This window comes from Cynocephalus volans, chromosome 8, assembly GCF_027409185.1.
Source record: "Cynocephalus volans isolate mCynVol1 chromosome 8, mCynVol1.pri, whole genome shotgun sequence".
Lineage (NCBI taxonomy): Eukaryota > Metazoa > Chordata > Mammalia > Dermoptera > Cynocephalidae > Cynocephalus > Cynocephalus volans.
This window is the reverse complement of record NC_084467.1, coordinates 153,248,401-153,392,579: the sequence shown is the minus strand read 5'-3', so window position 1 is coordinate 153,392,579 and position 144,179 is coordinate 153,248,401. Positions and strand designations below refer to the sequence as shown.

The following is a 144,179-nucleotide window of genomic DNA, read 5'->3' as shown; positions in this document are numbered from 1 at the left end:
TTTAAATGGAGAAGGGAGTAGACAGAGATCAAGAGGACGAAGGACAGCTTCCGTGAAAATGGTAAATGGAGACAGACCCTGGTTGTACGTGCATCAGAGAGGACAAACTTGGAGGAAGCAGGTGGTCACAGTTGGCTGAGATGGCAACGACACCCAAGGGGAGTCTTTACATACCCTGGGCTAAGTAATTTATGGCAAGTGAAGGGATTGTTCAAAGAACTTAGACATATAAGGAAATTTGAGTTTCTGGAGGACACACTGAAAGTTTAGAGAGGCTAAGGAAGAGTGTGGAATCGGGTCATTTAACAGCATGAATAGATACATGTCAGGAAAAAGGGCCAGGTGATGAGAAATGACCTGGGAAACTTGGACTTTTTGTGATGCTTGAGATAAATAAACAAGGTTATTCAGCATTATAATCCTAGACCTGATTCATATGTTAGTGGATAATGAGTTCTCATCCTTATATGGGACTAGACTCTTAGGCAGTCTGCCGTGTGGTTGAAATTGCTGGTGAGGAAGGATGGGGCATTTAGGATCTCTCAGGAAATATGGCCAGCTCTGCTGACAGTAATTTTGAAACAAGATGGAGGTCTTGGATATGGCTTTACAAAGAGTGAATGAAAATAAAGTATGTGTGTGTGTGTTTGTGGGTGTATGTGTTTCTCTTTGCTCAACAAACACATTTTGTGCACTCTTTATGTGCTGAAATCAGTGTTAAGTGCTAGAGATATACATAATAATGAGGAAAACTGACCTACTTCCTTTTATTTTAGAAATATTTATCTTTAACATGGCCTAGACAGATTTTAAGATCTACCTATATGTTAACATCCCCAAATAATAAGTTATCTGTTAAAAATGCTGCACTATCAAATTTATTTTCATTTTAAATTAATCTTGGAAAATATAATCACAAAATAACATCTGATAATTTTCAATCTGTGGATATCAGATCTGGATTTTAAAAGTTTCTGGCAGTCATTTAGTTTCCCACCAAATTGTATACATTTGAATAAAACCAATATCTTAATAAAGTGTGTGAGATGTTAAGCTTCATGCTTATGATTTCTCTTAGCACTATGTTTCTATACAAAATCTCTGCAAATCAGAAATCCTGTTGGATAAAAAGAATGAAATCCTGATTTTGATTTATAAATAAAAAGACATTCATTTGACTTTCCTGTTGCTCCTGTGAGAAAGCTAATTCAACAGTTTAAATATCCTCTTCAGGGATCTAATTCTTAATAAATTGATTTAAGAAATTTTGTATTTGACATGAAACCATTACAAAGAAACAAGATTGCTTAATTTAGGCAGCTTTAATTGCCTTTATGATTATTATTTCCAAAAAGCATTCCAAAATATTAATCTTAAACAATTGGCTCCTTGAAAAATAACAAAATGCTTCTTTGAGTCTTTACATCAGGCTTGCAAGGGTATTTGGAGTTGAATGAAGACTGAAATTCATTGTCCTAATTACAAGAATTGATTCACACCCACAACAATACATAAAAAGGGATATAATGATTTGTTTTTAAATAACTAAAAGTTACTTTCTTCTTCACAGACCCTGAACAATTTCTACAGCAGTCTAATACCTCATTATTATTGAGAAGTAAAATATTTAAAAATAACTAAAGAGTAAACCTGATCATTCATAAATTTAAATTTGTCATCAAATTTTGGCCAAGCGAAAAATAATTAAATAAATGCATTTTATAATTTTATTTTATTTTATTTTTCTAAATGGCAAAGAACTGGAGTATTCAACATGTCAGACTTACACAGAAAGGATACAGGAGACATTTGTTGTAATTGGATGCGATCCAGACCACAATGACCTCAATTGAAATTGAAAAATTCACAGGAGACTGATTACAGAAGTGGGAAGCTAAAGATATGAAAATTACACTTGATAGACATGACACAATTTTAGCTAAGAATAAGGAGAGTACTAAAAGCTATAAAAAAAAAAAAAAGTAAAGTGATGGCCTAGCAAACAAGCAAGGAGCATGCTGCATCCAGGGCTTTTTCTGAAAAGATGGGTTTCTTTATTGTATGGAAAACTATATTATTAGCATTGCCTCAATTTAATTCCTCACTGAAGATCAATGTTATATAATACTACAAAGTGTAGAACTTTCAAAATATCTGAAAATGACTTTACTAATTAAAATTCAGGCAAATGAGATTTAAGAACTCTATTTGGAAAACTACATAGTTGAATACTAATGAGGGAGGAACATGAAAGAATTTATGTTCACAAGTTCACAAGTTAGCACTATTTGCAATTGTCAATGTTATATATTCTCAAATATTTATGATTTGGAAGTGAGTTTTATTTTAGGCTGTTAACTCCTTGAAGGCAATAGCAAAATCTTACTAATGTTTTTAACAACCCCTCCCCAAGCATCACTGTTGATTCTTTTTTCGCCTAGAGCAACGACTCTTCCACCTCTTCCTCTTGACCTTTAAATGTGTAAGTGCTTGTGAGCTCAGAACTTGGTCCAGAGCCCTTCTGTATTTGTTCTCTCTTTCCAGATGATCTCATTCTGTCTCATGGATTTTAATGCTCTCTATAATCTGAATACTTCCAACTCAGGTCTCCAGCCCTAACCTCTGTCATGTTAAAGACAATGGTATACAACAGCTGATTTAATGTCTTCACATGGAAGTCAAATAGATATCTCACTGTTGACATTACCAACACAGAATCAGATTTTTTCTTCATCCCCAAACCTGCTAGTCCCCAAGATTTCCTCTTTTCAGTAAATGGCACTATCATCCAAACACCTGAGGTAAAAACTAGACGTCATCCTTGAGACCGCTCTTTTTCTCACATCCCAAGGACTATTATTCATTAGTATGTCATATCAGCTCTACCTGCAAAAACTGTATGTAAAATTCAAATTCTCACCATCTCTTTCTAGCCCAGTTCTCCTTGTAATACAGTGTGGATCACTGGTCTCTGAGTGGAAATTCAATAAATTTGTTTATCCCTAGGGATCAAAGTATCGCCCTAAAGGCCTGCAAGTTGAAACTTTGTCATATTCAATTTATTACAAGAAGCATTTACTCAGCAGCTAAGTGCTAGGGACTGTGAAAATAAAATGAATGATGAAATAGTCATTTTAATTTTGTATTTACCAAACACATAACATTTTTTATAGGCAGGCACTGTCTGAAACACTTTACAACTATTAATTACTTTAATTCTCATAGTGACCCCCTAAGGAACATGCTATCACTGCCCAAATTAAATTTTACATATAGGGAAATTAAGGCTCAAAGAGATTAAAGGAATTACTCAAAGATACACAGCTGATAAGCACCAGAACCAAGATTTGGACCTGAGAGGCTGGGCTCCAGCTTCCATGCAATTCACCTTGTGCTATGCTTGAACACATAAGCCCATGGGGGAATTACAAGACCAATTTCAGCACGTGGCGTGTGTTAGAATGAAGTTGTGACCATGATACTCAAGTTTTTTAGAGTCAGTAAGATTTCTAATTTAGGACATGTGAAAAGACAGTCGATGAAGAGGAAACAGCATTGAAAAAATCTCAGCAATGGGAAACAGCATTTTTATTAGCACCAAGTTTGACTTGGCAAAGGGCACACGATTCATTTACTCCTTTAAAATGTGTTTATTGAGTACCTACTGTAGAAAAAGCCCTGTTCTAGGCACTAGGGATACAAGATACATTAGGTTCCTATTTTCTTAGAGTTTAGATTCCACAGGGAGGAGAAAGAAATTAATCAATTAGGCAAATACATTCAGATGCTGATGAGCGCTATGAGGAAAACAGAATGTGGTGAGAGTGACTTGAAGCCAGGAGGTCTCTCTGTTAAACTGGAACTTGATTGGAGGCCAGGACGGTAAGAAGGAACCAGCCATGCCCAAGTCTGAGGGAAGAGCACTACTGCGAAAAGGGAAGAGCTATTTCAAAGACTGTAAGGCAGGAATAAAATGGACTTGTTCCAGGATTGCAATGAATGCCATGTGCCTGAGGACAATGGACCAAGGACAGAATGGTTCAAGATGAAGTCTGAGAGTGGGCAGGATCCATATACTGCAGAGACTTACATACCATGGTTTTCAGTTGCCTCTAAATATTATAAGAAACCCTTGCAGGTCTGGAACATGAAAGTGACATTATCTGTTTTATGCTTTGAAACTTAGGTAAAGCTGCAGCTTATGACAAAATTTATTTATGTGAAGTCTTTACTATGAATCCACCGTGGCTCTGAGCCACATGTCTTCTTTATTCAGGATCCACACTGAAAGAGAAAACCCTGTCTAGGACATTCTAGTTAAGTGGCAAAGGAAAAAGAGCAATGGCACAACCATGTGATGCAATTAAAGCTTCCACTCCGAGGTGACATACATCCATACATCACTTTTATTCACATCCTAATAGCCAAAGCAGGTCATGAGGCCATGTCTAAAGAGTGGGGTGAGAAAGTATAATCCTCTGCAGGGAGGGGCAATGAATAATTTGAAGCAATAAAACAATCATTCTGGTTGCTGTGAAGAATATTAGGAGCTAAAAGAAGACGGTTAGTTGGAGACTTAGATTGGAAGCAGTGAGCCCAGTTAGAAGTCCATGAGACCAAAGATGAACATGGCTTGGCTGAGAGCGAGAGCCCAGGAAAGAGAGAGAAGCAGACAGATGGGGAATATGTGGTGAAGACCTCGCTGATAGGTTTTGATGATAGATTAAATGAAGGTAGAGAAGTGAGGAAAAGAAAAGAATGAAGGATGACTCCTATGCCTTTAACAGGAAAAGTTCGGGCTGTTCTTGGCTTTTGATATTTAGCACCATCTGAGCAGTAATGAAATCTTTTCATGTGAATGTGGCTACTCGTGATATCTTGTCAGCATTTTCACAATTTGATTTCCTTTCCCATTTCCAGCAATAACAGATAACACACATATCAAAATTACCCAGATCTTTCATAATAATTAGGAAAGGGATAAATATTTTAGGATAAAAGAAAGGGAGGAGGTTATCATGATGTATTTCTGTTTAATTCATGACTAAGGAAATAAAGGACTCTAACGGGGTCTACCTCTGTAGAACACACAAAGAGAAATAGTAACAAAGATGACTTATTTTCAGATCCCCATCATTTACACTGGATATACAGAACAGCTTACTACTGTCCCCTCCCCCAAGTTAGACTGAAACTCTCCTACACTACCAGACACATATATTTTCAAAGGTTGAAAAGCAATAATAGAGTCATTGTTGGAAAAGATGTAGTAAAAAGATACTTTCACATAATCCTGTAAGAAACATAAGCCTATTCAATATTCTGGAATATAACATGGCAATACAAATCAATGGTTGTCATATTGGTCAATTTTTTGCCGCTTATAACAGAATACCCGGGTAATTTATATAGAAAAGGGGTTTATTTCTTACAGTTGTGGAGGCTTGGAAGTCCAGTGTCAAGGAGACACATGTGCTGAGGGGCTTCTTTGTGGAGACTCTTCACAGAGTCCGGAGGTGGTGCAGAGTATCACACAGCAAGGGCTAAGCAAGAGTGCATTTCCACATGCTTTCTTCCTCTCCTTATAAAGCCCTCAATCCACTCCCTGATAACACATTAAACCATTAGCCCATTAATTTATGAATGGATTAATTTATGAATGAATTGCCGGATTAAATCCATTCATGGGTTAAGAGTCCTCAGGATCCAATTGTTACCAGCAGCCAGTGCCTGGTGGGCTGGAAGTCCTGGGTTCTTGCTTTGCGTTAATGAAGAATCATAAACCAAACCACAGTTAAAAGTTAAGCTTTATTGCAAGAAACGAACGAAGAGTTTAAGGAAAGGGGGAAAAGGAAAGTGCTCTGCTCTGTGCTGGAACGGCCTGATCCTAGGCGAGATGGGACCAGGGCCAAACTCCGAGGGGAGAGTGGCCCCATGGGTGGTTGCCTGTAACCTTTTATCTACTAGTTTTGCATAGACATAACCTTGCTTGACTGGCATCTTGATTGACATTTGAGGGTTACCTCCTTTTTTCTTTATTCCACATGTCCTTGCCCACAATGCATGCTGAAAGCCCACAAGGTGGGTTAAAACTGCAATGTTAATTTTATTATAATGAAATTATAATGTAGCAAAAGTCACTGCTAGGTTAAGCTACTACCTGCTGCACATGCTCCCAATGGTGGGAAGTCTGTACTAACGGCCTGTGGTCAAAACGCCGGAGTCTATTCTGTTCTTCAACTGCATTTTAACCACAACCCCTCAAGTGGGTGTTTCTTGAGGCGGGTTCGGGCTGTCTGATGGTAGGTGGCTGTGAGCTACCGACTTGTAATTTTCCATTTCTTTCTCTCTCTCTCTCCTCTTACCTGCTCATGTCTGACTAACTACCTAACACGGTCACCTCCCAGAGGCCTCACTATGATACCATAACGGGGATTAAGTTCCAACATGAGCTTTGGAAGGAACAAACGTTCAACCCAAAGAAGTTGTGAAATGTGTCATGTAGTTTATCCAATGGTATCTATTCCTAGAAATCTATCCTGGAGAAATAAATTTTGAACAAGGTTTTACAATAAAGGTGCTTCTTGTAGCATTATAATAATAAATATAAGATTCAAATGATGTCCAATAATAAGGTAGCTGTGATATGGGATATTATTTAGTCATTTACATGGTCATTATATTAAGAAAAATATTTTAACATAACATTAATTTAAAATGACAGTTTATATGAGCATATTGGATGAACAGTATGATCTCAACTATATAAATTATTAATAATAAAATTCATACACAAATCACTAGAATGAAAACACCAAAAGAATATTAAGGTGTGATCTTTACAGTAAAAACATGTAACGAAAGTGTCCACATCTACATTAGATTTTACAATCACTTCCCCATCTATGTTCATATCTAAGCCACATCTGTGTCTAAAATTATAAAGTATTGTTTTTTTCATTTCTGAGAAGAATGTCATTGGAATTTTGATGGGAATTGTATTGAATCTGAAGATCATTTTGGATAGTGTGGACATTTTCACAATGTTGTTTCTTCCAATCCAAGAGCATGCAATATCTTTCCATCTTCTTCTGTCCTCTTTAATTTATCTCAACAGCAGTTTGTAGTTCTCATCATAGAGATTTTTCAAATCCTTGGTTAACTTTTTTCCGAGTTACTTTATTTTTGGGGGACTATTATAAATGGGTTTGCTTTTTTATTTCTTTTTCTGCTTTTTAAAAATTTCATTGTTGGTGTATACAAATTCTACCAATTTTTGCATGTTGATTTTGTATCTTGCAAATTTGCTGAAATCACTTATAAACTCTAAAAGTTTTTTGGTAGAGTCTTTAAGCTGCTCTATACATAGGATAATATCATCTCCAAACAGGGACAATTTAATGTCATCTCAGAAATGGAAAAAACAATTCTAACATAGAAACATAATAACAAAGGACCGTGAATAGCCAAAGCAATCCTGAGCAAAAGAAGTAAAGCTGGAGGCATAAAACAACTTGAATTTAAACTATACTACAAAGCTATAGTAACCAAAACAGCATGGTACTGGCATAAAAACAAACACACAGACCAATGGAATAAAATAAAGAATCCAGAAATAAGCCCATACACCTACAGCCATCTGATCTTTGACAAAGGCACCAAGAATACACACTGGGAAAGAGATTGCCTCTTCAGTAAACGGTGCTGGGAAAATTGAATATTCATATGTAGAAGAATGAAACTAGACCTATACCTCTTTCTATATACCAAAATCAACTCAAAATGGATTAAAAAAATTAAATATACATCCCAAAACAATAAAACTTCTTAAAGGAAACATAGGGCAAAAACTTTGGGAAGTAAGATTGGGCATAGGCTTTATGAATATGACCCCAAAAGTACAGGCAACCAAAGGGAAAATAAACAGGATTATATCAAACTAAAAAAATTCTACACAGCAAAAGAAACAACAGAGCAAAAAGAACACCAACACAGTGGGAGAAAATATTTGCAAATTATACATCTGACAAGAGATTAACATTCAGGATATACGAGGAACTCAAACAACTTTACAGCAAAAGAACAAATAACCAAATTGAAAAATGGGCAAAGGAGCTAAATAGGTGTTTCTCAAAGGGAGATGTATGAATGCCCAACAGACACATGCAAAAATGCTCAAAAATCACTCAGCATTCAGGAAATGCAAATCAAAACCACTATGAGATACTATGTCACTCCACTTAGGATGGCTAACATCCAAAAGACTGAGAATGATAAACGCCGAGGATATGAAGAAAAAAGAACCCTCCTGTACTGTTGGTGGGACTGCAAAATGGTGCAGCCTTTATGGGAAATGGTATGGAGGTTCCTCAAACAGTTAGAGATAGATCTATCATAGGACCCATCTATCCCTCTGCTGGGTATATACCCAAAGGAATGGAAATCATCATGCTGAAGGGATACCTGTACTCCCATGTTTACTGCAGTACTATTTACAATAGCAAAGAGTTGGAACCAGCCTAAATTCCCATCATCAGATGAGTGGATAAGGAAAATGTGGTATAACTACACAATGGAATACTACTCTGCTGGAAAAAACAATGAAATACTACCTTTTGCAGCAACATGGATGGACTTAGAGAAAATTATATTAAGTGAAATGAGCCAGACACAGAAAGAGAAATACTGCATGTTCTCACTTATTTGTGGGAGCTAATAAAAATAAATAAATAAATAAATATGCAAACAAGTAAAGCAGTTGGAGAAGTCACAACAATCACAATAATTTCTTGAACTTGTTAAGATAAGTGAAGAGATATGATGTTGATGGGCAGGGAGAGAGAAGGGGGAAAAGAGGAATTGGTAAAGGGACAGGAAAATCAACGATATTGTATATTGATAAATTAAAATATAAATAAATAAATAAATAAGTAAGTAAGTAAGTAATTAAGTAAATAAGTAAGTAAATAAATAAATAAATAACTTATAAAGTAGATCAGAGTGCAATTTCTAGACCCAGGCTGCTGGTGATCAAATACTTACTTATTCTTTACTGCATGATGTTGGGTTAGTTATTTAGACTCTTTGTGTCTCAGATTACACATTTGTAAATCTAGGAATAGTAATAAAATCTCCGTATACAGTTGTTGTGTTAATTAAACTCATACAAGTAGATCACTTAGAGGAGAGGGTCACATAGTAAATGCTCATCAAATGTTAGTTATAATCTCACATATATTACTAACAATGGGTGGATTTTGTAAAAACATCTGGGCTAAAATACAAAAAGTTGTACTAGAGAAATTATAGAACCCTTAATTACTTTTTTATTTATATTTATTTTCCACATTTTCTAAAATGAGCAAATATTATTTTATTAATTGTAAATAGGAAAATTGTTTTTAAAGAGGTCCAAGTGAAAGCTAAGACTACATGTCAGAATATGTTCAGTCTTCAGCTTGAATACATAGGTCATATTCCAAGAACTCAGTTGAATATGGACATATAATGATATACTGCAAGAAAAATGTCAAACAAGTTGGAGATAGTAAGCATCCTCCAGATCACAGAAAGAGCACATTTCCATTTTAATTCTATTCTATAGCAGAGCTTATTTATAAATATTGGTATATTCCATTCACCTGATGTATTAGTCTGCCTGGGCTGCCATAATGGAATTCTAGACTGGGTGGCTTAAACAACAAAAACTTATTTCTCACAGTTCTAGAAGCTGGGAAGTCCAAGATCAAGGAGCTGGCGAGGTAGGTTTCATTCTGAGGCTTCTTCTCTTGGCTTGTAGACAACTGCCATCACCCTATGTGCTCACATGCAGGTGCTTCTTTATGCAGTGCAGGGGTGGAGAGGGGATTGTCAAAGTTTCTCTGATGTCCTTTCTTATCAGGACACTAACCCCATCCTGCAGTACCCACCTTCATGACCTTCTCTAACAATAATTACCTCCCAAAGAACACTTCTTCAAATATTATCACATTGTGAATAAGGACTTCAATATACAGATGGGGGGTGGGGGACAGAGATGTAAGGGGAGAGACATAAACATCTATTCTTTAACATCTGAGAAGTGCAAGAAGAATTTTATACAAACCTCATTTTTGGTGTCAAACTCATAATTTGATTAGATTGGCAGAACTTTCAATCTCAGTCATTTTCTTTTATACTGAGATTTATGCCTCAGTTTCTAAGATTATTTGTCAAAGCACTAAGGTCATGGCCACTTATGATGGGCTTTCTGTTTATAAAATGTACATACGAGACATCTACCTTACCTTGTCACATGCCCCATGCAGGTCTAATGGTTCTCTGCCATCTTCGGGCCATACTTGGGAAATGGGAATATTTTGCAAGAGTACCTATGGATAAATCAGACAGACATGCCCAATAATCATTCCCGTTCAGGGTGTTTCTGATCCCTCATGGTATTGCTCTTCCCTGGGGGCTGTTGGGACCCACAGACCTGTCTCTTCCTCCCCTTTTGCAAAGCCTAAAATCTCTCCCAAATACCTCTCCAAAGTATGATGTCTACTCTATGAATTCATTCCCTTCTACCTCTCAAATATTTCTAAGGTGAGATTTTGGAGGCAAAGGATACATTTCTCTTTTCTGTCATGCCACATACTCTCCCCTAAGGGTATCAGCTCAGGAGACACTGCCAGCTAAAAGAAGTAGATAAAAAATTTAAAACGTAGGAAGAAAAAAAATAAATATAAATTAACATCTCAAATAGAGAAATCACATGTTTTCTATTCGATTTAGCAATAAGGAAATCATTGGTACTTCAGTGAGAGGTGTTTCAGTGGAATGACCATGCTGGAAGTCAGAACACAGTTGGTAGAGATGTGAGTGAGGCAAAACAAAATGGAAACATCGAGGAGACTGAAGAAATACGGCTAGCAAGAGAAAGAAATATAGACTGCTAAATAAAGGAAAATAAGATGTTCATTGAAAAAATATTTTTAAAGTGGAACAAAACTATGCTGTTTATCAACATAGACAATATATTTTCTACGTAAAAGAGTCACACCTCATGTAACTTGTACAACTGTTAAAACAGTTGTCTTTTTTGCCACAATAGGAAAGAATATTCTAATTTGTATTGTCATGAATATATCTTGGGAAAGAATCATTCTCTATGGCAACATGAAATTGATTTTTTTCAGAAGAGAATCAGCCTTTCTAGTAAAAAGTAATGGACAAAAAATAAACCAACTATCTAGTTGCCTCTTCTAAGAAATTGTTTCTCTAAGGAAGAAGCAGTGTCTCACCTTCTTTTGTAATCCACACAGAGTTGATAACTTTTTTAATCCACAAAGAATTAATTAGATATCTGGAGAGATTACCTAAACTTCCTTCCCATGAATCCGTCTATGATATGTTACAATTACTTTCTTCACTGTCGTTAAATTTATTCCTTTCTCCCAAGACTCTAAACTTCTGCTGAAAATACTGTTTTGCTGTGGGGAAACTAAACTTTGTCAAGCTTATAACAAACTAAAGTGTATCACTGTCCCATGATTTTGGCAACTTTGTAATTGTGAGAAATTTTAAGGAACATGGTGCGTTTCATAATTCATAGTTTTGCCTCTATGAAAGTCACCAATTCTCTTGTAAATTAAATTTATTTAATAAATGGAGATAAGGGGATATAGTTTTAAAACAGACTTTTTAAAAATCCATATGTCATAAAACCTCTTTCTAAAACTGATACATTTTAATAAAATTTAGTACTAAGACTAGTAGGACTTTATTTTATATGCTTAAACTCAACATGTGAGAGTAACAGTTTAAACATTTTAAACAAGTAACATTGAATGATACACAATACAATTGATACAAGAGTCAATACAATTGACTTTTTGTGATAAGTTGAAAATATGATAAGATAAATCTATTATCTTCTGGTACTACTAATACTCTAATTTTAAGATGAGAGGTAATACGTTTTACAATAAAAAGAAATTGTTATGAGCAGAATAAAAAGCAACAGGTGAATTTATTAATATTCACTGACACATGGTGAGATATCAAAAATCCAATATGAAGCCTTCACAAAGTGGTCTTCAGAAAATGGTCTTGTGAAAGGGGATCCGTTTAAGTAAAAATCGATGTGCCGAATTGGTCTGTTCCTTCTAGATTGTTATAACTGTAAAAGTGGAGGATTTCCCTCAGTTGCAATACCTTGACTTGACGTTACCTTAGGAAAATTTTACATGGGGAAAAATGGAATCAGTTGAGAGAAAAACCAAACCCATGCTGTAGAATAAAGTAGAGTAAAGAATAAACATTAGCAAATATAGATACAGTAAACCTTAGTGTATATTTGTATAGAGAGAGATGCAGGGATAGATACGTGCTTAGTCAACAGAGATTGAGCAAGAGTGCACTCAGCTCACTGGTTACCAAGTCACTTTTAAAATTTTTCCTCAGTGTTCTTTATCTTTCATTCGTTGTGATTAACACCTCCAAAAGGCAGGCTTGACTGAAATTTAAATCTATGCATTTTCCTGCTTATTAGCATTTTGTCCTAGATGAGTAGGAGGATGAGCGAACGCATAATTAAAAGGAGTTTCTCCATGATCTCCACTCTGAATCATTACCAGTATTTGTTATGCCTGCTTTTCATTAATATGAAAGCAAACAATTACTAGAAACTTCTAATAAACGTATCTGTTCAGTAAACAAATAACCGTTAACAAACAGGTAGTTTGTGTTTACTCTTATTTCTAGGTAAACATTATCCCTGATCTCATTTTTCTCTTAAGGTTCAGTAATTCCACCTAACTCTAGTTATATTTTAATACTATCCAAACAGCCAGTCACTGCATAGAAAAGCCAGTCCCATTCACTAGAAGTGAGTTAAAACAACAGAGATGCTATGACCTAGATAAAATTTTGCACCACCGGCTTGATTTTGTATTCATGTAGCACTGGAAATCCAAGATTAAGTTACCTGAATGCCTATCTCAATCCCACATCTGATTCACCAATCTCCTCTAGACACTGCCTATATTTTCCAAAATGAATAACATACATTAAAAAAAATAATAATAAAAGTTGTTCTGATTCTTAATGTATGCTGCAGAAATCATCCCTTCTTGCTTTCTTGGTGACCTTAATGAACTAAAATCCCATCTAGGTTTTGAAGTGGTAATCTTGCACATTGCATGTTCTTTCTTGCTTGCCTAGAACAGAGGCATGCCCTTCCTAATTTAAGAATACCCCTCTTTGTCCGTATCCTCTTTTCCTTACTTTTACCACAAATTTCTAAAATTGTAGACTTTACCCGATGAATATATTTATTAATGAAGTTTGTTTTAATGTTCAACTTTATCTATAGAAATTAATTTCTATAAATGGTTTTTGATAAACAGGACATATTTAACATTTAACTCATAAGAAAACTGAGCCTTGAGATGGTTGTAAATTTTCTACGCCCATTACAAGTAACTACACTGACAAAGTCAAGCTAGACCATAGCTCTGGAATTCTGTGCATATCATTCATTTATTTGAAGTTCTCAGATTAGTGGTTACTCTAAGAAGTTTATAGTTTCCCTGAAACTTAATCATAAAATATAAATTTAAGAAATTGAGAAAAAATTTAAAGTCACTTTGTTTCACTCGCTTCTTTCACTGCCAAACTTTTAAATTGAATAATTCATACCAGCTACCCCCATTTCTCACAGTCCCCATTTCTTAGTGCTCTGTAATTCAGTATTCCAATACTGAATAATCTACTCTAATAATCTACTCTCACAACAGCCATTAAGGCTCCATTGATCGTCTCCTTTCCAAAACTAAAAGCTTTTCTTTGCTCATTCATCCTAACCTCTGTGCAGTGTTTAATACATTTAGTGTTTTTGAAAATTTTTCTTTCTTTGGCTTTCATGAGACTTTTATATTAACTTTCTTCCTATACTGTCAGTCACCACCTCTCTTACTCCATTTGTCTCTTATATTCCTCAAACATGAATGCACTGCAAGGCTGTTTTCAACCATGTCTCTGTCTACATCTCTTCTTTAGAGATCACAACAAATTTTTCAGCTTCACCTTTATCTCTACTCACGTGACATATCAGTGTATGCAAACGTACATGTATCCATACGCTTATGCATCTGTAGGCATGCATGTTCATATATACACGCACATATATTCTCACATATGCAAGATGCATATATATACTATTTATGTTACTTGTGGGTATGTGAAGATTTGTGTGTGTGCTCATACAGACAGAATAATAGATGAGTAAATATAACTCTGATGTCTCTTCTGAGCCCAATTATCAAATAACCTACTATATATACTTATCTTAATGCTCTATCACTCCAAACACAATGTATTTAAAATGAAATCCATTTTAATTTTCCTCTTGTGGAACTGCCTCATGTCTGTCATCTTTTAGTTTAACTTAACTCATCTTTTTTTTTCCCCATAATACAGCCAATTATTTCATAACAGTACTCCCTTTTTTGCCACATTCTAATCTAGGTCTTTATAAACCTATGCCAGCTGTGCTTACAACTTCTAAAAGGACTGGTTGTCTACAATCTTGTTAGTGGGCATTTTAATTTCTCCCTACTCCTAGGTAAAATATGATATTTAGGGTACTCCAAAAATAATATAAGATAAATATTACATATTATTTAGGCAAACAGAATTTGAAGGAGTCAGTTTTCTTCGCTACTCAAACTCCAAACTTCTGGAAGTTCTTCACCTCCTTACAGAAGCTGAAGTAGCAGGCGATTTCTGTTCATTTGTCTCCACTGGGCTCTGTCCCGTGCTCACTAAGGCAGGAATAGTGTTCTTTAGCTTCTGCATTGCCTTAGTTGTGGGCATAAAATGCAGGCTGTTAAAAACAAGATTTTCTGCAATATCTAAAATATATGTAGGTGGATGTTTGGATCATTGAACATTCTGAAATTAACTGCTCAAACATTAATACTTAATGGAGAAAAAAAGGAACAAAAAATAAGACATTTTATATGCATAGCAAATTCTTCTCCAAGAGTCTGACATTTTTTTTCTCTTCCTCATCACTGTAACTTATGAAGAGTCACTGCCTCCTGCATGGGGACATTTTACATTAATTTGTGAGTAATAATCACATTATCTGTGACTAATATATTAACATCATTAATTTTGGTAATGGCCCATCTACAAACATATCACAAATTGCTTTTTTTTCATTTTAATTGATATTCAAAATTATGTGAAAGTGAAAACAAAAACATATGGCTTAACTAAAAGCTCTCATTTTTTATATTAGAGGGGATTAAACTCTGGTGAGGTGACTTTAACTACCTATACTCTGTAGACTTAGCAGGAAAAAGGGAAATAATAATAATAACAATATGTTAACTAGAGAAATATTGTAACTGTGATTAAATACTGTCTCACATTTCATTTAGACTTCCATACAATTAATTGACTTCCACATTACCATTGTAAGGATTGATATAATGATCACACTGAAAAAAAGTAGCAAAATGAAGATATCTCCTTTAAAGTTTGTCTTAAGTTATAACTAGGTAGTAGAAGGAAAATCATTATTGGATGGAAAAACTTATTCAGTATGAACTGACCTACTTGAGAAACTTCAGGGAATTTAATCTCTAGTGTCTCCTTTTAGTTTTTCTAATTGTTTCCCCTATATTGAATTAATTTAAAGACACTACAGAGGATACCCAACATAAATTATCATTATTATTACTGGATGTCCTTCCCAATTTTAAATCTCTTTTTCTCCCATCTTTTCTTGTTCGCCTTCGTTTCTTTGGGTATATATGAGAACGAAAACTGTATAACCATATAGTGAGGTCATCACTGTCACAGGCAACGTGCGCAAGATTCTGGAAAAAAATTTAAATATCTAATTCCTTTCTTTACATAGGCTAAAGAAATTGATCTAATCTCTTTTTTAGAGATAAACCAGGTTTGTTGGGAATCATCACCAAGCCCCAACTCCATGGACAAGAGAACCCACTTAAGCAATCATTAAATGGAATATCAAGAATATACATCAAGAATTATCTGTATAATAATAAAAAAATTGTTTATTGGATTAGGCAAATGGTATGTAAACCTTTATCTAAAACATCCACCTGCTTCAAGGGCTCTTCATCCCAAGGAATATTAACTGAAATGTTTTACAGATAGAGTCCTTATCAAATGGAAACTTGATTAATTCAGATAAATATATAATTCATTTTTATATGTACAATAAAAAGTTCATATTTTCTATCAAATCTATACATGATTTTGTAGTTCATGTAGCATTATTACAATACGGGTAAGTATTAAATGAGAAAAAGGAACTATAATTGAATGTAGATTGCAAGAAATGAAGGGTAAAAGGCAAATGATGTTCAGTATATAAACAGATACTAACAGGAGATGTTTACCTAATTTTATCTAGGCAATACTGCTTGAAATTAAAACTTTAATAAATGTAATTACTAGTGCACAAGCAAAAGAATATTAAGTCTGGATATAATTTTTCATTCAAGGTTTTAAATCTGCTCCTTTTTTTATTCTGCTATATAGTCAAGAAAAATATCAATTCATACATCATTGTTATTACAATATGTTTTTATGTAGTTAAAAACTCAATCTACATGCATAAAATATTACAGAATAATTAGAGAAGCAACTTATAAATGCTCAAATGTACTAAATATAACGTACACTGAAGAAATTTAATTACAATCCTTTGCCTACTTGCTATTCTATTATAAATGGAAAAAAAATGTTGCTTATAAAATATTAAGATTCCATTATCGTCTACTACAAAGCCATGAATTTCTATATTTAAAATAAAGTCTATTTCTAAAATCATGTCAGCACTTATTCAGCATCAAAAGTAGAAGATATTTCAAGATATTTCAAGTTATTTGAAGTTGTTGTCATTCTTGACCCATTTTAGAAATAACACATATAGGCCTCAAGAGAAAGGATTGCTTTCAAATAAAAGGATATCAACCTGATGTGTGAAAATAAATATTTTTGTATGGTATATGAGAATAGTTCAACAAAACACAAAATAAATATGCATTAGTATTCAAAGGCATTTAATCACAGAGTATATCATAATTTCCTACAGAATTGAAACCACTTATAGAATGGAAAGTCTTACACCTGATATTTAAATACGGCTTTACAATCTGTATCTACCACACAATTAGCATTTAGTGCTATGATTTTGTCCATAGGGAGCAGCATTGTTGACTCAATACTTTCTGAAATTCATCTACAATTTCTTCTCATGTAGGTTCTTTATAACATGTCCTAACCCGTTGATATTCAATCTTTAGGAATTTTTGATAATGCATATATGTTTTTTAAGTTTTATTTTGTCGATATACATTGTGGCTGATTATTGCTCCCCATCACCAAAACCTCCCTCCCTTCTCCCTCCCTCCCTCCCCCCCAACAGTGTCCTTTCTGTTTGCTTGTCATATCAACTTCAAGTAGTTGTGGTTGTTATATCTTCTCCCCCCCCCCCCCCGGTTTTGTGTGTGTGTGTGTGTGTGTGTGTGTGTGTGTGTGTGTGTGAATTTATATATTAATTTTTAGCTCCCACCAATAAGTGAGAACATGTGGTATTTCTCTTTCTGTGCCTGACTTGTTTCACTTAATATAATTCTCTCAAGGTCCATCCATGTTGTTGCAAATGGCAGTATTTCATTCATTTTTATAGCTGAGTAGTATTCCATTGTGTAGAGCTTATCTGTACAAAGCCAGAATACCTAGAAAACAACGGTACGGTAAAGCTGTCAGGTTCCCTCTCCTGTTCAGGCATTTGAATGTCCTGAAGCTCAGTGTACTGTGAAGCAAACTGAATACCATGTAAGAATGCAGGTGAAAAGTTTACTCAGTTGTTTAGGTTTTTCATCAACATGATCTATATTACTCTGTAGTGACCTGTAATGAAGTTAATCACAAGTACACTATTTTATAATACTGAAAACAATTTTACAAATATTATTTTGCTAAAATTAACTGTTATTGTATTGACTTCTCATTAAGATTAAGTCAGATACAACCTTTGCTTTTCAAAATATGCTTAAATAGCATCTTTTTAAGGCTGTAAGATATGAGGTAGTGCTTCATGATACTAAGTCTGTATGCTTTATTAATAATAATAGCAAACATTTACCTATCACTTAGTGGTTTGTCATTTTTCTAAAAGCCCTACAAATATTAACTTCTTCAACCTTTACAAACCTTATAGTTGTTATTTTACAAATGAAGAAACAGGCACATGAAAATAAGTATTTTGCCCAACCTCACATACCTAGTATGTGACAGAGCGAGGATTCAAACCCACATTATCTAACTCCAGGATATATATTTTTAGATTATTATGCTATCATGCTTTACCTACAATATTATTGTCTTAGTGTTTTAGAGATATTGAATTTTAAATTAAGTGGGCTAGTGTATGTGAAAATGTCTACCCCCTAGTAGGCATTGAAGTCCATTTTCTTCGTTTCCGTCCAGGGCTTCACATCCACTTTCACGGTGGAATGCACGTTCCCATTTTCATCTGCAGTCCTCTCTTCCATCATGATCCATGTACAGCAGCTTTCCCAGAGGTGGGTTCAATCCAAAATTTAGCTCCGAATAAGTATGGCAGTAGAGAGCCTTCAATTTTTGCTGAAAACTTGGCTCCAAGTCAGTTTCCATTCACATGAAGAAGAATCACAGGCAAAGATTTATCACAAATCATCTTCATCACTAAGTAATCAAACCTGGATATAATTTCTCCATGCACTTTATGAATAGCAGATTTAAATTTAATTTTTATTAAGGTAAAATCAGATCTCTTTTTTCATTTTAAAAAAATTAACAAAATACTAAGGACCTACCAGAGAAGGAGAAAATTTGATCACGACTCCAGGATTAAAAGTGGTTATCTTATCTTCAAAAGAAGAAGATTCCTGGCTCTTGACAGTATTTTAAAATTGACAAGGGAGAGATGGAGCATGAAAGACAAAATGGGCAATAGGAGGTATTGGTAAATTAGACACCAAGGTTACTCATTCTACACTATGTAGGGCATAGCAGAGATTGGTACTTTGGTAGGATAAAATATGGTATTCCATGGGGCATTTTCCCCCGTACTTGTTAAACAAATCTCAATAATGTTAATAACTGCTGATAATTTATTTTCATGAAGACATTTTTTAAATAGAAAATTTGAGATAGGGTACAAGGACTCACAAAGTATCTTTTCTAATATTTAAAACACCAGTGATTTACTGACCTATTTATCTTTATCCTCTGCAATAGCCACTGGCTTTTCAAGGAGAATCAATTACCATTTCCGTATTTCTTTTCAATTGACTCTGACCTTCTATGCTTGGAGATCCCCTCCAATAGCAAGCAGTCTTTCTGGATGTTTCAGCATCTTAGTCCCTGGATAACCACGGTTTTTATTTTTAAATCTTCCTTTCAGCAATTCCACAGCACTAAAGTTAATGGCTTGCTAAACCCTTGAATACCATTAAAAGCAGGAGTTTGCACATTTGTCTTTTAACTTTGTGTCTGTTCTACTTTCCATTCTTCTTTAAACAGTTGTTCTTCTATAAAGGCTCAGTGGGGAGCTGTTCCCCACAGGCTCAATCAAGTGTTCACATCCACCAGTCTCTCTACCAGCAAATTCAATATATTTATGTGGACAAAATTAGGTCCTTGGAAACGTGGTGAGTTCTCAATTTATTTAATGGCAAGACAAAAAATGAACACACCAAAAAGACTAAACAGACCCTTGTATTTCCAATCTTACAAATATAACAACCATCAGATATTTCTTAATAAATTATTCTTAAATAATCAAACTTTGCAGTTCCATAAATAAGTAGTAAACTTCAAGATATACCTTTCATACAAAAAATAAAAATAAAAATGGTGTCTGTCATCTTTGTACCTCTGCCTTTCTTTTGAAACAAATATAGAAAAATAACAAATGTGGGCTGGCCCCGTGGCGCACTCGGGAGAGTGCGGCGCTTGGGAGTGCAGCGGCGCTCCCGCCGCGGGTTCGGATCCTATATAGGAATGGCCAGTGCACTCACTGGCTGAGCGCGGTGTGGGTGACACCAAGCCAAGGGTTGCGATCCCCTTACTGGTCACAAAAAAAAAAGAGACAAAAACGAAAAATAACAAATGTTCTGTATTAAAATATTTAAATGTAACAAGCTTACATAAATTTCTGATGATACTAACTGTAAGTCATTCAAATTCAAGAAAGAGGAGTATTTCCTACACCAGGTAAATACTAAACTAATATATGGGAAATATTTTTTCATAAAATATCAGCACTACTGATAACCAACCAATAAAGAATTTAGTGTTACATGTAAATTTTCCAAACTTTCAACTACTTACATTTGAAGGAGTGTGTGTAAACTATAGCATACCCAAATATACACACAAGACTGTGTTAGGAATTCCTAACACAGTAAGAAAAAAATATTGGAACACACACACATATAAAGATTAAAAATAAGAAATGAGTATACTACCGCAGAACCTCAAATTCAATTAAAATTAGTGGACTACAGAAGGTAGTGAAACATAGTTAATGTTATTATTATAAAGAGAATCTGGTTATTGTCAATGAATCTCACAGCAACATAGTTTCAGTTGGACCCAAAATTGAGTTAATGAGAGTTTTTAAAACAAATATCATGTTATTTTCCAGGATATCTTATCTTCTTTTGATAATTGGATGCACAATTAATGAAACCAATTCAAGTTCAGAATGTGCAGTACTAAGAATAAATTGTAAAAAACTATTCATCTCATCAGTCTTGATATAAAATCACTTAACATAGGAAAAGGCCAAATCAAGACTGTTCCATTTGCTCTAAGAATGAGTTAATCACTTTAAAAAATGGCAGAGGGGTAGACTTGGATCAAAGGGAAGAGGGAACACATAATAAATCTCAAATGTGATTCATCAAAGGATTTGATTCTAGAGTCACTGCTTTATTAAATTTTGCCTACCTTCTCTATATTTCTAAATAGAAAACAAACATGAGGTAATACCTGACCCCAAGTTTCATCACAACAATTGTCACTGATAATGTTATCTTAAGAGTTTGGGACCTTAATATAATTTTATTTATTACTTCTAATTTTGGTTCTTTACTAAAAATTTTTTTTAACAATATGTTATTTTACCAATATGTTTCAGTGTCTAATAACTAAAATATGCCACCTAATGGTTGGTGGATATCACTTGATTAAATCAGAAAAAGTAGGAATAAAATTAAAACTCATTCCCAGTGTTTATGTAGAACAGGGTAGTTTAAAGTGCATTATCACCACTCTATGCATTAGAGAGAAATACGTCAATAACATAGTTGTAAGTAATGGTATCTTCAACCGTCAGTCTGACCTATTCGTCATAACTAAAAATCCCTGATGGTGAAGATGAAGCTTGGATCTGTAATGATGTTCGAATTCTCTATTTACTGTTACCCAAATTCAGACAGTTCCAAATAGCCAAGCAGCTAGTATGGTGTAATGAAATTTTATATATTTTTAAATGTGCTACAACTGTTTAACTATAGTACCACACTTTATCTTACACCAAAATATATAACTCCCAACATACCATCTATATGAAGCAATAAAGGGTAGCAAGTCAAATCAAACAAATTTTTTCAAAAGTACATTTAAATACTAGGAACAATTTGTTCTAGGAACAATGAACTTCTTTTTCAGAGTTCATGAAAGGCCACTGAAGGAAGCAAGCCCAAGGCTAACCAGAAGTTGACTTGGGTTCTCCTTTCACTGTGGTTTATATAGCATTTTGAATAAGACCTTGTTTAAGGTATAAAAAGGGCTTCTATTGCTTGAAGAAAATCCTCTGCATTACATCTCAACTGCTATCGTTGCCTTTGCAAAGACTTAAGAGACGACAGGATAAAGCAAAGACTAGCCAACTAGAATAATAACTGGATCCAGAAAGTATTGAAGATAAAAAGTTCAAGAGCACACGCCAACTCAGAATTTCCTGAATAAATGGTGAATTTAGGCATCTACTCATCATGTAATCTCATTCTTACTTTTACCATAATTCGTCTTGTCTGACTAAAATATGAGACATACACATTTAAGAGCACGCTTGCATATAAGAGCACGCTTGCATATTAAGAGGTTGTTTGCTTCTCCTGTCAATGAATGAGAGAGGACTGGTACTCTGTATCTTTGAAATATATTCTTACCAGCATCTGTTAAAATGGGATCAAGTATAACCCATTTATGATATTATATCTAAATGTAATTTGTTGATATTTTCTAGCTATGATTATAAAAGTCTCCAGCCTACTTAATTCTCCAACATTAAAATTGGAGATTTGTGGTTTCAATTTGGCAAGACTTTTCTCTTCTAAAATAATATAACTGCATGTCTAATTTCTATCATGAGCCGTGTAGGAAGAAAGTGCTGCTGTACTCTGTGTTCTACTAAATCACAATGTTTGTACTCTCAGGATTACCGGCATTATCATAATTATCCCAACCAAAAAGTATTTGAAAATATTCATCCACTTAAAAAAACACTTGTGTATACTTATATATTCTAAAATATCCTATTAGCTTGTGGTAAATATTACTCAAACCACAAAGTTATATTTTCACCTGAAGAATTGCTTTTGAAATTGAAAAAAACGATACTTCATGCTTCTATTATTTGCTTTGGATTTCTGTAGCAAATGCTTTGTGTGAATGAAAAACATTTTCACCCTGAATGATTTTTAACTTCACATTATGAAACAACAGAACAGAATAAGCAAGTTTTAAAGAAGACAAGCTAGACACCTAACCAACTGAGTTTTCTCCAGATCACAAAGTCTTCTCATGATTATAGACATTAGGGCTGCCAGGCTGGCGATATTCCAACTTGGGTAATGGTGTTCAGCGTACCTAAATTTCCCATGTGGTTTTGTTTAACTATGGTAGACTTTCTTCGCTGTCCTAGACCGCTGTTGTGATTTTCTATACCAGAAACAGCTGCTGTGTTCACTGACGGGAAAAGTAAAAACTGAGCAAACATATATTCGTGTATCAAATGTTATGGAATCCATCTATAAAAAAGAAAAACTTCTTAGCAGACATAAATATTTGAAATAATTACAGTCATATCTCAAAGGAGATTTTAGATATAATTGTTTTAGATGTCAAAATTACAAAAAGTATATCAAACAGTATTTCTTTTTCTTTTTATTATTCAGACTATATCTTCTCTCAAGTATTGCATAGATTCTCTTAAGATTAAGGATAAAATAAACTTCTTGAAAATGTAATCCAGAAAATATCAAAATAAGCAAACTTTGAAATAAAAAGTAGAATTTAACAAGTGCATAAGAAGTAATATATAAATTGATGGGCAATTCTGCATAATAATTGTATTTATAAATCAATAATCTGAATTAATTTTAAAAAGGTAAATTTAAATTAATCCAACAAAATTGCTTACTAGGTAAAAATTCAGTAGAAGATTGAATTTAGGAAAATAATAAGATCATTAAAGAACATTCTGTCTCTCAATAGTGTTCAACCCTTTACCCCAACACACAGACGTAAACACACACATGTAGACACACAACATACACATACACACACACACATGCATACACATACAAACACACACATTAACATCCATCAAAAAAATGATCACAGCTCTAATTACAATAGCCAAGACATGGAACCAACCTAAATGTCCATCAATGGATGACTGGATAAGGAAAACATAGTATATATACACACCTGTTCAACTTCCCTTGTCTTTTTAGATTTGATTGTTTTCTTCTCTTATTTTTGGATCTTATTGTTATTTCAATGGTGTTTTCAAAGAGAAGAGAGGTTTACTACTGTTGACTCCCCATCTTTAGATTATGGTTTGCTCTTAAAATTATAAATTCATACATGGAAATATCTTGAGAATATCAGGGTATTGGCCAAACTCTACACATTCTAAGCATTTTAAAGTGTCCAACTATTAGATAATTACAAACAAATTAGTAGCAGTCATGTAAACAATAATATTAATATTTTAAAAATAGCAATGGTCATAAAGAATGCAAGTTTAGAGAGCATGGAGGATCTATCCCTCCATCAAAACAGTGATTGAGCTGACAAAAACTATCAGACTCAACTTATTTAGAACACTAGAATCTTATAACAACCAGCAATCAGTTGAGTGCTTAATAAAGACAGAAGCTGCTAAATGTTGATGAGAAAACGTTGTGGCATTTTGCTTACCTACTGACCATTCCCCATTACCTAGTTGAAGGCAGCCATGAAGATGGTACCTCATGTTCCTTGCGAAGCTTTCTGGTGTCAAAAGAGGGAATACAGACCTTGTTCTCAATGAATTATTACTGTGCATTTTGACCTGTCTGGTAGCTCCCTGGGAAATTTGCTCAGAGGATTGGTTTTTTGTTTGTTTCTTTTTTGATAAACAGAGATTTTTATTTTATTTTAATTTGCGATTAGAAAACCACATATTCTTAAAAGCAATTGTATCGCTATCTCAATTTTCTAGAGCCATTGTTTTAAAAATGTAGTACTTTTTTCCTATAAGGTATATATTTTATGTTTCTTTTTCTTTTTATTTATTTATTTTCTTTATGCTAATCTAATATTTTCTTTTTATTGAAACATAATTCATTGTACATATCTGTGGGGTACAGCACTGAATATCAATACCTGTGTGCAATATGTAATGCTCAGAATAGGATAATAACTATATTTATCATTGTGCAATATAATCATTTTTTGTAGCCCATTACCAAGTTCTCGCCCCTACCCCCTGCCCCCATTCTTTGGTGGTCTCAGTTCTATTCTTTACTTTTGAAACTTCAACAAATGATTGTGGTGGTTGTATCTTTCTTTCTTATTATTTCCCACTCTCAGCTATTGTAAACAGATCTGCGATAAATATGAGAATGCAGATATCCCTTCGACATGATGATTTCCATTCTTTTGAGAATACATCCAGCAGTGAAATTTCTGGATTGAATGGCAGTTCTATTTGTAGTTGTTTGAAGAAGTTCCGTACTGTTTTCCATAATGGCTGCACTAATTTTTTATATATAAAAATATATAAATTATATAAAATTTACATAAAAAATATATAATTTATATATTTTATGGTATCTCAAGGTGGTTTTGATTTGCATTTCCCTGATGCTTAGTGAATGCTGAGCATTTTTCATATGTGTATTGGCCATTTGTATATCTTCCTTTGAGAAATGCTTATTTAGCTCCTTTGCCCATATTTAAATTAGGCTCCTTGCTTTTTCACTGTTAAGATGTTCAAGTTCCTTGTATATTCTGGATATTAATCCCTTGTCAGATGTATAGTTTGCAAATATTTTCTTCCATTCTGTATGTAGGTAGTCTTTTTGCTCTGTTAATTATGTCTTTTGCAGTGCAGAAGATTTTTGGTTTGATATAATCCCATTTGCTTATTTTTTCATTTGTTGCCTGGGCTTTTAGGGTCATATTCACAAACTCTTTGCCCAGTCCTACTTCCTGAAGTGTTTCCCCTGTGTTTTCTTTTAGGACTTTTAACGTTTCAGATCTCATATGTAAGTCTTTAATCCAATTTGAGTTGATTTTGCTGTAAGGTGAAAGGTATGTGTCTATTTTCATTTTTCCACACAGTTTACCCAGCAACATTTATTGAAGAGGGTGTCTTTTCCCCAATGTATGTTCTTGGAGCCTTTGTGGAAGATCAATTGGTTGTAAGTATGTGGGTTGATTGCTGGGTTAAGTATTCTGTTCCAATGGGCTGAGTGTCTGTTTTTATGCCAATACCATGCTGTTTTGATTACTATAGCTTTGTAGTATAATTTGAGGTCAGGTAGTGGAAAACCTCTGCTTTACTTTTTCTTTTTCCTTGCTCAGTAATGCTTTGGCTATTCAGGATCTTTTGTTGTTCAATATGAATGTTAGGATTGTTTTCTCTACTTCTGTGAAGAATGTCATTGGTATTTTGATGGGGATTGCATTGAATCTGTAGATTGCTTTGGGTCGAATGGACATTTTCACAAAGTTAATTATTTGAAAGCAAGAGCATGAAATGTCTTTCCATCTTTTTGAGTCCTTTTTAATTTCTTTCAACAGTGATTTTTAGTTCTCATTTTAGCAATCTTTTATCTACTTGATTAAATTGATTCCTAGGTATTTCATTTTTTGCTGTTGTTGCTGTTGACTATTGTAAATGCACTTTCTTTCTTGATTTTTTTTCCTGCTAGTTTGTTATTGAAGTATTCAAATGCTCCTGATTTTCATATATTGATTAGATATCCTGAAACTTTACTGAAATCATTTATCAGCTCTAAGAATTTTTTGGTAGGCTTTTCTACATATAGCATCATGCCATCTGCAAACAGGGTCAATTTGACTTCATCTTTTCCAATCTGGATGTCCTTTTTTACATTCTCTTCTCTGATTGCTTTGGCTAGTATGTCCAATATGATGTTGAATAGTAGTGGTGAGAGTGGGCATCCTTGTCTTCTTCTCATTCTTAGGGTAAAAGCTTTAAGCTTTTCCCCATTCAGGATGATATTGGCAGTGGGTCTGTCATATACAGTATTCATTGTCTTAAGACAATTTCTTTCTATACGTAATTTGCTGAGAGTTTTATCATGGAGCAAGGTTGAATTTTGTCAAGTGCTTTTTCTGCATCTATTGAGATAATCATATGGTTTTTGTCCTTGCTTTTGTTGATGTGGTGTATCACATTTATTGACTTGCATATGTTGAAACATCCTTGCAATCCTGGAATGAATCTCACTTATTGTGGTGTATAATCTTTTGATGTGTTGCTGTATTCTGTTTGCTAATATTTTACTGAGGATTTTTGTGTCTATATTCTTCAAAGATATTGGCCTATATTCTTTATTTTTTGTTGTAGCTTATCTTGTTTTGGTTTCAGGGTTATGCAGGCCTCATAGAATGAATTTGGGAGAACGGCTTCTGTTTCAGCTTTTTGGAGTAGTTCGAAGAGAATTAGTATTAATTCCTCTTTAAACATTTGGTAGAATTCAGCAGTAAAGCCATCCATTCATGGGCTTATCATTGTTGGGAGACTGCTGATTACTGCTTCAATCTCATTGCTTATAATGGTCTGATCAGGTTTTCTGTTTCTTCTTGGTTCAGTGTTCGTGGTTTGTATGTATCCAAATTTAACCATATCTTCTAGGTTTTCAAATTTTCTCACATACAGTTGTTTATAATAGCCTTTAATGATTCTTCATATTTTCTGTGGAATTGGTTGTACTGTCTTCTTTTTCATTTCTGATTTTTGTTGTTTAGGTCTTCTCTCTTCTTCTTTTTTTTTTTTTTTTTTTTTCCTTTTGTTAACCTAGCTAAAATTAGTTTGGCTCTTTCATTTATCTTTTCCAAAAACCAACGTTTTGTTTCATTGATCTTTTGTATCATTTTTGGGGTCTCTTTTTCATTAGGTTCCACTCTGACCTTAATTATTTTCTTTCTGTCTACTAATTTGGGGAATGGATTGCTCTTGTTTTTCTAGCTCTTTGAGGTGCATCATTAGATTGTTTATTTGAAATCCCTCCATTCTTTTAATTCAAGGGTTTATTGCAATAAATTTCCCTCTTAGCACTACTTTTGCAGTATCCCACAGGTTTTGGTATGATGACTCCTTATTGTTATGAGTTTCAAGAAATATTTTGATTACCCATTTAATTTATTCTTGGACATATAAGTCATCCAGGAGCCTGTTTTATTTCCATATATTTGTATAGTTTCTAGAGTTTAACTTGTTATTGATTTCTAGTTTTAATTCATTGCGTTCTGAAAAGATATTCGAAATGATTTAAATTTTTAAAATATTTTTGAGACTTGGTTTGTGACCTAACATGTGGCCTCTCCTGGGGAATATTTCATGTGCTGATGAGAATGTATATTCTATAGTTCTTGGATGAAATGTTCTGTAGATATTTGCCAGGTCCAATTGTTCTAAATTGTGTAATTTAAATCCTGTGTTTCTCTGTTGATTTGTTCCCTAGATGATCTGTCCAATGCTGAGAGAGGGGTGTTCAGGTCTCCATCTCCAACGTTAGGTTCACATGTATATATGACTGTTGTGTCTTCTTGCTGTAAAGATCCCTTTAGCATTATATAGTGTCCTTCTTTATCTCTTTTATGGTTTTTAGTTTAAAGTCTATTTTATCCTATATAAGAATAGCTACTCCTACTTGGTGTGATATATCTTTTTCCATTCCTTCAGTATTAGTCTTTACAAGTGAGGTGAATCTCTTGAAGACAGCATATAGTTAGGCCTAGCTTTTTAATCCAATCAGTCAGTCTGTGTCTTTTGGGTGGGGAATTCAATCCATTCACATTTGGGATTGTTGTTGTTGTTGTTGTTATTATTATTATTATTATTATTATTATTATTATTATTATTATTATTATTATTATCGTTATTATTATTATTATTTGGGGTTATTATTGAAATGCATTTTTGTTCGGATGTTTTAAATATCTTTTTGTCCTTTCTTCCCCGTTTATTGTTTTCTTGAAGTTTGTTGGTTTTTTCAAGTGGTAAGATGTAGTTTCTTTCTTTCTTGTTTGCATTTTTATTCTACAAGTGGGTTTTGTTTTTTTCTTATTTATTCATAGTAGTGATTTTTGTTTTTCAGATTCTAGATGCAGGACTCCCTTGAGGATTTCTTGCAGGCTGGTTGTGTGTTGGTGGACTCCCAGTTTTGTTTATCAGGAAAATACATTATTTCTCCCTCATTTCTGAAGAAAAGCTTTGCTGGGTACAGTATTCTGGGCTGACAGTTTTTTCTTTCAGTATTTTGAATATATCATCCCATTTCTTTCTAGCCTGTAGAGGTGTTTTTTTTTTTTTTTTTTTTTTGACAAGTCTGCTGTTTGTCCAATGGGGGCTTCCTTACAGATGATTTGGTGCTTCTCTCTTGATGCTTTTAGGATATTCTCTTTGTCTTTGAGCTTTGCCAGTTTTAGTATAATGCGTCTTGGAGAGGATCTTTTTGGACTGAATCTGTTTGGGTATCTTTGAGCCTCCTGGAGCTGAAGGACTGTGTCTCTTCCTATACTTGGGGTGCTTTCCATTATTATTTCATTGAATATGTTCTCAATTTCTTTTCCTTTCTCCTTTCCTTCCAGAATACCCGTGATTTGAATGTTTGTGTACTTAAGATTGTCTCCTAACTCTTACTGTGAAGTGGGCTTTGAGGAGAGAGACTTCTTCCTCTTTTTTCTGAGCTCTGCTGGTGACTGTCCTTGTATTAATGAAGTTTAGTGGTGGGTGGGCAGCCTGCATGGTGTCCATGGCTGCTACTATGGTGGTGAGCAGCCCCTGTGGTGGTAGGGGCTGTGGTGGTGAGCAGCCCCTGTGGTGGTAGGGGCTGCGGTGGTGGCTGTGGTGGAGCCCCCACACAGACACAGTGTTTCCAGTATGCTCCTTCCTTCTGTTCAGTGGGAGAGGCTGCCTGCAGGTCTTCCCTATGTCCCCAGGAATGCTCCTACATTCTTTAAGGTTGGGGAGGCTGCCGATAGCTCTTGCCTAGGTCCCTGGGCCTGCTCCTCAGAGGCTCGTTTTTGTTTCACCCCCTATGGAAATCTCCCAAGGTTGGAGTGACTTCCTGGCAAGCATTTGTTGAAAGCATTAGAAGTATATACTACCTATAACCACCTGGGGCAAGATATAACAGACTGGACAAGCAGCAGACAAACCAAGATGCCTAGGAAGGAATAGGTTGGGGAAATAGATACATTGGGGAATAAAGGGTTTAGAGAGCTTTTGCAGAAGCCAGGAATTCCAGAAGACCATGCACATTTGCAAGGCTAGATGCATGCTCAAGAAAGACCCAAGAAGACCCTAAGCTTTCACAAATGACTAATCTTTAGGCTCTGGTTAAGCAAGAATTTAAAGCTAAGACAGAATTTCAAATGTCCTGACTAAGCACTGAAGGTGAGAGAACAAATATTTGAAAAAATAATGGCTGACAACTTATCAAATTTAAAGAAAGGCATGAATCTACACATTTAAGAAGCTCAGTGAACTCCAGATAGAATAGACCAAGATATCACATCCAACTGATTGAAAGACAAAGACAAAGAGAGAACATTAAAAGCAGCAAAAGAAAATAATTTGTCATGTAAAAGAGATCCTCAGTAAAATTAACAGCCAATTTCTCATCAGAAACCATGGAGGCCAGAAGGCAGTGAGATAACATATTTAAAGTGCTGAAAAAAAATTATAAACCAAGAATTCCAAATTCTGCACACCTTCAAAAATAAAGGAGAAATAAAAACATGCCCAGATAAACAAGAGCAGAGGACAGTGTCAGCAGACCTAACCTGTAAGACATGCTAAAGGGATCCATCCACTGAAGACAAACAGCACTAGACAGTAACTCCAGGACACATAAAGAAATAGAGGACACAGGCAAAGTAACTACATAGTTAAGTGTAAAATGCAGTATGATTTCATTGTTAGTTTGTAATCCCCCCTTTTTTATGTATTTCTTAAAAGAAAAATGAATAAACAGTAATTACGAATCTATGTTAATGAGCATGCAATGTATAAAGATGTAATTTGTGACAATAACAGTATAAAGAAGGAGAAGCAGAGCAGTATAGGTGCAGAGATTGTGTATACTACTGAACATAAGCGGATGTTAATTTAAACTAGTTTCTTATAAATTTAAGATGTCAATTGTATTCTCATGTGAACCACTAAGAAAATAACTTTTAAAAAATCACAGACAATGAAAGGAGAAAGGAATCAAATGATGCCCTACAAAGGTCAATTAAACACAAAGGACTGCAGTAATGGGAAAAAAAAAAGAATAAAAATTATATAAGATATGTAGGTGGAAAAAGGCAAAATGACAAAAGTAAGTCCTTCCTTTTCAGCAATTATGTTATATGTAAATGTTTTAAATGGGCCTATAAACAACAAGAGTGTTTTGGGTAGGACTTCTGACAATCTTCCTAAGAAATAGATAGAGGAAAAAAATCTCAGCTTCAGCCTCCTTAGATGCTACTATGTCCAGATACAAAGCCTGCAATTGGTAGTATCATCTTGAAACCTTTCTGAGAATGAAGTCAACAGACAGGATGAGAACACATCGAAGACATCTGAACTACTTCTGATAGCAAATAATAGATTTTCTTATCATCTAAGCCAGTTTGAGTCAGAATCATTCGCTGCTGAAAGCATCCCACAAGATACAATTAAATGGCATATTTGAAAAGCAATTCAAGGAAACTTAAACAATGGACCTAAAATGTGCGAAGAGACTATGAGTCAGGGAGCTCTGTATTGGATAAAAGAGATAAACAAAAAGGCAGAAAATCTTGACGTACGCCTTTGAAAATGGCTACCCAAAATATAACTGGAGTCTATATATATTCATCCAGCAGAAGAATGATATTTTGTGCCCGTTGTATACTTTTGTTTTCTAATTCCTACATTTTCTTTTTTCTGGATAAAGCTAAGTAACTAGAAAAGAAGATCCTGACCATAATCACCACGAAGAAAAGATAAATGTTTAGGTGATGGATATGTTATCTGGCCTAAGTAAACCATTGTACAATATAGGCATGTATTGAAACAACACACTGGACCCCACAAATACATACAATTAAAAATTGTTTTAAAAATCACTGAAATGTACACTTTAAAATGGTTAACACGGTAAATTTTATATTGTGTGTATTTTACTATAATAAAAAAAAATGTTGGGGAAGAAAAAGAAGTTAGTCTAACAAAGAAAGAAAAAAAAAACACATTCTGTATGTCATGAGATACCAAAAGCAGATAAAAATAAGTTTAATTGTCTGAAATAAAGAAATACATAGAAATATAGTGTCTCCAAGACAGGCTTGCTCTTACCAACTCTCCCTCCCAACAAAGAAACCTTGAGAATGCTTTCATGGAATATATGTTTGAGATAGGAAAGGGTTAAACTGGTATGGGATTTATAATGTAAGCCAAGGAATGGGAATACATAGGAATTATATAGATTTTTATAAAAATACACGAGATCTGGATTGAGAATTTGTATGGCATGTCCTCAATATACTTACCAATGCAGCATGTAAATGTATCTTCTGAAGAAATCATGAATCAGAATGGCTTCTGTTTTCAAAAGATTAACATAAAACCTTGGGAAAGATGATTTTGCCGTAGGGTTTTTGGAAAGATATTCCTTACAGCAGTTAAAGAAATCACTTTTTTTTCAGTTCATATCATATTAAAATAAAAATTGATTAGGCACCCTTGGGAAAAGATACTATATACTGAGCCCAAATTAATTGGACTTGCAATAAAAATTTCCCTCCAAGTTTAAATAACATCCTAAGTGGGTAAGAACTTGAAGACACCAAGAATAAAAGGTTCACGGATATCAAAATTACAGTGTCAAAGAACTGGAAAAAGTCTTTTGCATAATTACCTTTTATCTCTGTCTACTTTCATAATAAATTATAAACAAGCACTTAAAATTTTAATTCTAAATGAAAAGGCTTATCTTGGTATGACATAGTGCATATTTTAAATAGGTGGATTTGCAAACTTTTATAATGACTTGGAAGTTTTACTGCTTTGTTTGTAGACTGACTGAAATAAAATTAAATTTCAGCTGTGAGCTCAATTCCATTGTCTCTGCTCAAGTATAGATTCTCATAACTTCATTATTAGGTTCAATATGTTAAATGAGTATTAAAAGAATAGCTTTTAAACAAACGAAAATGTGAAAATTCAAAGCAGAAAGTAATGCAGCCCAAAGACAGAAAAGTACACATCATATAATGGAGAAAATCTTTTCACTGCTGGGCTTCAGTGAAGCCTAAAATGCCAAGAAACAAGAACTGAGTAATTTAAACATAAAGTTCCATTTATACTCTAAACGGCTCTAGTTTGTTAATTAAATAATAATTTTATTTTAAGAAAGTATTCTAATGAAAAAGCTCTTAAAACTTTTACAGGTATTCCAGTCTGCTGATTCCCACAGAATTTATAACAGTCTATGCTGGAAAACTTTTTAAATAAGTGCACATTCTCTGCACTAGAATTTTCATTATTAGCTAGTTTAGACAGGGTATCTCCTTTAGCTCTTATGAAAAATGATGAATATGGCTGTGGTGTCAGCACAGTCACAAAAGTCCATGATTTGGTAAGCTTTAACATGTTAAATATTTGACATCTCACACATGTATCCATGTACCAATTTTGTAGTGCCATCAAAAATTACTAAAGTTCCTAATGAATGAGAAGACAGCTTTAACAAGAGGAATTAGCTATTATTTTGAAACAAATATTAATCAAATATTTTACTTACCACAAATTATGAAGAATAGCAAATGTTAAAAGATAAATATGAATTTAGGGTAGCTAGTAGTGGTTTATAATTTTGGGTATCCTACCAAGTTAACTAATGATACAATTTCACAATTTCAAACTCTTTGACTTTTAGTGCTACCAAATAAATACCATACTTTGCATAAAACACCCTTTTACTATTTTAATGAATGATGTTATATTAACGTTGGTTAAGTTATGTTAAAAAGTCAAACCAAATAAGTACATATGGTCATTTTAAACTTACATGTGTGCAAGGAACATCTAGTGGTAAACAGGAAAATCAAATGTAGACATTCATATGACAGAGATTCAATGAATGAAATGTACTAAAAAACACATGAAACATGGTGTTTTAGATCATATGAGGGCAATCTAAGTAGTGGTACAACGTAACAGGGAAAGTCACTATAAATATGTCATTGATCTCAGTAACTTTGAAATAGAGTAAGGCTAGGCCTGTGAACCAAACTGACTCCATTTTCTCTGCAGAGAACGCTTTGTTACTTTTCCACTGCTCAGTCATGAGACCCCAAGGCGTTGCCCTGACAAAATAGACTGAGATAAAAGAGAGGAAACAGATATTTACTGAGTTGCAAAACCCCCTCCCCAAGGCTTGTTTTACCATAATAATAAAAGTTACAGATTAACCTTAAGACCCCTCTAGGAATTCCCACCTGTGCACAAAGCATCAAGGTGACTATTGCAATGACCCTCCTGGGGTGACAATGATGAACAGTACTGCCGTTTTGGACCTACTGAGCATGCAGCCATGACGCAACCAGGAGGAACAGAACGGACCACCTCCAGTGATGCTGGCTTGTCACTCCTTATCTCCTTTCCCTATTAAAGACCCTGAACAGCTCCCCTTAGGGGGCTAGCTTTACTGTTGCTACCCCCATTATGCATAAGTCTATCTCCTCTTTTAATAAAGTGTTGCTTCTTTTACTGTTGGGTACATTGTTTATTTCTATGACTTTGGAATCTGAGAGCCTAATTTAATCACTGGCAAAAATTGGAAAGCTTTGGGCACCAGAGAAGACTATAGCTGCAAGAGGCAAGTGGCCACTGGAGCTATTTTGCTCCCATATCTCTGCTGCTGGTAGATCTCTCCTGGAATCCCTGGCCTAAATTCTGACAAGGCAATGCTTTATTCTCTTTACCTTTCTCTGATTTTCTAAGCCCTCTTCTGCTGTTTGGTTGGATTGTATCCACTACTATGTAGGTCCACCCTGGAGGGCTCCCAGCTTCGCTTTGCTTCTGATTTTCTGAGCCCTCTTCTGTTCTGTATAGGTGCACCCTGCAGGGATCCTGGCTATGCTTTGTTTCTCTGATTTAAATCTAGTCGATACTTTTCTTCTTTATGCTGAAAACAGTGGGGAGAACTGCTTTTATCAATTACTGTTAATGGAACAGGTTGGTCCTGCTGATTGGGACTAGGCTAAACTGGACCCCACTGCTCCTCTTTTCTCTTTGTTTGTTTCCTTCATTAAACATTTAGTTGAGTACCAGTAATCCGAATAAAGCTTCGAATCCTTGCACCAACTTTTGGACTTCCAGAGTTTAATGCGAGAGGGCAAGCTGAGCCTGGCCTGTCTGTAACAACTTCACTGAGAGTGTATGAACACACCCTCACAAATCTAGTCCTTTCACTAGGAATGAAAACTCAAAGTCCCTTCTTTAATATGAAGGTCAGTAGTGACATTATTGTAATAACAATTTTACTACAATTTAGCATCTGTCAGCCACTGGGCTGAACACTGCATATATTGCCTCACCTAATGCTCACAGCAATCTTCTAAACCTGTTCTGTTGCCATCTTTATTTTGGATATAAAGAAAATAAGATTGAGAAAAATTAAACAATTGCTCAAAGTCATGAAGTTAGTTACGAGAATACAGAATAGAAATGTAAAGTCAAAATGAAATGTCATTGAAAATAATATGTTGAAAATATGATGCTATTAAATTTCAATAAAGCAGGCTGGCCAGTTACATAGTTAGAGCCCAGAACACCAAGGAAAAGGGTTCAGATTCCCATACTGCACAGCTGCCAAAAAAAGAAAAGCAAAAATAAATAAATTAAATAAATAAATAAATAAATAAAAATTCAGTGACTTTCCCAATTAAAAAAAAAATTAATAAAGCATAAAGAGATTGACTGAATCCAATCAAACCTTGCAAGTTTATATGGTAATCAGGAAACATAGTAGAATTTATCCCAGTTGATGTAATGGATTAGGGTTCACCTATTTACACAGAAGTTATTAAAGAAATAAAAGACTTGTCATATTCGTTGCTAGCTAAGAAGGTCATCCTGAAAGCATGTGGTCTTCACATCCTGCATTCTGACATAAAATCTGCACCCAGTACACAACCATAAACCAATCCAGATCTTTAACCCCACCCTCCATCAATTAAAATGATAAAACTAGTGTTACTAGTTGAGTTAGTAACATTACAACCTTGGAAAGATAAACACTTAAATATAAAAGTGAAAAAGTATATCCAATTTATGAAGCAAATATCTTCATGTTAAGAGTCAAGATAATGTGTGTGTGTTTATGCTCAGTGTGGCAAAATTAAAATTTTGTTTCTGTTGCTTATAAGAAAATACTTGAAACTGGGTATTCTATAAAGAAGATGAAATGTATTGCTTACAGTTTCAGAGGCTGGGAAGTCCAAAGTCCAGGGAACACATCTGGTGAGGGTCTTCTCTGGTGGTGGCTTTGCAACAATGCATGGGTCTCACATGACAGAAAATAGCAGAGCAGAGTTAGAGGGATTCTCATGTGCTCTCTTTTTAAAGCCCTCAGAACCACTCTCTTGACCACTTATTAATCCATTCACTACTGCACGGTCCTACAATCCAATCATCTCTTCAAGACCCCATTTTTCAATTACCTTAATAGGATTTCCCACCATTTTTATACTGTCACAGTGGGGACTAAGTCTTGTGGGGACATTAATCCACTGCAGTGTTCTACTATTTATATAAAAATTACTTGATTTGTAAACAAGAATGATGATAGAGCAACCACTAAAAACCTAAAAGAGTAAAGTGGTATAGCTAAAGGCCAGTAGGTAAGTAAACTGGAAGTCTACAAATATTTAAATAAACCAAAATGATGTAAACACTCCAACTGAAAGACAAATATTGTCAAAATAGATAAAAGATCCAGTTATATACTGTTTATAAGAGACACATTAAATAAGAAAATAAATAGAATAAAATTAAATAATGAGAAAAAAAGATACACCATGCAAACAGTAAGCATAAGGACACCAGACTGTGGATTTCCACTTCTGGCCAAGATAGAGGAACAAGCATTATCCTCCCACCTTAAACAACAGTAAATTCAAACAAAATATATGAAAAACAGACTTGAGACATTGAATAGAAAGTACAGTGATCCAGGGAAGAAGTGAAATAAATGGACAACTATGATTGCCCCAGATTAATGCCTGAAGAGAGCTTCCAGGTGCAGCAAAGAAAGGGGAAACTCGGGTGGAGGCCAACAGTCCCTTGGTTATGAAGAAACAGTTACAGTTTTCAGGGCAGAGTGCTGGAGAAGAGAGACAGCTCTGAATGATCTGCATGGAGTCCCCCTACAAGTCTTCAGCGGAGTCCTGATTAGCACACATATGCAAGAAAATTGTCTGACGCTGGGGAAGAAACCTGAAAGTAGAGCACAGAATATTGGCCAGTTCTCACACAGCACTAGGAATAGTTGCTTTTCCCAACAACCATAGTGTAAAATCTTTGTAATACATAATACATTGGACAGAGTGTTCAGAAGAGCATTACTTCAGTAATGTGGCAAAAATGAGCCTTAGACAAAAGGTTGCTATGATCTGGTCTATCCAAGCTTAGAACAGGGCTCAAAGAATAGAATATTTACAAGTAACTTAACTGCACCCCAGAACAAAGCTCAAAACAATTACAAATGTTCTTCTTGCACCCACCTAGGTAAAACTGACAATGCCTAGCATTCAGCCAAAAACTAACAATAACTTAAAGAAGCAGGAAATTATGACCTAAAAGAAAAAGTAACCAGTTAAAACTGACCCAGAAATGATATATATAATAGGATTGATAAATAAAGGCATTAAAACAATTACTATAAGTATATGCCATATGCTCAGTTAGGTGAAGGAAACGGTAAACATTTAAAGGAGAAATACAGAATGTGCACTTTTTTAAAGGCCCAAATCAAAATTCTATGGATAGTAAAAGACATCCACAAACAAGTCACAACTAACATCACACTTTATGGTGAAAGCATAAATGTTTTACCCCTTAATGTCAGAGATAAAAAAACATATGGGAGTTCTATGCTTGTCTTTAGGAATAACTGTAAGTCTGGTGCTAACCCTTGGCCAAGGTAAGAATGAGATGGACTAGCTGGTAACTTACAATGCGCCGTTTAAAATTTGGAACTCCTAGAGGCATTCAGGGCTGCTTGTCTACATGAGATGTATAGATTGATGGCTTATACCTGATATAACTGGTGACATAGTCTGGTTTGACTTTCTGAAAGAATTAAAGAATGTGAGAGACTTAAAGAAATTTCTGGATGTTTTTGCCTAGGTTTCTCTAAAATAAAACTTTCTCACACAGCTGATTATTTATAATCCAAAGACAAAGAACATCATGTGAAACTGAAAAAGGACCTTGAGGAGCTGTGACTGGATGTGTCAATAATCACATTAAATGTAATTGGCCTAAACATACCAATTAAAAGGTAGAGATTGTCAAATTAGATAAAAATACCAAGAGCTATCACCATGCTGCCTATATGAAGTCCACATTAAATGTGAAAACATAAATATGTTAAAAGTAAAAGGACAAAAGAATATAAATATATACCTTGCTAAAACTAGAGATGCTATATTAACATTAAACATTGCAGATTAAAAAACAAAGATAATTAACAGAAATTAAAAGGAGGCATTTCATAATGATAAAGTGGTCAATTCATCAAGCAGATATATAATCCTAAATTTTTTTTCAACTAATAATAGAGTTCAGAATACATGAACCAAAAAGTGATAGAAGAGGCAAGAGAAATTGACAAATACACAATTACGGCTAGAGATTTCAATAACGGAACAAAAAGACAGAATATAAACAAGGATATTGATGACTCAAACCACATTATCAACTGACTGGATCCAACTGACATTTGTAAAACACAACACCAAACAACAGCTGAACATACATTTTTTTGAAGTGTTAGGGGACATTTGCCAAGGTAATCCATTTGAGACCTAAATCAAACCTCAAAAAATTTACACAGATTCAAAGGATAAAAACCATGTTCTCTTACCACGATGGAATTAAATTAGAAGTAAATAATAAAATGCTATCCGGAAGCTCCTCAGATATTTGGAAACTAAACAGCACACTTCCAAATAATGCTTATGGTAAAGAAAAAAATCACAAGGGAAATTGTAAAGGATTTTGAACTGACTGAAAATGAAAACACTGCATAGTAAAATTTGTTAGTTGTCTATAAAGCAGTATTTAGGGAAATTTTTATAAAATTAAATGCCTATATTAGAAAAAAACACAGATTTCAAATCAATAATCTTATTTTCCTCCTAGAGAAGCTAGAAAAAGAGTAACAACTTATTTAAACAGTAAGCAAAATAAATATCAAGGATATAGACAATAAAAAATATAGAAAAATCAATTACCCAAAAGCTGGTTCTTTGAGAAAACAAATACAATTAATAATACTCAAGCCAGACTGATCAGGAAAAAAAATAAAATATTAATATCAGGAATGACAGAGTTAACATCACTACAGATTGCAATTCCATAGATATTATAAGGACTATAAGGAAAAATTATAAATAAGTGTTGTCAATAAATTCAGTAACTTAGATGAAATGGACAAATTCCTTGAAAAACACAAACTACCAAAGACCATTCAAGAAGAAATAGATAACATTAATATTCCTATATATATTACAGAAATTGAATCTGTAGTTAAAAAGCTTCCACAAAGAAAACTCAAGACCCATATGGATATACTGGTTTAGTCAAACTTTTAGAAGAAAAACAGTACCATTTTCTATAAAGACACTTGCAGAAAACTAAAGAGGAGTAGATAATCCCCAGCTTATTCTACGAGAACATCATAACCCTGATAACAAGCACAGACAAAGGCATTACAAGAAAACAATGGTCCAAAACTGTGGTCCAATGTTTGATAGAACCTAGCACATAAAATCAAAAACTATTTAAAAGGATAATGTATTAATCTATTTCTGCTGTTTGTAACAGAACATCTGCAACTGGGTCATTTATAAAGAAATGAAATTTATATCTTACAGTTCAGAGGCTGGGAAGTCCATGGTCCAGGGGGCATATCTGGTGAGGGCCTTTTCTGGGTGGGAACTCTCTACAGGGTCCCAGGTGATGAGGGTATCACATGACAAGAATGACCTGAGCAAGAGAGCCAACTTTCTCACTCACTCTCCTTACAAAGCCATCACAGCCACAGCCACGAAACTCATCACTGCATGCATGGACTCTGCACTTGAGAGGGCACAGTCTTCGCAACCCAATCAACTTGCAAAGGCCCCACCTTTTAAATACCATAATGGGATTTCTCACCCTCTTAACACTGTTGACAATGGTGATTTTTTCCAGGACACATTTGACCTGTAGCAGTCCCTTTCCCAGAAGAGGAAGTAAAGTCCTTAGGTCATGTTTCTTCTTCTCCTGATAACCCATGACTTAAACACTATGGTGTAAAGGTAACAATATTTCAACACTGATATAAAGTCAATTAGTTTTATGCTACAAGACAATGAATAAGAGGAACTAAAACAAAGATCATTGCTTAATATACGTACAATATAATGAATGCATTTATTTCTTTTACCAATTTTAAACACAAGAATAAAAAACGTGTTTTTCAGGCAACAGCAGCAGTGTCCTAGGTAAGTTCGTGTTAGTACCGTGTGCAAGCAGCTGCAGGACTCGGCCCCTGAGAGTACGACCTGAGCTCCTCTTGCGAAGTCCCTGCAGGGGCGTCCTCCTGCCTCCTGGCCTCAGCCACGGGTGCCTGGTGCCTGCTGGGGCTGGCACTGCCCTGCTCAAAGAGCTTCAGGGGGGCTCTGGCCTCGTGGATGACCAAGCCAGCCCCTGCCGCCTCCTCACCGTCTTCAAGGGCGGGGTTGGCCGCAGTGATCGACTCACGTTCACGGTGTCAGTTCTCAGAGCCAAGGCGGTGGCAGCGCTGCTCTGCCCCTCGGCGTCGACGCGCGGCCTCGGGTGGCGGAGGGGCCCACGACCGCGGTTCCTCTCCACGCCCTCCCGCGGCCGGGACTTGATCCTGGGCTGCCCGCGCTTGCGGTGCCCGTGTCCGAGGTGACCACGTTCGTCTCGCTGACTTTGAGGCCGGGGGCGAAGGCGTGACAGTGCCGTTCCACAGCACTCGGGACGCGGCTGTCCAGCGGCTTGCGGCTCGGTCATTGGTGGACAGACGAATGCCTGTGGCACAGCCGCTGGCCTCGGACTGGGCCGCTCCCCCGGGGTAGGGCAGCTGCTGGACACCCTGTAGCAGGACACTCGGGGCAGCTCGACAGGAGCGTCGCCGTCCATCACGCCATCCGGGGGCCCTGTCTCCAGCCGGCTCCGGGGTGCCAGGCCTCGGCCGGTGGCTGGTGGCAGCTCCGTGGCTTCACGCTTTACGTGGGTCAGCAGCAGGATAGGCACAGATGGGGACACAGCAGAGGCGGCGGAGCGTGCCGCCTGCAGCTGGTTGCTGGGACTCTGGGACTCCGCGCTGGTGTCCTCCAGCATGGCGGTCTCGGACTGGCAGTGAGCTGAGCTCACCTTGAAACTGAGGTCTGTGCCGCGCTCCACGATGTGCTGGATTTGCAGGAAGCCTGCCGTGTACATGACCAGGGGCTGCTCAGCGGGCGCCATGAGGAGCTCAACCGTGTAATAGGACAGGACTTGCTGCAAGCAGGCAAGTGGCACCGTGCCAGGCAGCTCGAAGGTGCTCTTGCTGTTGCCGCTGAACAAGTTGCGGAAGTAGAGGCTGCTGGCAGCTAGGACGGCCCGTTGGGCCTTGAAGACCTGGCCCTTGACCACAATGGACACATCACAATAGAGGCCCAGCAGCCGCTGCTCATTGAAGTATTCAAGCACAGTGTTCCCGAAGTTGGGGATCTCTATGTGAAGCATTTGAGACAGAGCAGGTGGGCACTGGAGGGGCCTAAGACTCTCTCAGTGTAGGGCCTGCGCAGGGCACACGAGATTATGAAGATCAGATGGGCTATCTGCAAACTGGATGCCAGTAGCTGACTCAGTCCAAGGTCAAAAGCCTCAGAATCAGAGAAGCTGGTGGTGTGCTTCTCAGACGGAAGCCAAAGGCCTTGAGAGCCTGGGGGTATCACTGTTCGGAGTCGTGCAACTCAAAGGCTGAAGAGTCTGCAGTTTGGATGTCCATGGACAGGAGAGAAGAGCATATCCCAGCTCCAGGGAAAAAAAGAGACAGATCTGCCTTTTCCTCTGTTTTTATTCTCTCCAGGCCCCCAGCAGATTGGATGGTGCCCACCTATACTGAGGGCAGATCTTTCCCACCCACTCCACTCAGGCTCACGTGATAATTTTCTCTGTAAACATCCTCATAAACACCCTCATAGACACACCCAAAAATAATGCTTTACCATGTTTGTAGGTATTTCTTAATCTAGTCAAGTTGACACCTAAAATTAACTGTCGTGGAAGTAAAGCTCCTGTTGTTTGCAGATGACATGATCAAGTGTAAAATGAAATATACCAAAAACCAATAAAATTAATGTGTTTATTTGTCAGGGCTACAGGATACAAGACCAGTATATAAAAAATAATTTATTTCTATACACTAGCAGCTAACTATTGACATTGACATTTAAAGTATTGCTTACATTGCATGAAAAATACGAAATCTTTAGGAATAAATATATAAAAAGATATGTGAGACCAATACATTGATAACTACAAAGCATTGCTGAGAGAAATTAAAATAGCCCTAATAAAAGGAGAGATACACCTCATTCATGGTTAGAAGACTGAGTATTAATAAGTTGTCAAATTTTCCTTCATTGCACTCTTGACTCAATGCAATCCTCATCCAGAACTCAGCAGGCTTTTTTTTTTTTTTTTTTTTTTTTTTTTGTATAAACTGACAAACTGTTTCTAAAATGCACAAGGAAATGCAAAGAACCTAGAGTAGACAAAGAATAGCCAAAACTGTGGAGTGTACTAACATTTATAATAACATGTATTTTACAGGCCTTAACTTTTTAGAATTTCACATAGAAATGTTAAACTTGGGAAAGTTATTTCCAAGAATTCTTCTCCCTTGAAGGATTTGTCTGGAATTAACCCTTTCAGGGCTCTCATGGCTCAGAAGAAATGGGCTTTGAGTAATCCTTTGTGTCTCCATTACCCTGGGAGAGGTGACAAAAAACAACCGAAACAATTTGGAAAAGAGAGCAAAGACAATATTGTATTTACATACAGATACACAAATAGATCAATAGACTCACACACATATGGAGAACTGATTTTTGGTAGAGTTTTGTATTAGTCCATTTTCTGTTGCTTATAACAGAATACCTGAAATTGGGTAATTTATAAGAAAACTTCTATGGGTTAAATGTGTCGCCCAAAGTTTCATTAAGTACTGGAAACCTGATTTACATTGTAACAGTGTTAAGAGGGTGAGAAATCCTATTATGGTAATTGAAAGGTGGGGCCTTCAATAGATGATTAGATTGTGAGGACTGTACCCTTGTGAATGGATCGATCCATTAATGGTTTAATGGGTGGTCATGGGTGTGGTTATGATGCCTTTAAAATGAGAGCAAGTGAGGAGTGAGCTCTTTCTCGTTCTGTCCATTCACCAGGTGATACCCTGAGTTGCTGTAGGGAGTCACCACCCACAAAAAGGCCCTCACCATATGTGTTACCTGGTCTTTGAACTTCCCAACCTCCAAAACCATAAGAAATAAATTTCATTTCTTTATAAATTACTCAGATTCAGGTATTCTGTTATAAGCAACAGAAATTGACTAGTAGAAAAATGAAATTTATTTCTTACAGCTTTGGAGGCTGGGAAGCCCAAGGCGCCGGGAGCACATCTGGTGAGGGCCTTCTTGGTGGGAACTCTGTACAGAGCCCTGTGGCAATGCAAGGTATCACATGACAAGAGTGGTATGAGCAGGAGTGTTAATGTACTCAATTGCTGTCCTTATAAAGGCATCAGAACCACTCCCTAATAACCCAATAAATCATTAGCCTACTACTCCATGAATACATTAATCCATTCTGGAGGGCACAGTCCTCATGATCCAATCACGTCTTAAAGGCCCCACCTTTCAAATACTATAATCAAATTTCCCACCTTCTTAACATTGTTACAATGAGAATCAAGTTTCCAGTACATAAACTTTTGGCTCACTTTGACACATTTGACCCATAGCAAGTTTCAAAGATAATTCAGAGAATAAAGAATACTTTTAAAAAAATTAGTTGAAAATGAGGTTTATACTTAAATATAAAGCTAAAACTTCTAGAAAAAAACATGGTAGAAGTATTTGTTACCTTGGAGTAGGCAACATTTCTTAGAAATGACACCAAAGGAAAAAAAAAAAAAACATAAAGGAAAAAATTTATAAATTAAACTTTATCAAAATTGAAAGCTTCTGCTCTTCAGAAGAGACTGTTAAGAAAATAAAAAGACAACTAGAGGTTGGGATAAAATGTTTGTAAATTACATGTTTGATAAAGGATTGGAATATACAAAAAACTGAAAATTCAAGAATAAGAAAACAACCAAATGGGGGAAAAATAGATAAAAGATTGAACAAGCACTTCACAAAAAAAAGATACACAGAATGCAAATAAACACATAAAAAAGATCCTTGACATCATTAGGCATTAGAGAAAGCAAATTAAAACCAAAATGAGCTACCACTATACATGTATTAGAATCTAAAATTAAAAACATTGTCATCTCTAAGTATTACTAAGGTTATAGAGGAACTTGAACCCTTACACACTGTTGGAAAGAATGTACATGGTATAACCACTTTGGAAAAGAGTTTGGTCATTTTCTTAAAGTTAAACCATACACCCACCATGTGACCTAACCATTCCACTCTTAGGTTTACCCAGGAGAATGGAAAGTGTACGATCATACAAGGATTGAACACAAATGTTCAGAGCAGTTTTGATTATAACATCCCCAAATTGGAAATAACTCAATGTCCATCAGCTAGTAAATGAGTAAACAAATTCTAGTATATCTATACAATAGAATACTATTGAACAATAGAAAAAAAATGAACTGCTCATACATAAAACAACATGGATGAATCTTAAAATAAGTATACTGAGTGAAAGGAAACAGACGCTCACTAAAAAGTGCATATTGTATGATTCCATTTATTTAAAAGTCTAGAAAATGCAAATTAATCCATTTTGACAGAGCAGATTGTGGTTGCCTAGGGGGTAGAGGAAAGTGTGGAATAGGAGTGAGGGATTACAAAATAGTTTGAGGAAACTTTTTGGGGTGATAGATATATGCACCATCTTGAGTGTGATGATAGTTTCATGGGTATATACGTGTTAAAAATCATCAAACTGTACACTTAAATATGTGCAGTTTATTTTTGTAAGCATCAGTAGGAGAAAGGGACTCAATACTGAGATCAGATTCTCTATTACGGCAAGAAGTATTTGATACGATTTTCTTCTTATTTACTTGTTTAAAAAAGAGTAATCTAGAATTCGAATATATAATTAATAGAAAATAATTTAAATATAATGACATCAGTATTATAAGGTACACATTCCTATTTTCTGTAAACTTATTTTTTTTTTCTTTTATAGGGTATCTTTTAGCATCATAAGTGTAAATTAACTTTCTATAACTAAATATTGTTTCCATTTTTCCATGTTATCAGTTTCAACATTATGGTTTTCTTTCATTGTATTGCACTATTCACAGAGGGGAAATAAACATTTTAAAAACTATAAAAGCGCTAGAAAAATGTAGAATAATATACCATAATCATGAGGTAGAAAAAAGCCTTTAAGTCTTATGCAAATGTCCAAATTTTTTAAAAGAGAAGTTTGACTAGATAATAATTGAAAACTCAGAAGCTGAACTCTTTAGGAATTTATTTTTATGTAGTATGAAATAGGAATCTGAAATCTATTTTTATAATTCTAATTAACATACAATAATTTCTCATACATATTTGTTTCTATTTCCAAATGCTTCATTCTGTTTAATCAAATTTATTATATTTACAACTCTATCAAAATGTTTTGATTAATATATATTTATATAGAAGTTCATATTAATTAAAATTAGATTCCAATCATTATTTCCTCTTTAAAAAATATTCCGTGCTAATTTATTCACCAGATAAATTTAGTTAAATTATTTTCAAGTTTAAAAAAATAAAACTGCTTTGAATTTTATCAACTTTACATTAATTAATAAATTAGGAAGAAATTTAACATGTTTTGTTTTTCTAGCCTGGAGCATTAATTATTGAGGTTTTCCTTTCTTCATTGAATGAAATAAAGTCAGTCTCTTCATACTGTCATCACCTCACATATAGCTATAAATAATATTAGAAAATGCTTATCAGATTTAATAAAGTTGGAAATAAGGGCTTTTGACAACTTACCAAAATTAAATCTATTTCCGCTCCCCCAAACAAAAGATGACTTATCTTCAAAGAATAGTTATATGCTTCCTATGCAAAAACCAATCCCAAAGAGGATTTCTAAAATGCTATTTTAAAAATAACAGTACTATTGTAATTACCTGCATTAAATTCTCCATATGCAACTACATTGCAGACAGAAGCTCTTTTATATCGCCACATATTTACCGGAATGCTTGTGGAGAAAAGTAAAATTAGTCCCTTTATGTTATTGTTTTACTTTATATATCTCTGTATCTCCCACACCATCTAGTGTGGTAATATAATGGCATTGTAAAACGCAAGACTCTTTCTCTAAATACAAAGCACACAGAGATTTCCATGTTTTTTGTTTTTTTTCTTTCAAAATACGTAGCCCTCTGCCACGTAGATTGATGAGGTAAGCACAATCTCTTCTCTGAAAACCATCTCCTGGAAAAATAGATAAACCATTAACCATAGCTATAATTTACATAAACAAAATATGTAACTCTGAGAGGATATTGTGGCAACTGTCCTCTAAATGCTGAAAAAAGCAATTGCTGAGCATATGATCAGGTGACTTTCCCTACTTGGAGAAATGACGTGAAAAAAAAAACTTGAAGATTTGAACATTAAGCTAAATAAATTTCAATCCTGTTTCTTATTTTCCCCAGTTATTCCAAAATTTATTTTCATTTCTCATAGAAAGGATGCTATTTTTTTCCACCTGAACTGCAGTATATCTAGCCATTTTGCAGTGTCATTTCGGTCATTCAACACACAGAAGCAGATGTCCTCTTGTTCCCATTTTCCACTTTCCCCTTTTCCTGCGGCAAATTTTTTAGTGATTCTTTGAATGAGCCCAAAGCAATTTTATTCTATCAGCTTTTCCTTTTTATGCACATCCAAAGACTACAAGAGGCCAGGACATGGTGTAAGGGGACAGAAAGTAAGGCATCATGTTTCTGAAACGTGTAGTCAAGAATAAGTTGAGAAAGAAACAGGTAGAGCTTAAGGAAGTATTTACTCTATGATTCCAAGAAAAGAAGAATGGCAGTTGATATATATTATCTAGGAAGACTTTCTTATTAAAAAAAAAAAAAAGAGCTTGAACTGTGAGCTGCACCATTAGAGGTTGGAGCCGTCTAAATCCATTTCTTTTTCTTTCACGGTAAGAGAGTCTTACCTGAGCGTACAGTTATCTAGCTAAATGTGACATTATCTAGCTTCTCTCTCAGTTACTGGTGGTACCTAAGCTCTCAACAATGATGTGTGAGTGAACGTGATGCTTATAACTTTTGAATAAGCACCTGAAAAGAAAAATACCTGACCATCACTTCCGCTCCTTCCTCTTCTCTCAGATTGGAACATGATGAAGCAGTGGCCCAGCTTTGACCTGACAGATGAGGAAAACATTCTTTGAGATGGGAAGATGATGGAACCGGGGGTTCTAGAATGGTCCCATGTGGAAAACCTGAATAACTATCCTCCCAGCTGTTATGTTCTGTCTTATTTAAGCAACAGTATTTCGAGGGTCTCTATTTTGGCAACTTAGCACTCACTATAACTGATATAAAGGTTTATATTTAAACTTGACATCTAGCCTAAAATCTGAAAAAAATATAACACTCAAATAGACACTGAGGATAACCAAGGGTATCTTAAGCTCCATGGGCAGAAGGGGTCTGGTCTGCCTTCATACACTAGTGATTAAAGAGAAAAACAAAGGAAGAACTGAGAAAAACCTTCCTGCAACCCTATATATAAATGAAAATAATAATATTTTAAAAGATTTAATACCGAAAACTAAAAAAAAAAAAACCACTTTGAATTATATTATTTGCATATATTATCAGAAATATATAAAATAAAAAGTTGGACTATAGAAAACAAAATAAAATATAAAATGGAAAATAAACTGACATATAAACTGAGTGAAAAATGAAACTAAAAAGGGCTAAGGTTGCAAAGAACTTACAATTTTAAATCAGATTTTAATTTGCTTATAGAAAGTTTTAAGGAACTAGACTCTCACCAAAGAAAACAGAATCGGTTATACAAGAGTAAAATGAATAATGAGACCTAAATGATGCAACAAAATAGGCATTTTATAAGAAAGAAACAGAATAGCGAACAAAAAGTCATAAACATATAAGGAAAAAACCTCACTGAGCTGAAAGAAAAATATAATGGTAAATATAATATTTTGAGTTTCAAGCTTAAAGAATAAATTTCTACAAGTGTCCAGGGAGAGGAAAAAGCAAAAAACAAAAAAACAAAAAACGGGCTGTTTACAAAGGAAAGAAAGTCAGGCTTTAAGACTCTAACACGACATTCATGAAAAAATTGAATTATGGCCTGGCCAGTTAGTTCACTCAGTAGAGCATGGTGCTAAGAACAGCAAAGTCAAGGGTTCGGATCCTCACACCGGCCAGCCACCAAACAAACAAACAAACAAGAATTGAGTTATGCTTAACAGAGAGAGAAGAATATGTCCAAAACATATACTTAGTAAAGCCATCACTTGCTGTGAGGGCACTGGAATTACATTCACTGATATACAAAGGTTCAGAAAATATGCTATGAATGGACCCTGTGAAAATTACTCGAAGTCATACTTGTGAAAATCTGGAAATGAATCAAGTGATAGATTTAAAATATAGGAGAATAAAGATTAGAATAATCATTTATACCAGTAAAGCACTTTTTCGTTAGGAAAAGAAAGAGAAGTAAGTAAAAGGAATAAAATGCTGATGTGTTCTTACAGAGCACAACACCAATAACAGTTGGGAACCAGGGGAATCCAGTGATAATTTGAGAAAATATCTGAACCGCAAAGTCCTAGAGAATGCACAACTTTCAAACTAATGTAGGGGTATCCAAAAACATGTTGATGTTTATGTAATTTCCTTAAAAAAGAAATCTGTATTAATTGTGCATACATACAGTACCACGTATGTTTGTAACATCAGAGATGTTATATCTGCATGAATTGGACCTGGGAGAATGACATTGCATATAGTGTCCCAGGCAGACTGAGTAGTTGGTTATCTCAGGTGGTTCTACATAGCTAAGAGATGAATAACAATCTAAAATCTTGCAAAAAATCTTGTTCTCTATGTTATTCCAAGGATTACCAGGAGCTGACAATACACTAACAAAGATATTCTGTTACTCTTTAAGTTAAAATATAAAGTCTCTCTAGGTCAATATTGTGAATGCTTTAAAAAAATGCGAAGTACAAAAAAGAGATTTCTAAAAAAGAATGCAAACAATTTTAAAATGATACCCAATAATCAGTATAAATTAACAAGATTACAAAATGGAAGTTTAGGGAAAACTAAGTTTCCAATTATGCAGAAAGAACAGCTAAAATTATTGATCGGAAATAATGCAATTGGATTAAAGTCCAGTCTTCAGCAAAGAATATTAGATTGATCTGAACGTCTTAATATCTTCTATTATACTTAAAATTCTAGACTACTCCCCCTCTTGAGGCATCTCTTCCCCTGGGATTCTGTTACACCACACTCTCTTGGTTGTCCTTTCTCACTCTTGTTTGCTGGTTCTACTGTTTCCCATCCATAGTCCCTGGGTCAAATTTGGCCCAATTTTTAGAGCTTTTTTACTAAAATAAACAGCCTTGTTTATGTTTTAATGTATTGTCTATGACTGCTTTCACACTACAATGGCAGAGTTGCGTAGTTACAACAGAGATCATACGGCCTGCAAAATTTTTAAATGTTTACCACCTGGCCCTATATAGAAAAAGTTTCCGGGCCCTGTGCTTGAGTCATTCTTTAGTGTTTGTTTCAAGATTTCCTCTCTTCTTACTTCATGTGCTCTCCCTGCTAACTGAATCTACTCTCTGATAATTGTATTATGTTCACAACACTCAGGTCTATAGCTGTAGGCCAGACCTCTCCACTTAGCTCCAGACTCCCATGTCCAGCGGTCTTCTGGACATATCTTCTGGGATGTCATATAGTTTCCTCCTTCTCAGTATATCTAAGAATAAACCTATCATCCTCTTTTCACCAAATCCTGATATTCTTGTTTCTCAGCAAATGTTATCACCACCCACTTGATTGTTTAAATAATAGGAGAACCTTTGCTGACTCTCTCCTAGATCATACATTCATACATCCTGCATGCTGCCCATATTATCTCAAATCCTTCTAAGTTTCTCCATATACCATTCTAGCCCAAGATCATCTTTTCTCTGGATTGCTGAGCATCCTTTAATTGATGTGTCTGCAAATGTTCATTCTTCTCTCCAATCCCATCTTCACACCAAACCAACATTATTCTTTACACATGAAGATCAAATCGATTCTTGTGTTCTATTACAGTCCCTGATATCTAGTAAGTGATCACCAAATACTTCTGAGTGAATAAACAAGTGATGGCAACCATGAGACGTTAATGAACAGAAGGAGCACTTAATAAAATAGATGAGGCCATATGTTCATTATTGGGAGAGAGGCAAGTATAAATTAAAAACTCTCATTTCAGATCCTAAAAAAAAAAATGTTATTTGGAAAAGTAGAGCAGAGACTCTAAGCAGATCATCAAACTTGCTTCTGCTTCTTTCTGGATACACAGCTAGAGTATGTTTCTCATTTTTTGTTTGTTTGTTTGTTTGTTTGCAGCTATCTGTGGACATATAAAAGATCTCTAGTCAATAGACGTTGACAGGAAGTGATAGTTGTCTAGACCTGGCAGGGTGGCAAATTTGGAATACTTGTATTTAAGATGGCAGTGGCCAGAAAACAAAACAAAACACAAACAAACAAAATCCTGAGTTTCTAAATCACCTCTTAAAGAAAATCCACTCTCTTATGAAGAACATTGTGGCAGGATGAAAAATGATCCCCCAAATTTAGTTCATACTAATCTTATAAACCTGTATATAGCAAAAAGGACTTCGCAGATATGATTAAGTTAAAGACATTGAGATGGGGAGATTGACCTGGATTGTATAGGTGGGTTCAATGTAATCACATTGGCCCTTATAAGAGGGACATAAGAGGAAACACACTCAGAAATCAGAAGGCAATAAGATGATAAAAATAGACAGAGAAGTAACGTGATGTGGAACCCTGATCCCAGGAACGAGGACAGGCCCTAGAAGATGAAAAAAGGACAGAACAGATTCTCTCCCAGATCTCCAGAAGGAACAAGCACTGCTGACACTTTGATGTTATTCTTCTTAGTCTCATTTCAGCCACTAAGTTTGTGGGAATTTGTTGACTTTGGCAACATGGGGTCCTTCTTGCCAAAACTAAACCAGCGGAGGATCAGAAAAGGGGTTGATAAAGCTAGAAGGAGATAAGGTGTAAGGGAGTAGGAGAAAGTGGAGACAGAAAATACAGACAGCTCTTCCTTAAAAAGTGGGGAACCAATGAAGGTAGGATATATGCACAAAAATGAAGTTTGAATGGTGGATGTTGGAGAATATGTGCACTCTGAGGGCAACCGTTCATTTGAAAAGGAAAAACGGATGATGCAAGGGAAAGTGGAGATAATTGAAAAAGAAAAGTCCTTGAAAAGGAGAAAGGGGATTTGGTTAGAATCAAGTGAGAATGTAATGGCCTCTTTTTTAAAAAAATTTTTATTGAATCATAATTGATTATACGTATTTTGGGGGTTCAATGTTGACGTATGTGGATCAAATCAGTATTACTAGAATGTATATTGTTACAAATCATACTTATTCTTTATGCCCCTTGTCCAATCTCTCCCTATCCCCTCTCCCTCCCCTCCTCCCACCACTGATAACCCTAGATTTCTTCTCTCCTTCTGAAAGAGTCACGGTTACTCTGTTGACTGGTTGCCTAGATGATCTGTCCAATGCTGAGTGGGGTGTTCAGGTCCCCTAATATTATCACAGAGCAGATGCTTCTTCTGTCACTCTGAAATGGGCCTTGTGGAGAGAGACATCCTCTTCTTTTCTTTGGGCTCTGCTGGTGACTTTCCTTGTGTCAATGCACTCCAGGGGTTGGCGGACCATCTGCGTGGTAGTTGTGACGTCTGGCCACTTCCGCAGAAGCTGTAGTTACTGTGGTGGCTGTGGTGGGCCTCCCACATGGAGGCGATGTTCTTGGCATGCTCCTGGGTGCTGACAGTGTGCCTGATTGTGGGGATGGGGGTTCCAGTCCCTGGCTCTATGTTTGGCCTTTGCTAAGAAAAGCAGCCATGGGAGAAGCTATACAGATTGGGCAATGGCAAGGTGAAAGCTCTTACACATGAGAGGCTTTATTTTCTTAATGAACAACAGTTGAAATTACAGAAACCTATAGAGTAAGAAGGTTGACGAGTTATCAAGAAACATGATTTGGTAGGATAGTAAGTTTATAGAGAAATTTAGTCCTGTTTCAAAGTTAATGATTATACATTTATAGTGACATTAGTATAACTGGGTGTTTCAGTTTTTTTTTTGTTTTTTTTTTTCCTCCAATAGTATTCTGCAGCATGGGTGCAAGCATAGAGAAGGTAGAGGTTTGAGTTTGTGCAGTATTGCTGATTGCAGCGGAGGAAGAAAGAGAAAGAGGAATGACATTTGAGAACATTCACAAAGGAGTAATAAGTAGCAGCAATAATTAATAACAATAATCACAAATCATGAAACCTAGAAAAGAAGAGCAGAGAGGAGGGGATGGTACATACAGAAAAAAATGACAATATCAATAAATTCAAGATGTCTACAGTGTTAAAACAAATGATCTCCATTGTCCAGAATCTCCAAAGAGGGTCTAAGCTAGAGCTGAAGATACAGAAGGAAAAAAAAAAAGGGGGGGGGGGGCAAAACATAGTAGCTGATAGGATTTGTTTCGAAGCTTATATACTACCAGTGGAAACATCTAAATAATGTGGGGTGGAGCGTCTTGCAGGGCAATTTTGCACTTTCATCCTCAGAACCTATAGATAGTAAGTAAATGACTTGAACTCCCTGATCTTATATAACTATCTGATCTGATGGCAACTGCACAGCTATTTCCTGATTCATCATTTCTGGAGTATTCAAAAGGGTATTTATTCCCGATTTACTTTTTTGTACATCCATTTAGCAACCAAATACCAACAATAATTTTTGCCCTTTTTATCTGTGGAAAAGTGAATGCACATCATGGGACCCTGTAATTACCATAAGTTCTTCCTATGAATCTCTAAGGAAATATTGGCCAGAATATGGCTATAGAAGGGGAAGGATATGTGGGATGAATGAGGAACGGAGAGGACAGAAGAAAGATTTGTATTTAAAATACAGTGTATCATTAATTATTCTACTTCAGACATTAAAAATAAAAATGTAAAAAAAAAATCCCAAAACAAAAATCTACACTTGTGGGACATTATAAAAGCAGAAATATGCTGATTTATGATGTTTCCATGAAATAAAGGGAGTTTTCTTTATTGTCACTCTCTTACATTAATTCTAAGCTTACTTACTTTTCAGTTAATTTTACCACCAGAAATAATTGAATCAGAAGTGGTTTACTAGGTCAAATACTAAAAATCGAATCTAATACTAAAAAACTGAAAGTAAAGAGAGCAGGGAAGTAAACATGCAAGGAAATACATAAAGAAATTACTCATCAGAAAGAATAAGGCAGGCCACCTGAGAGCCTCATATCACGGTAAAGGCAAAGTGAATATGGATAGCTGAAATATTCCAAATATATATATAATAGGTAAGTTCCTTCTTCCCCTCTACTTGCATTACAAAGTTATGTCTATGTATTCCCAGAAGTTTCTATTTAACTCATAACATTTATGGGAGTATTGAAGTTGCGTAAATATACCCGTAAATGTAAAATAAATGGACTTCGTGTGGCCACGCATCCCTGTGGTGACACACCCGATCAGGGTAAAACTCCCAAGTTCACCGAGACGCTGCTCTTCCTGCCAGCCTCGCAGGGATTTATTCCATCTTTCTCCTATGCTTGAGCTTTGGTTACATAATTCATCTCATCTCTCTTTCTCACCAAAAAGCTGGTAATAACTCTAGGGTATTCATGCTACATGACAAACCAAAAGTCAGTTTCCCAGTTCTGCCATCATCCCAGCTGGCCCAAGTTTCAGGTCTACCTCAGACAACTCTCTCAAGCCTTGCTTTAAAAATCCACCTAAATTTGACTAAATGCATAGACTTCTGAAAAATCACATTTAGGTGAAAGATAGAACGTGTGGATTATTTGATAAGATGCCTGAAAAATTTTTAAAGTGGGTCAAGACTGAACAGTGTATTTCAATTTGAAGTATCCAAAGCATAAGGGGGAAATGGATTAGAGGAAAAGAATCTTTGATATACATATGCAAAGAAATCATCCTTTAAAATACATTATATAAGAAAATGTATATTATGTATAAAATTAGACTCTAGAAAGAAGAAATATAGGAAAAATAAGCCAAAGAATACAATTGGGTCCTAGCTTATTCGACATTACCTATTAGAGCTTGGAATTCATGAAACAGCAGCAATATGATAAACGAAGGTCTCTTACAAAGAGAAGTTCTATACCATAATTTGAAAAAGAGCCGAAGGTCGTATTTAAAGCTGTGATCAGAAACAGAAGCTTTCATAGATCAAAGTAACATCTTCTATTTCATGTCTCTCTGCAGAATGATTAAGGATTCTGTTATTAACCATCTGCTAGGCTGTGACTTTTATTTTAAATGAAACTAAAAAGAAAGGGACACACCATCTCATGACTGTGTTTGAATCATCACACGCAGGGGGGTTTTTCTATGTTAGAATGACAGGTTTTTTTTGTCATAGTCTTAGTAAAAGAGGCTTCCAAATGAGCTGATAATTATTTTATATGCACAGACAAGGTAATGGTCCACCAGAAAATCTCTCATTACATAGAGTTATGATCATTGTGAGAGTATAAGAGTTGTGAATGAGATGAGTGCCAATTAAAATGTCCAAAAAGCTGAAACTAAGAGCTTCTCTTTCACAGCAGTCCATTATAAAGGGTTTTCTCGCCTTAATTTTCAACAACATTGGGAAAAGTAAGGGCTAAACAGTTGAATTTTAAAAACTAGGCTCATTCTGTCATAATTGGGAAATTCACTACTTAGTAAAACATTGCTCATACGTTTCGAAATGCAAGCTATCTTTTCAGTGACAACCTTTATGAAATTTTCTGTGAAAACTGCTTCTTACTTTAATCAAAATATTTTTAACTAGAGATACACTATATATATCTTCAGGGGATAGGAGAAAAAAGAAACTAATAGGAAAAGAAATCCATCATCTGCATTTTATTAATAGACCCTTCAGAGAAACATTTAAATACACAGAAAAGGAAAAAAATTTTGTAAGTAAAAATATATAACCGTATTTGTTTAAATAACCAAAATATTTTTTTAATCTCATATTCTCTTGTTCTCTGCATTTTGAAATCAGGGGCAGCTGTTTGTTAAGTTTTACTCTACTTACAGACCTTCACATGGGGTCTCCTGAAGAACTCTGAACGGTTAGTTCTATTAAGAAGCAACGTGGCCCCTTCAACTTCAAAATTATTTCTTTGAAGATATCTATTTCAATTACGAAGGTGAATGCTTGGAATAAAAGTTGATTCTTAAATACTACTTTAACTGGTAGATGGTACTTGAGGAAGAACACCAAATGGTTTCATTTATGTCTAAATTCAGTTGATTTTTTTAGGCAAAATGTCTTTGTATGCTCACTCTCTATTCAGAAAATTTAGAATTATAAAATGTAACATCTGAAATGGATCTTAGAGAATATCCAGCCCAAAGTCTTCATTATGGAGATGAAGTGTAACCACGGCTCGACTGGAACACTGACTCCTACCTCGTTCACCAGACATGTGAACAGCCCTGAAAAATTAGGAGACCCACAAATACATCAGATCTTTTCTCTCGGCAATTAATATTCATGAGGCAAGAAGCATTGACTTGTCTGGGGAATACTTTATAGCGGGCCAGTTCTACCACAGAAGCAAAATGGGAAAGACTGAGAATCCCACAATCCAATTTGTAGATTTCCATTTATTCCTCTTGTTTTCACTGCCTGTTTCACCCCTGCCTTCTACTTCTGTTCACTGCCCCTAAGACAAGAACACCTCCACTCCAATTTTTCCAAAGTATATAGCTTCTCTCACCTCTTGGGGAGGTGCTAGGGACAGTGGCTCAGCTGCATGGAGAAGGCTGGGTGCCTGCAAGTCAAGGTTTCTGATGGCAGACTCTCCAGCAGTCACCTGTTTTTAGTGCCTCTCCTCCCTTGCGCTTCCTGCAGTGTCTGGTCCTCTAAGCACAGAGTTTTTCAGGAACTATGCAGGAACATTTTCTCCACATGATGTGTCCACATGTCCCCCCCTCTGACACTGAAAACACACATGTTTTCACTTCCTTTAAATACTACTCTTCCATCCTTTTGGAAAATATTGTTGAAATATTTTAAACTCCTTTGCTGTCTTTGTTAGTTTTATCCCTGTTAGTTAAAAAAAAATTTTCTTACTTATTTTCATTATAGTGAGGTTTTGATGAGGCAAAAATATACACACATGTGATAAATTACCAAGTTTAATGCTCTTTCTCTTAAATAGATGTGAATTTTTTAAACTATAGACATAAACTCTGCACCGACCAGCAAAAAAACAAAATAAACAAAAAAACCATAGACATATAATTAATATGTAGACTAGAATAAAAGTTGTATAAAGATTTTGTCTGTTTTGGCTTCCACTGTTTCTTCATCATTTAGTACAGAGCTTGATCAATAATTACTTTTGCACGCATATACAAAAGTATACTCGGTATACATGGGGGATTGGTTAAAGGTGTAACTCTTGTGAATGGGCTGCAAGCAACAATGATAGTTTGGCCAGTAAATACTTGCCTATACTTGCTCTTTACCCTTCAGCTGCTGATGGAGTTTGACCTTGCAAGCCTGTGTTAAATATGGCATTGACTCCAGTGGTGCAGATTCCTGAATGACTGTGTAGCAAACACCCCTCCTCTTACCCTGTCCAAGACAGTCTTAACATTCCCCTTATCTAAACTAAAGTTCAGATAGTGTTTTTCCTGACTATAGGTCCCTGGCCCTCTTCTTCTTAAATCACTTATTTTAGAAAACTTGCAATTATAAATGTTCTCTTCCCCTTTGAAATGTATGTAAATCTTCTCCCAGCCTCCTACCAGTTTAATGACATAGAAAATATCTTTCCCAAGGACCTGGCAACCATCTCTTTGAATATAAACATGGAAAGAGATAGCACCACTATCTCCCAGTCTCTGTGAGGGGATAGGAGCCTAACTTCAGTGGGTAACCAATTAGCAAACACAGATGGCCTAATCACAGAGGAGAAAAATTGAAAATTCAGGAATAACTCAATGTGCTTAACACATCCTATTAATTAAACTCCACCCAAACAATCTCCAGCACTTTTTCACTATCTTACCCCAACACTTAACCCCCCCACCATTTGTTTCAAATGAGTTGAGTTTAGTCTCTCTCACCTGTTGCAATAGTCTTGAATAATCTTCCTTTCCTGTTTAACTTCGTCTTGTGCAATTCATACTTAAACACCTTCAACCAACCAGTTTTGATTACTATGTGAGAAATATCTCTTGTGTTGTCATTAGTCTAAATACTGGGAACCTACATGTGGTATATAAATTGGAAACTTGAATTGAGATGCTGCAATGACAAAACCTGAAATACATACATAGATGTCAGGCCTTAAAAACTAATGCCACCTTAAGTGACATTACAAGCAGCGCCATTATGGGCCCACAAGGGCATATTAACGTGGCAGCCTAAGAGGCGCCAGGAGGAAGTAGGGTGGGAGTGTCTGCGGGAACCTTGCCTTAGCCCTTATTGGCCAAATACGTGCTTCCGTGCTCGTGAACACTGCGGGATTGCAATAGCTAGGCATTGAAACAGGATGCACGCTCTCGTAACCTTTAAGCTGATTGGAGGATGTAGAAACCTCCCTTCCCCATTTGCCTTTAAAAGCAAGTGCTTGTGTGATAATAAACGGAACTGCTCGACAGAACCCCCACCGCGTCTGAGTGTCCTTTAACTGGGCTGGTTGGGGCCGGCGGCTGTGCTCACCTCTCTTCACGGCTCTCTTCCCCTGTCTCCTTCCAAAGGGGACAGGAGGGAAAGAGGTATCTGGGCCATTTGCTCACCCACCAAAAGGAAGGAGGCTAGGGCTGTTGGGGTTGGCCGGCGGCGGACCCGACACATAGACATAGCTATTGAGAGAGTTGTGAGGTGACACGTCGAGGTCTGTGAAAAAACTGATGTGGCAGGAGTTAAGGCTGGAGAGCAACGATGTGCTGGTCCAAACGTTAGGTAAACTCAATAACTATGAGCGCAGACCAGTTACTTTGGGAGGTAATTAGAAAGAGCCAGAAGGCTGTGTTTTGTTTACTTCTTGCTTCTTACATTCAGATATTACAGTATAAAAATGAGCTCAGGAAAGGGTCCCTGGTTTGACAACAGAGAAACAAGTGAGTAAAGTCCAGAATTTGGAGATTTTTAAGGGTTGAAAAATGAACTGCTTCTGGAACCCAAGAATAGGAAATAAGGTTGAAAAAGCATTTTTTTGGGGGGGGGACCTTTGATTTACAGTGTATCAGAGGAATGCCCCCTTGAGGCACAGCCTACTATTTTTTTTTTCTTTTTTTCTTTCATTCTTTTTTTTTTTTTTTTTACTGCCTACTATTTAAATGGCTTCAATGACCATGTAGTTGGGGTAAAAAACATGAAACAGAGAGGGAGTGAGGGAGGGAGGGAGGGAGGGGGGAGGGAAGGAAGGAAGGAAGGAAGGAAGGAAGGAAGGAAGGAAGGAAGGAAGGAAGGAAGGAAGGAAGGAAAGAACTTTAATTGTTCCTAAGCTAAGGCATATCCTTGGAGCTCAGTGATCAGTAATTACATACCAACATTGGTCAAACCATATGGGCATGTTGATTGGCGTGATTAGCAAAGATTTTCATGTTCATGAATGCAGTTGGGACTAGGGAAGTGTCCTGGGAATTTGATCTAAATTCTTGTCCTAGCCCTACTGGTGTCCTTCAGTAATTCACTTAATTTGTCTTTGCCTCAATTTCCACTTTTTTTTTTTTTTTTTTTTTTTTACCGGTAAGGGGATTGCAACCCTCAGCTCGGCATTGTCCATACCACGCTCAGCCAGTAAGCGCACCAGCCATTCCTATATAGGATCTGAACCCGCGGTCTCGGCGCTACCAGCCCCACACTCTCCCAAGTGAGCCACGGGGCCGGCCCAATTTCCACATTTTTAATGAATGTTGAAATTGATCACTCAGGCTCCTTTTACATGATTTTTGTACTTCCAAATATAGGCTGGTACCGACCACAAGAAATATGACTAAGGAAGAGGACTCACATCTTATGGTCAATTATTTTAATCTAGCTCATTTGAAATTTAAAGAAACTCTGCTCCCTGGCAGGCCACCTCAGCCATCTGAGAAAGCATGCAAACTCACACAGCATGTTTAGCTCCTCATGGAGCTGAGGAAATCAGAAACACACAGACATGCAGGCATCTGAGTATAAATGCATATTCTATACTATTAAAAAATCTTTAGAATGTTTTCTTTTAAAGCAGAAAAGTGTAACAAAATATTTTTCCTTTGTAAAAGGACCAGCAAAAAAATATATACACATATACTATTTCTTTGTTCATTATAGCATGGTGTTTGTGTACAGATCTTCATAAATGATTGAAGTAGCGCTAAATTTCAGAACAGCTATCTAGTCCTTAAAGAGTTGAGTGGCCTAGATATTAATAAGGATATACATACTAATGATGATGAACCAGCTGTCCATGGAAAAGCTGATTTAGAGAGTATTCCGTTTTATCATTCTGACAGCTCACATGGGAAAACATACCATATTCATTCCCTTTCCTTGTGCAAGAGTCAAATTAGAATTTCATTTAAAGATAAGAAGCCAATATCATAGCATTTTACATTCTCATCTTTATGACCTACTTATTTTTTATACTTGCTGTTAAGAGATGGGCATTCTTCAATGTCAGATGGGAGTGGTTTTATTTCTCTCTCTATTTTTTATTTTAGTGATTTTTTGAAATAAAGATTTCTTTCCTCTCTCAGTTCCTCCAGCACATTTTAGAACATCTTGATTCTTTTGTTTCCATTTAAACATTTTTTGGAGGAAGACCTCTTTTTGATATTTTCTGATTTCTTATTTGGTATGACTTCATTATATTTAAATTCTCATTTAATAGTATGTCATTTCTAATTAGTGGTAGATAATTTCTAATTAGAAACAGATAGCAGTAATATATGCCTCTGTGTGCAATATTTTAAATGATCATAATAACATTTTGATCAGAAAAACTCATTATTAATTCAACTTTTTAATGTCCTTTTTGGCAACTTAATTAAAGGGGATAGAAATTAGCAGACTGCATCTGGACACAGAGACCAGAGGAAAAGAGAAAGAAACCAAGTTAAGATTTCATACACCAATTTTCCTTGGAAAAGTGCTCTTGTATCATCACTAATGTTACTTGTAATAAGGGTCAGGTAAGACTGTGAATTTTATGCGAGTGTTAATAACTCCCATTTTCTGAGTCCTTTCCACTGTCCATTCTTTCCTTCTACAGGGTACAATGCTCCTGAAGTACCCAAGAGCCTGCATTCCTTCCTTAACAAGATATCTCTCCACTTCAACCTGTTCACAAAGCATCCATGGATCCACACTACATGTGGTACAGATATAAGGTTCACTGCAGCAAAACTTACAAGCAGAGAAGGAGTGGAACACATGTGATCCCCTAAACACTCATTATCTTACAGTTTAGGCTGGGCACAAATGGTCTGCAAACATCAGGGCCAACAATCCTGTAGAGAAAGGTACCAAACCTATAATGCTCTATGTATTTACAGGAACTGGTGTGCATGGTAGGGAGGGAAGTGGTGGAATGTTTATGATACAAAGTAACAATAGAAAATGGTCTTGTTCAAAAGGTGGAGCCAGTGATAGAACCCAATAGCTGAAATTGACCTAGGTTTTGTTGCACTAACTCATCCTGCTGAGCTAGCTCTTGGCTAACCCAGCCAAGTGGGGAGCAAACAAGCCTCCAGGGCTATCCACACTGGTTTCCTCACACCATTATGAAAATTCTTTTACCTGCTAGAGAAGTCACAAGTCAATGATTGCTATGCATTAAACCATTGTGAAATTGTTACCGTATACAGGTAACATAATAATCACAGTCATAATCATAAACATAATCCTCATTATAACAAAGTAAATAGAGTTTATTTAATCTTTTCTATGTTAGCAAGCATTATAGACAGTAAGCACTTTATAGACATTAAATTATTCAATTTAATTCTTAGTAGAATCTAATGAGATAAACACTATTGTTAGTCATAAAGTATATGTGTATTAAAAGGGTGCATTAGTAAATTATGTCTTCATCAAAAGAATTAAATTGAGATGGGGAATCTAAATGCTTTGGAATTCTGGATAGGAAAGACACTTGAGTAGAATATATACCCTTTTTGTTTTACCCAAATCATACCAATTCTGATCACTTTTTACTCCTCTGAAGAGGCACTGATCAGCTGCCTTTCCAGAAATATGCTAAAATGTCTAGAAGCAAAGATGTGAAGAACAAATTTCTGTGCCCTGAAGATTAAACAGTGAGATGGCAGCCCTCATAAATTAACCACAGCCGATTTAAGTAGATATCCACTGTAGGGAAAGCACAAAACAATATAAAATAAGCTTTCCGTTCTTCAATTTTTAGCAGATCTGTCTTCTGGAAATACATAATTCATGCATTTCTCAGGTCACTTTCTTGTCAGCATCACAAAGGGAAGCGGGGAGGAAGGACCATTTTCTTACTAATCAGTCAAAGAATATTTACAGTGCAGCCAATTGCTGTTCTTTCAATGTGCATACTCACTGCAAAAGCCTAAATGTCTTATGAGTTATTAAAGCATCAAGACTGAATTGGAACATTGGCATTCTTAAGAGTAGACTGTAAAAAAAATTACCATTCAATTCCCTTTACCCATTTTTTTCCCTATCATTAGTTCTGCATTTAACAGCCTGAGGTCTCTCTAATAGGCCTTTGATTCCCATTTTCTTTTGCCACTTTTGCAGTAACCACTTTGGAATCTTAAAGCCAAGAGCAGTCACCCTCATTTGCCCTTCTCTTATCCAGCCACAGATCGCTACTTAATCCCCATCTATTTTTAAAAGGAGTTCACCAAGACATTTTAGACGGGAAGAAGAGAATACTGAACACTCTAATTGCCCTAAAAGTACTATTTTCATTGTCAGTTTTCACCTTAGAAGTACAGAAAAGACCTCAAAGCCTGGGACTGAGATGGATATAACGATGTGATCAGCCCTTCAACAAATGCTTTGGCTTTCAAACATACACAAAACAGTAAGGTCACGCACAGCAAATAACGTGAGTTAAGAACAGAAATCCTGGTACTTTATTCTCTTCTCTAATACTCCAATTCAAGGAAACACAAAAATCAGTGAAACAGACCTGTTTAGACTCCCTCATCCTCTTTTTTTTTTTAATTGACACTGTGAGGTGTTCTTTTTGCAGCCTTGTTTCATTTACTCTGCGTGCTTAAAGAACAGGACTCTTCCCAATTGTTTTGGGAAACGATGCCACAGTGAAATAGATGTCACTAGTACAGAGGAACTTTCATGATGTTGTGACTAATTTTTTCTTTTCTTAATTGCATACCATTATTCCTAATTATGTTTACTGGTATGATGCTAAGTAATTATGCTCCCTTCTTCCTTTTAACACCTTTCAGATATTAGTAGCAGTTATGTCCCTCATTAATTTTAGCTGAGAAGGCTAAGTATATTTAATTTTGTATTACTTTCCAGATTTGTGTCAAAATTTTCTCCTCTTCCAGGATGTTTTGCTCCCCTACATGTCAAATGCTTCTCCATCTTTTAGGGTATACAAGTATAGTTTTTACACTCTCTCACCCCCTTTAGCTCCCAATCTTACTGGTTACTGACCTTAATTCATTTTTAATTTTTTTACCTAATCTCTAGAAAAATGCTATCTTTGTCTTCACAATCTTTCTATAATTCATCCTTGCTTCTTCTCACCTGCAATGAATTGTCTTAACATCCTTTTCAAAGAAATCGTCCTCCTAAATTCTGTTCACGTCTCTTTAAGTGTGTATTGTGATGCTTTGGGTCTTCTCAGCTGTCCCGTCCTTGGTTCCAACCTAAGGTACAGATGAGGCAATCTGGTGCTGCATGGCTTCTGACTACCTTTCTGCAGGTGCAATCTAGGAGGGCCTGATCGCATGCCCAAGGCTGTCCCTTCTTGCTTTCATCTCTGAGTCTTCGTTGGTGATATCTAGCCTCAGACGCCACAAGATTCCCATGTTATACGAGCAGAGATGTGCATAAGTTAGTGCTCCACAGGTCAAAATCTAGACCAGTAGGAGGAGGAGCTGACAAATAAACCCTTCTTCTTTGCTTACCTCCCACCAGCCTTCACCCCTTGGATTGGAAAACAGGTTGTCTCCCTTGGTAGAGGCCAGCTCAGCAACACACCCTCCCCTGTCTGCCCTTGTCCCTCACTCCTCCTCTGATCATACCCCTTAAGAAAGTATCAGCGTATAAGTTTATGCTTCAGACTCGACTTTCTGGCGAGCCCTGGCCAAAACTAATAATTTGCCATCCTTCAAAAAGTTACTTCAGGAAAAAAGAACCGTTTACTCAAATTAACAACACTCTACCTGTATTTGAAACCTTTCTTTAGTCAATTCAGTCATTCAAAAATAGTGAAAACTATGAAATGTAAAAGAGCAATATGAGTATTAAGAGAAAAATGACAAAAAAGGACACCATGAAGAAAAAGGAGAAAGGAAGGGAGATGAATTTTAACGCTATGAAATAAGTATGGTTATGTACATTTATTTTGGCCACAGACTTAGAAATCCTAAAAATTATGTAAGGGGCGGACTCACTACCTTCTCCTTATGAAAATAGAACATTTCTAATACAAAATACTTACCATCTGTGTTAGTTATCTTTGATTCATAACAAATAACCCCAAAACTTAGCAGGTTAAAACACACATTTATTATCTCACAAAATTTATGGGTCAGGCATCTGGGCACAGTTTAACTGTGTTTCAAGATCTCTCAATCAAGGTGTCAGCTGTGCTGTAGTCATCTCAAGGCTCTACTGGGGAAGGATCTGCTTCCAAGTCACATGGTAGTGGGCAGGATTCATTCCACATGGGCTGCTGAATTGAGGGCCTCAGTTCCTTACTGACTGTTGGCCAAAATCAGGTCCATGACACCTGAGCTTCTTCAACATATCTGCTTGCTTTATTGAAGTATGTAAGCCAAGAAGGCAATACAAAGAGTCTGTCTGCAAGATCGAAGTCACAGTCTTTTGTAACCTAATCACAGAAGTGACTACCATCAATGTCACTGCATTCTATTGGCTAGAAGCAAATTGCTCAAGAGGAAGGGATTCTACAAAGCCATGAATATCTATGGAGAAGAATCATTGGGCCCATCATAAAAGTTTTCCCTGCACACAATTCCATTTAGTCAACAAGACATAGAGCAAAAATTAAAAAAATAAAAGAAAGATATGAACTGACAGTTCTAAGGAGCAAATTATAGAACATAGGCTGTAATACCTAACATAACAAATTACAGTCAATTTTTTTCCAAGTCCATAGCCCATACCTTCCTACCAAACCATGCCACTTTTCTAGAGGCAGAGTATTCCCATTTCTGAGAATTGTTAGAAAAGGCTATGGGAGAAATACCACAGTCCTTGACTTCAGGTTGGAAAGTTTAGGTTTGATTCAATTTAGGCTTTTGGTGATCTCTGTGAATTCTTTAATTCAATAATTAAATTCTTAATTCTTGATATATTCTCAAGAGATTAATAGAGTAGAGTGCTTGCTAAGATAGCCCAAAGTTTCTATTCCTTGCATAACTACACTCTTGGCAATGTGACTTTGCTGCTCTACTCTTCAAGAGGGGGAACCTTGCAGATGGGTTGGCCTTTTGAATTGCTGTAGCCATTAAAATGCAAAGAAAGTGAAAATGTGCTTGTTTTGACCTAAACCACAGCAGAGTTTCACTTTTCCTCTATGTATTGGAGCTCAGAGACCTCCATGAGAACAAGCCCAAATTAGCCTGCTGAATAATGGAAAGTCACAGGGAGTAGAGCCAAGTCAGAGCAAGTTGCCCAGGTGAGATATTGTATATGTGATCTAGGACAGTCAAGGGCAACCAAGCCACCTAACTGATCTTCAACTGACGAAAGACACATGAGTGAATCTCTCTCAGACAACCTAGATCACTAGAACAGCCTGGCCAACTGGTAGAAGTGGTTGCTGTCTTAAGCCAATAATTTAGGGATGATTTATTATGTAGTAATATTTAAATGACAATCAGCAAGTTACTTATATAGAAGGTCAATTTAGGAACAAAAAACTAAAGTTAAACCATTACTAAATAAACTATTGTGTGATGTAATGAGGCCCTGAGCTACAGTAGTAGGACTCAGGAAGACAACCAACATTCAAGAGGTCAGGTTTTAATAATGTTGGGTTATTGGGGGGACCAGATATCTGCAATTAGATTACAGATAATTTTCTGTAATCCAATAGAAAATTTTCCTAAAGACATAATTTAGAGAGATTATATTAATTTGCTAGTCTCTCCTTATATTTGTAAATAAGTAATTTGTATTTCTTCCTTTGAGAAATACCTATTCAGCTCCTTTGCCCATTTTTTAGGTTACTTGTTTTTTTACTGTTAAGTTGTTTGAGTTCTTTGTATATTCTGGATGTTAATCCCTGTCAGATGCACTGTTTGCAAATATTTTCTCTCATTCTGTAGATTGTCTTTTTGCACTGTTGTTTCTTTTGCTCTGCAGAAGTTTTTTAGTTTGATATAATCCCATGTATTTATTTTTCCTTTTGTTGACTATGCTTTTGGGTCTTATTCAAAAAGTCTTTGCCCAGTCCTTCTTCCTGAAGAGTTTCCCCTACGTTTTCTTTTACTAGCTTTATAGTTTCATGTCTCATATTTAAGTATTTAATCCATTTTGAGTTGATTTTGATATATGGTGAGAGGTATGGGTCTAGTTTCATTCTTCTACACATGGATATTCAGTTTTACCAGCACCATTTATTGAAGAGGAAGTCCTTTTCCCAATGTATGTTCTTGGTGCCTTTGTCAAAGATCAGTTGGCTGTAAGTACCTGAGTTGATTTCTGGGTTCTCTATTCTGTTCCACTAGCCCAAGAGTCTTTTTTTATGTCAGTAATATGCTGTTTTGTTTACTATATTTTCATAGTATAATTTGAGGTCAGGTAGTGTAATGCCTCCTGCTTTATTTTTTACTCAGGATTGCTTTGGCTATTTGGGGTCTTTTGGTTTTCCATACGAATATTAGGATTGTTTTTTTCTATTTCTGTGAAGAAATATATTTTTTTCTATTTCTGTGAAGAAATACCAAAATCATTGGTATTTTGATGGGGATTGCATTGAATCAGTTGATCACTTTGGATAGTATGGACATTTTCACAGTGTTGATCCTTCCAATCCAAAGGCATGGAATATCTTTCCATCTTTTGTGTCCTCTTTAATTTTCTCAACAGAACTTTATAGTTCTCATTGTAGAGGTCTTTCACCTCCTTGGTTAACTTTATTCCTATTTATTTATTTTTTTTTTGGTGACTATGGTAAATGGGCTTGCTTTTTAAATTTCTTTTTCTGCTGGTTTGTTGTTGGAGTATAAAAACGCTACTGAATTTTGCATGTTGACTTTGTATCCTGATACTGTACTGAAATCATTTCTCAGCTCTAAGAGTTTTTTGCTGGAGTCTTCAGTTTTTCTCTATGTGGGATCATGTCATCTGCAAACAGGGACAGTTTGACTTTGTCTCTTCCAATCTGGATGCCTTTTGTTTCTGTCTCTTGACTGATTGCTTCGGCTAGTACTTCCAATTCTGTATTAAGTAGGAATGGTGAGAGTGGGCATCTTTATTTTATTTGTGTTCTTAAGGGAAAGGCTTTCACCTTTTCCCCATTCAGGATAATATTAGTAGTGGATTTCTCAAATAACATCACTATATATCTGGGAAATGCAAATCAAAATCACATTGAACTTGTTATTATCAAAAATACAGAGAATAACAAATGCTGGCAAGGATGCAGAGAAAGGGAAACCCTCCTACACTGTTGGTGGGACTGTAAATTAGTGCAGCCATTATGGAAAACCTCAAACGACTACAGATAGAACTGCCATATAATCCAGCAATCCCACTTCTGGGTATATACCCAAAGGAATGGAAATCATCATGTCAAAGGGACCACCTGCACTCCCATGTTTATCACAGCTCTATTTACAACAGCCAAAAGTTGGAACCAGCCTAAATGTCCATTGACAGACAAACAGATAAGGAAAACTTGGTATTTATACACAGTGGAATACTGCCCTACCATAAAAAAGAATGAAATACAGCCATTTGCAGCAACATGGATGAACTTAAAGAAAGTTGTGTTGAGTGAAATAAACGAAGCACAGAATGAGAAATACCATATGTTTTCACTCAGTAGTGGTACGTAAAAAATACATAACTTACCGAATTTTTTTTTAAAGAAAGATACAATTATCACAATATTACGTTGAACTTTCAAAAAGAGAGAACAGAACTGAGGTTACCAGAGGTGGGAAAGGAAGTCGGGAGGGGGAATTTAATGAGAAATTGGTAAAGGGCCACAAAAAATGATGACATTGTGTCATGCTGAATATACTAATTATCCTGATTTGAGCATCTCATATTGCACAAAGGTATTGATATTCAACACAGTACCACATAGGTATGTACAATCAACTATGTTTCAATTAAAAAAATTTTTTAGAAAAAGAAAATAAGAACAGTCCTGGAATTGTCTTAGAATATGGAAGGGATCTGTGGGATCATTTAATCGAATAGATTTTGTTAAATGAAGTCCCCAGGTGATATTACTTAGTGCATATAGTAACCAACAGTGGCTAGGTCTGATTTTGACTTTAAATGTTATTTCTTTCTTATGTCTAACCAAAATCCGTCTCCTCATTGCTTCTCTTCATTGATTCTTCCTCTGCCCTCCAGTGCTACAGCACAATGAATGCAATTTCTCTTCTCCATGGCAATTTTTCAAATATCTGAAGGCAGCTAGTGCTGGCCTCCAAAGTATTCTCCTTCCAAAGATTAAAATCCCACAATCCCACTTCCTTATCTCCCATTTCACCAGTTTTAGGTCCCCTCAATATTCTAGTGGATTTCCCATAAATAAAATCAAATTAACACAAAACTAAATGAAAAAAAATCTTTAATGCTACACCTATAACTCAAGGCAATAGTCTAGTTCATTTAGAACTTCAGTCAATGAAACCTCCATGTCTTTTTTATATGCATCCCCATCATATGCTCCCTTCTCCAGTCTACCTCCATGCAATTCATGCTGGTGAACTAGATGCAGGGTGTTATATCTATCTGTATCTTTCTCTGTATCTATATCTCTCCTTATTTTATTTCTTTCTGTAAATTAGGTCCCAAGTACCAACAGTTTAACCCATAGTTTCAATCTCTCCTTGCTTCTGGGTGATCGCAAACTTTCTTTTAGGGTGCCTAAGCCAATGAATAAATATTGACCAGTGCAAAGACTATGAAAGAGACTTACCTAAAGTCTCCAGAATCCTCCACCCAGGCTGGCATTAATTCATCAGTCATCATTTTGGGTAGTTTTTCACCTGCTATGAAACCACCTAACTGTGTTGTCATTCTGCCCATTTATCTCATGTCCGCCACACTTCTATGACTGACCATCCCTGCCTAATATGAAAAAAACACTAGAATGACAGGTTTTGGTTTTGTTCTTCATCCCTATTACAGAAACTGAAACTCTATTAACTGTTACAGCAACTGTCCAACTTTAAACATACTAATCTTTATTTTCTTAAAATCATGATTAATTTTACATTTCTTTTAGAACCTTCCTGCAAAACATTTTTTCAAGTGGATTTTCATTAAGTTATTAATCATATGACCTCATTACTTTTCTTACCTCTCCTTACCTTGTTCCATGATCCAACTACATTGAGGAACTTTATCTATCATTAATGTTCTGATCTTGTTCATTCTGACTGTCCCTCTAACTGCTCAGAATCACTCCACTCGTAGATGGAAGAGAGCCAAGCAGGCACAGCTCTTTGAGGAACCAGAATAATCACCCACGATTCTGAAGTAAGATTAAAAGCAAAAATGCAAAATGATGGGAATGAGTTTGCACAAGTTTTAATTAAAGAGAAATCAATTCAGATCAATAGATATTTACTAAGTGTTTACCTTTCAATGCTTTGAGTTAGGAACTGTGGAGAATATAAGATATGTAAAATGCTGTTTTGTGAGGAAAGAGAATATGTAATTACGTGAAGGGAGAAAAAAAAGAAAATGCTTAAATAACAGCACTAGACAGTTATAAAAGAGATGTCATAAGGCAGAACATGACTCATTGCCAGATGAATTATTCAGGCAATGGATTTTACAGAGTTCAGGAGAGGAAGTGTTCACTTCAGACTGGGGTGGTCAGGTTCATGAAGATACATGTGAGCTACTGAAACTGGATAAATGGATAGACTTTAGACAAGAAGGGGGCGGATGAGAGGACGCTGGGAATCTGGCATAGCCTTAGTAAACGTATTATTGGAATGACTGGAGTGTTAGGTAAAGTTTTTTGGAAAGGTTTTTAGAAGCTGTCATATAGAGAGGAGAGTAGTCTGTGAGTTTTTGGAGAAGCTAGTGACATATTTTTGGAAAGAAAATTGAGAAAGCTATTTGGAGAGGTGATGATTTGTGAAATGGCTTGGAATGGGAGCAGACAGAGAACATGAGCTGTGGTAGGTAGGTAGTCTTGTCAGCAAGACACTTTGGAGTAGCAGAGGATGAACAAATGGAAAATAAAATAGACGCAGAGAATGCCACTGCCTCTTTCTTATTTTTTCTTTTCTTTTCTTTTCTTTTGGCATTTAAAAATGGCAAAATATTCTTCAATGCTTAATCCTTTGTCTTTTAAAAATAAATGCAAAATTAAAGGCTGAATGAGGATTGCATAATTTACATACTCATCTAGTTATTTAGTTTATAGTTATAGACACATTAGATTAAAGAGAGCAACATTCGTGTATCTGATATTACAGATTCCCCCCCCCCCCCCCGGAAACTGTTAGTGGGAAATCTGTGAGTCTGGGGCTAGCAAAGTTTCCTCCTTCCCAGACCGTGCAGGAAGGAGGCATGTGGAAGTAGAAGAGGAGTCATTCAGTCACCAGTGGTGGTGAGGGCCAGGAAAGGACACCAAAGCTAGAGCACAGAGGAAAGCTAAGAAGGACATAAAAGCTGAGGAAACATTTAACTACAAAGCACATAGGTGTTCAAGAGAAAAATCTGGAATAGGTGCTGTAGTCCATGGCTGGCTTTTATGTTGCCACAATGTTGTGTTTAAAGAATCGTGAATGGAGGCCAGTGCTACCAGCATGGTTTTCTCCTCTTCTGACATTTGAATATGGATGGTACTATACCAGACCACAGTGAGTCCACAGCTCACCTTTACAGCCTCTGCAGATCTGTTGCTCTCCCACACAGTTTCACTCATGTGGCAGGAGGTCGTCCCTGGCACTCTTACCCAACTGCTTATTCTCAAGCCACTATGTTGCTTCTTCCTTTCTCTGATTTCCCATGTGCTCAAATTCTTTCAGGACTAATCCAGCTTCCTTTCTAACTGTTCTATCCTACACCGAACTCTGCCTTCTTAAAGTTCATTCTTGCTCAACTTGAGTCCATGACACAAATTTGGCACTTACCCTAGGCTGCCTTAGACTCTTATTAACCATTTGGGTATATGTATATTCTGTTATAGATATTTTAAACTTCTTATAAGTATTATATTTTTATCTGTTTACATATCTGTGTAATACCTAACAAAATGTCTTTTCTCATATATATATGCGTATATATGCATAGTAGTCTAATATGTAGTTATATTATGCAATATATGTAAGTGTACATGCACATGTATACACACATATATCAGTTTTAATGTTTAGTAACTGCAAATATCTCTATGAAAATTTTCTGTGTAAAGGAATATGTTTTAAGGATAATATATATATATATATATATAGAAGAAGACTTTTTCTTTCCCTCACATAGCAGTTCAATCATAAGTAATTATTTACATAGTGAGGCACGTAGTTCACAATTCAGTGTTCATGAAATCACTTTATTTACCAAGTGTTTTCTAGAATGGCAGTCACTTTGGTCTTTCTCTAAGATACTCTACAAACACATTTTAGTTACTAGATTCCAGCTAAGAAAATAGGAAGGCTTTCAATCAAGATTCTTAGAAGAATGTCTCCCACGGATGAATAAATTACTGGAGATACAATAACAATTAAATCCCCCACCGTATACAGAAGTTACTAGTCAAAGAATGATTTCAAATTACTGCTAAACAATTCTTTTTAAAAATCTCCTGTCTTAGTCCATTTGGTCTGCTATGACAAGCCACAATTCTGGAGGCTGGAAAGTCCAAGATCCTGGTGCTGGCAGACTCGGTGTCTGCTGAGGGCCGACCTACTGTTCATAGACGGTTGTCTTTTCTCTAGATCCTCACACAGTGGAAGGGACAAGGGATCTCTCTGGGGTTTCTATTATCAAGACACTATTCTCTCATTCAGGAGAGCTCTACCCTCATGACCTACTCACTTCTCAAAGGCCCAGCCTCCTAATATGATCACCTTAGGAGTGATATGATATGAACAACATATGAATTTGAGGGAGACATAAACATTCATTATCGAAGCTCTGTAGACCCATAGCATAGATGATATAAATTGTTAATTTCTAATAATGAGATCTATACTACATATTTTTCATGATATATTCATATATTTATTTTCCCAGTAGGCCTATTACCCTGAACAATGAGAAAACAAGCATAAAAATCCAAACAAATGAAAGTCTTTGGTGCAGAATAGATGAGATACACTCAACCAGGATAACAGGGAACCTGCCACTTATCTTTTACATTAATATGTTTCTGCATAGTTAGAAAACTAAAAGAATCTGATTATTTAAATGGCAAAACTAATGTAATTGTAATTCCACATCTACTTATCTAAATTATCTCTTAACCAAACAAGTAAAATCAGACTTTCTTTTTTAATATTTGAGGAAAATTGAAACAAGGTAGTACCAGGAGAAATTCTAAGTGTGATGGTAATAAAAATAAATGTCTATTATCAAAAACTTATTTTATAGTAATAAAATTTATTTTATGATAAAGGATATCATTTTCAAAATATTTAATAACTAGATGTATTTTCAGGTATAAAAGATAATTTTTAGTCACAAACTGGGCTACCTTTCACCATAATAGTACATGAAAGATAAGAAAATTAATGTAATTTTTCAAAAATATAATTATGCAGAGAGATATGAAATCAAAGGAATTTATATTAATTATCATATATTCTGAAAGAAGAGTAACTATCCCTCACTAGATCTCAAATTTTTTATTTATAAAATCATGATAAAATATTTGACTTTTTCTTCCAGTTGGGATTTTTATGAGTCAAATAAAATAATTCAGAAAGACTGTTTTTATGCATGTATTTACTTTTAATAATTTTTATATATTATAATGATTTTGTCAACATCATGATAGCACAAAAGCCTCTCCTCCCAATCTTCCTCACTCTCTCTCTCTCTTTTCCTTGGGAATAATATTTTTTTCTTTCAATGATCACTTTCCTGGGCCCCGGGACTAAGACTGTAAATTGAATGCTGCACAGGTCCTTTGCAATGGTTAATTTTATGTGCCAATCTAACTAGGTTAAGGAATACCTAGACAACTGGTAAACGTTCTGGGTCAGTTTGTGAGTGTGTTTCCAGAAGAGATTAGCATTTGAATCAGAACACTGAGTAGAGATCTGCCCTCGTTAATCCATTGAGGGAAGGGAAAATCATTGTTTCTTCTTGAGCTGGGACATCCATCTCTCCCTCCCCTAGGACACTGAAGCTCCTGGTTCTTGGGCCTTTAGATTCCAGGACTCTCACCAGGGACCCACCACTCCCTCCACCCCCCTCAATTCTCTGGCCTTTGGCCTCAAAGGAAGAGTTACAACATAGGCTTTCTTGGTTTTCAGGCCTTTGAACTTGGACTGAATTACACCACTGGCTTTTCTGGTTCTCCACTTGCAGACAGCATATAGTTGGACTTCTCAGCCTCTGTAATTGCATGAACCAATTCCCATAATAAATCCCTCGCAAGCCTGACTAATGCCCCCTCCTTCAAAGACCTCTCAAACTATTGGAAAAAAATAGAGACAGCAAACTATTCACAAAAATATATGCTCTCCTTTCCATAGTGAGGCACCATCACTGAGAGAGAGAGAGCTCCCTAGTTGGGAACTACATTTCCCAGCCCCTCTTACATTCAAATATGGCCCTGTGAAGGGCTAGAGTTAGGCAAGTGTGGGGAATAAGAACAAAAAAACTAAGGATGCACTTATTCCCAGAATCTTGCAAGTGCTGACCTTGCACTTACATCACCTTCAGAGTGAGTGCTTCCTTAAACTTTGTACCTTAAGTGGCTCACTTGCCTCACATGCTCTCCCCATAGAATGTGAACAGAAGAGATATATGCTGCTTCCGGACTGGAGTATTTAAGAAGTGGGTATACCTTTCTGCTGTTTTTCACAGTGCTTGTACCTTTTACATCCCCACCTGCAGAGAGTTCTAGTTTTTCCATTTCCTTGTCAACCCCTTGTAAAATCTTTTTAATTTTTAGCCATTCTAATAGGTATGTAATGGTATCTCATTATCGTTTTAACTTGCATTTCACTAATAATTAATAGTACTGAGTAACTTTTCATGTTTATTTGCCTTCTGTATACTTCTTTAATGTTTGAGTCATTTGTCGATTTTCTTTATTACAATGTATGTTTTCTTTTTATTGAGTTTTTTATATATTCTGATACAAGTTCATTACCAGATACATATTATATTCTCCCAGAATCGTGCATTTGGTGCCATATCTAAGAAATCTTCGGCAGGGGCTCAGGGGCGGCAGGCCCCGAACCTCCCAGTAGCCCCTTTTATCCCCCCACCACCAGATGAGCAAGAGAGGGAACTAGTAGGATTACTCCTGCCACCCTAGTGGCCTGGAGAGCCCAGGAGGAAGGTGAGTATGCCACCCGCCTAGTCAGCCCCACAGAGAGACACTCCGACCTGGCAGTTCCGTTCATTTCCACACAAGCACCTGCTTTTATAAGTGTATGGCAAGGGGATTTCCTAACTTCAACCTATCATCTTAAAGGCCATGTGAGCCTGCATCTTGCTCTAATGCTTTGCTATTGCAATCACCCGGTGAGCAGGAGCGGGGAAATATCTTTTATCCAATAATTTTAAACTATGTCTTTCCTTGGCCACACCCCCGGCGGCTTCCGTCAGGCACCATCTTTACCTCTCTTGTCCAGGGGAATGTTTTGAACAGGTTACATACGCATATGTGGGTGGGACGGTGGCTAGTTCTCTGCCCTGGGAGGAGGTGTGTGGCCTCAATGCCCCAACAATCTTCATCTAATCTAAGTTCACAGAGGTTTTCTCCAATGTATTCTTCTAGAATTTTTATAGTTTTAGATTGCATATTCAGATGTATGATCTGTCTTGAATTAATTTTTGTATATGGTAAGTGGAATTACTTTTTTACATATGAATTTCTAATTATTACAGCACTATTTGTTAAAAAAAACTATCTTTTCTACACTGAGTTGCCTTGGTATCTTTGTTGAAAATCCGTTATTTATATATATGTGGTTCTAATTCTGGGCTCTCTATTCTGTTCCGCTAATCTATCTGTCTATAACTTTGCCAATTCCTCTCCACACTGTCTTAACTGCTATAGCTATTCAGTAACTCTGATTTAGGGTAGAGTTAATCCTCCAATTTTGTTCTTATTTTTCAAAGTTCTTCTGGCTACTGTGGATTTTTTTGCATTGCCATATGAATTTTAAAATTAGTTTGTCAATTTATTTAAAAACCTGATGTGTTAATGTTGATTTTGATTAAGATTCCATTTATTCTATAAATCAATTTGGTAAGTAAGCTTTGACATCTTAACAATATTGAGTTTTCTGACCCATGAACACAAAATATCTCCCCATTTATTTAGGTAATTTAGTTTTTTTAATTAAGGATTTTTTTAAGATATGCCTAGAATGTGCCTTTTTTCTTAATTCTCTTATGAACTTGATACATTTTTTCAGTATGCAGACTTAGGTCTCTTTTTATTTCAGTAAAATATTCTCCTTATATTTGTTTTAATTATAGCTGTCCTCCACGGGTTCTCTTTTTTTATTTTCCCTGAAACTTCAAACTTTTGTATCATACATGTCCTAGGGCCTCCACATCTTTATATCTGTCTTATGATGTCTATACTTTTGAGGCTTTATACTTTTTTAAAAGTATTTTCTATGCTTCATACTTTGAGACTCTCCTTTCACATAATTTTCCAGACCATTGATTTGGGCCTCAAAAGTGACTTTTTTTATTATGGTTGTTAGTTTGAAAATTACATTTGCTACTTCTAGAAGCCTTTTATGTGTTTTAATTGTTTTCAATTTTAAGCTTGATACTTTTTTTTTTACTTTATTTAAATCTATTTTTTTATTGAAACATAATTGATTATATATATTTATGGAGTATAAAGTTGACTATCAGTATTTGTGCACAATATGTGATGATCAAATCAATATTATTAGCATGTTCATTATTACAAATTGTAATTATTTTTTGTGTCCCTTACCCAATTACTTCCTAATCCCTTTCCCCCTTTCCCACCTCTGGTGTTTTATTGTGGTCTTTCTATCTTAGCTCCCACTTACGAGTGAGGACACTTGGTATCTCTCTTTCTATGCCTGGCTTATTTCACTTAACATAATTTTCTCCAGACTCATCCATGTTGCTGCAAATGGCAGGATTTCATTTGTTTTTTAAGGCTGAGTAGTATTCCATTGTGCAGATATACCACATTTTTCTTATCCAGTCATCCATTGATGGACATTTAGGTTGGTTCCATATGTTGGCTATTGTAAATAGAGCTGCAATAAACATGGGAGTGCAGGGTTCCCTTCAACATGATGATTTCCATTCCTTTGGGTATATACCCAGAAGTGGGATTGCTGGATCATATGCTAATTCTGTCTGTAGTTGTTTGAGAAAACTCCATAATATTTTCCGTAATGGCTGTACTAGTTCACAGTCTCATCAACAGTGTAGAAGAGTTCTCTTTTCTCCACACCCTCACCAGCATTTGTTACTCTCAGTCTTTATTTATAACACCTAGTCTAGCTGGGGTGAGATAATATCTCAATGAGATTTAGATTTGCATTTCCCTGATGGTTAGTGATGTTAAACAGTTTTTCATGTACTTGTTGGCTGTTCATATGTCTTCATTTGAAAAATGTCTATTCAGTTCCTTTGCACATTTTTTAATTGGTAACTATATAAGTTCATGAAAATTAAACAACATGCTTCTGAATGACCTGTGGGTCAAAGAAGTAATAAAGAAGGAAATCAAAATATTCCTTGAAATGAATGAAAATACAAGCACAACTTACCAAAACATATGGGATTCTGCAAAAGCAATATTAAGAGGGAAGTTTATCACAAAAAGTGCTTATATCAAAAGAATAGAAAGACTTCAAATAAACAAACTAACATTAAATCTCAAAGAACTAGAAAAACAAGAGCAAAATAATCCCAAAACTAGTGGACAGAAAGAAATAATAAAGATCAGAGCAGAACTAAATGAAATAGAGACCAAAAGAATAATGCAAAAATTCAGCAAGACAAACAGTTGGTTTTATGAGAGGATAAACAAAATAGACCATTAGCCAGACTAACTAAAAAAAGAGAAGACAAGATGGAGGAATAAACAGTACCCAGAATCACCCTCTCCCACAATCAACCAATTTATAACTATTAAAAAGCAACGACAGCCAAGCTTGGGCTCCTAGAGCTCAGGGGAAGAGGAGGAGGGACCTATGGAGCTCATGAAAGCAGGAGAAGCCACGATGAGAGAGAGAACAAAGTGACCACTCGAGCTGTTTCAAGCCCCAACCACATCAAGGCTGGCTCTGGCGAGCACACAGAGCAAGAGATGGCAAAAGCTGCAGCTGAGCCTTTCATATGAAGTTGCTTGGAGACCACATGGGAGAAGAGGGCCTTAATGGCCCCCAGGCCAGCAAGACCACTGACAGGATTCCTGTGGACCCACATAGGAGCGAGGGGCCACAGACAACTGGAAAATGGAGCCACAGAGAGGCCAGTGAGTCATTGCAAGGGATTGGCACATGGACTGTCCCATGGGAAGTGTTTGGAGTATGGGGGACAGAGGAGACTGGCCATCAGGGGAATACTGCAGTACAGCATGGACAGTTGATCTGCCCTCCAGTCAGCAGAGGACCACTCAGTGATGACTAATCGGGAATATAGAACTGCAGGGGGTGCAGTTTTCTGAAAAGACTCAGGCCCAGACCAGAGTTTCCACACAGCCCAGGTGTACTGGACCTCACAAGACCTGGAAGTGCTTACAAGGTCAATGATTAAAACCTGAGCTTCACAAAAAGCCTTCCCCAGGGAATCAGCAGCAAAGTAGCAATTTAGTCCAACCACAGGGCACAAGTGCTGGTCCCACAGGAAGTTCCCCCATTTTAGAAGTAAGCAAAAGACAACAAGTTAGTTCCAGTGCACAGTTTAAGTGGTGGGGGTAGCTAATAACCCAATACAACTGAAAGAAAACACAAAAAACCCACAGATCAGAGACAAAGTTCTAATATTAACCAGTAAAACTCTAACATCATCAAAGAACACCTATAAAACATGGAAGGACTAGAAGACCCCTGGGCTCCCAAGCTGGGATGTGGGGGCCAAGGGCCTCAGCCATGCCTCCTTGACGTCTGCATCCACCCCAGTGATGACAACTGTCCTACTGCCAGAAGTGCCCTGGGCTCCTGAGCTGGGGTGGTGGGGGGCCAGGGGACTCAGCCACTCCCTGCAACATTCACATCCAGCCTAATGATGACCACTGGAAGTACCTCAGGTTCCCAAGCTGGGGGAGGGGGAGCTGTGGGCCTCAGCCAGGCCCCCCAATATCTCCATCCAGCCCAGCAATGACCACCAGGCCACAACCAGAAGCACCCTGGGCTCCTGAGCCAGGGAGGTGGGGGCCAAGAGCCTCAGCCATGCTCCCCAAAGTCCGAGTCCAGACCAGCAATGACCACTGAGCTGCCACCAGAAGTGCCCTGGGCTCCTGGGATGAGAGGTGCCATGGGCCTTGACTGTACCATCCCTCCCTTCTTCCTTCTCCTCCAACCCTAACCCTCTCCACTTTCTCCTTCCTCCTTCTCCCCAATTTCTCCAAAACATCTTAGAATGTAAAAAATACTACTAATAATAAATAAATTTTTAAAATAAAGAAATAACTTTTAAAAAATAAATTTTGAAAAATAGAAAAGGAAGAGAGAAGACCCAAATAACAAAAATCAGAAATGAAAAAGGCGATATTACAACCAATGCCACAGAAATACAAAGAATCATTAGGGACTTATGAACAACTATATGCCAAAAAATTTGAAAACCCAGAGGAAATGAATAAATTTCTGGACGCATACAAACTACCAAGACTGAAACAAGAAAAAATACAAAACCTGAACAGACCAATAATAAGCAATGAGATTGAAGCAGTAATCAGCAGCCTCCGAACAAAGAAAAGCCCAGGGTCAGATGGCTTCAGTGCTGAATTCTACCAAAACCTTAAAGAAGAATTAACACCAATATTTTTCAGAATATTCCAAAAAATTGAAACAGAGACCACTCTCCCCAATTCATTCTATAAGACCAGCATCAACTTGATACCAAAATCATACAAAGACATAACAAGAAAAGAAAGCTACAGGCCAGTATCTTTGACGAACATAGACACAAAAATTCCCAACAAGGTTTGATTCTTTTATTGCTTCCCATAGGACTGCTTTGTTAGAGACTTTCTCTATCTAAGAAGGGCTTTCTCTATCTGCCCTTTGACGTGTGCTGTGGTTTTATTTTGTTTGAGCATTAGGTTTAGGTACAGTTGCTGGAGCACTGGTAAGAGGAGTATACTGTGGGCTCTGCCCTTCAGGGTTGCAAGAAGGTGAGCAGGTAAAGTGCCATTGTCTGAGTGATGCACCAAAAGGTAATTATTTTCTGCCCCCATGTCTCTTTGAATGTTCCTAAATCCTATGGAAGAGAGACTCAACTCACCCATTTAGTGCCTCCTTACATCCCTAGAAACAAGGGAGAACAGACACATTGTCCTATTTAACCAATAGATACTTTCCTTCCTCTCTTTTTCTCTGGGTTGTGATTTCAAGGATTTTCCCATTTTTTCAGTGAAAAAATAGCCAGTTTTTTGTTTTGCTTAGTAAATTTGCTATTTGGTTTTGCTATATTTTTGTTTCAATCTTCATTTGGCAGGAGTACTTCTTTAGTATTTTTCCCCAAATATATACTTGGTAAAAATTTTTAGCCTGTGCATTTCTAAATTGTCTTACATTTACTCTAACGATTGGGTTTTAAGAATATAATCTTTTAACCTTGTAATTCCATGGAGTTTGAAAAACATCTTCTGGTTTCCAATGTTGCTGAAGAAAATCTCACAACTGATGTAATTCTATTTCTCTTGTAATATATTCTATTATTCTTAAAATGTTCTTACAGCCCTGAGGCAGCAGCACAGAACTGGCAACCACTGAGGGATCCAGGCCAGGTGAGTCCCTACCCCTGAGAGTCCTGAACTGCCAACCCCTCCAGACCCCGAGGTGAGCATCAGCAAAACTCCCTGCCACTGCTGAAGACACTAGGGTGGAAAAAGTGGACCATGAAACCCTCTGCCGCAATGACTAAACACCAATGGACAGATACTAGAAATATGAAAAACCAAGAAAGTACGACCCCATCAAAGAAATATAATTACTCTCAAGTTCTAGATCCTATAGAACAGGAAGTCCATGAAATGAATGATGAGGAATTTTGAGCAACAATTCTAAGGAAACTTAATGAGATACAAGAAGACTCAGTTAGACAACACAATGAAATGAGAAAAAGTATACAGGACCTGAAAGAGGAAATGTACAAAGAAATCAATGCCCTGAAAATAGCAGAGGTGGTGGAGCTGAGGGATTCATTCAATGAAATAAAAAGCACAACAGAGAGCTCATCCAGCAGTCTAGAACAAACAGAAAAGAGAGTTTCTGACCTTGAAGATGTCCTGTTCCAATTAAGACAGGCGGACAAAAATAAAGAAAAAGGATTTAAAAAATTGAAGAAAATCTAAGAGAGATAACAGGCAACTTTAAGTGCTCAAATATCTGAATCATGGGTATTCCAGAAGAGGAAGAAAAAGGAAATAACGTTGAAGACATATCCAACAAAATAAGAGCAGACAACTTCCCAGGTATAGGGACAGACACAGATCTTCAGTTTCAGGAGGCTCAGAGATCCCCAAACACATTCAACCTAAAAAGGTCCTCTCCAAGACATGGTATAGTCAAACTGGGAAAACTCAAAGATAAAGAGAGAATCCTAAAAGCTGCAACAGAGAAGTGTCAAGTCATCTATAAGGGAGCCATTACCAGACTTTTCATCAGGAACCCTAAAACCAGAAGAGAATGGGATGATATATTCAAAATCATAAAAGACAAAAATTGCCAGCCCAGAATACTCTACCCTGCAGGGCTATCCTTCCAACATGAAGGACAAATTGTATATTTCCCAGACAAACAAAAACTATGGGAGTTCACTACCACAAGACTAACCTTACAAGAAATTCTCAAGGGAGTACTAGGTCGGGTACCTGAAAAACAAACATCACGACCATGAATACTCAAAAAAGAACAAATCTCACCAGTAAAATAAAAATACTAAAAATCAAGAGAAAAAAAAGTTTATCTACTTTCCCAAGAAACCAAGAAGGTAGATAGTAGACAGTATCAGTAGATAGTAGAAGACAAACAGTAACTCAGAAAGAAACAAAAGATATTTAAAACATCCAAACAAAAATTAATAAAATTCCAGCAATAAATCAACACCTTTCAATAATAACTCTTAATGCAAAAAGATTAAATTCCCCACTCAAATGACACAGACTGACTGATTGGATTAAAAAGATGGACCCAATAATATGTTGCCTTCAAGAGACTCATCTCACCTGTAAAAACATACATAGACTAAGAGTGAAAAGGTGGAAAAGATATGCCATGGAAACAGAAATGAAAAATGAGCTGGAGTAGCTATTCTTATATCACATAAAATGACTTTAAACCAAGAACTGTAAAAAGAGATTAAAAAAAAGGCTACTATATAATGATAAAAGGACCTATCCAACAAGAAGACATAACAGTTATAAATACATATGCAGCCAACATCAGAGCAGCCAGATTTAAAAGCAAACAAAGAAAGAGATAGACACTGAAAACCTAACAGTATTATTATAACCTAAAGAAAAGAGATAGACACTCACACCATAATACTAGTGGACCAGAAAACCCCACTCTCAGCATTGGACAAATTATCTAGGCAAAAAATCAACAGAGAACCACAAGATCTAAACAACACCTTACACCAATCGGACTTGGCAGATATCTAGAGAACATTTCATTCAACAACCTCAGAATATTCATTCTCCCCATCAGCACATGGAACATTCTCCAAGATAGAACAACTGTTAGGTCAAACTCAAGTCTCAACAAATTTTTTAAAAAATGGAACTATTCCATGTATTTTTTCAGACCACAATGGATTAAAATTAGAAATCAATAAGAAACAAAACTGGAAACTATACAAACACATGGAAATTAAACAGCATTCTACTTAATGACATATGGGTCCAAGAAGAAATGAAACAGGAAACCAAAAAATTGATTGAGACTAATGAAAGTTGAAAGTTGAAAGCTTTTCCCCTATGAACAGGAACAGAACAAGTCCACCCACTCCCACTACTCGTATTCAAAATAGTGTGGGAAGCAGTTGTCAGAGCAATCATGGAAGAGAAGGAAATAAAGGGCATCCAGATTGGAAAAGATAAAGTCAAACCGTCCCTATTTGCAGATGATATGATCCTATATAGAGAACAGCCTAAAGACTCCACAAAATAACTCTTAGAGTCAATAAATGATTTCAGCAAAGTTGTAGATACAAAATCAACATGAAAAATCAGTAGCATATCTATACTCCAACAATGAACTAGCAGAAAAAGAAATCAAGAAAACCAACCCATTTGCAATAGTCACCAAAAAAATAAAATACCTAGGAATAAAGTTAACCAAGGATGTGAAAAATCTCTATTTCAAGAACTACAAACCACAGTTGAGAGAAATTGAAGAGGACACAAGAAGATAAAAAGATGTCCAATGCTCTTTGATTGGAAAAATTAACATTGTGAAAATGTCCATATTGCCCAAATGATCTACAGATTCAATGCAATCCCCATCAAAATTCCAATGACATTTTTCTTTGAATGGAAAAATCAACCCTAACATTTATATGGAATATTTATATGGAATAACAAAAGACTATGAATAGTCAAAGCAATCCTGAGCAAAAAAACACATAAAGCTGAAGGCATAACATTACCTGACTTTAAACTATACCACAAAACTTCAGTAACCAAAAGAGCGTGGTACTGGCATAAAAAGCAGACACATAAACCAATGGAACAGAAGAGAGAATCCAGAAATAAACCCATACACCTACAGCCATCTGATCTTTGACAAAGCCACCAAGACTACATACGGGGGAAGAGACTGCCTCTTCAGTAAATGTTGCTGGGAAAATTGGGTATTCATATGTAGGAGAATGAAACTAGACCCATACCTCTCACCGTATACCAAAATCAACTCAAAATGGATTAAAGAATTAAATATATGTCCTGAAACAATAAAACTCCTTAATGAAAACATAGGGGAAACACTCCAGGAAGTAGAATTGGGTACAGACTTTATGAATGTGATCCCCAAAGCACAGGCAACCAAAGGAAAAATAAACAAATGGGATTATATCAAACTAAAAAGCTTCTGCACAGCACAATAAATAACAGAATGAAAACACAGCCAGCAGAGTGGGAGAAAGTATTTGCAAACTATACATCTGACATAGGACTAATATCCAGAATACACAAGGAACTCAAACAACTTAACAGCAAAAAAAACAAGTAAATTAAAAAATGGACAAAGGAGCTGAATAGGCATTTCTCAAAGGAAGATATATGAATGGCCAACAGACACATGAAAAAATGCTCAACATCACTCAGCATTTGGGAAATACAAATCAAAACCACTTTGAGATACCATCTCACTCCAGTTAGGATGGCTAATATCCAAAAGACTGAGAATGACAAATGGTGAGGACATGGAGAAAAAGGAACCCTCCTACACTTGTTAGTGGGACTGCAAAATGGTACAGCCTTTACGGAAAATGGTATGGAGGTTCCTCAGATAATTACAAATAGATCTACCATATGACCCAGCTATTCCACTGCTGGGTACATACCCAGAGGAATAGAAATCAGCATGTCAAAGGATACCTGTACTCCCATGTTTATTGCTGTGCTATTTACAATAGCCAAGACTTGGAACCAGGCTAAATGCCCATCATTGGATGAGTTGATCAGGTAAACATGGTATATCTACACAATGGAATACTACTCTGCTAAAAAAAAAAAAAAAAAATGAAATACTGCCATTTGCAGAAACATGTATGGACTTAGAGAAAATTATATTAAGTGAAATAAGCCAGGTGCAGAATGTCCTCACTTATTTGTGGGAGCTAATAAAAATAAATAAGTAAATATACAAATGAACGGGGCAGGGGGGAGAATGAAGACACAACAATCACAACAATTCCTTGAACTTGTTAAGACAAGTGAACAGATGTGATGTTGCTGGGGGAAAGGTGGAAAGAGAGGCGGGAAAAGGAGGAATTGGTAAAGGGACATGAAAATCAACTACATTGTATATTGATAAAATAATATAAAATAAAAATTTTTAAATAAAAATAAATAAATAAATACATTTAAAAAGTTCTTAGCATTTAGAAAATTTACAAGACTATATCTGTGTATTTGCATTAATCCTTTCTATCAACTAATAAGAGTTTTTATTCTGACAGGTTATCTCAGAAAGTTTTTCTCTTATAACTCTGTTTAACGAATTCTTTTCAGTCTTTCATTTCTTGTATATTTAGGTTAATTTTCCAATGTATATACTCTACAATGTATATTTTCACTTAATAATAAAAGATTTTGTGTCTTGAAGTTGATCTTCTAAATTCCCACTTTGCTGTCATTTTTTAATCAAATTTATAAGTTCAGTTAATTATTTCCCCTTATTCATGACACATTATGTCACTGTCTGTGACAGACTCTCTCTTGTTGAATTTAGTTAATTTTTATTTTTTTTCCTAATTCCCACCTTTACTCCTTTATTCTCTTGTACAACTAGTCTAAAATCTTTCATGCCTGTCTTTTTTCCCCACTCAATTATTTTATTTTTAACAGTTTTGGACAGTTTAGTGAAGATACATTAATTTGGAATGATCTCAATCAATGCCAGTTCTGGGATGCTCACGGAAGTCAGCAGATCAAATTAGTGAAATATACGACCAAGTCGTTTAACAAAAACTTAGTTCACTGTTCTCGGGAGTATGCCTTTGAAATTGCAAATGTTTTTTAATATTTTTATTTTGCTGTGTCCTTGTAAAACATAACATCGTTTTGTGTATATTGTTTTTGTGTATATTTAGCTTGCATATATACTACTTGTTCCATAGAACTTATCTTTCTTTCTCCTTTTCTAAACAACTATGTTTTTAATATATATTCATATTATTTTGTGTATATCTAGTCAATCGCTACAAATTGACTACATCTGTACATCCATAACACTATTCTTATCAATACCCAGAGACAGACACCTGTTATCTCAAACTTCATGCTTCTAAGGATTATACTGTGATGAAAATCCTGTTATGAGTTTCCTGTATGGATCTGTGTGAGAATTTCCCTTAACTGTATACCTAGGATCATAATCACTAGTCATAAAATATACATATATTTAATTTGACTAAGTTCTGGCAGAAAACTTACCAGACTGACTTTTCAGACTACATCCCCAATAAGGTATCATGAGTATTCCTGTACTGTACCATCTCTTCCAACATTTGGCATTGTTCTGCTTTCTAATGTTTGCCAATTGGATAGGAGTAAAGCGATATGTCAGTGTTGTTTTAACTTGCAATTCTTTAAATGCATATTTGAGCCTTCTTTTATAATTGTTAGAAATTTGGTTTTCTATTCTATAAATTGCCCCTATATAACATTTGTTTATTTTTCAATTGTTTGCTCTTTTTTCTGGTTGATGTAAAATGTCACAAAAAAAAAAGTTGTTAGTAATGAAAGAAAATATTTACTGAAGTAAAATGTACACCTAATATATATACATACATATGTATATATTTGGTTAAAGATTCAAGAGAGCAATTGTACAATGCCTTACAGCAATCTTCCTAAAGAAAAAGGACATGATATTTGGAAGAAAGAAGTTTCATTTTAAAAGTAAAATTGTATGTCAGAAAGAAACTCTTATTCTTACTCCAGTATTTAGGCATAAGATTAGTGCCAGTTTCTGCTATTTGGATGAATGATCTCAGATCATCACAAAATTATTAGCTAGAGGGTAAAAAAAAATCAAATTAAAAAAGGTTATCTGCATATGATATCTCAGGCTATGGCACACAATATTTCACTGCCTTTTTGTACTTCTTAGGTTTAAATTTGCTTCCAACCAAAAACCCAATATAGTTGTTTTTGAATATTCAACAATTGAGTTTCATTTGGCATGTTCAAATGTTATTAATTATACCCCCTCCAAAAATAAAAGAAGATAAATTTACCAGAGTTACAGTATTCTCAACAATAGAAACACCAGCCCTTTTCAGTCCTATCACTTTTGCACATTACCATTTTATTTTAGTTCTATTTAGTGACTCTTTTTTTAGGAGAAAATATATATTTTTTAAAACAAAGCCTACTAATGATTTTTCTTTCTTTCTTTTTTTTTTTTTTTTTTTTGGAAACTAAAGAACTTCCTTCTAAACAAACCTTCAAATATTATGAAATATTTTGGGCTAAATTCAACATATTGAAAACAATAATGCTCAACAATAAGAAAACAAACAACCTGATTAAAAAATGAGCCAAAAACTGTAAAAGGCAGCTCACCAAAGAAGATAAACAGATGGCAAATAAGAATATAAAAAGATGCTCCAAATTATATGTTAACAGGGAAATGGAAATTAAAGCAACAATGAGATACCACCACACACCTTTTAGAATGTCCAAAATCCAGAGCACTGACAACAAATACCTACAATGACGTGGGGCAACAGGAACTTTTCTCCTTGCTTGTGGGAATGCAAAATGGCACAACCACTTTGGAAGGCAGTTTAGCAGTTTCTTAGAAAATGAAACATTACTATACAATCCAGCATGTGTGCTCCCTGGTATTCATCCAAGGAGTTGAAAACTTACATCCACACAAAACATTGCACATGGATTTTTCTAGCAGCTTTATTCATAATTGCCAAAACTTGGAAGCAACCAGGATGTCCTTCAGTAGGTGAACGGACAAATAAACTGTAGTACATACAGACAATGAGATAGTATTCAGTGCTAAAGAGAAATGAGCTGTCGAGCCATGAAAAAACATGGAGGAAACTTAAATGCATACTACTAAGTGAAAAAAGCCGATTTTAAAAGGCACCGTCCTGTATGTTTCCAACTATATGACATTCTGGAAAAGACAAAACTAAGGAGGCAGTAAAAAGATCAATGGTTGCCAGAAATAAGGAGAGAGAGATGAATAGGCAGAGCACGAGGAATTTTAGAACACTGGAGAGTCTGTATGATACCATAACGGTGGATATATGTCACTATATGTTTGTTCAAATCCACAGAATGCACGACACCAAGAGCGCCCTAATGTAAACTTATAGCATTTGGGTGCTTCTGGACTCAACTCCTTTTATCATATACATACTTTTCAAATATTTTCTTTCATTCTTATCTTGTGTTTTTCATTTCTTTCAAAGAGTGGTTCTTAGCTCGGATAAAATTCAAATTCATCTTTCTTCTTTTTTTCTTTTATTAATCATGCTTTCAGTGCCACATCTAAGAAATCTTCTCCTAACTCATGGTCACAAAGATTTTCTTCAATGTTTTCTTCTAGAAATTTTATAGCTTTAGATTTTACATTTAGGTCTGTCATGCATTAAACTGAGTGCAAGATATCAGTACAGATTTTTTTTTTTAAATGAATGCCCGAGTGCTCTAGCACAATTAGTTTTTTAAAAAAATATTATTTCTACCTTGAGTTATCATTGCATCTTTGTTGAAAATCAATTGACTACATATATGTAGGCATACTTCAGGACTCTATTCTGTTATATTGATCTAAATATTTCTCCTGTCTCCAAAACCACAATGTCCTGACAACTACAGCTTTAGTAGGTTTGGAATTTAGTAGGTTTGGATATTATGAGTTGTCCAACTTTGTTCCGCTGTTTCAATTTTGTTTTGGCTATTTCTTTGCCTTTCCATAAAAATTTTGGATTCAACTTACAGTTTTCTACAAAAATTTCTATAAGAATTTTAATTATAATTGTATTTAGTATACTTATTGCTTTTTAAAAAAATTATATTTAGATTTTATTAACACTATTAGTATAAATATCTTTATACATGTCTCCCATGCATATATTCAAAAGTTTCTTTAAGGTACATACCTAAGAAACAAGTTGCTGGGTAATATTTTCAACTTTACTAAATAATGTTAAACTATTTCCCAAGAAGGAAAGAAACAAATAGCAATCATAAGTTGAACTTCAGAAGGAGAGAAGAGAATTTGGGTTACTAGAAGTGTAAAAATGGGAGAGGGAGGGGGATTGTGAGAAACTGGTTAGTGGACACAAAACAGCTAGAAAAAATAAGATGTATTGGCGTGCTGTTGAACTAGGCATCTGTAATTAACATTAATTTGCTGCATGTTCTCATTTATTATTTACTTTTATCGGTTACTGAGAGAGGAATGTCGAAGACTACAACTATAATTCTGGTTTCATCTATTCCTACTTTAAATTCTGTTTTTGATGAATGCATTTGGAGTATTTTTGTTAGGTATACACACATTTATGATTTTATATCTTCTTGAAAATTGACCCTTTTATCATTATGTAACGTCCTTCAGTACTCCTGCCGATATTACTTGACTTGAAATCTACTTTGTCAAATTTTATTATAACTTCTTCAACTTTCTTTTGATTAGCATTGGTATGGATTATTTTTTCCATTCTTTTGCTTTTAACCTATCTAGCCCTTTATATTTACAGCACTTTTCTTTAAAGCAGATAGTTGCTTTTTATTTTTTTAGCCAATCTCATGATGCTATTTTTTAAGAGGCTTGTTTAGACCTTATTAATTTATTATAATTTTCAAATGGTTGGATAAACTTTCTAATTGTTTCCCTTTCTCTCTTTTTCTTACTTTTTATTCTTTTATATTTCATTCTTTTGATTAAATATATTTTATGATTTTACTTTATCATCTACACCATCTGCTTAATTTTTATACCCTTTAAAAATTTAGTGATTGTCCTAGGTTTTGTAGTATATATCATTAATTCATTAGTGTCTACCACAAATAACATAATATTGCTTCATTTGTAGTATAAAAACCTTTTAAATATTCTGGATATTAATCCTTTGTCAGATGTATATTTTGCAAATATTTTCTCCCACTCTGTTGGTTGTCTTTTAACTCTGTTAATTGTTTCTTTTGCTGTATATAAGGAACTCAAACAACTTTACAAGAAGAAAACAAGCAACCCAATTAAAAAATGGGCAAAAGAGCTAAGTAGGCATTTCTCTAAGGAAGATATACAAATGGCCAACAGACATATGAAAAAATGCTCAACATCACTCAGCATCCGGGAAATGCAAATCAAAACCACATTGAGATACCATCTAACCCCAGTTAGGATGGCTAAAATCCAAAAGACTATGAACGATAAATGCTGGCGAGGTTGCGGAGAAAAAGGAACTCTCATACATTGTTGGTGGGACTGCAAAATGGTGCAGCCTCTATGGAAAATGGTATGGAGGTTCCTCAAACAATTGCAGATAGATCTACCATACGACCCAGCTATCCCACTGTTGGGAATATACCCAGAGGAATGGAAATCATCAAGTCGAAGGTATACCTGTTCCCCAGTGTTCATCGCAGCACTCTTTACAATAGCCAAGAGTTGGAACCAGCCCAAATGTCCATCATCAGATGAGTGGATACGGAAAATGTGGTACATCTACACGATGGAATACTACTCAGCTATAAAAACGAATGAAATACTGCCATTTGCAACAACATGGATGGACCTTGAGAGAATTATATGAAGTGAAACAAGTCAGGCACAGAAAGAGAAATACCACATGTTCTCACTTATTGGTGGGAGCTAAAAATTAATATATACATTCACACACACACACACACACACAGACACACACACACACACACACACACACACAAAACCGGGGTGGGGGGGGAAGATATAACAACCACAACTACTTGAAGTTGATACGACAAGCAAACAAAAAGGACATTGTTGCGGGGGAGGGAGGGAGGGAGAAGGGAGGGAGGTTTTGGTGATGGGGAGCAATAATCAGCCACAATGTATATCGACAAAATAAAACTTAAAAAAAATAAATAAAATAAATTAAAAAATAAAACCTTTTAAGAGTATACTTACAATTCCTTCTATTCTCAATGCTTGTTTTTTAACATAGTCTATTTACATATTGCTGCTAACATACAAAGACACTGTGTGTTTACAGTCAGTAATGTTATAGAACAATTACATGTTTTAAAAAAAGAATTGCATACTTACCTTTATTTATCCCATTTCAGTACTCTTTATTTCTTTATGTAGGCCCAAGTTACTCTTTAGTATTACATTCTTTCTGCCTGTAGAACTTTCTTTAACATTTATTATAGTTCAGGTCTTCTAGTAATGAATTCTCTCAGTTTTTGTTTTCTGGGGGAATAAAATATTTGTATTTCTCCTTTGTTGTTAAATTATCTTCACTGGGTTTGGAATTCTGTGTTGACAGGTATTTTTTCTTTCAGCATTTTAAAGATGTCTCTGTATTGTCTTCAGGCTCGAATAGTTCCTGATGAAAACTGTGCTATAATTTGTATCTTTTTTTCCCTTTTTATGTGGTGGTTCTTTTCCTCTGGATGCTTTAAGATTTTTGTTTGTCTTTATTTTTTAGAAGTTTGAATATTATATGCCTAGTGTTTATTTGTGCACGTGTTTTGTGTTTTTGTTTTGTTTTGTTTTTATTCAGCTTGGTGTCCTCTGGGTTTGGGGGACTGTAGTTGGTTTGTTGTCAATTTCAGAAACTTCTTGGTCCTTACTTCTTCAAATATTTCTTCCGCCCATTTTTTTTTTTTTTCTTCTTTCTGGGATTCTATGTGTACCTATGACAGACTATTTGATACTGTTCCTTAACTCTTGAATGTCCTATTTTCTCTTTTTCTGTTTTTCTTCTTGTATTTCAGTTTCAATAATTTCTTCTGATTATTTTTCAATTTCACTGATTCTTTCCTTGGCTGTTTCAAGTCTACAAATTACCTTTTCAAACTATTCTTCCTCTCTACTACCTTACTGTATTTTTGCTTTTTCAGCATATCCTTTGATCCTTTCTTAGATGTTTCATCTTTCTGCTGAAATTATCCATCTGATCATGAATTATTATTAAAAGTTATTCTAACTTTTCTGTCTGTTAATTTCATCATGCATGTTATATCTGAGTCTAATTCTGTTAACTGCTTTGTCTTTTACCAGTCTTTTTCCTTGATTTTTTTTGTATACGTTATTTTTGTTATTTTGCTGTTGTTGTTGTTGTTTTTAATTATTTATTTTTTATTTTTGGCCACAAAACAAGTCTTAATACATTTAAAAAGACTCAGATCACAGAAAATATGTTCTCTAACCATAATAACAGAAGGAAATGCAGAAAACTCACAAATGTGTGGAAATTAAACAACACTCTCTTAAACAAACAATGGGTAAAAAGAAAAATCACAGGGAAATTAGAGACTATTTTGAGATAAAAATCAAAGTGCAACATATCAAAATTTACAGCATGCAGGGCTCATGCAGTCCTTAGAGGAAAACTTACACTTGTAAACACCTATACTAAAATGCTACATTCCTTTTTAAGGTATTAATCTCTATATAAATTTCCTCCTTGATATCCTAGATTTTTTTGTTTCATTGTATTGTCTAACTGAGTCTTCTCCTATCTTAGTGGATCCCTTAAAATTGTTGCTTGGAATTCCTCTTCAGTCATTTCAAAGGTTCCCTGCTCTACAGGGTCTGGTATTTGAGAATTACTGTATTCTTTTGGTGGTGGTATATTTTCTTGGGTTTTTGTATTTCTAAAATCTCTATGTTGATGTCTGGTCATCTGTTGCTTCTTCTATTGCTCTGGAACAGGCTTAGAGGAGAGAGACGTCCTCTTCTTTTTCCATTATCTGCTGGTGACTCTCCTGTGTCAATGCAGTTGAGTGTCTGGCTGTGGCTACTGCTGTGGCATCTACCACTTTTGCAGCAGCCTTGGCTGTGGTGGGCCACCCATGTGGAAGTGGTGTTTTTGGTGTGCTCCTGGTGATACTGCCCTTGGCTCCTGCCTAAGAACCCAGGAGTGCTCTATTTCTTGCCTGCCTCCATGCAGCTGTTATTGTTGAAAGCAAGATATTTTGTATAGGCAAGTAGAGACTGAGGTACTTTTAAAACTATATATACTATCTGCAAATGAGCATCTTTTTTCCTTCTGCTAGGTCTTTAGAGCGGTGGTTGAATCAATCTAGCCAGGAGTTAAACAAATTTCTGGGCTTGAAATTTGTTTCTGTGGTTATAGTCAATGAGACAAAATGGTATCTTTCTTTATGCTCTTACACTCTCTTAGTCCTTCTCCTACTGTTATGCATTACACAGAGCTCGTAGTCTACTGATGTGCAGGGAGAAGTGGTGTCATCTCTTTCCAATTAAGCCTGAGCTCTGGTCTGTGCCCATGAGGCTGGGAAACGGAGCTGCTCAGTTCTGCCTTATCTCCAGCTGTAGGTCTCAGCCCAGCACAAATTCCAGTCACTGTTCCAGCAGTAGAGGGCTTTTTATTCTTCCCTTTCCCTAACTGAAGATGGTCTTCCCTAGTGCTCTAAGGGCAATAATGTTCTGGGCCCTTTCCTCAGCAGTTTAAGTCCTTTGTTCTATAGAGAGATAGGTAGGAAGGATCTAAGTGACAGTTCCTACTTTTATCACAGTGGCTGTTGTTCTACTACTCTAGTCTGCATTACAGGGGAAGCTTTCCCAGAACTTTTGCCAATCTTTTTGTGAATATCCCATGAGATCTGAGGAGACCAACCTCTGATTTCATGCGAATTCCCCTTGCGTCTGTGGCTTCAGGGATTTTATATTCTCTTCCTAGCCTTCATTTGGCTTTTAATATTTGCTAAAAGGTTTAGCTGAATTCTTCTTACCAATCTCCAACAGCATCTGCCCCAGTTAAATGGGTAGTTGATTCCCATTTCTTCTTAGAGATGCTTGTCTTTCCTCAGATTCTGTGTTAGTTGGTGGTCCTGTGATCTCATTTCTCCAACAGCTTCAAGAAAATTTGTGAATTTTCAGAATGTCAGATATTTCTTCTTGCTTTAACATTGTGATGCACTTTTCAGCTTTCAGCATCCTAAAAGGAAGCCAGAAGTCCAACCTATTTATTTTTCACTGTAACCATAGTATACTTTCTAAGACATATCTAATTCCTCTTCCTGATTAAAATAAGATTTCTCATTGCCTTTAGGATTAGAAAAAAAAAACTTCTTAATATGACCTATAATTTCCTACAGCCTCATATATATAAATTATCATTTTGTGTCTTATAATCCAGCATATTAATATATTCTCTCCCTCTCTCAAATTATTATTTTCTATATCTTATCTTTTGCATTTCTTCTTCCATATACTTTAAAACTACCATATTAGGAAGGTTTTTTTAGGTGATTTTTAGGTGATGGGCCCTTTCAATAATCTTACTGAGTATGGTATGCATTCTTTTAATCTTAAAACTCAGATCTTTCTAGGACATATTCCTCCCATCACCCCACCCCTGTTTTTTCTTAATTTTGTATTTACTCTGTGCTATTCTTCCCTTCCCCAACTCCCACCTCATGCTTTCTCTTATAAGTTGAGAATTTTTAGTCTTTACCTGGCCATTTGTCTTTATCTCACATATTAGAAATGGTATCTTAACTGTTTTTGCTCTTCTTATATCTGTTGATGGCTTTCAATACAATTTTATTTTAGAGATACACCATGATATGGAAAAAAAAATTCCTAAGTTACACTTCAAAGTATATCATGTCAATTTGGAACTATAAATATACAGCATATGCTATACATGTACAACCTTAATATAGATGCAACTAAACTAGAGATTATGCCTTGAAATATATATCACATGGATTATGTCTAAAGAATTTCAAAACCAAATTATTAATACACTAGAATATACTGTAGTAGTATTCTGTAATTCACAGAGATAGTTATTATATTCACTATGTCTTTCAGGCTTTAATTTATTATAAGGGGTAAGTATTTTTCAAATCATGGAAAAAAATGTAACATCTATTTGAATAAAATAGATGTGAATAATTGGTTTTACCTATGCACTTTAAAAACTTTAATTTATTCTATTTTTCTCATATATAAAATGTCCATTTGTAGATAAGACTCATGTTTCTTCATGTAAACTTAAAACTACTGAAGTTCAAAAAATCATTTGTGAACTTTAGGACTATTAACTCAGCCTCAAGCCCAATAAGATACTTGTCTCAAGGTGAAAAAATAACGGTTTTCTCTGCCTTTCACTTAGTTTAAAATTTCTTTTAAGTTTCAATATGTTTTTAGCCTGTCTTCCATTCAAAGGAAACACATTAGTACTTCTCACACCCTCTTTCCTAGATATGTTTGGGAAGGTGCTAAACAACTCACAGAATATGCACAGGATTAATCCAGGTATACAGATGCAGCATGCAAGAGCTGTTAATAATGTGGGCTCAAACAGCAATAGCCAGAACATGAAATTTCTTATGTATAAACTATGTGACATAAGGGAGCCTGTTCAACCTGGCTGAGCCTCATTTTCTCCATCTACTAAATGACCATAACACTAATCATATCAAAATATGGTTTAAATTAAACTTTTAAAAATCAGGCATTATAAAGTCCTTACTGTAGAACTTTAATGAAAATTTGGAAAAGATTTTACCTACTATTGTTATCAGCTACTTTTATTATTACATGAAAAAGATGACTTTGTTAGAGTAAGCATATCACATGTATTACAAATAAATATTTTCTTTAAAGCCTGGGAGCCTATTTTTAATTATTCATAACCATGCTCGTCCTTCTGAATTTTTCTCTAAAAAGCAATTCTATGCTTAGTTTCAAAGAAAAATTGCACCAGATGCAGTTAAACAAACAAGAAAGACTTTCTTTAAGACTATTGCAGCAGGGATCAATACTCTTACAATAGGGGAGAGACGCAACGCCATTGAAACAAAAGATGAGAGAGTTAAGTGCCAGTATGAGCAAGTGGAAAAGTACTGGAGGATATAAGTGGGGAGGGTGGTCAATGTAGCGATGCCATCCATATGTGCTAAGCCAGCACTTACCGAACTTAGGCTCCTACCCTCCCACAGAGACTTGGAGACGAGGGCCCTATCTTTCTTAATGAGTATACTTCAAATGGATGGCTCTAAGGTCATTGAGAAAGACATTCCTGGGTTGTAAAACTGGGAAGAAGTTGAGAGAACATTTACATCTCAAAGAGACAGGTAAAATATCGACAATAGAAAGTTTCTAAAGGAAATGCTTTTTAAAAAGGGAGGTCAGGGACAACTATAGTCAGAAAGAAAACTATGTAAGTTTTAGTCAAGCTGAATGGAATGTTAAGGATATCTTGGTCAGTATTGAATGCAATGACCTCCAAATACTCTACTATTCAAAATATCATACTTTTGCTTATTACTTGAATCTAGGGTCCTGAGATAGGAGCTGTGAAAATTAACTATTGCCGTGGAACAAACTACCCCAAACCCAGTGCCTTTATTCTTGCTTGAGTTTAGCTAATCTAGTCTGGGCTGAGCTGTGAGTTCTACTGGGCATTGGGCCCAGGCTGAAAGGGCAGCAGCTACCCAGGGAAAGGTCTTCCATGTGGCATTGGTGGAGGTATGAAAATGAGCACACTGTGCATACACAGTTCAAGTCTCTTCTTATATCATGTCTCTGAATTTACCTTTGAACTAAACAAGTCATGTGATTGATCTCAAAGTCAAAGATACCAGAAGTATACTCTGACCAAAATGGCAGGGGGAGTGAAGTGAGTATTTTCTATACAGTAATCCAAAGTACTATAAGAAGTTTGTTCCTAAATTTCCCCATTCTATGTCTGGCCAGATCCATTCAGAATATGGCTTCCCATATTTTCACATTAATAGTCTGAGGATTCATTCATTTTTTTATTTCCTAAATATGTATTAATCCCTCAGCATGTGACAGGTACTGCTTTAGTTGTTGAGCATACAATGGTGAGCAAAAAAAGACGTGGCCAATGGCCTTATAAAGAATACAGTTTAGTGGGAAGAACAGAAACTAACAAAGAATCACACAAAAATATGTAAAACTTTTACTGTGAGCAGTGCCACGACAACAAAATACCTAGTTTCATGACAGCTTGTAATACAAGAATTTAATCTAGTCAGAGATATAAAGAGAGTATTTCTTGAGTATGTGATAATTTAACTGAGATCTCAAGAAAATTAAAGGCAATAAGTGAAGATAATTGCATAGACTTGGATAAAAATAAGTGTCCTCGATAGAAGAAAGCACGTGCAAAGACCAGGCATAGCACTTTACAGGAGCTTAAAGAAGTACAGTAAAACCAGAGAATAGAAAGCACATGGGAGCATAATTCTAGTTTAGATTAGTGCTGTCTAATAAAAATATCATACCAGCCACTTATATAGTTTTAAATTTTCTAACAGCCACATTAAAAAATAAAAAGAAACAGGTGACATTAATTTTAATAACAGATTTTAATTCAATATGTCTAAAATATTATCATTTTAACATGAAACAGTATGAAAATGTTGATAGCATATCTTATATGCCCCTTTTTTCATACATATTTGCTGAAATTCAGTGTGTATTTTATACTTATAGCACATTTCACTTTGGACTAGCTCCATTTCAGTAACCATATATGGCTAGTAGCAACCATATCAGACAGTGCAGGTTTAGATCATGAAGTACCTCTTAGGCAATTTTAAGGATAGTGGCCTTTTTCCTAGTAACACTGACATGACATCGAATATTATAAGCATGGCATGTGTGGAGCAAGGGGATGGTGGTCAAATGGTCAGACCTGTATTATGAACAGATCACTGGCTACCACTGGTATAGAGAGAACTAAACAGATTTTGAGCTATGATGGATTAAATATAGGAGTTTAGCACAGATATCCTTTAGCTTCTTGAACTATATAACAGGAACAATAGGAGATTGTCATCAGGGAAGAGGATGAAAATAGGTTCAGTCTGAGACATGCTGAGAGTTAGATTACGTTGAAAACATTTAAAAGGAAAAATAAAATCATTGGCTGGCAGTATAAATGTGGGACTTAGGGAAGAACGCTGAACTAGAGATTTAATTTGATGTCATTTCTCAATGACTGGTGAAGCCATAGGCAATCATAAAGTAGCCTAAGGAAAAAAATATAGAGTAAGAAGCAAAGAAATAAAAGTTGACTTAAAAAAGATTTTAAGTGTCTTGCATTGCTTTTTTAGTTTTCAAATGCTTAATTGGAAGCATTCTCTTGAATTAGTCTCCTAGGATGGAAGCATATAATGCCAAGATGGAGGAAAGAATGAAGGATGCTGGAATGCCGTTCTGATTCCTTAACGGGGAAATACTGAGCATTTAGCGTATGGCTGCATCCTCTACTACTTTCAGGAGTGATTGCTCTCACTAGTCCCAAAGTATTCTCAAACAAATGCAGAATAAATCTCTTAGCTAAGTGCTTTTTGCAGGCCAGGTTAGGAAGAATAGCAGATGAAAAAAAGATTGAACAGAATGGAATTAAGAAGGAAAACTATAGCTTTTTAGTAAAAGTAATAAATTAAAACAATATTAAAGGGTGAATGGCAATGTTTATGCTTTTATTTTTTAGCAAAATACAACAGGTGAGTAAAACAGTTTGACTAATTTCTGTAAATTTCCACAAATGTACTTTATTCTTTTAAAACTATGAACTTCAATATGCCCTGAAATTTGCACAAATCTAGAGGAAAGAACAGGAGATAGGACTAATGTCCCGACTTCCTATGCTCCTGTTCCCTAGCCTACAAAACTCTATCTTCCTACAGGATGCTTCGGGAAATACCGGCCTTAAGGATATGCCCCCTCAGCTCAATTTTGGCATCTCAACCAACCACTACTGTGGACCCTTTAATCTGGCCATGGTTCTTGATTGCCGTTATCAGAGTTGCTTCAGATAAGAGTAACAGACCACCTAAACTAAACCAGCTTATCCATAAAGGCCATGTATTATTTCACTAATTAAAAAGCCCAGCACAAGAGCTGGCTTTACACAAGGTTTTATCAGCGGCTCAACAGATGTCATCAGGACATACGATATTTCTTATCATGGAAGCTCCATTTTAAAATCTCTCTTTAAGTGGGTGAGAGATTATTGCAGAAAATTCACATCCTTCCAGCTTTATCTTCACAGGAAGGAGTTAAGTCTTTTCCAAAGAAACGTGGCAGGACGGCTTGTCAGTGGAAGCTTCCTTAGTATTCTGAACTTTACAAAGGAATTGTTAAAATCCATCTCCTTACCATTCTCCAATTCATCAAATCTCGTCTTTATGCACTTAGCAGTGCTATACATGGGATATATAAGGTGACGTGACCTTATGACCCATGCTGTGGACATATTTTATCCTCTTCTTAGAATATCTTTCTTTGTTTCTTTAAGCATGATATAGAGTAGAGGAATTAACATTTTATTGTTATAAGTCTAGTATTGCGATATACGTGAGGTGTAGTCAAAATTTAGTCACACTATTTTTCCGATTTGCAAAGAAAATGTAGCAGTTATATTTTTCCATAATTGATCTGATCGGTTATGATCTGATCATTCTTTTTTCACAATTCTCTCCTCTCAGAAGACAAAAAACTTAAACTCACCCATTAATATTATCTCAGCATCTTCACAATTGAATGTTTTATGTTGTGAGTCGGTCGACTCAAAGTTTCACTCTTTTGCAGTCCTATTTTAAGTGGTTTGTTTTTTTAGAAAAACTCTTCCAGAGCATAAGTGTGGTCAGTAGACGTGGGAGAGGGGGAGAGAGGGGAGAGAGTATGAAGTTGGTAAATGGGCACATAACAGCTACTTAGGAAAAATAAGTTCTACGTGTGTACAGCCGAGCTAGGTATCTATAATTAACAATAATTTACTGCATGTTATCAAATGGCTAGAAGACAGGAGATGGAACTTCCTCATCACAAAGAAATGGTTGTTCTTTAATGACAAATATGCTAATCATCCTGATTTGATCATCACACATGGCGTCCAAGCATTGATATTCAACTCTGTACCCCACAAACATGTATAATCAATACATTTCAATACAAATTTTTAAAAAATAAAAATAGTAAAAAATTAAAGTCTTTTTGTAACTACCCAGTTTTTCTGACTTGCTTTCCTCCTCTCTCAGCTTCTCAGACATGGGATCTGAATGCACAAAAGAGTCACTGACATGAACTAAAGTGTGGGTCTTGAATTCTTGAATTATTGACTGTCTTCTAGACTATCAATGGCTGATGTTAAATTGGTTGTCTTTGTCTAGTTCCAGAAATAATGACAGTTAATGTATTAGGATACTACTGTATGTCCTTTCTGGTGTGAGTTAATTCCACTCCAGTAGAGTTCACGATGCCTGGCATTTGCTTTTATTCATGAAGTCAAGCAAACAAGTCAGTCTTTCTGTCCTGACTCTAGCTCTCTGTAGCTGCTCCATGGCACATGGGGAAATTCTGCACCTCCTGTCTGACATATGCAGGTCATGGGAAGGCAGGAAAATCATCTCAGTCTCACCTACTTAGACACCATTGCTATATTACTCAACTCAAGTTGACAAAGGGGACATTTGTGGCCTCATCTCAGTGTGCTCTGAGGAAAGAGTCATAATCTCTTTCTTTCTAATTTTCTTTCAAGCCACTTATCCTCACCTCTCAATGCTCATCCAAAGAATCCTCACCTCTCAATACTCATCCAAAGAGGTTTGGCCTGGAGATGTGTCACGTGCATTTCTTTGTCTGCTTCCTGTGTCCCTTCACCATTGTTACTTTACCCCTTGACTGAATTCACCTGGCTGGAAAGCAATGAGCTCTCCACGTATTCTCTCTAGCAAGGATTTCCATTATATCACATCTTCTTTTTTCCTAGGTCGTGTTTAGCTTAAAGAGTGGTAGGGTCAAATTTTCCATACTGAAGGAAACATTATAATCACTTCATCTAAACCTCTTTTTAATATTATCAAAAAAGAGGGAAATTATATTTTCTTTCCCCAAGCCTGGACTTCAAGACAATTTTTACAAAAATAACTATAACAGATAAACGACCCTTTGTTCATCAGGTTAAGCATGTCAGATGTCATATGTACACATGAGGGTACTTCCAAAAGTTTGTGGAAAAATAGAATTAAAAGACAAAAATCTTTCCATAACTTTTTGAAGTACCTTCGTGTGTACATTTGTGTGTCTGTGTTTGTGTGTGTGTGTGTATGTATATATATATATTTATTTATTTATTTATATCACATGCATATACATATTCTCATTTAATATTTCTTACTTCCCTTGGACTTATTATTCTAATTTTTCACATAAGCAGAGAGAATTTAAGAATGTTGTCCAAACTCCCCCACAGTTGACATAAAACTGGAATTCTGCTCTTCAACCCAAAACTATTCATTTCAAAGTTGACGCTCTGTCCACTTTAAAGTGCAGACTCTTCCAAAGAAAGTTTACAATTAATCTAGGGACTTTTCCTCCCAGCATCTTTTGGAAGAATAGTTTAGAGACACCCTAGCTAGGAGTTAGATCCGGCTAAAGGTACAGAGAAGTGGTCATGAGGAAACTTTCACAGAGCCTTGTGGATGCCTCTGAAATGGGCCCTATGTCTTACTCATAGAGATGTGGGAGCCTAATGATGACCTGACCTGCATGACCAGGTAACATGCTCGTCCAATTGTGTATAGAATTCTGCTCAGACTACATCACATTTAGAGTTTTTTCCCCTATAACAAGTATTTTTTAAATTGCTATACTTCTCAACTTTATGACTTTTCCATATCTGATCTGCCTTTATTAGTATTTAATTAATATTTATATTAATTCACATTTTATGTCTGAATAACACGTTTAAGACAAACTAATTATTACTACTAGTAGCAGTTACCATAAATAGGAGATAACTATGAATATAAACAAACTGAAAAGAAAATAATGTTACTGTACTTCAAAAACTTAAACATTAAAACTCAAGTAATAAAGCAATTTCTTAAAAGAAAATAAATTTTTCAGTAAGAAGAATGCCACTGATTATAATTAGCTATGAAGTTTTATTTGCTTGGATAGCCTTAGGTATTTTAAGGATATAGAAGATAGTTCCATATTACTAAGATTACATTATTTTTAAATTTTGCTCTAAACCAGCGTTTGGACCTAGAGGAATTGATGAATGTGATCCATAAACTTGATCCTGCCACAATCTTTTCCTGCACTCCTATTGCCCCACTACCAAACCACTGAAGTCTTTACAACTCTATACCAGAGCCTGTTGAGTGCCTGAGTCCACGGCTAATGTGAAGTTCTCTGTCCTTCTTTTTTTTCTTTATTTTTTAAATTTAATTTTATTTTATTTTGTCAATATAAAATGTGGTTGATTATTGAGGCCCATTACCGAAACCTCCCTCTTCATCCCTCTCCCCTGTTCCCACCAACAACCTCACATCTGTTTGCTTTTCATATCAACTTCAAGGAATTGTGATTGTTGTGTCTTCTCCCCCCCCCCCAGTTTATTTGTGTATTTATTTATTTATTTTAAGTTCCCACAAATAAGTGAGAACGTGATATTTCTCTTTCTGTGCCTGACTTGTTTCACTTATATAATTCTCTCTGGGTCCGTCCTTGTTGTTGCAAATGGCAGTATTTCATTCTTTTTTATAGCAGAGTAATATTCCATTGTGTAGTTATAACACAGTTTCCATATCCACTCATCCGATGATGGACATTTGGGCTGGTTCCAACTCTTAGCTATTGTAAAGAGTGCTGCAATGAACACTGGAGAACAGGTATACTTTCGACTTGATGATTTCCATTCCTCTTGGTATATTCCCAGCAGTGGGATAGCTGGGTCATATGGCAGATCTATGTGCAATTGTTTCAGGAACCTCCATACCATTTTCCATAGACGCTGCACCATTTTGCAGTCCTATCAACAATGTGTGAGAGTTCCTTTTTCTCCACAACCACACCAGCATTTATCATTCTCAGTCTTTTGGATTTTAGCCATCCTAACTGCAGTGAGATGGTATCTCAGTGTGGTTTTGATTTGCACTTCCCGAATGCTGAGTGATGTTGAGCATTTGTTCATGTGTCTGTTGGCCATTCGTATATCTTCCCTTGAGAAATGCCTATTTAGCTCTTTTGCCCATTTTTTAATTGGGTTAATTGTTTTTTGGTTGTAAAGTTGTTTCAGTACCTTGTATATTCTGGATACTAATCCTTTGTCAGATGTATATTTTGCAAATATTTTTACCCACTCTGTTGGTGGTCTTTTAACTCTGTTGATTGTTTCTTTTGCTGTGCAGAAGCTTTTTAGTTTGATATAATCCCATTTGTTTATTTTTCCTTTGGTTGCCCACGCTTTTGGGGTCATACTAATGAAGTCTGTGCCCAGTCCAACGTCCTGACATGTTTCTCCTATGTTTTCTTTAAGAAGTTTTATTGTTTCAGGGTGTCTATTTAATCCTTTAATCCATTTTGAGTTGATTTTGGTATATGGTGAGAGGTATCGGTCTAATATCATTCTCCTGCATATGGATATCCAGTTATCCCAGCACCATTTGCTGAAGAGGCAGTCTCTTCCCCAGTGTATAGGTTAGGTGCCTTTGTCAAAGATCAGATGGCTGTAGGTGTGTTGGTTGATTTCTGTATTCTCTATTCTTTTCCATTGATCAGTGTGTCTGTTTTTATGCCAGTACCATGCTGTTTTGGTTATTATAGCTTTGTAGTATAGTTTAAAGTCAGGTAGTGTTATGTCTCCAGCTTTATTTTTTTTTTGCTCAGAATTGCTTTGGCTATGCATGGTCTTTTGTTATTCCTTATAAATGTCTGGATAGTTCTTTTCATTTCTGAGAAAAATATCAGTGGAATTTTGATGGGCATTGCATTGAATTTGTATATCACTTTGGGTAGTATGGACTTTTTCACAATGTTGATTCTTCCAATCCAAAAGCATGGGATATCTTTCCATCTTCTTGTATCCTCTTTAATTTCCCTCAACAGTGGTTTATAGTTCTCATTGTAGAGATTTATCACATCCTTGGTTAACTCTATTCCTAAGTATTTTATTTTTTTGGTGGCTATGTAAATGGGCTAGCATTCTTGATTTCTCTTTCTGCATGTTCACTATTGGAGAATAGAAATGCTACTGATTTTTGTGTGTTGATTTTGTATCTTGCAACTTTGCTGAAATCATTTATCAACTCCAAGAGTTTTTTTGTAGAGGTTTTAGGCTGTTCGATATATAGGATCATGTCACCTACAAACAGGAACAGTTTGATTTCATCTTTTCCAATCTGAATGCCCTTTATTTCCTTCTCTTCTCTGATTGCTGTGTACTTCCAACACTATGTTGAATATGAGTGGTGAGAGTTATTATATACGGCTGTAATTATGTTGAGATACTTTCCATCTATACCTAACTTGTAGCAGTCTTTATCATGAATGAGTGTGGAATTTTATCAAATGATTTTTCAGCATTTATAGAGATGATCATATGGTCCTTGTGTTTGATTTTATTGATATGGTGTATCACATTTATTTATTTGCATTTTTTGAACCAACTTTGCATACCTGGGATGAATCCCACTTGATCATGGTGTATAATTTTGCATATGTGTTGCTGTATTCTGGTAGCTAGTATTTTCTTTTCTTTCTTTCTTTTTTTTTTTTTTTTTTTTTGCATCTATATTCATCAAGAATATTGGCCTGTAGTATTCTTTTTGTTGTATCAGGGTGATGTTTGCTTCATAGAATGAGTTTGGGAGAATTGCCTCTGTTTCAACCTTTTGGAATAGTTTGTAGAGAATTGGTGTCAATTTCTCTTTGAATGTTTGGTAGAATTCTGCTGTGAACCCATCTGATCCTGGGCTTTTCTTTGTTGGGAGCCTTCTGATAACAGCTCCAATCTCTTTCATTGTTATTGGTCTGCTCAGATTTTCTACATCATCTTGGCTCAGTTTTGGTAGTTTGTGTGGGTCCAGAAGTTTATCCATTTCCTCCAGATTTTCAAATTTGTTGGCATATAGTTGTTTATAGTAGTCTCTAATGATTCCTTGTATTTCAGAGGTATCAGTTGTAATATTACCTTTTTCATTTCAAATTTTTGTTATTTGGGTCTTCTCTCTTTTAGTTACACTGCTAATGGTTTGTCAATTTTATTTATCTTTTCAAAAAAACAACTTTTTAATTCATTTACCTTCTGTATCATTTTTTTGGTTTTCAATTTCATTAAGTTCAGCTCTGATCTTAATTATTTCTTTCTGTCTGCTAACTTTGGGTTTGGATTGTTCTTGTTTTTCTAGTTCTTTAAGGTGAAGTATTAGGTTGTTCACTTGCCATCTTTCCATTCTTCTGAAGCATTTAATGCAATAAATTTCCCCCATACTGCTGCTTCTACAGTATCCCACAGGTTTTGGTATGATGTATCATTATTTCCATTAGTTTCAATAAATTTTTTGACTTCCTGTTTGATTTCTCTTGGACCCATATGTCATTAAGTAGAATGCTATTTAAATTCCATGTGTTTGTATAGTTTCCAGAATTTCATTTGTTATTGATTTCTAATTTTAATCCATTGTGGTCTGAAAAAATACATGGGATAATTCCAATTTTTTTTGAATTTGTCAAGACTTGATTTGTGACCTAACATGTGATCTATCTTGGAGAATGATCCATGTGCTGATGAGAAGAATGAATATTCTGAGGTTGCTGGATGGAATGTTCTGTAGATATCTGCCAAGTCCAATTGGTCTAGAGTATTGTTTAGATCTTGTGTTTCTCTGCTGATTCTTTGCCTAGATGATCTGTCCAATATTGATAATGGGGTTTTCAGGTCCCCTGCTATTGTTGTATTAGTGTCTATTTCCTTCTTTAGGTCTAATAGAGTTTGATTTATAAATATGGTTGCTCTGACATTGAGTGCATATATATTTATGATTCTTATGTCTTCTTGTTGGATAGATCCTTTTATCATTATTTAGTGGCCTCCTTTATCTCTTTTTATGGCTTTTGGTTAACATCTATTTTATCAGATATAAGAATAGCTACTTCAGCTCGTTTTTCATTTCTGGTTGCATGGTATATCTTTTGCTATCCTTTCATTCTTACTCTATGTGAGTCTTTATGGGTGAGGTAGGTCTCTTGAAGGCAGCATATAGTTGGGTCCACCTTTTTAATCCAGTCAGTCAGTCTGTGTCTTTCAATTGGAGAATTTAATCCTTTTACATTAAGAGTTGTTATTGAAAAGTGTTGATTTACTCCTAGCATTTTATTGATTTTTGTTTGGATGTCTTAAGTGTCTTTTGTTCCTTTCTTTCTGATGTACTGTTTGTCTTCTGTATTTGTTGGTTTGTAGATAAACTTTTTTTTTTTTCTCTCTTCATTGTTGGCATTTTAATTTTACTAGTGCGTTTTGATTTTTTTTTTTTTTGAGTTTTTATGGCACTGGTAGTTATTTTTCAGGTACCAAACCCAGTACTCCCTTGAGAATTTCTTGTAAGGGTGGTCATGTGGTAGTAGAAGGATAGCCTTGCAGTGTAAAGTATTCTTGGCTGGCAATCTCTGTCTTTTAGTATTTTGAATATATCATCCCATTCTTTTCTGGCTTTTAGGGTTTGTGATGAAAAGTCTGATGTTAGTCTGATTGGGGATCCCTTATAGGTGACTTGATGCTTCTCTCTTGCAGCTTTTAAGATTCTCTCCTTGTCTTTGAGTTTTGCCAATTTGACTTTAACATGTCTTGGAGAAGACCTTTTTGGGTTCAATACGTTTGGGGATCTTTGAGCTGCATGAATCTGAAGACCTGTGTCTTTTCCTATACCTGGGAAGTTTCCTGCCACTATTTTGTTGAATATGTTTTCAATGAAATCTCCTTTTTCCTCCCCTTCTGGAATACCCATGACTCAGATATTTGAGTGCTTAAGGTTGTCTGATATCTTGCTTAGATTTTCTTCAATGTTTTTAATTCTTTTTTTTTTTTGGGGGGGTCTGCCTCTGTTATTTCAAACAGCCCATTTTCAAAGTCAGAAGTTCCCTCTTCTGCTTCTGCAAGCCTGCTGGTTAAACTGTCGGTTGTGCTTTTTATTTTGTTGAATGAATTCTTCAGTTCGGCAAGCTCTGCTACATTCTTTTTCAGGGCATTGATTTTCTTGTACATTTCTTTTTTCAGGTCCTGTATACTTTTCCTCAATTCATCGTGTTGTCTAGCTGAGTTTTCTTGTATCTCATTTAGTTTCCTTAGAATTATCACTCGATATTCCTTGTCAGACATTTCAAGGGCTTCTTGTTCTGTAGGATCTAGATCTTGAGAGTTATTACCCTTTGGTGGTATACTTTCTTGATTTTTCATATTTCTGGTATCTTTCCTTTGATGTTTAGTCATTGTGGCAAGGTATTTCACGGTCTACTGGTTCGACACTCTTGTCTGGCTAGGATCCTGCCGGGGCTGCCAATTTGTCATGGCTGCTTCAGTACCTGCTTGGTCACACGCTGGTGCCTCAGGTGCATGGTCACCATGGGTCTCAGCCTCTCAGGGGGGCGCCTCTCTGGTGGCGCACACTTGGCCAGTCTGTGGATGGGGTCCAGCAGTGGCGAGGCCTACCTGCTTGGTCACACACTGGTGCCCAAAGTTCTCTGTCTTTCTAATGGGCATACCTCTCACTGGCCTAGCATACAAACACATCACAGAATGCCACTTGAGTGGTACGTCTTTTGGCTGTCTTGCTGCAATACATTACTACATGCTGAAGTGAGATTTGGAGGATAGATCCTTGGTTAGACAAGACACACAGCCCTGATTTGGACTAGAGGATGGTATCTGTAGGTAAAGATTCCCAGAGCCTGAGTCTTGGGATCACCCAGAGCCCTTCACTCTCATCTTGTCATAGCAGGGAACTGGAAGGAGACTTTGAGTAATCATTAGGAGTTCCAGTATAGCCAAATATGTTCATTTACAAAAGTACCTAACCCTCTGGCTCTTTATTCATAGGCTCCAGCCCTGTAATCTCTGCAGTAGGACAAAATCATGAGACACAGCCTTGCATCTACAAGTCACACCCTGTGCAAAGATGAAGCCCACAGGCAGTGGACTTCTTCTTCTGCCAGTTGTTTCCTACCCTTACTTTGTAGCAGGGAAGAGGGAGTACTTTGGGATAGAGAGTCTGCCCCAGTGTGCCTCTTCAATGCCTCTCTCCCACGGAATAAAGTTGGTAGAGGTTTAGAAGAGGTAGAAGAATGCATAGGACCTCAATGATTGTGGGGAAAAAATGGTGGGAAAGCTTTTGTACATCCCTCTCTTCAACCAATAGACAAAGAGGAAAAGAATTGCTAAACGTATATCCAAAGCCTATAGCCATAGTCTTTGATGTTGTTTCTCCAATTATACTGTACATCTTCCTCTCTACAAAATTAGTGCTCTCTTCCTAGTGTAACACGGTAGGCAATGACCTTCCCACTCCAACTCAGCCTCCGGGATGTCAGTGGCCGTGAGCTTTCTGTGAACTCTCTCTCAGGCCCCATCAATGATTCTACCATACAACAATTCTTCTGCAGATTCACCAACAAAATCTTGCTATATTATTTCCAAACATACTAAAACAAATAAATATTAGAATTAAAATGTTTGTCATGCTGCAAAAAATGTTTTTGTCTATTAGGAGTGCTGTACATATTCCAACTAAAGCTCACTGATCGAGACAATTAGTTTTTCTTTTGAAGATGTAACTACTTGTGTGTGCAGGGTGGGGGCATATGGGTTTGTGGACCTGTGGTGTTTGCAGAACTAAATCGGTTTCACCTACTCTGGAATGTTCTTTTGGTTGTGGAGTGCTGCACTTCACTGTGAATAGTCCTGCCATAGCCAGTTTTTCTTCTCACAGCCTCCCATGTCCGTCTTCCCTTCTTTCCACTACCCCACCTCCCATAAGCCCATTGAGAAAGATAAACTAAGCCATTCTAATTTTTGAACACATAATCCTGGTTGATGGGAAGAGAAAAGGAAATTGATCCTAGCACAAGGCCAAATGCTGAGGTTCAGTTTTTCTCCTGGATCAAATGAAGTAAAAACCTCAGGAGATATAAGCCTAACCTAACAGGTACCTTTGAGGTGTTTAATCTGTAAAAGGCTTGACCCATATACAGCTTAAACAAATGTCCCGCATCTTTGTTGTAAATAGATAATTCTTAATTATCTCCCAATCTGGGGGTACAGCTGAGCACTACTGAGCTGTTGTAGAGAACTGAAGTCTAGGAAAGGGCATGTGGCCTAGATCATATTCAACCTTTATGGATAAAGCCACACCTAAGGAAGCTGGAATGGGTGGAGAACGGCACGTGTCATAAATGTGTAGCTGCCCACTGCTCAAATGCTGCCCCACACTTCCATCTATAGAGAACAGAAGAGGTCCCAGAAAAAGAAGAGAGTTGTTGCTGAAATTACATTGGGTTTTCCACTGTAGTCCTGATAATCTAACTTTTGAGTTTAAGGCACTATACAGCTGCTTTGGCTATCATCTTTTTATTTTCTTTTATAATCTGCGGGCCAATACGTTAACTTTTGCAGTCAATTAACCTTTATTCCCCATGTCTAAGCTGGTGTGTTCTATTTGGTCATCAGTTATCTGTCAACAAAGGAATAGCTCTGTGTGGACTGCAGCCAAACATACTTGAGGCTGACTTCTAGTATGGGGCTGATAATTTAGAACAAAAATCTCTCAAAACCACTTGATTGTCAGATATTTTATTGATTGACTGAATTCTTACAAGTCAAGGAGATTCAATACTGTGTATCATGAGAAAAGAGTAGCATGTGAACCGTTGATAAATTTTCTAATAAACTTTTGATTCGGTATTTAGAATACACTTATTTTGACCAGACTTAAGGGAGAAATTAACCCAATATATCATTTTAATGAATTTATGGTTATGATTGTACTGTTTACTAACTATAAATTTAATATATATGATGCAATATAAATGTAATATGGAAATGCAATTTTCAGTATATTTGGTTAGGGCAATAACTACTAAATTCCTGAGATATCAATGGAACAAACTGTTTCACTAGGCATTTTATTTTCCTAAGTTTTCAATTGTTGGAGTTTTAACTGAACTGTGAATAGATTTTTTAATAAACTTTTGATTTAGCATGTAAAATATTGAATTTACCTGGGTAAAATAACAGAGATTTGGCATTATACAAAAACCTTTAATAATAGTCTCACTATTTTATTAGAAGTATATACAATTCCATCTGTAAGACTGTGGAAAAGGCAAAACTATGGAGACACAAATCAGATCTGGGCCTAGGTATGGGGGGATAGTTTGACTGCGTAGGTGCACAAAGGAACTTTCTGGGGTGGGTGATTGTGGTAATTATATTACTAATATATTTGTCAGATTTCATTGAGCCTTCAAAAGGGTGAAAGTTTTATTTTATGTAAATTATATCTCCATAAAATCATAATTAAAATTTTTTAAAAATATTTATATGGGACCAGAAGAGAAAACAGTCTTTCAGACATTAGAAACGGTACATACAAAAATCCAGAAGTGAAAGAGTAAGTCATATTATGATGTTTCAGTTAATCCAGCGTGGCTGAAAGATAGAGTTTGAAGGTGGGAGTAGTGAGAGAAAACTTGAAAGCAGGAGCAGAATGCAAGTAGTGAAGGGCCTCAGAGGCCACTTAAGGAATGTGGACTTTTATTTACGGCATTGAAATTATAAGAAATGTGAAATAATCTAAATTTTGGAATAGTCGATCAGATTGAAGTATGGGCAATAGATTTAGAGAATCGATACTGGAATCAGGAGGATCAGTGTCTGACTCCAAGTTTAGCATCTGACTGCTGGCAACTTTCAAGTCCCACCCTTCTACCTTCCCCTTTTCCCTCTCCTCTAGGCAAGTTAACAAGAAAGTTGATGTCCACTCTCTTTGTGCCAGCAAACAGTCCAAGCCACCAAAGCAAACTGGACCTCTGCCTGCGAACCCTTGCCTCATCCCCAGCCCCTGAGAAGAGGATAACCCACTTTGAAGCCGCTTTGGTAGCTACTCAGGAGACTCCCTGCTCTGCTTAGGAAGACTCATTATGTGAGTTATAACCCTTTTCCTACCCTCTTGGTACGTAAGTGATCTCATTCATCTACATTCAAACTAAATTTTGAAGGGGATTTGATCCTGCCCTCCATGAGGTGATCACAACAACTAGTGAAGAGACTGTTGCTTTCCACATAACTAAGTATGATTAAAGAAAATAGCACAAGGAGAGGACAGAGTCCAGAAATGTTAAAGAAGTAGAATAGAGAAAACCTCATATGTGATAGAACTTCGAAGAACGTCTTGGGCTGAGATAGCCCAGTAGATCATGATTTCGTTTTCAGATATAAGGAACAAAGGAGGAAGAATGTGGCAATATTTAGTTTAGTGTCAGAATTTTGAGCATAAGGAGACCACAGGATGTCTAAGGGAGAGAAATTAGAAGGTAGTCTTATAAAGGCTTCTGACCCAGCATACAAGGGTCTGAACTAATAGGTCTGACCCCCTGCCCACCCCTCTCAAATCCCATCTCTGGCCATCCTGCTGTCACTCCATCACACTAGCGTTGATTCAATTTCTCAAGGTCCTTTCCTATATTATGCCCATGTTGTTTCTCATATTTCACACCAGCTTAAAAACTACCTCCCAAGGAAATCTTCTCTTACAATCCTTTTTTTTCTTTCTTTTCATCTTTTTTTGTTTCCTTTATTTATCATAATTTCTAATTGCTTTATTTTATTTAAGCTTCATAAGTTCAAAAACTGTCTGGTTTTGTTGCTGTTCTATTCTCAGTGTGGACATAATGCCTACAACTAATTAGTAGGCTTTTAATAGATATTTTATTGAATTAATATTAAAATTTGACACAGTGTCTACACTATACTAGGAATGTAATAACTATTTTTTAACTAATTTAAGTTTTAAAAACATAAAATAAAATGAGGATTATTTTGTTTCTTTTCAAATATGATCCATTTTGATATTCAAAAGAGGTTATATATCACAGTTATATACAGAAAACCAACCATTTGATTATATTTTAATTAATAGTGATTCCTGGTCTTACTGATATTTATATTAGTCACTTAAAGAAATTAGTGTCAACTCTCCTTAAATTTCAAGTACAAATCCTTGGGCTGTACTTCTTAGCCTAGGGCTGTATATAAACCTCTTAAAATCAGCCACTTGCAACTTTCTGAGACAAAAACTGACTTGGGAAGAATAATTCACACTTCTGACCCAGCAACAAGATGAATCTGCTTTCCTAAAAGTAATCAGTTTGGCCATAAAATGTTCATTTTTTGTGGGTGCCTTTACTTCTTTATGTCAATAGATCATTGTCTAATATTTCAAAATACGTTGCTTTTCAAATAGTAAAAGTGCACTAATTATCTTGTGATGCCTTATAACATTTTTTGCTATTTTTTTCCAAACACAAATCTAATTAGTACATATTCTTGACAGGCATAAATCAAGAAATTTTATTAAATATTTCCAAACTTCTTCCTGAGCTAGTAGAATAGTGGGCCAAGTGAATTTCAAGTGATATTAAAAATCATCACAGCAAAAGGCTTGAGAAAAGATGACAAAGTCAGCTTTAAATATGTATATTCCTACCACATACTAATCATACTTGCAAAAATTATAGAATTGCTTATTTAGTACCATTTCTTGAACTACTTACTACATTCAGGAGGGTAATTAGTCCTTAGTAACAACTTCCACATATTATTTTGTTTTATGAATAGGTAAAATATAACTTTATATCTAAAATTAAAATTTAAAGAGAAAGATCTCCATAACGGTTAAGAAACAGGGATATAGCAATCTTATTTTATTCCACAAATATGTTCATATTTTCATCTTCAAATAAATAATCTAACTGGAAAGAACATGTAAACCAGTAATCACTAAAGACATCTTAGATTTCAATGGTTCGAAATAAGGTTAAGAAATTTTAAATAACTGGTCTTTGTCAAATTTAAAGGTATTTGGTTTCTCTGAATGCTCACAGCTTCGGTCTGTCCTCCAGCTCATAGTTTGGTTGGGATCCTTTAAGTCTCTTGCTAATAGAGTAATCAACTTGTATGCTCAAGATACATTTCTTAGAAATTTCTAAATAATATTTCTTAGAAACTTCACTATTAACTAGTCATGCTTTTTTCCACTAACACGCTATCTTTGATTACCTTCATTCTTATATTATTCATCAGATATGATAAATTGTAAATTCCACACTGAACATTAATCTGTGAACACATTTCTTACAATCAAAGCAATATCTCACAGAAGCAATGGCAGAATCCTCTAAAAATAACAGGAGAGTTAAAAGTTAATGAATCTGGAAAGAATATGCTCAAAGGTTAGAAAGATTTTGGAGCTGTGAAAGAAAAAGCACAGTTACATCTCAATAAATTATTGAACTAGCATTTGTCTTCAGCAAATAGAATGGGGTCTGAGGATCCTCATGGATTTACAATGAATTCACTTAAAGTTGGTAAAGAAACGGAAACTGACACTGTAGCTCACATTCTTTCAAATGTATCAGAGTCAGAAGCTTTTCTTTAAAAATGCCTCAAAGAGTCCAAAGTTCTCAGCTGTATTGATTATTATTTCCTTTTTTACTGTGTCCTTATATTTTAAAAGTATTGTAAGGAGAAACAAGGATTAAATAAAATACCCAACTGATTATTCGGAAAGATTTCTTTTTATTGCTGTATTTTTTTCCATCTTTCTTCTATTTTTATATGCTTTCACAACTTCCTCTGATAGCTAATAAGTTAATGAGATCCTGAAAACATAATCTATTTAATCTGCTTATTACCCATTTTTCTTTTTCCTTTTCTTTTACAATTTTTTGTTGTTGAGTCTAAATATTCTTTGGAATAGAGGTGACAGGTGGGATATCCTTCTCATTTACTCTGTATGAATACATAGACGTTCTTCCCTCCTAGAGAGCTGTAAGCGGACTTGTGAATTATTTCTTTGTCACCCACGTTTCTTCATTTTTTCTCTTCCTCACTTCCCAAATCCTTTGCACTGATTCTTCCAGGAACATCCATTCTCATCTCACAATCAGTGGCTTCCTTCATCACATCATCATCTCTGGAGCATCTAATGCACTCACGACAACTGTAGGTAAAAAGGCCTAACAGAGAAAATGTTCCTTTTTACCAGTAATACCCACTTAGGAAGAAGGACAAAGGTTTTGACTAAAAGAACTAACTATGCATTTAGTCATTAGTTTTTAGAAATCCAAGCAGGAGGTGGATGTGTTTTAGGTTTGTAATGCAATGCAGGGAGAGAGGTAAAAATGTAAGTTCGGTATTTATGACGATCCTGCAAACATTGACAGTATTCTGTCTTGATTCATCTACCTAGGAGATAAACGCCTCATTCCATTTTGTCTGTTTGTTCTGTATAACTTATATAGTAAGCAATGACCCACATTATTATCCCTGTGCCAGAGTATGTTACACACTAGTCATGCTGTGAGCCAGTTAACATTGTTTTGTTGCCCTGGTGTTGCTTTCCAAAGAATCAGTGCAACTGGGAGTACGATATTTTCAATAATGCAGAGTGATAAAGATCTCTCCACAATAAAATGGTCAATACGTTTACAGCAACATCTCTGAAATGCCTCTCTCACTCTAACTAGAGAGGTTTAATTTCTGTGGTATAATATAAGCCGTTTTACTCAGTTCTTTAAAACTAAGATAAAATAAAACATTTCAAAAATCAAAATTTGCAATGGGCCATTCAACCTTCATCTCAGCGCTTTAGAGTATCCAACTGACAGCCCAGTTAGAATCCATATGTGCACACCAAGCCTCCTTTATCGCCTATGTTAATATATTACCATGTGTATAAAGATAACTCTTATATTGCTCATTAAAAGTTTCAACACATCACTGGAAAAAGATTAAATTCACATTAATAATACCAAATTTAGTGTCAATGTCTGTAGATATTTTCAAAATTTTTTTAGCATGACGCCAGTTAAGAATGGCCAACTTTCAGAGTGTTTTTATAAGTGGCATATTTTTCCATCTAGTTTCCCAGAAGTAATTTCTTTGTTTAAATATTTATAATTAAGTAAAATATGACACATTGTTTTGGATGTAATTAATTTCTGTCTGGATGACATTAGCTCTTTAAAAACTCTGAAGCATCATTTGTGAAATTACCATCATAATGCATCATTCACATCTTAGCCGCATGAGAATATTAATGTGCTTCTGAATGTCCCTTACCAACCTGGGAAACCAGTCAGTCAGAAGCATGATCCAAAACTTAAACATATGACTTCAGCATCATCAAATGTATTTTTTTGGGGGAAAAATATATATATATATACCACTCAGATCAAAACTGAAAGTTTAAATGTGAAATCTTGAGAAATAAACAGTCATCACTGGTGTGTTTTCCAAATATTACTCAACTAGTCATAAAAATACCTTGTGATTTATGAGTACAGATAAGACCACTAAGCATTATAGAATCTGACTTCTGCTCACATATTTTATTTTCTACATTTTAATTTGTTACATAGTACATTCATTCATAAGTTACAGAAACATTTTTGCGAAGTTAGAGCTTAGAATTTAGGAAAAGCTCTTGTCAATTATCATAGGATGCCATGACACACAGGTAAGCACAGAAGTCGATGACCGTACTTGTATTTTATTATTTTATTATTGTGATTTTGTAGCAATGATGAGTGCAAATCTTATTAATGGAGGTTTTATGTCATGTCATCATCTCTTTTAAAGACACTGTTAGTGGGAAATGAATTCTGTTCTTGAGACTATACAAACAAGTTTTTAAAACCATTTTTCTTATGCTATAAAATAAGATGATCCAAAGTAAAATAATTAGATCATAGATTTTTATTTTTTAAGAAATACAATCCTGAAAACTGAACATTTTATTACTAGATGTTTCTAAACTGAAAACTAAATAGGTGTAGTAATGTCTAACGCTATCACAGCCTCTATGTATTAGAGGTAATGACTTGACATATCTCTAGTCAATAATGCAATCAATTTATAGAGGCTATTTGTCATTCAGATTGAAAATGCCCAGACACTAAGTTTTTCTGACCCTTAAATAAAAGTAGAAACAAAAGTAGGTGCCAATGCCAAATGGTTGTCCATATACTTAAGGCCAAACATAACCTCAGAAAGCATGTAAGGAATAACTTTAAACAGAACATGAATTAAGAATGAGACATACATGTCTAGTTCTGAATTTTCCTCTTATTAGCTTAGAAGTCATAGGCAGTATCTACTCTCTCGGGCTTTTATAATTATCAAATGAAATATGATGTGAAAACCCTTAAGATAATGCAGCACAATATAAGGCATTACTATTTATATATTATATATTCTGTGATTGAAATATGTTGAATGAATATCAAAATAATTCCATTCACGCACTTCAGAACCAAAACTTGTTGGACATAAAATTTGCGCAAAAATAAATCATGGTCCTTGACACACATTTCTATCATCTTCCACATCTTTCAATTAAGAGTAAAATACTTCATACTTTACGGTAATCTAGAGATTTTCTGTAATCACATTACTGCATTCTTTCAAATTATTGATTAGTGTTCATATTTGCAAACAATAAAATCCAATCCATCTAATAAAGCAGAAGAGTGTCTATGAATATATCAATAGCTTACAGAACTTCTGAGAGGGCCAGAGAATTGGACTTGCACTGTAACAGTCAGAAATACTGGCCAGTCTCATGTCCAAGAAAAATGCAGGATTGTTCTATAAACCCCACTGCTCCACCACTGCTGTTCAGGACCTATGATATTTGGGACTGGGTAACAGAAATTTACCAAAGTTGCCACAGAAAGCTGGGATAATACGGCCATCATGCTTCCAGAAGATCAGATTTCCGCTTGTGTGACCCAGTCACATTGCTCATTTAGCTCTCCCCACATGCTAAGCAAGTCAGTTTACAGTGTCTGCAACACTCAGTCTACAAAGAAACACAAACCCAGTCTCTCCTTTGGCAATTATTTGCCTTCTTCTATGTGCCAGATGTAGTGCTAGGCACTGGTAAAAACATTTGAATAGCACAAGATAGTTGCCCTTGATAAGCTTACAGCCTAATGATGAGCAATATGCAGTCACTAAAGGTTAAAAGAAAACTTTACCTGTGAGTAAAGCACAAGGGACAGAGAAAATATGGCAGTGAACACACACAGGAATCTTTACATAAACTTGTTGAAGTACCCACATGTATATATACACACACATACATATATAGAGAAAGAGTGAATGTTTATGTATACACATATCTGCAACACTTAGTACTTAACTTACTACAATTATTAAATATATTTTTTAAAACACAGGCAGTCATACTTTCAGTATTAACCTATTTTAATTACATGCATTTTATATTTATGTGCCATACAGTAGGCACTAAATAGGAGTATCTCAAGAGATTTAATTAGAAACTTAATTAAATAAGGTATTTACTGGTTCATACTTTATGTGACATTTAAAAAAGTTACCCAATTTTTTAAAAAGTACAGATCACCAGAATTCTTCTAACACATGTATTTTTTTTTATTTTTTAAAGATGACTGGCGAGGGGATCCTAACCCTTGACTTGGTGTCGTCAGTACCACGCTCTCCCAAGTGAGCCACAGGCCAGCCCAACACATGTATTTTTTTAAACATGGAAAGTCATGTTACTCAATGGGAAATATCTACAGCAAGATCACCCGTGAGCAAATGCAGTAACAAAGAAAATAACCTATCAATTATCTTGCAAACTCATATCTTAACATGTGATAACGTATTTCTATACAGAAAGATGCAATTTGCTAAAATAAATTTCCAGTTTTGCAAAGATACAAACATATCCTATTGTAATGTAGCCAATATGACTATCAAACAATCAAATCTATAGTATTTGAATAAAATGGGCTGCTTAAAAGATAGAGAGAGTGGGAGGATGAAGAAGAGGAGGAGGAGGAAGAAAGCAGAGTGAGCAGCCTTCTGAAATCCAAGATCACGGGAACGGATTTTTAGTCACCCCTGCTTCTTCTGCTCTCCATCCAGATATATTTTAATGAATTCTCCTCTAAATAGAAAAGTCTCCCACGGCACCAACATGTTGTAGCAAGTTGAAAAAAACTCCCCTTCCAGTTCATTCTTTGCTCTAATACCCAATGCAGTGAAATGAAATATCTTTCACATCTCCCAGACAAATTTGATATTCAGTGATTTGTACGGTGAGACAAACTTTTTTTTCCAGTAGACTGTTTTCCCCTACGTTTTTCCCTGATACATAAGTCTGGAGCTTTTCTATTTCTTGATAAAGCCAGAATTATAGGCTCATTTAAAATTTGTTTTAACTTTAACCATTCTCCATCTTAGGCAAAACTACCCTCCACTTTATTCTGTAGATGTAAGTATGGATGTAGCACTTTACATGCCGAGTAAGCACCATGTAGTGTTTTCAGAGACCATGAATGATCTTTGCTACTCAAATTCCCAATGGTCAAAAGGCATGTAAAAACACATCTGTGTGTTTGTAAAAACAATTCAGGGACTGAAGATCTTAAATAGGTTAGGAAGGTGTATTCCTAAACAAAATACATTAACTATTAATTTATTTTCTACTCAGTCATGGTTCTTACATAAATAGGATAGTTTTTATATCATTCTTGCATAAATAGCACAATGCGGTTATTTCTGAAAAAGCAAAGGACTTTGTAGAAAATCTAGTATACGTGTCTTCATCCAAGATTGCATCTCAAAGGGACATATCAGAAAATATTCAATCACATACTGAAATTATAATCTTTGTGTGAAGTTTTTAAATTTCAGGTAAATAGGACAAATAAATTCAATTTTATAAATTTTTAAAAATGATTCCAGTTTTATTAAGAAAATTTAATAGATTAATATTTTGCCTATTGTCCTCACTATTCAATTTCTTAAATATTCAAAAGTTTCCTTGATCATTACTTTTTGGGTTTTTTCCCCCACAATGCCCGGCAGGTATGGTTTTCCCTATACAAAGGTAAAGAGGTAGAATGGTCACTAAACAACATAGTGTAGTATTAGAAACAATGACCCCAAAAGAGTTTTATAAACAGCCCCTAGTTTTTATTTTTCCAAGACTAAATTATCTCTCTTAGTGTAAAATTTTTAAATTGCATAAGAAATATCATGTTCTTAATTCCAGAAAGCCATTACTAACATGAGGTAAGAAGATAATCTGAAAAGTCTCATCAATTCCTTCATGGCCATTGAACTACATTCCAGGCATTATATTGTTGCTAGAAATAAAAGAATATAAAAAATAAATTATCCTAATTTCAAATTTAAAATGATTTACTCAAATTAACAAAATTTCTGCTTTGAAAGACATGAGTGACTTGGCTTTAAGTGAATAAGACTGAGGGTTTAGAGAACACCTGCCATTAAGCATGAGAACACAAGGAAGGAAATATAGAGAGGTCACTTTAATGACCATATTCTTTACTCTTGAATCCAGTTCCAGCAAACCATAATTAATCTCCCAGCTTCTAATTCTGCACTCCATTTTAAGCACGAAGTTATTTAATACAGGGTATTACCTGACTATAAAGCTATTGATAGAACAGGAAAACCAGCTCTAGGCCAATCCCTCATTTCTTTCTCTGGTTTAAAACTACTACAAAATGTCAATTGAGTCCCCCTTTCTGCCAGGACCCCTCACCCTCAACACACACATAGTATGATTGTCAATATATGAACTATGAACATTTGGGACTTACTAATGGAAGTCAAGTCTCCAAGCAGAGGATGGAAAAATGGCTCTGAGAGTACAGATTAAAAGATCTTTTATAGCAGAAAAAGCTTTTTAAAACAATAATTCCTTCACTACCATTGAACATGCATGTAGTTACTTCACAATATCATATGATAAACACTAGAAAGACAAAGAACAAATGTACAGTCCGTGAACTTAAAAAATTTATTGTCTCCTGAAGAATATAGGTAATCCGGTAATTATACTGAAGTATAATAAATGCTATAAAGGATGCAATCGTGGGGTATTAAAACGGTACAGAAAAGCCTTCTTTATTCCTTTGAACATCCGTGCTTGCACATTCCTTGCCTTTCAGTAATCCAACTGATACTGAATTACCTGAACTTGACTATCACTCATACAGGCATAACTGTCATTTCCATGATAACTGTCATCTACCAGGCACTCAATTTCACCTAGCTCTGTTCTCCTTCTTTGACCCAAACAGACCTAATTGTGTTAATACCATGACAGACTCTGTCTGCTTGACGAGTCTTTTTTCATTGTCTTGGAATATGGCAGCAGCCAGACCATGAACTTGAGGTCTACCTGGGGAAGTTCAGAATAACTGGGTGTTACCAGAGGACAATCTCAACTGGCAGGCTACAGAAGAGGACTGGATCGCCTAAAGAGAATATTGTCAGGAAAAGATACCTAAAAGGAAGGGAAAGTTTGTCAAGATACAACTTTGTTTACTTTGAAATTTGCCCCAATAATGTGTTATAATGGATGTTGTTTGTTAATATGTTAACATTTTAAAAATGCAAGACTGCTTATACAAAATCGTCAGCTACCTGCAGTATATTTTAAGAGGCAAGGAAATTTCTCACTAACAAGCACTTGTCGCTAAAATTTCACACTAAAAATTACTATTAAATTGGAAATATCTGAGATAAAAACACATTTTCAGATAATTACCCTTTTTCAACTAGTCACTAAATCACCTCAAATGATCTTAGGGAATGGAAGAAAGAGCCCACACCTGGAGGTGGTCCTGAACGGGCATCTGAGATGGAGAGGGGCGAAAAGGACAGGAGAGTTGCAGCTCAAGTGTGTGCAAAAATGGTGAGGAGGGTATTTTTTGCCACAGAAGTAACCTGAGAGTCAATTTCTATATACCACATTATTATCCCTTCATAAAGAGGGTTGGGCTAAAAGCCAGATCATGAAGCACTTAGCAAAATAATTGTGCATACAATGAGCACTTATTAAAAAGTCTCACTAATTAATTATCATATACTCTTTTCTCCATTGCTCCTTTCTTCCTTTGCCCCTTCCATTGGTGGAGAAATATCCCAAGGAAATGAACTTTGGCCACCAATATAATTTCGAAGATGAATATCAGAGTCCAAAATTCTTTCGCTTTTACTTAATTATAAATTATATAAATTATAAATGCTTATTGTTCTCCCATCATTATTCCTGTTAAGACAGAGGTTAAATTTCAAGTTCAGAATACTTGCAAGATACTTTAACATATGAAAAATACTTGTATAGAATCCGTTTATTGCTTCAAATTTAATGTTAGCCTCTGCGGTAATGTCAGTGATTAGCCACGTGAGGTGCTACTAAGTGCAGTAAGCTGGTTACAAATATTTCCTAAAGGACAGAAGCAGACATACTAAAATAAATTATTGAAGCCAAGAATTACAAAGAGCGTGCTGCTTCTTGTCGATCACCAGCAGGTAAACAGCATAGCCACCTCAAATCATCCAAAAAAACAAAAAAGGCCCTTGATATTGGCTTCACTATTGTTCTAAACCCTAAAAGGATAAAATTATCGGTGTTTCTCTGTAGGAAGCTGAACTCAAAATCAAGATATAAAATCATTTAGGAGATATTCTTGATGAGGATAAACCTTCAAGAACAGAATTTTCTGACAAAAAAAAAGCATGAATTTCAATTTGCAAAAAGCCACTCAGGTGTGAAATGTGTCTTTCTTTCTCCCAGAAGCCTCTATTTCACTGGTGCAGAGGTCACTCAGTGTCATATATCCTGCACCATCTCATGTAAAAACAGTAAAATGTGTACGTGTTCTCTACTATAAAATTATCCAGCCATGACTACATTACTGGCGAAGCCTCAGTGACTTTATGTTCGCTTTGAATATTTTCTTAAATTATCAGCTCAGGTGTTTTTATTTGGTGGATTCTTATTAGTCATATACTTAACCATAAATCAATGGGAAATGCTACTTTTGGAGAAAAATGGCATGAATATTGCACATATTTACTCAGCAGCAGTTGACAGGTCTGGTAATTTCATCAGAATTTACTATATATTCTTCTACAAGAGACAAAATAAATTTGTTTTCTCCGTTCAGTGTAATTTCGTTTTATAAGAATGCAGTTTTAAGAAATATCACAGAACAGTTTATGGCAAAAAGTACAAAGGAAAGTAAACTTTTTCTCACTCGGATCTATTCACTCTCACCTAACACGGTAAAGAGCAGACAAGAGCTTATAATCAAGAAGAAAGTAAAAGAGGGAAATATTCAGATTCACAAGTTGTCCAAATTGTTGATGAATAAAAAATATAGCCAACCTATGATTTCTTTCCAGTATATGATAAAATATAATGTGGAAGAGTAAGAAAAATCTTGCAAATCCGAAAGCTTAGGTTTGGATAACAGCTCCAAGAAGGCCTTGGGAAAGTCACATAACTCCAATGGAATTCAGCTTCAGCATTTGTAAAATATTAAGGCACCTATGATCAAACATATTTGTTCTATGTTGTAAAGATTTATAAAGTTTAAATGATTATCTAGCACCACAGCCTGACACATAGGAGACTCTCAATAAAGTATGTAAATAAGAACATTACACCTCTAAACTTTTGATTTTATTTCACTTCTTTCCTTTCTGTGTAAGTAATCCACTCCTGTACCTATGCACTTAAAGTTAATAGTTGTATATAGGAAGCAAATGAGACCTTACATGTCTTGTGTCACCTCTAATCACTTTTTCCCGAGGTCTCTAGTGAAATACCATTACTCATTTCTGTCAATCAGCTGAAAAGTATAGTGTTTGTGATCTACGTACACACTTCTGTAAACCTTGGCAACTGTCTAAACTCACAGAATGGCATTTGACGTTAGAACATTTAAGCAAAACAACAGTAATTTAATGAACATTCTTATAGTTATCTCTATTAATGGATATTATCCAAGCTACGGAGCCATATTAGATAATATATCTGAGGAAGGAGAAGAGGAGACGTGAAAGGAAATCAAACCAAACTGGGAATCGTGCACATGACTATCCTAGGAGATTATGTGCAAGATGAGAACACTTAACAGAGAGCAGAAAATGAATACTTCCTCTTTAATTAATATAATTATCTTGATATGGAAAAAACACTGAATTTATAGCTAGAAGATTAGTTTGAATTCAATATCTTCTACTATTCGCATATTAATTTGGTCAATTCTCTTAATATTTTGAAACTTAATTTTCATCATATATGAAATGGAAACAACCAACTGTTCTGTGAACTTCAGAGTTGTTATATAATTTGAGATAATGTACATGAAGGGTATATGTAAATGACTTATAAATAGTAGGCAGTACATAATTATAAGTCATTATATTGTTGGTATCAGTGATGTTGAAGATCCTTCCCAAGGGAAAGATAGAGAAGTCTGCCATCACTTACTCGTGGACTCCCACAAATGGAAGCACCACATAAGGGAGGAAAAAAGAACACAGTCTAAAAGACCCTTCCACCCACACTACTATGTGCAGGTCCCCTAATTTCATTTTCTCATTTGTAAGTTAGGTATTATCATCATTATTTAATAAGGTTGCAAATTGTAATTGACATAACACACCTCAATGGTCTAGCAGAGTCACTGTTCGGTTCTAAAACCAGCATCAACCTCAAGCAAAATGATAAAGTAGTTCTTCAGTGACCCAGACCTCTGTCCACTCCAGGTGAACAACCTGTCACGTCACTCCTGGATCTTGACCTTTTGGTAACCACTCTGCCTCCCTGCATTTAGGAGTCTGACTAGTCATCAGTCAACATTTATGGAACACCTTTTATGTGCCAAGCACAAAGAGGACTAAATTATCTCCTGCCCTTGATGTGTTCCCAATAAAAGCACGGAGGTACCCAAGTGTTCTAGACAGAGGACAGTCAAGTAACAACTGGAAGATCTCTAGCAAATGACAGAGTACGACGCCACTCATACAAAGTCAAACCTTTTCTGATCTACTTCTCTAGTCTCTTCAGACCAATCAAATAACTCTCCATCCTATGTTTCATTGCATTTTTTGATTACTTTTATTTATATATTGTCACATTTTAACCAAAGAAACATATATTCCTGCTATTGGAAAAATTTGTTTGGATGCTGCTAAGCAAAAGAATAACAGGTAGAGAAATTTAAAATCATATTTAAATGTTTGTCAGTGATAATCAATGCAGCTCCTCTTCTCAGTCAGCAAACAAAAGAAAAAAGGCTAGCAAGGAAAAAAAAAAGCATTAACATTGATAATGTGCTTTAGGAACAGATTTTGATTGTTTAAATTTTGTAGTAGTACAATAAGCTTGCTAAAGTGAGGAAGATACTGTAGTAGATTGAATTACGTCCCTCTAAAACTCAATGAAGCTTAAATTGTGTCCCCCCAAGTTCTATGTGTTAGAAACTTAGCCCCCACTGTGACTGTTAAGAGGGTGGGAAATCCTATTATGGTAATTGAAAGGTGGAGCCTTGAAGAGGTGATTGGATTGTAGGACCGTGCAGTAGTGAATGGATTAAAAATGGTGGTCAGGGGCGTGGTTCTGAGGGCTTTAAAAGAAGAGGAGAGTCTGCCTCTGTCTCCCTCCCTCTCTCTCTCTCTCTCTCTTTCTCTCTCTCTCTGCTCTGCTCTCTCTGCTTCCACCATCTTGCAATGTGAGACCCCTGGGTCACTGTCGCCACCACCAAATGGATTTTCGACTTCCCAGACTCAGAAACTGTAAGCAATAAATTTTTTCTTTATAAATCACTCCGTTCCATGTATTTTGTTATAAGCAACAAAAATGGACTAATAGAGATATATTCATTTCACTAATTTTTTCTACATGGAGCACAAGTAAGAAGAATTTTAGGTATAAGTATATATAGAGATAGATAGACAGACACACGCATATGTTTTAGTCATTGTCAACATTTCAACAGCTTTGGCCTTGAATTTTGCTACCTATTTAGACAGCAAATTTCAGAAAACTTTTGCAGTAAGTGAGAGAAACATAGTAAAAGAGACATTTGAGTGTGGATTTCCCCAGGACTTATTACACAGGAAAGGCTGCACACTAATGGATAAAATGTGAGAAATTAGGGGTGGATCTCAAATGACAGAATGATTTAAGAGAATACTAAGCTGCTTTAAAGCTTCATAAACTGAATAATGGCAAAACATAGGAGCTGTGAATTTCAAGAGCACTAATCTAGGGTCCTGTGAAGAAAATCCTAGCATAAAGAGACACATAAAGAGCTAATTTCTCATCTTTGACTTAAAAAAAAAGATTACCATAGAGAATTCAAACTCCAATACAGACTTATTAAAGGACTATTATGTTAATTCCATTGTACTAGTGTATATTAGATTTTTATTTAGTTGATATAAAAAATGGCCTCAAAAGAATATTGAACTAAGCCTATTAAGAAAAGACTGAAATGCAATTCATTATAATATAGACTTAAAATAATTTATCTTCATATATGTAGAGAAAAAGAGAAAGGAAAAGAGAGAGCCATACATATGAACCTATGTAGCTTAAAATATACGAGGGTAATTCAGAAAGTTTGTGGAAGAATAGAATTGAAAGATAATGCAAATCTTTCCATGATTTTTTTTGAAGTATCTTTGTACATATAAATACAAAAATTAAAAACAAGATTTATTATCAAATACTATTACTTTCCAAATATTTAGCATAATTCCAATTGAATTTTGATATAAAAATAATACAATTCAGAAATACTTTAACTTGATTTGTTCATTCCCTTCCCAATTTTATTACTAATGGCTTTTGGAAAGTAAAAATATACATTATTCTCTCATTTCACTTCTTTATTACAAACAAATTAAGGTATAAAATTTGGTTTCAAATATAGCTTCACATAACTGAGACTATAAATATAGCAAGGAAAGATAGACTACTGCTATGCCATGGAACCGTGTTAAGATACACAGCTTAATACAGATGCAAAACCACTCTTTTGGTATCTGTACCCAGAGGGATTTTGTTTGTTTGTTTGCTTGTTTTGTCTTGCCTGTTTGTTCATTTCATTTCTATTTTCTTTATTAAGTTTATTCCAAGATCAAAATGCTGCTAGTAGACATGACTTTTCACAGTTACAATTGTCCACAAAAGTCAGAAATGATTCTGTTTTTACTTCTCTAAACGGAATTCATCTCAGTAGCAAAATTTCAAGTGTTTTAAAATAAAGAGCACATTTAGGATTATTATTAAAAACAGACTATCATCAGATTATACTGATTTGATCACATATTGTACACAGGTATTGATACTCAACTCTGTACCCCACAAATACGTATAATGAATTATGTTTCGATTAAAAAAAAATCAAGTTTCATTGAATTATTTTAAAAACACATTGCTTAATTTAAGGATTCTCCCCTCTTCGATTTGGGAGGTGAGGCTTATAGACCATCATTCATGCATGGAGGTGGGGGTGACTGAGAGGCTCCTGTAGTCTGTAGCTGTTTCCTGCTAAAATCCCTGGCTAAGAACACTTGCAGGCCATTCTCTAGGTACCTGGTGCTAGCTCTGATGAATGGCAATGAATTCTGAAATCACACCTTTAAACTCACAGATTCCGTGAAACAGCCAGCATTCTGATGTTTTAACTGTGCTTACACGTCAATGCACACATCTGATTTATCCGTCCTCTAACTTCTGCCAGCTCCCTTATTACTTGTGCATACAGAAACGTTCATGTCTAATCCATGCCATTCCCAGGCTCAGGGGAAACTTCTAGGAGAATTATGCTTCCAACTTGTTGTTCTCTCCCTCATGTTAGAATTGTTTTGCCTGGGGGTGCACAAGGGTTCTGTCTTCAAACTCTAGCCAGGAAACAAAATCCCAGGGTCTTATAGTCCCTCACACTCTTCCACCTTGAGACGCATTTACACCTTACCCTGTGTTGATGGTAGAGGGTGCCGCTTTCTCCTATTTTCATATAGTCCCCAATCTTTTTGATCTCACATTTGGTGGTATTTTATTACTTTCATAAATGTATTGAGATATAATTGAAGTACACAAAACTGTACAAATTCAAAGTGAACAGTATGGTCAAATTTGACACAGATTTGCAGCCCAACAATCAAATGGCAGTGCTTTTCTAAAGAATCCAACGATTGTCTATCCTCTTTATTTCACCGGTCAATATAAGAGTTATTTTGAGAAAACAGAATCCGTCACTACATGTCTCACTCAAGTCTTTCAAAACTTTCAGTGCATCATGCCATCTAGATTGTGTCTAAACATTTTTAGAAAATCATTAATGTTCTAAACTTTTCAATTGCTTGGGTCTTATCTTTTGGGCAAATAATACTCGGACATCGCCTTAAACAAATTGGACAACTGAATTCGTATGTTCTTGGTGTAATCACAGCACATCTGTGTTCTTTCCCATATGAAAGGAAGATGTTTAAGGGGGAAAATCTATTCAATGATTTTATGGTCAAAAGATACTGACAGCCAAATGGCTCAACAGGTTTCCTTTGCATAGAACTATTTCAGAACCGATTCCAATGAGGTTAAGCACATATTCAGGATTAGGATCGTAATTTTTTGTTTTTGTTCTCCTACTGAATCCATCATGCTTTTAGAAAATTAATTCTGTCTCCCCAGAATAGTGTTTGTGATTATGATTTTGAAGTATGAGTCCATTTGGTTAAAGAGGACAGTGTTCCACAAAGAATATTTCAGAAATCGATCGTGATTTTTTGTTTTTGTTTTTAATGCCTAAGACCACGACTATTATTTTCTAAATATATTAATACATTTTCCTTTAATAAATATTATTATACAACATCAAAAACCTTTTTACAATGGAAATAAATGTGTGTTAAGTCTAGTCAGAATTAGCCAAAGAGTAAGGTTAATTTTCAGTAAAATCTTGGATTCTTCTTCATTTTACTGAGACTGCTGTTTTGGAGACAGTAAGTCAACAGATGCAGTTAATGGCCAGTTATTTCTGGTCACTAAATCCTCTAAAGTATAAGGAAAATAGGAGGTCTCCTGTCATAGGAGGTCTCCTGTCATCTCAGGGGAAATTTTTTTTAAACTATGAAATGTCAATTTGTTTGTTAAATATACAGTTTTCAAGTCTTTATACCTTCTAATAAAATTGTTTTTTCTATTATTATTTTCCAAAAACAATCATAATTATTTAAACTATTGTTTAGTGTTCTTCAGGTATTTCTTAGCAAATTTAATTCTCCAGACTACTGCTGCTCAAACTCTATTCTCTGTTTATAATTTTGGAGTTGAATGTTAATCATCATCAATATTGAATATATGCATATAGATGATGAATAGATAGATCAGACACAACTCAGAAATTTATTCTTGGTGAACCTTTAAAATAATGGTGCTGCTGCTGATGATGATAGCTCCCAATTATTAAATGCTTGCAATATCCCAAGAATTAATTATTTGTCTTATTTCATTGCAACCAAAGCCTAATGAATTAATCTTATTCCACCTGTCTTATACACAAGATAAATAAGGCCCATAGAGTTGAAGTGCCTTGTTTTCTTTGTATGTAGCTGAACCAGAATTTAAATCCGGACTTACCAGATTTCAGATATCCATAGTCCTGTTATTGGTCATGCTATGCATCCTCCTTTAGACTCCATATTATCTACTTTATCAGTGTTTACTGGGAAGATAAAAATCAAAATTTATTAATACATTGTTAATTTTTTAACTCAAAAGCACAAAAAATTCTCCCAATTTGCATTTTTATTTAAAAGAATTTTTTGGATGGCAAAATTTAAGTCTTATTCTCTCCAATTTCCAGTGTTTACTTAAATATCTGTTGAACATTTTCTCTTCCCCTGAAAACCATCTCACATATCCAAATCCAGTCTAATTTGAACCCTGGTAAACATGCCTTAAAGCACAGCATGCTTTGCAACTGGAGTACACAAGTCACCAAGTCTCATTGATGGTATAACCTTTTTCTCCTGTAAGCAGTGACATGAATGATAAATAAAATACTATTGGGAACATTCAGTGAAAGACAGTTGGCACATTTTATTCTTTGAAATTGAAGGTCTGTAACATGAGGGATTAAATAATTGTGAAGGGAACCATAAAATTCCTGGCTCTCTTCTACAGTGAGAATATTGTTTTTCAGATAAGCCTAGTAATGAAAACTTTCATATTAGAAAGCACTTCTATTTTCTTTCCTCATACACAAAACATTAGTCCCTCTAAATGTATGCATAAGTGAATTTTCCTTCTATTCGTTTAATATTGCTAAGATCAAATAAAAGAAAATTCTCGTAACAGAAACTTTGCAAAAAAAAGATGACTGATTGTTGCCAAAAGCCAGCCTCTTTCACCGCAGAGTGATAAAAAGGAAAGTCTTTATTCTCTCAAAATTTGTAGGAGCACAATCTGCATGTTTTTCACATGGGCCATGAGAAAGTAAGGGTCAGAAAAAAAGAGCATAAGGTAGCTGAGCATTATCTTACGTCATACTTAAGAGGGCTGTTTTGAAGGACAAACACATAAACACCCCAGAAGAAAGAAGCTGGAGAAGTTCTGTTAGATGTTCCCAGGCCAAGGAACTTGTCTTAAGTGACCAGACAGAGGAACATGTCCAAAGCAATTATCTCAAAGGAACTGCAGATATAAGATCTCTGCAAAGGTTTTTTTTGTTTGTTTGTTTTTGTGTGTGTGTGTTTGTGTGTGTATGTGTGTTGTTGTTGTTGTTGTTGTTTTTGGAGGAGGCAGAGGGGGGAGGTAAAATAAGCTAGCTACCAACAGCCAGAGAAAACTAACCAATGGCAGATTGGTTCAAGTTAACAGAGACTATTCCTTGCCTCTTGCATCACCTCCCTTCCCTTATTTGAAATCCTGGAGGAGTCTCAGGTAGCCCCATGCAAGGAGACAGCAGTAGAAATGCTAGATGGGAATATGGACAGGAATGGATAGGAAGTCTATCACACTTAACCTTTCCACTACGGTCTTCCAGCCTGAGCTTGGGAGAGGGAAAAAGCTTTTAACTTATACTGGACTGTGTGATAATTCATGCACTGGGAATTTATTTATAGAACTACAAGTAATCAGAGAATTGTTGATTGTGAGTGATTCCCCCATTCATAAACCACCTCTACCCACCCACCCATACAAAGCACTGAGTGTATCCAAGAGCAGAAAAAGAATTAGCCACTGAGTGGCTTAAAATAATCCAACAGAAAATGAAAGAAAGTATTTTCTATCTACAAAGCACACGTCCTGCTTATTTATACTATTAATTCCTTAAATAATAAATTACTATTAAATCCCTTTAGGACAATCTTAAAGCACTTTATTTTTTTATTATTATTTTTTATTTATTTTTAACTTCTCAATATACATTGTAGTTGATTTTCATGACCCTTTCCCCGTTCCTCTTCCCCCCCCATACCCCCACATCATATCTGTTCACTTGTCTTAACAAGTTCAAGGAATTGTCGTGATGTTCTGTCAGAAAGCACCTTATATTCTACTTTTCCATGAATCCACTGTGATGGAGCATTTGGGGAAATTTCCACCTAGAGTGACAGCCTATTCTTAACTGGAACTATACCATTTTGTCTTCTTTTGCCATTTCCTATTTTCTGTACTTCAGGTGCTACAAGCTGCTACATAGACAAGTAGCTGGCAAAACAGGTCATGCCAATTAACTGGCTGAGTTACTGATTTTATTCTTCTAATTAGTGATCTGCAGAGCTTCTATGTTACATCGAGGGAACTACAAGGAAATAGATGAAAAGCTCTCCCCTGGGATCAAAAAAGAGATTAAAAAGAATCTGTGTCTTATAGGTCTTATATTAGGTTTATTGTTTCACATGACATTAGCACCAAATCTTTCTCTGTGCACTGTAAACTTGTACACTATCTAAGAATACATGAGCCATACTAAGATATGGTTTTTCATTGAAAATTACCATCCACGTTGGGAAGAACTGACTGAGATCCTGTAAGTCAATTTAGTAACATTTTCGAAGGAAAAAAGTTATAGGTAAGTTGGAAATATGACCTTAGTGAATGGCCAATCAAGAAACTTCCCCCCCCCCCTTTACCTCAAAGTCAATCATTAGTGCTCGGTTAAGGAGATTTTTTCCAAAAATATTTTCAAGTGCTTATTCGGATTAAAAAGTGAAAATGAGAATTTTTTGTCAAGAATTTTTTTATCAAGACTAACTTTTCTCATTATTTTAGGATACAGTACAATTACATTCTTCGAGAATTATCTATTCTAGAAGGGATAGTAGGAGAGTAAAAATGTTAGACCGGAACTCCAGGCACCTGAGGCATTACCCTAGTTCTGTCACTAATTAATTCTGCAACTTTGAAAATCAGGTAATGTCACTATAATTCATGTTGTACTGAAATTATTTTTATAAAATTACTCAGATTCTCTAGAAATAAAGAAATTAAACAGTTTTTCACTCTCAAATACGAAACGTATAATCGTTCTTTTCTACCTTATAAAGCTCTTAAAGAGGTCAAACAAGAAAATGTGTGAACAAATTTATGAACGTATAAAGTGTAATAAAATGCTATAAAGGTTAAATTCTTAGCAACATACTGAATACATTTTGTAAATGTACTTTACATGAATTATGTTCTCATAATAACTCAGTGAGTGCTTTTACAAATCCAATTTCACAGAGGGACACAGAATTATACCAAGGCCACATAAACAGTAAACAGTTGTTAAGTCATCAGTAGCAGAAAGTCCCCCAAAATCTTGGTGGAAAAAATAGCATATTTAAAACTTGAGATTAGAACAATAATTGTTAATTTAAAACACATAAAAATGTATTACTCTTGAAGTTTAAGAGTTTGTGTCCATCATGGAGTCAGATACGTTGCTTTGGCGATGCCGCTCAAATGATGCAAGTGAAAATAATTGTTTGATTCATTAGGTGGATTGGCCAGTAAATTTACTATTTCCAAATCGCTTATCTAAAACATAAAATTTTAATGTATCTGCAGAAAGAGAACAAGTGATTAATAGACGATAGACTTGATGTTGAGAAATGTAGAAGAGGAATAAATGCACTACCTTCACAATTTTGAATTTAGTGTGAGTATAGATTGTGACTTGACGGACGCTGAAACAAACCACATGAAGTTAGGAACTGAAAACAAATCCAGGAAGACACATTTTGTTGCTGTTGTTTTTGTCCGTAAGTATCATCTTGATGTAGATAGCGTTAGGTCGGCGAGACAGACAGAATAAAAGACTCCGAGCCAAATATGATCAAGCAAGGGAGTTTACTCCAGCCAACCTGGAGGGAAAGCTGAAAGAATAGTGTTCCACCCCCATACAGACTAGCAGAGGCCTTATCGGGTTTGTCTGGGAGGGTTTGGGCAACGGTTCTGAGCACTCATCATTCCATAACAGCTTCACGGTTTTCCTGTTTTGTACAAGATGTTCTTATCAGAACACACCAGCCTTGAGGGAAAGGTAGGGGTAGGGGGACAGGGTGAGTGAGCAGCTGATTGTGAGGCCTAATAGATGGGTTTCCCTGGAGACTATTTTTGTTTCTTTGTTTATTTTTGTTTTTTAACGCCATTATCAAGGTGATCTTCCAGAATGGAAACACAAATATGGCAAAAAACCTTCTTTCATTACATAAAAGTTTTTTATAGAATTACATGATTTACCTAATGGGTTATTGCTATATTCCCCCAAACTTATTTTGGAAATTTTTCCAAAGTCTTCTAATTATTCCCCTATATTCTCATAAACTAGTAAATCAATCCCCCAAATAATCTTTTATATAAGATTCTGTAAATTGCTTGAATAAGTTCCTTCATTTTTCTTCCCAATAACTTGCACCAACCACAAGTAGACTCAGCTTCAAAAGATTTTCACATTTCCAGAAAAAGGAAGAAGATTGTATTTTCCATCTTGATGAAGCGTTCACAGGCCCACAAGAATTGAAGAGCTGAGAACAAAGCCTGCTGTTTTGAAAATTGTGTACGAACCCCCAACAAGGTATGCCATCTGACCTATCTGCTTAAGCCTAGCTTTGTGCAATCCCTGAGTTCGCTTTGTAACCCTTTCTTCCACATTACTCTACGACACAGATATTATTATGCATTCTTATGCCAAACATCTAGGAAGGTTTGGAGGAATTCAGTAAACCCTCATTGAATGGAACACAGGCTATCGTAACCTTTCAGTAGAAATCCCAAGGAGGCTCAGTAAGTACCAATGAATCATGTCCATGAAGATAATGGAATTATCTATGTGCAGGTCAATATCTCAGATTCAAATTAGCGGTATATGGTGATCCTATCGATCCTGACTCACTTAGATGACAAACAAGATGAACAGAGAGCACAGAAATTGGATTGACTTTTTGAAAGCTAACTTAACATTTCCTCACAAACGTGTCAAACATGCTGCCCCAAAGTTCTAAGAGTCTTATTATTTTTTGTGGATTTCACTTCAACAGTGTTACTAGTTTTAGGCCCATAATAACACTGTAATAGCAGGAGATGGAATATTATCACCCACGATACATTTCCATAAGCCTCTACAAATACCATTAGTTGCCAGAGGCTTATTACCCAGGTTTTACTGTGTTTTATATCACTTTGAAAGGAAAAGTAATATGTTTTATAAGTATATTAAAATTTCATTTTCAAAAAGAGTTCTCAGAGTAAACAAACCGAAATTAACAGACCTCCTCAAATTAGCATGAGTGTGAATGTGCCTGTCCTATGACATACATGTGTGGCAAGTGGTAGGAATCTAAAATACGTGGAAAAAAAGATAACATGAATCTTTCCATGAATTTTTGAAGTATCCTCGTCTTATAAAAGCCCCAAAAGTGACTACGCTCTTAGTCCACAGTGCTGAGCCACGGAATCACTGTATGTATCATGAAGAGTTAGAAGACTTACTTGAATGTGCAGTTAGCACAAGCTCTCTTTGCGTCCTGGGGGCCTGCAGGAGCGGCACGTCTGTGCGTGCATGCAGCTGCACGCTGGATTCAGAGCAGATGAGCGTGTCCTTTACTTCCCACTGTGGGGACGAGAAGCAATATGTCTGAGAACTAGGTGAGTGATTTGGCACAATGGGACTTTCCTCAGCTGGCTGATTGCACCGATTCAGCTCTGGACCCTTATCCTGATTCCCAGTCCTCACACATCAAGCAACAATGTGTTGATTAGAATAAAGTCAACATGAAGTTGGGAAAAATACGACAAAGCACACCAAAGGATTCCTCTCCCCCCACCCCCACACTTCCTTGAGAGAAATGAGAGACAATCGGTGACAACTTTCCCGAGAGAAACAAAAGAGAAATAAATTCCAGTTGGAATCACAAGAAATGACCCTCACAGCATCACCTAGGAACAGGTGTGTTGTATTAAGACACTGTGTTCTAGGGTGGTTTCTTAGGCAAGATTATTATGAAATGAGGTGGGTCGTGAAGGAAACAAAATGAAGGTGGATGTAAAGGAAAAAAAGAAGGCAAGGACGATTCCTGGGTTTGGTTAAGCAAAACAGGCCCAACTCTTCTGGAGACTGGCTATATCTGTAGTGGGGATTTTTTTTAATCATGATAGAGGAATGAAATTCCTTCTTTCTTAATTGCTTCCTTCCTTCCTTTTTTCTGTATCATCAGGTTTTGTTACGAAAAATAAACATAATTACTTCTGGAAACCGTGCAGTGTCATCGATCATCTTAGTGATGATTAATGAGCTATGTGATCTGTGTAAATGCCTCTGACGTGAAACAGACACGACTCAAGCCCACCTGCCAGGCACAAGTCACACGGTGGCATCAGGGGCATTGTGCGCATCTAGACACACTGAGAAACGTTTTCGTCTAAAGCCTGGAGATAATAGTACTTCATATATGCACTTTCATATATCAAATGTATGAGGGGACTTCAAAAAGCTTGTGGAAAAATGGAATTAAAAGATAATATGACTCTTTCCATGAACTTTTTGAAGAACTCGTATATACACAATATCTTACTTATTCTTCACAATGATCTTGTAAAAGTTATTATTATTTGGGAGTTTTTATTAGTGGACGAATTGAAACTAAGTCAGAAGAGTACATCACAAAACTGAGCTGCAAACACAGATTTTTGTATTCATTCCGTAACAACAGTTGACAGTTTGCTAAAGAAAAATTTTCTCTCAGATCCAGAAAAGAATTCTATTTTTAAATAAATAACATAAACACAGATATTCACATCCCTTTTCTCTCTTCTACATCGATTGTTATTCACACTGCCCCTATTATCTTTGACTTCTTCTTCCTTGGACAAACAATATTTAACAATCATTAATTCAAAAAAGTCCCTCTTTTCAGAATATTCACATTCCTTATATTACTTCAGTCATAAATGATATAATTTGGTCATTTTTATTACTGTTATTTTGTTCATTTGCAGAGGTATTTTGACACTTTATATATAAAATAATCTCAATGTGTTTACTTGTATAAAACCAAATGACAACCAATAGGAGGAAATGTTTTGCATGTGGGTGTGTGTGTGTGTATAAGTGTTTGTGACAATAAAGTTTTAGAGATGTTCCAATTTGTGCACAGCTTAGTAGAAATAGCAATGTTTGTCTACAATAATCTTTCCTAACACTATTTCCCATCAACCATCTCAGACTTCCTCTAAAGCATCATTTTGTTATTGTGCTATTATTTCTCCACACAAAAAGCAATAGTTGTATTAAGACTCATGCCTCCTATATTAAAGATGATCCGACATCTATAATTCTATTACAAAAATGCACTGGTATTTTTAGTGCCAGTGGCTTTTAGATAATTACGTTTCTAGCACAAACTTATCAGCATAACAACCCATTCCACAAAATAGAAAAGAGGCAATATTTACATTCATGGTGCTTTGAAACTAACATTTTCCTTCAGGGATACACAGCCACGTAGTCTCCAGTCTTTTCTCTTGACAGGTTATAAATATTCGCAGAAGTAACTGTTTTGATGTTGCCTTTAAAACTGGGAGGATGAAAAGGAAAGAATGCTGGAGCTACATGCATTTTCACATAAATTTTGCTATCACATTTGACAGTTTAATTATATTGCTGTTATTTGTATTTCTCATGTTACTTCTTACTTTAGAGTCTTAGCTAATGGCTTTCCATAAAGTGACACTTCATAGTGTTTTTTGCTGAATGAAATCTTATCTTAGTTTCTTGTTATAATAGATAAATTCAATCGACAGCAACCATATGTTAAGAACTCTGAAGTTTTGTTTGTTAGAATCAACAATTTCTGAAAGCCTCCATTCTTGGTTATACATAATACATTTTTGCAAATCAAAGAGCATTCCATAAGAGAAAGAGAATTTAAAGAAATGACTATGGAAATATACTGGGAAAAAAGAAATGTGTTCAGATTTCACTGCAATTTGGAAATGCTTGTATACAATTCCCTGTTTAGCACCATTTACCCGAAGATTAGAAAAATGTCTCCCATGTCTCCTTCCTTCTCAAACTTTTCCATACTATAATCCAAAAATAACTTGAAAGAAGCATAAATTATTTGAACATTGTTTTGTGCTCTTTAATAAATGTTGATTGCTGTCAGACTCTAATTAACATGACAACGTATTATTTTTAGTCTTGTTAAGGAATGACTAGAATCACCCCTAAGTATCATGTGGAACAAAATAGAAGAATCTGATCAGAACTGGCAAAATTGCATTATTTAATTTTCCTCTATGATCAGCCATGCTAGTGGTGTTTTCACCACACTTTTGCTCTATTTTTCTAATGTTAAGGAAACTAGTAGAAAAGCTTAGAATGAGGCCTTAACAAGACCTTTAGTCCATCAAAAAAAAAAAAAATACTGAATTCTAAAACTTGAGCATGTATTTAGTAACACCTGGAGGACTTGCAAAATACAAAGACTTTCTGAATTAGGAGCTCTGGAGTGGAGCCCAAGAATTGATGTTTCTAACAAGTCTCCAAGTGATGATGATGATGCTGGTTAGAGACCACTGAATGAGAGGAATCTTGTGAGGAGAATTAGACTCTTCCCAAAAGCTGCTCGGCTGATTGTCTGATTCCACCTTGATCCATGCAAAATTTCAATCAATCCTTGTATTTTCCCTTCTCTTAAGATGACTCCAAAGAGAACTTAAAAATTATGAATTTGGTCCCACTAATGTAAAAGCTGAGGATGAGTAGAGACAATTCTCTTTTCCTAATCAGAGGATGAGAAAAACTTGAAAAAGGAAGGAAAGAAAGAAGGAAGGAAAGAACTATGTTCAAGGGCTTTAGAGAGAAAGATGTCTCAAATAATGACGACAGCAAAATAAATGCACTTTTGCCTGAATAGAGCACATAAGGAGAGGTCTTCGGAACCTGTCAATCCTAGTGATTTTACAAATCATATCTATTGTCCTTTAATAATTTTTCTTTCAATTCTCAGCTGCCACAGATAAGTGTTACATTAGGATAATTTTTTGATACATTCATTAGTAATTTTATTTGGAGGCCCCTGATTGAGTTCCTTACCCTGATTAAAATAAAAAGTTCCTACAAATCTTATTTCATATGAATAGTCCGATCAGTGAACAATTACAAAGCTAACAAATTTTAAATAGAACCTTTCTGTAGGTTTAAAACATTTCACAGAACCACTTCCCTAATTATTAATCTTATTTCCTTTATGATAAAGTAATTGAAACAAAGACACTCTAACAACAGCAAATAACAGTCACCTATTTAGCAAAGATTTCATAATTTCACCTTAAAATAAAATTTTATTTCAGACATTGCAAATACATAAACATTTGTAGCAGATTCCCAAATAATCCAGATGCTTTCTACTCGTGAGCTGACACTTTTCCAACAGTAACTTTTCAGACCATGGTAATTAAATGTTGTCTTATCCACCTGTTGGCTGTATGTGCCCAGAACCTCCTAGACTCAGCATAGTACAAAGAACATAAGATGAGGTCTGGCACCTAAGAAGCTGACAATATAGACAGAGAGATGATGAAATGATGACATAAAGTCAGAAGGGACAAATGTGTCTCCATGACATAGAAAGTAGAAGAAAAATTTGTGTGGATAGTAAGAAAAAAAACTTAGCTTTGACTTGTAAGAACAGGCCTATGAATACAGCCAGCAGGGAATGAGGGTTCTCTCAGGTGGGACAGCTCCCTGTAAGTTCAAAGACTCAACAAGCAGGATGGCTAGGCCGGGGAGTTATTACAACACTGAGGGCTTGCTTTTCCCACCTTGCTACCTCATTGCAGACATGGAATAGTAGAAACATAGATTCTGAATTTGGTATTGTTCAAGTTACAAGGTATTAATGGTCAAAAAGAATAATTTAAGTTCTAAATAGAATTGCATATATATCAGAAGCATAGTTAGGTCTTAGAGAAAATTCAGATCAAGAAGTCAGAATAGATAATTCCTAATGTTTCTCACCTCAAAAAAATTAATCAGTTTACAACTATTAAAAGCAAAAACTGTCAACCTGGAACCACTAGAGCTGGGGGGGAAAGGAGGAGAGACCCACAGTGATCATGAAGGTACAAATGGCCATGTCAAGAAGGAGTAGGGATGGCTCTGATCGTTCTGAGCCCCACCTGCTTCTGAGCCAGCTTGGTATGGCACAGAGAGTGGCTGTAGCAAATGGATCAGCTTCCAGAACCTGGTGGCAAAACCACAGTAGCACCCTTCACATGAACATGCTCAGAGTCTTCAGGGCAGAGGAGGACTTCAGAGCACACAGTATAAGCCCACAGGCCAGAAAGACCACTGGCAGGGTTCTGCTGGGCCTGCATAAGCAAGGGGCCACAGTAGACCAGAGAAAAGAATGGCCCAGAGGCTGGTGAGTCATGACAAGGGACACATACACAGCCTGCCCCACAGGAAGTGGTTGAAGTACAAGGGAAAGGCTGGCCCACCATAGAAACATTGGGGCACATGGTTGGCAACTAGTCTCAGTGGAGACTGGTAAGGGTCATAGAACTACAGAGGGTACAGTCTATAAGAAAGACTGAGTCAGAATTTCCACACAACCCAGACCTGAAAGTGATTAAAATGCCAAACTAGTCTTAGTGGAAATTGGTAAGGGTCATAGAACTATAGAGGGTACTGACTGTAGGAAAGTCTGAGTCAGAATTTCCACACAACCCAGACCTGGGAGTGATTAAAATGCCAAAAATTAAGATCCAATCCACACAAAAAATCTTTCCCCAGAGAGTCAGCAGCAAAGCAGCTATTTAGCTCAAGCACAGAGCTCAAGTTCTGGTTCCCACAGGAAGTTTCCCCAATTTGGGAATTCAAAACAGGACAGCACATCAGGTTCAGTACAGAGTCTATGTGGTGGTGGTAGCTATTAATCTACCACCGAATGGGGAAAAAAATCACACTAGAGACAAAGCTCTGATATTAACCTGCAAAGGTCTAACATCATCAAAGAATACCTGAAAAAACCTAGAAGGGGCAGCAGTCTCCTCAAATACCTAGGCCTCAAAAGATAACAAAGACACAAAGATGAGAAAGAACAGAGAAATATTTTGCTGCCAAAGGAAATCAACAAAGTACCAGCAGTGGACTCAGAGAAAGAGCAGATCTATAAAATGTCTGACAGAGAATTCAGAATAGCCCTCTCAAAATATTCAGAGAGTCCCAAGAAAACATATGTGAAAAATCAAATGACATATGAAAAACAATTCAGGACCAGAACAAGAAACACAAGAAAGGAATAGAACCAATTTTTTTTTAAACAGACATTTTTGAAATAATACATTATCTGAATTGAAAAACTTGATCAACAGAAGACGTAATCAAACAGAGGAAAGAATCAATGAGTTCAAAGACAACATACATGAAGTTATCCAATCATAGGAGCAAATAAAAAAAAGAATAAGAAAACATGAAACAGAAATACAGCAAACGTGGGACTCTTCAAGAGAAATAATCTCCACATAATTGGCAAACCTAAAGGAGAAGAAAAAGGAAGAGACCTACAAAGCATTTTTAAGGAAATAATGGCTGAAATTTTCCCAAGTATGAGGAAAGATGGCAGCATCCAAGTACAGGAAGCTCAGAAGTGGCCAATCAAGTTATTTCTAAGGAAGAAAAACCCAAGGCACATCATAATCAAATTGTCAAAAACCAAAGACAAAGAAAGGACACTGAAAGCTGCAAGAGAAAAGAAATACGTAATATTTAACAGAGCTGCAATATGTTTCTCAGTGTACTTCTCAATAGAAACCCTCAAAAGAGAATGGGATGATATATTCAAAGTGCTGAAGGAAAAAAACTGTCAGCCAAGAATCCTGTATCCAGCAAAACTAACATTCAAATATGAAGGAGAAATAGTTTTTCCTAGACAAACAAAAGCTAAGGGAATTCAACAACACTGGACCTGCCTTACAAGAAATGCTAAAAGGAATTCTTCAATCTGAAATAAGACTATACAGTGGAGCAACAAGAAAATATCTGAAGGTACATAACTCGTTAGTAAAGTAAGTTCACAGACAATCTCAGAATACTCCAATGACATTAGGGGTGTGAACACTAAAGGAAAAACTTAACAAGACAACAACAAATACAACAAACTGTACAAGAGATATGCAATATGAAAAGATGTAACTTGAAACAATTAAATGTCAAAAGGTAGCAGGTAAAGATGCCAAAGTGTAGATTTATCTTTGGTTCTTCCTTTTTTCATAGATATCAAATTTAAGTCATTATTAGTCTAAAATAATCTGTTATAACACGTCTTTTGTAAGCATCACAGTAACCATAACACAAAAACTCATAAGAAAAATACTAAAAACAAATTGCAAGAAATCAAAATACACTACTAGAGAAAACCACTCAATCACAAAGGAAGACAGTAAGATCAGAAAAAAATTTTAAAAGGATTGAGAAAACAACCAGGTAAAAAGTAACAAAATGGTAGTAACAAGTCCCTATATAATGAACTGAGTCCCTGCCCCCAAGAGAGGCCCCAGCCAAAGACCCCCGAGCCCTGAGGTAGCAGCACCAAGTCCCAGCACTCTCTGCACAGGATCCAGTCCACACTAGGAGAGTCGCTGCCCTCAAAAGAGGCCCCATCCACCGGCCCCTGGGCCCAGAGGCAGCAACAGGCAGCTGAGTATTAGCAAAACTCCCTGATATTGCTGCAGACACCAGGGTGGAACAAGTAGACTGTGCTAGCCTTTGCCAAAATAATTAAACACCAACAGAGAGATACTAGAAATATGAAAAAACAAGAAAGTACAACACCACAAAAGGAATATAATAACTCTCAAGTTCTAGATCCTATAGAATGGGAAGTCCATCAAATGACTGACAAGGAATCTTGAGAAACAACTCTAAGAAAACTAAATGAGATACAAAAAGACTCAGACAACACAATGAAATGATAAAAATCATACCAGACCTGAAAGAAGAAATGTATAAAGAAATTGATGCCCTGAAAAAAAAGTAGCAGAGCTGGTGGAGCTGAAGGATTCATTCAACAAAATAAAAAACACAAGGGAGAGCTTAACCAGCAGGCTAGAACAAGCAGAAGAGAGAATTTCTGACCTTGAAGATAGCTTGTTAGAAATGACACAAGCAGACCAAAAAAAAAAAAAAAGAATTAAAAAACTTGAAGAAAATATAGGGGCAGACAGAAGGGAAAAGAAAAAAAAAGAAAGAAAGAAAATCTAAGAGAGATAACAGACAACCTTAAGCACTCAAATATCCAAATCATGGGTATTCCATAAGGGGAAGAAAAAGGAAATGGCATTGAAAACATATTCATCAAAATAATAGCAGAGAGGGCCAGCCCCGTGGCACACTCGGGAGAGTGCAGTGCTTGGGAGCTCAGTGGCACTCCCGCCGCGGGTTCGGATCCTATATAGCAGTGGCCGGTGCGCTCACTGGCTGAGCGCAGTGCGGAAGACACCAAGCCAAGGGTTGCAATCCCCTTACTGGTCACAAAAAGACAATAATAATAATAATAATAATAATACCAGAGAACTTCTCAGGTATAGGGAGAGATACAGATCTTCAGATTCAGGAGGCTCAAAGATCCTCCAACATAGGCAACCAAAAAGATCCTCTTCAAGACATGTTATAGTCAAATTGACAAAACTCAAAGACTAAGAGAGAATCTTAAAAGCTGCAAGGCAGGCCAAGCCCGTGGCACACTCGGGAGAGTGCGGCGCTGGGAGTGTGGCGACGCTCCCACCGCGGGTTCGGATCCTATATAGGAATGGCCAGTGCACTCACTGGCTGAGTACTGGTCACGAAAAAGACAAAAAAAAAAAAAGCTGCAAGACAGAAGCGTCAAGTCATCTATAAGGCAACCCCTATCCAACTCACATCAGACTTTTCATCAGAAACCCTAAAAGACAGAAGAGAATGGGATGATATATTCAAAATAATAAAAGAAAAAAGTTGCGAGCCAGGAACACTTTTCCCAGCAAGGCTATCCTTCTGAAATGAAGGACAAATAGTATATTTCCCACACAAGCAAAAACTATGGGAGTTCACTACCACATGACCAGCCTTACAAGAAATTCTCAAGGAGTACTGGGACTTGTACATAAAAACAACCATCACTACCGTGAATACTTATGAAAGAACAAAATGCACCAGTAAAATAAAATGTTAACAATAAAGAGGAAAAAAAAAAGTTTATCTACTATTCCAAGAAACCAACAAACACAGAAGACAAAGAGTAAATCAGAAATGAACAAAAGATATTTAAAACATCCAAAGAAAGTCAATATAATTCCAGGAATAAATCAATACCTTTCAATAATAACACTTAATGTAAAAGGATTGAATACCTAATCAAAAGACACAAGTTGACTGACAGGATTCAAAAGATGGACCCAACAATATGTTGCCTTCAAGAGACCCACTTCACCAGTAAAAACACACATAAACTAAGAAGGAAAGGATAGAAAAAGATATACCATGCAAATAAATAAAAAAAGAGCCAGGGTAGCTATTCTTATATCAGATAAAATAGACTTTAACCAAAAACCATAAAAAAAGATAAAGGAGGCCACTAAATAATGATAAAAGGATCTATCCAACAAGAAGACATAACAATCATAAATATATATCCACCCAACATTGGAGCAGCCAGATTTATAAAGCAAACACTATTAGAAAAGAAAGAGATAGACACTAATACCATAATAGCAGGGGACCTGAACACCCCACTCTCAACATTGGACAGATCATCTAGGCAAAAAATTAACAGAGAAACACAAGATCTAAAAAAACACTTCAGACCAATTGGACTTGGCAGATATCTATAGAAATTTCATCCAACAAATTCAGAATGTTCATTCTTCTCATCAGCACATGGAACATTCTCTAGGATAGACTACATGTTAGGTCACAATTCAAGTTTCAACAAATTTAAAAAATTGGAATTATTCCACATATTTTTTCAGACCACAGTGGATTAAAACTAGAAATCAATAACAAACAAAACTCAGGAAACTATACAAATACATGGAACTAACAATATTTTACTTAATGACATATGGGAAAGAAGACATTAAACAGAAAATCAAACAATTTATTGAAACTAATGAAAAAAATGACACATCATACCAAAACCTATGGGATACTGCAAAAGCAGTACTAAGGGGGAAATTCATCACATTAAATCATTACTTCAGAAGAATAGAAAGATGGTAAGTAAATAACCTAACGTTTCACCTTAAAGAACTAGAATAACAAGAACAATCTAAACCCAAAGTAGATGGAAAGAAATAATTAAAATCAGAGCAGAACCAAATGAAATAGAAACCCCAAAAATGATACAACAGATCAATCAAACAAAAAGTTGTTTTTCTGAAAAGATAAATAAAATTGACAGACCATTAGCAAGGCTAAGTAAAAAAAGAAGAGAGAAGACAACAAATAACAAAAATTAGAAATGAAAAAGGTAATATTACAACCAATACCTCATAAACACAAGGAATCGTTAGAGACTACTATAAACTAAACACCAAAAAATTTGAAAATCTGGAGGAAATGGATAAATTTTTGGGTACACAAACTATCAAGACTGAGTCAAGAAGACACAGAAACTCTGAAGAGACAAATTACAATCAAAGAGATTGAAGCTGTTATCAGCATCTCCCAACAAAGAAAAGCCCAGGACTGGAGGTTTCACTGCAGAATTCTACCAAGCCTTTAAGGAAGAATTAATACCAGTTTTTTACAAACTATTCCAAAAAATTGAAACAGCTGTCATTCTCCAAAACTCATTCTATGAGGCAAACATCACCCTGAACTCTGATACCAAAACCAGACAAAGACACAATAAAAAAAGAAAACTACAGGCTAATATCTTTGATGAATGTAGATGCAAAAATCCTCAATAAGATACTGAACACAGCAACACATACATAAAATTATACAGTGTGATCAAGTGGGATACATCCCAGGGATGCAAGGTTGGTTCAACATATGCAAATCAATAAATGTGGTACACTACATCAATAAATCAAAGACAAAAATCATATGATCATATCTATAGACACTAAAAAAGCATTTGACAAAATTCAACATTCATTCATGATAAAGATTCTATAAATTGGGTAAAGAAGGAAAGTATCTCAACACAATTAAGTCCATATATGAAAAACCTACTTCCAATATCATCCTAAATAGGAAAAAATGAAAACTTTTTCCTAACAACAGGAATAAGACACAGATGCCCACTCTCATCACTCCTATTCAGCATAGTATTGGAAGTACTAACCAGAGCAATCAGGGAAGAGAAGGAAATAAAGGACATCCATATTGGATAAAATGAGGTCAAACTGTCCCTATTTGCAGATGATATGATCCTATATATCGAACACCCTAAAGACTCTACAAAAAAACTCCTAGAGTTAATAAATGATTTTAGCAAAGTTGCAGGATACAAAATCAACATGCAAAAATCAGTAGCATTTCTATACTCCAACAATGAACTAGCAGAAAAAGAAATCAAGAAAGTTAGCCTATTTACA

At 35.7% G+C, this 144,179-nt stretch overlaps 1 pseudogene; it reads right to left on the bottom strand.

Moving 5' to 3' along the window:
- Nucleotides 1-40,367: 40,367 nt before the first annotated feature.
- Nucleotides 40,368-133,976, bottom strand: LOC134384432 (nucleus accumbens-associated protein 2-like; annotated as a pseudogene).
- Nucleotides 133,977-144,179: the final 10,203 nt, after the last annotated feature.